Consider the following 110,365-nt stretch of genomic DNA (forward strand, 5'->3'; position numbering starts at 1 on the left):
CACCAAATTTTCAACATTTTGAAACAGTGGACAGTTGAATTAACCGTTCTTAATGAATGAAATCATCTAAAACGAAATCCAGCTTTATTGAATCAGTCGCTTTATTGAATCAAAGCTGTTTAGAACAAAATGTGACTCATATATAAGCCGCAACAACTGTATAATTAAATTTTTATACTACATAGTGATAAAACATGCAGCTCCAAGTTCTTGGCACAAGTTGGATTCGAAGGAGTTTAATTTGATGTTTTTTAATTGAAAAATTTAAGTATATAATTCACCGTTATGACATTCACGAATCTACGAAAAACACCAACTACAAAAATAAAATAAGACACAAATAATTAAGCTCTCATGATATCATATTTTAATAATGCAACCTTTTAAAGTATTTTCTAATTTTTTTCAGGTATTTTGAAACAAATGCTGTAAAACCTTGCTTTTTTGTTGAATTCTCCATACACTCAATGCATATGAAACCAAAAAACAGCAAAAACCATGCCCATGTAAATACATTAATTTCTGATTTCCCAAAGTCAGTAGGGAAAGTGCCTCTACTAGCCTAGACACAGAACAAACAGCATTTGGTGTATAATTGAATTCTGATCAGCGGACGATGGAAAAGAGATAGAGAAACGAACTGCTTTTTTCTAACACGTGACAATAAGTTTTAAAATGGTTATTTCAATAAAATTTGTTCAGTAAAGCAGGATTATTAATGGATAATTTCCTGTTAAGATTTAATAACTAAAAGGAGTATTATTTATTTTATTAAAATTTATAAAAGATGAAACATTTTTAAAAAAAGAGAGAGAAAGTTAAACGCATTAGCTCCAATAGGACTCATAATGTCAAAATATTGACTGTAAAGCATCTGATTAGCAGGCATTCAGGGGCTACTCGATAGGAGGTCACTGTGAACCTTCATAAACTTTCCTTTCCCAGAAAATTTTGTCTGACGAGTCTTCAAATTTCGAGTAGTTTTTTGTGAAATATTGCATTAAAAAGATATTCTTATTAGATGTAGTGATGTGGGTAATTAGGAATTTCATTCGGAAAATCGAGAAGTAACCCCATCTGAATAGTATAAAATCGGGGAGTCCCTGCATGTATTACACTAAACAGAATGGCACTTACCTATCACGATCTTTTGACTTTTTGAAGACGGTTCCGTGGATGCTGATGATGATTCAGTAGTTAAAAATTGCTCAGGTTCATTTGATGTAGAAGGTTTGCTACATTTTCCCGTTTCAAGCCACCTCTCCATAGCCGTAATCGAATATGCAAAAAAGGGTATTTTTACCAAAATAGGAGCGCTCTTCAGGTCACCTACTCTCAAGGAGACCAAAAGACCACATGAAATTATCTTTATTTTTGTCGGAACGTTTCCCAGTAGGGAAGCTCCTTTTATTTCTGTCTGTTTTTTTTTTTTTAATCTGGTCATCTTTCGCTTCTTTTTTTGTTGGTCTATCGGAAGTGACATCACAGTATCCATCGTTATGCTGGCTTACGATTTTGCTTTTGAAATTGCACGTTTCACGTTAATTTTTAGACTCCTCCTCTTTTTTTCCTGTAATGTAATGCTTTTTTGGTCAAATTTGAGATGCCGCAAACACCTTTGAGAAACCGCGCTTCGGTAAGGTACTTTGAAGCCACGTGTTGAATAATGTCAAACACATGACACGTCCTTTCCCTTTCTACCCCAAACTTAACCTTTGACCAGCTAAGTGGTCTTCTAAATTTTTGTGCATCCTTCAGCCAGGGTGTTGTTGCCAGCTGCAAAAAACCGCCAAAGAGGTCTGGTGTCTCATTTGTTTGGATAACTTCGGGGTCGCTATAAATTGAATCGAATCGGAGAAACAAACACTGCAAAACCCGAAACAGAAACCTGGAAGCGCCGAGAAACGAGATAAGAAAGAAAGGGGCAGAAATTTAGATCCCCGTCTGACTTCTGTTGACTTATTAGCACGCGAGTCGTAAAAAAAAGTGGGGGGGGGGGGGGGAGTTGTCCATCTAGTTTTAGTATCTCAAAGTTGTCTCGCTGTTTCCCCTTAAATAGCAACAAATAAGCTGGAATGACTTTCAAGCTGGGAAGGACGGCGACATGACTATGGATGGTTGACATTGCACTAGGGAGAAGGTGTCCCCTTTCTAGCATCCTCCACTGAAGCTAGTGTGCGCAGAGAGCAGAGCAATGATTTGTCATTGGAGTTCACTTTTCGACTTTCCGTTCACTATACACATCACCTTTTTTTTTTTGTTCATTTTTTTCGATGTTCATTTCGTTTTTTTTTTTTTTTTTGATATGAATTAAACATGCTAATTATGTATTATGCAGTTGTTTAAAGTCTTCAAAGCAAAAATAATTTCCCCAAAATAATGAATTTCATCTTGACAATTATCGAGGGGGTCCGATTTTCAAATATTGAGGGGGTCCGGTCCTCAAATATTGGGGGGGTCCGGACCCCTTGGACCCCCCCGGCCGCGACGCCCATGGGGAGGGGGGATCGCTTTTTGGCCACGAGTCTAAATTCATGGGCTCATATCTATTTTGCAAGGAAAAAGCGGTTCCTTGTAACCCCGAAACACGTGCCCGAGAGTTTTAGTAGATTTGTGCTTTTTCTCTTACTTTGCTTAATTATTTTTACTTTGCAGAAAATTTTGAAACTTTGCTTCGTTATAATATTTACATGTCTAAAAGTAATACTTATTAGCAAAACTTATTTGTTTAATTATGTTTCAGGCATTTTTTTCATTTCGGTGTGTTATAATTTCTATTATTTATTTTTGATACTGAGGCATTATTTGTGCTCACTGATGGTTTAGTGGAAAATAAGAACTTACTAAAATGTATCAACAAAAGATTTTTTTTTTTTCAAGTATAAATTGGTAAAAACTCGCTGACACATGTTTGGAAGTCATGGGGGAACTTTTTTATTATTATTTTACAGCAGAAAAGACGTGAGCAGAGACAATGGACTAAGGTAGAGTTTTTTAATCTGCAAGCTGACATTTTTCTTGAAAGGAAAAAGGAGTTACTTTTAACCCCGAAACACTTCCATACGAGTTTAGCAAATTTGCTAGTTTATATTTAATTCATCCATTTTCTGTTTTGATTTCAGGAAAAATATCAAACTTTTTATTTTCTATGATATTTTCATTACTAAAAGTTATGCTTTTTAGTAAAACTTATTTGTTCATTTAAATTTTTGCCGTATTTTCCTTATAGGGTTATTAATATTAATTTTTGGATCACTGTAGTGAGAAAATTTTGAATTATCATGAAATAAATTTTTGTTGTGCTATTGATTTTTTTTTTTTTTTTGATCATTTTACAACGTTTGATAATTTTTATACCTGTGTCATTGTTTTATCTTTAGTCCTCGAACAATCTAAAATATAATTGTTTTCATTTTAATGATTTGTTTCAAAAATTTCTAATTGTAAAAGAGAAGTGAAAAGGCAAAAAAAAAAAAAATCCTTTATTTTCATTTTACATTTCTTTTCAATCTCGTTAATCCCCCCTCCCGTCTCCGCTGAAAACAAAATAACTTGGATCGCAAGCTTTATTTTATCAATTACATCTTTTTAGGGCTCTTCAAATGATCTATACAACTGCATTAAATGACATATTTTTTACATTACTTTTGTAATGACTTATAAAAATCTCTAATGAACTTGTGCAGTTAGGAAATTTCATTGATTTAAACAGAATTAATCCCCTCTTCGCTGCAGAAAGGATAAAAAGTTTTCATCCTTAATTAACCACTTTCGTACTCGAAAAATAGTTTTAACAAAATTCCAGTCAATATTTTTTCCGCTAATTTTGCAATCAACTATAATAAGCTAGAACTTAACTTGTTCTATTACTAGATGGCAGCACAAGTATTTGTCGCGGAAAAAGACTTTATTTATGGTATCGTCATACAACCTTGGAAATAAAATTTGTAAAATTTCAAAAATTAAGGACTTTTGAAGTGTGACTACTCAAAAGACCATTTCTTAAATATCTAGAATATCTAGCTAATTGAACACCTTATAAGGTTGAACAAAGGGATGTACACCAAATTCTGAGTTTTTTTCTTAGATAATGTTTTATGATTTTTTTTTCTTTTTTTTTTGAAAGTGATCTTATTGCCCTGCCCTTGATGTGTATGCAAAATGAAATTTTTTTCTAATAATTTCATTGATTGAAATTCTGTTATGTTCACATCTAATAGTTACAATGGAGTACTTTAATCAGTAACAGTTAAAATCTTATTGACTTTTAATAATGCATTGTGTAACGAACCGCTTTTGATGATCCAGTTGATTTGTCTTTTTGTAGACTCTGCCGAATTATAGAAGAGCTTTAGGTGACCATCTGATTTTGTTATTTATTGTTGAGAAAATCTCATTCTAAATTGAATCGAGATTGATGATTACCATCTACACCATGTATAAGTGAATTTGCAACTGTTATTAGTCAGAAATATTTTTTTTTTTTCTCTTTTAAAAAGTTATTTTTCAAATTAAATATGATAGAAATAGAAAAACATCTCGTTCTGGAAACAGACTGATACATCAGACAAAACAAGATAATTTTCTGTTTCTACCATATTTCATTTGCAAAATAGGGTTTTGAAAGATAAAATAAAAACTATTTCGGTCTATTAACAGTTGCAAAATCACAAAAGCCGATTTCCATGGCAATCACCATTCTTTATTCATTGTGGAACGTTTTCTCATAAACGACAAATAGAATTTCAAGTTCATTTTTTCATGCTTATCTGAAAGAACACCATCTGAAAAAAAATTTATTTTATAGGACTAATGGTATAAACGAGGGTGATAAACTTGAGCTACAGCACATAGAAAATTGGCTTTTTTTCATGTAAAGGATTTGATAGCCATTTTGGATGGCAATATCTTTTAGAAAATCAATATTTATGCTCTGCAACTTTTACCCATCAAAACCATGTATATTGATAGTAGAATTACCAAGTATGTGAGTTTTTGAATTACTTTTGTTCAAAATTAATGACATTCTAAAATCCAGGAAAAAGTTTCTCCACTGCCTTTTGTCAAGACTTTGCATGCGTGTGAAACAAAAGTTAATGAACTCAAACTCACAAAAATACTAGAACGTATTGACAACCAAAAGTAATTTAAATTCCTAAAATTGCAGACTTTCAGTGTGATAAAATTTTCCACAATCTGACCTTAAACCACGCAAATCGTTATGATAGACAGAATTTCATGCTCATTTTTTTCCCCTTATTAAAAAGAACACCAAGGAAGAAAAAACTTATTTTGATAGGAAAAAAATGTGTTCTTTCAAATGGTATAAACGAAAAGAAGATGCGAGGTGACAAACTTGAGCTACAGCGCTTTGAAAATATTGCTTTTTTTCACTTGAATGGTTTTGATACCCACTTTGGGTGACAATATCTTTTCGAAAATAGATATTTAAACTCTGAAACTGTAACATATTAAAAACATTTGATTATACAATATAATCACAAAGTACGAACCTTTGAATTATTTTTGTTCAGATTTTATGACAACCAAAAATCCAGGAAAAAATTTCCCCACCGCACTTTTTCACGAGTTTACACGCGTGCTATAAAAAATATAATGAGCTCAATTTTACAAAAATAAATGAGTGTATTAACGGCCGATTGTACTTTGAGCTCCAAAAATTTCAGGGTTCCAGGGTGATAAATTTTTCTGCAAACTTTGTCTAAAGATGGCAATTTGTCACAAAAAGCTGATCCGCCATTTTGGGTCATTTTTTGGGGAGATTCTAGATCCTCGGGATTTGGATCTCGGAAGCTGCAAATTTGCATAGGTTAGTTTCAAGTGCAGCTCTACACCTCTATAAAATTTCATCCAAATCGGAGATGGTCAAGTGGGGACCACTTGGTCACTTGACATGAAATGAATCTCCTTCTAAAAGCTTCAATGGCGCAATCTGAGCCATATCTCTCCCCTTCATGATGGGGTACCCATGAATCTAGCTACGTAGAACAGAAACTTACAAAAATTTAATGGAAAAAAATGACATCTTTGTTTCTACACATACACTAGTATTAAATTGGAACAAGTAAAATAATCATTGAATCTCTTGAAAAAAGTTATTGGATGAGTCCAAATCAAAATTAAATTTTGATGAAAAAAAATTTCGCTCATTTTCCATTTAAAATCTACAAATTATTTATTCATGCTGTTAATTTGATCAATATGAGTAACTAATTCAGTTTTAATTGTTTGAGTTTTTAACAATTCCATTTTTCAAAAAGTTTTTGGGATATTAATGAATAAATAATTCGAAACAGATTCATTGCTTGAGTTATAATTTGTATGGGCCAATGCCCTCTGATGGTTTTGTTCATTATTATTTGAAAAATGCAAGTATGACGTGTTCATGCGTATGATGCATTGATGTTATAACTAACTTGATTTTTTGGTGTGCATAGGTGAAGGGGGGGGGGGGGAAGAGGAGGGATGTGCCAGGAAACATTCGCCCTGGGCGCCCTCAGGTCTTTGGATGGCCTCGGTCTTGTTTATGAAACAAATTGCTGAAAAATGTTCAATTAAATGTTAATGTTGAAAATAGTTAAATAAATACATTAAACTTCTTATCTAAACAAATTTTAAAACTCATATATACAATATACAATAATATATTACATGATATGAACGTTCTATTTAAATAAACACAAAGTTAAATATTAGGCAAAGATTGAATTACTTCAGCAGGAGACAGTCGTTTGACACAGCAAACGTACTTCACCAAAATTAATTTATCTTGAATAGACTTTGGCGATGGTTTCTGCAAAACTTTTTCAACCTCTTTCTCTAATTTCTGTATGTACAATTGCCTTTCTGTAAGTCGACCTAAAATTTTTAAACAGTTGCATTAACAAACAAGCATTTACTTGAAAACAACAATGTGGTAAAATCTCATTACAGCAAATACCAGTACTACGAAATATCTGTTTCAACAAGACAAACCAGTCCCATTTTAATTGCCATTACACTACTAGAATTTCATTACAATAAAAAAAATTTTTTGCAATTCATTGTAACGGAATTTTACCATAGATACTTTCTAGTTAATAAGAACTAATTTGGAATAAGAAAAATACTAATTAAGGTTACATAATTTATTTAGAACAGTTTCCAGACGTTTAACAAAAGATTGTACTGCCCTGCCTGCCTCCCTTCTACAACTTTTCTAGGCCTGCATAATGTAAAAATTGCTTCATTACAGTATTACCCCCACATCAGACAGCATGCCGGGTAATTCGGGGTTTGTTTTGCAACAATTTTTAAAAAAAATATCTTTGGTACATTTTCTTTTCTCAACCAAGGTCATAAGTTTTCTATGTAGTGGACAAATACACACACAGCCCTGTTCTCTTTTTTTTTTTTCAACTGACCATCTCTTGTTAAGTGTAACCAAACAAATAATAAATAACTATTAAATAATATAGTCACGCCCGTTTATAGTGAAGACGTACATAGAGAATTTAAGGCTGTAACACTGTAACTGCAATTCTCCTTGACGTCACGCCCAGGCCAAGCCTGATCAGTGTCATTGTCCGAATTTCTTTGGAGCATTTTTAAGCACTTGCATTTGCCAAAAATATAGTTAACTCCTAGAATGAGATTTTGTAGACAATTATGAGGTAGAAAAAAATATGTTTGGTATTTAATTTATGAAAAAAAAAACAATGTGTAAAAATGTGTATTTAATTTTGAATTACAATGCGCGTTTTACTTCATATCGCGAAGTTATTTCGAGTTCAGTAGCTGATATGCTAATGTGATTTAGAAAAAGAGAATATTTTAAACATCTAAGTTAATGCCGCTCAAAATCTCTCTCTAATTGATGAATAATTAATCAAACTTTCATGCCTGTTAAAACATCAAGGTGTTCAATTGAACTATAGAGGATATCCCACCTTAAAGTCTGGAAATGAAATTCCTTTCAGTAAAACCAATAATTTTAAAATATGGAAGGCATTGAATGAGGTATTTAAAACAAATACATTATCCAAATGGAGGTGTGAGGATGGGGAATCGAAAAATTATGGTCAAGTTGTTACTTTTTGGAATTAAAAATTAAACCAAAATACAAATGTTAACACACCACTAAAATAAATACAAATCGGCTCTGCTTTTTTTTTTAATGTATTATAGTATGAAATAGTCAAATTACCACAACAATAATTAAAAATCATAAAAAGATATTGCACAAATTATAATACACAAAATACAACACATTCGTTATTCACCTCAAGATCCAAAATAGGGAATAGAAAATTTCTTGCGCCTGATGTGCTCAGCCTAGTGTACTATAAGACATACCAAAACACAGAGCCCGATTTAAAAATTTTAGGACAGCAAGCCTGACGCACCTACAGGAGCCCCTCTGAGCAGTACATTCGACAAAAGTGCTGTAGAGTTGCAAACGTACACCTTTTTTGGGATTGCATATGCTGCAGGCTAGGGTATACATAGCAAGAAAAGGCTGTTTTAAGGTTAAAAGCCACACTGCAGTACACTTCAAAAATCGCCATTGATGTAAAACACCGTAACAAACAAACGAAAGCTATATTTTAGTACACATTTCTGCATAGGCACATTTTTGGAGATCCCTGGAGCTAAGAAGCCCCTAAACCGGGCTTCATGAGTCTATAGGTAAATCAAGCCCTGCTGAAACAGCATTCACGGCTCCACATTGGGAAGAAAAATGATAGTGTATTCATTAATTTGGATTACGTATTTTCAGTGCAAAAGATAGTGCTTTTAAATAGCATGTTTAGACACAACAAGGCAATAGTTTTTCCTTTTAGATAGGCAGCAAGAGGATTGCTTGTTTCAATGAACAGTGTAATTTCCGTGCCACCATTCGATGTAATCAGGGCTTGCTGAACGCACAGTCTTGCAAGTCTATGGACCTGAGTACCACAATTTTTGGGCCGACAAAGTGGGGTAAATTTTTTTACCTATTTATTATTTCTTTTTGAAAACTTCCACAAGAAAAATGTGCAGTTTTTTTTTTGTGAGAGGGGCAGCAAATTTTGCTAGGGCCTGGACATCACTTTGGTTTGATCAGATATGACCGAATAATAAAAAATTCAGTTTTACATTTTTGGTTGGAGTTTCAGTCCCTTCAACTTCACTACAAACAGCATATTATAAATAATATATATTCTATTTATTCAAAATGATTAATTTTGCTTTGTTTTGAATAGCAAAATTAAAATCTTTGTGTTGTAAAATATTTTGATTTTGTGATATTTTTGTGAAACAATGGTTTAGATCAGTGGTTCCCAACCGATGGTTGGGCTACCAAATACTCCAGAGTTATATTATAAGGAACAGTGTTAATAAGGCGAACCTTGGTACAGTTACAAATTCTGTAAATAGTAATTATTTTTTATGATTAATTTGTCGTAATCTAGCTAAATTAGGCGTTTACTAAATTATCTTTCATCTAAAATTATTGTAGTAACGTAACCTGTCAACAGTTTCCTGTAATGAATATACAGTCCCTATACATTCGGCTGAAGTATACGGTTCCCTATTTTTCATTGATAAGGTTTGTGAATGAAAAGAAGATACTAGAAGCATTTGGAAAATATTGTGGAAACTTTTCAATGGTACAAAAAGACATTACGCATGACAAAAAGTCAGTTTCGATTGAGAATTTGTACTGAGAGTGTATTAGTTCTGTTTGTTGCGAGGCATTTCGTTGTGTTGTTTTTCATGTTTGGAAGTAAATATGTGTGCAACCGCTGAGTTTACGGTTTTGAGTAATATTTGCTTAATTGCTGATGATTAATTTAGTAGTTGTTAACCATCTTTCCTGTACATAGTGTAAATAAATTTCCTGTGTTTTTCTCAAGAACTGTGTCGTCCTTTCAAGAAAGTTGGAAGTTGCACCGGATCCGTTACAGTATTACAGTAGTACAATCTACATTTCTAGGTTATCAAATCTCGGGGGGAAAAAGTGGCGGCACACAACAATATTTTTCTTTTTGAATTCGTCAACTACATAATTTAGGTTTCAAGAACAATATGCAACTTTTTAAATTCTAGTTAAACTTATTGTTAAACTTAAGGGAACCTTGTAAAAACAAAATTTACCTTAAAATGAGATCAGTTGGTTTTGACATCACTCTTCAACAACAACTTTTGGTACACTGTTACATTGTTGCCTGGTAGTTAAAAATGGCTTGTTGACAATGCTTTATCTTCATTTCAACGTTTTAATGACAATGAAAGAGGACCTAGTGAATTTTTGTTATATTGCATCTAAAAATAGAAGATTCCCTTACTGGTCAATTGAGCATTATTTCGCGCACTAACCTTACATATACAGTAGAACCTCTCAATAACGGACACTAAGGGGACCGGAAAACTTTTCCTTTAAATAGAGGTGTCCCTTCTTCGGGGGTAGATGAATTGATGCATGCTGTGTACTTAACTCACTATAATTTCATAATGAACACAAAGTAATAGCATTTAAGATTAAATACTGAAAATGTTTCATATACTGTCGGCCCCGCTTAATTGAATATCGCCGGTTCCAAGAAATTTTATTCGATTAAGGGGGGTGTTTGTTTAAGCGGGGAAATTTTCTTTACCTTTCTAAATTGACAACATTCGTCATAAAATGTAATAACAAACCAATAGCTGTATAAAGGAAACAATAAATATTTCTGGCGAAAAGGTTTTGAAATAAGATAAATAAACAACGAAATAGTTTTTAATAATTAGTACGTACGTTAAACGTACGAAAATTATTAAAATACGTTAAATTTATTTTATAACTCAAGTTATAAGTTATCTTGTTAACTTATAACTTGAGTTATAAAAGTTCTTTTGGTATCTTTTTCAGTATTCTTTTTGAAAAGTTTCATAATAGTAGTTGCTTGCTCAATGTCTTTTGGGAACATATTTCTAATTCCTTTTCCCCCTCGTCTACTGTGGCTTACAATCATATGAAATGTGTTTTTTTCTATCTTTGTGCTATTTAATTTAATTATCGACTGCGTTGTCTTTTTTTTTTCTTCTTTTTGTGATGGCAAAGACATAAGAAATTTGGTATAATATATGAAATGTTTTGATGGAATATGAATGTTGATTTTCTCGCCAGTTGTTGGTGAAAAATATTACTTTATATTTTTACGTCAATAATTCCTTTAACTTAACTTGTTTCTAATTTATTCAATTTTTTTCCCAGCAAAAACATTTGCGAGAGCTGATCAATATTATTCGATTATCCGGTGAAATTATTCGATTAAGCAGGAATTTAACATTACATCAATGGGGGAAATATTCCGTTCCGGGAGATTTTATTCGGATAAGCGGGGTATTCGTTTATCAGTTACCCGATTAAGGGGGGGTCGACAGTATGTTGCATAAAATTCAGAATTATTCAAACTGGAGGAAAAAATAATTAAAATTTTATCGAACATTTTGTTGAAGTTTTGTAACTGATTTTTATTAATTGCAATTTTTAATTAATGTGTTACATGGATTTGTTTGTTGTCATGTATTTTGCAATGCAAAACACAATGTGATCACATTTCAAGTTTTCCATAGCAAGCCCATCATGGGCTGCACACTATCTGTCGAGGCTGAGCCCTTAAAAAGAAACTGAAGGAAGAGAAAAGCATGAATGTTGGATCCAGCAAAAATTTTAGAATACATATTTTTGCATGTTAATGTAAAGATAAACTTTTACCATTTAATTTTTGGATAAAAAGTAAACATTCAATTCCAATAATTTCGATATCTCTAATGCATTTATGCAAAAATTTTTTGTAATTTTTCTCAGTGACTGTCCCTTAATGAGAAGTAAATACATATAGGTCCCTATTCAAAGGGACTGGGGCCAGAAAAAGTGTCCCTTATTCAGAGTGTCCCTTAAAAGAGGTACTACTGTACATTGATACTATACCACGGACACTTTGCGGCACCCCTCACCTCTCCCTACAGCACCCCAGGGTGTCGAGCACCCAGTTTCAGAACCCGTTATAAACTATGGAGCAGCATCAAGCAAAAAAAAAAACCTTTTTCTCTTTTTTTTTTGTCCATGCGTGTGCGTGCGTTTTTTTTTTTTGCTTTTTAATTATTACTTAGTACCCAAGGGTTTCGCCAATTTCTTTTGGAGTTTAGAAAAGGTTCGCAAAGGGGAAAAGGTTGGTAACTTGGGGTACTACAAACTTGGGTACTCCAAAAGAAATTGGAGTACCCAAGGGGTTCGCCAATTTCTTTTGGAGTTTAGAAAGGGTTTGCAAGGTAAAAAAAAGTTGGGAACCGCTGGTTTACATGTTTTAAAACTTTATACATTATGTACTGAACTGGTAATAGCTATGTCAAACAGAGAAAATTATTACAAAATAGCTTTGAATTGAATAGTAAACTGAGCCATATTTTGGATGCAGTCTAAACAACTTACTTTCTTGTTTATCACAGTCTGATTCAGCTGGAAAATTATTTTCAAATATTTCTCCTGAAACATCGCCTTTGCTTGAAACCTGTGCATCAGCGGAACTGCTAACTGTGTAACTCTGAGACAGACATTCATCCTCCTATAAAGGAAATTGAAAAGTTACATCATGGTAGAATTAATTAAAGAAAAAATAATTTGAAACACACAAATAAAAAGACAGTGAAATATGTTTAACATGAAAAATCGATTAACACGAAATGATATACAGTGGTCCATACTGTGTACATTGCAATTTAATATGAATCTCTTTTAACATGAAAAAATATTTGAGTCACACAGACTGTGCCATGGAAATTTTTAGGGTGGGAGGTTTCAAGGATGTTTTCCTATTTTCTGGGGGGTTTTCATGGTATTTGAGGGAAAGGCATTACTCTTGAAGGGTGGGCACCCCTGAAAAAAAAAAGCAACATGATATGATTTTCATCTATCACCATCCTAACACCCTGAACTAAATTTTTCAACAAATTTTATTTTCTAAAATCTTTAGTTTTCGAGATAAAGATTGGTGAAAATTAATTATGATTTAAACAAGTAATATTGACTTAACACGGATGTAAGTGGATTATAATTTTCCAATGGGCGGGACAAAATGACAAGTATGCAAGTGTTCAATTACACAATATAAAATACTAGATGGTTAAAAATCATGGTAAGTTCAAAATTGTTTACATCCACTGGATAGAATCACACAGTAAACAAAAAAAAGCAAGTTTTATAGAAGTGGATGCAATCAAATTTCGAAATGTGCAAAAAATCACAACTTAACAGTGAAAGTCTAGAACTCAAAATCCATGATTAATTGCCAGTTTCTATGATTGTGGAGCATTTTTTGCCAAAAATCATGACTTTCCTTGATCAAATTCAATCATGATTGAAATCAGGGGCGAAAGTGGACTAAAGTAAAATTTTGAGAAGACGGTGAAATTTTCAAAAGCTTGTAAACTCTTCAAATATGCTTTCGAAAATCATTGAAAAATAAACATTTTGCAAGTTATTTTTTCTTTTAAATATCATTTTTCAGTTTTAGAATGAGGCCAGAGCATTTTCGGAAACGGCAACCAAAATGTTTGGAAATGTCGGATCACAAACACCCCTGGTTGAAATCCGTGTCTCTCCTGAAAAACACGGGGAACAATCAGGTTTATCAACAATGTATGATGGAGGTGGCTTTTAAGGTGTAATGCGCATTACTGATTCTAAAGTTAGCAGAGAAAAATCCAAGGAATATCCATGATGAAACAGTTGTGGAGAAGACTGGATCATACCTTCACTACACTATCCAAAGCATGGGAGTTCTTTATAAAACTATTTGGCGCATTAACAAAGATGGCAAAAAAAAAAAAAAAAAAAAGACTCTAAGGCAGAGCAAAAGATGCAAGGTTGCATCCTTGATTGGCCTAAATCGACCAGTTCTTTTGTTACCAGCTACTGTCGGCCTCGCTTAATCGAATATCGCTGGTTCTAAGAAATATTATTTGATTAAGCGGGGTATTTCATAAAGCGGGGAAATTTTCTTTACCTTAGAAAATAGACAACATTTGTCTTAAAACATAATAACCCGCTTAATCGAGTAACGGATAAACGAATACCCCGCTCATACAAATAAAACTTTCCGGAACTGAATATTTCCTCATAGCTGCAATGTTAAAGATCCCCGCTTAATTGAATAATTTCCCCGGATAATCGAATAACAGCGATCAGATTTTGCAAATATTTTTGTTGAGAAAACTTTTGAATAAATTAGAAATAAGTTAAGTGAGGGCATACATTGACAAAAAAAAAAAGTTATTATTGCCGACAACGAGGGAGAAGAAGAACATTCCTACTCCATCAAAACATTTCCACTGATTCTGTCTTTGCCGTTACAAAAGACAAAAAAATAAAGACAGCTCAGTCGATAACTGAACTGAATAGCACAAAGAAATATACACATTTTAGAAGATATAATAAATTGATAAATATTAAAAGTAAAAGATGGTAAACGAGAAAGGAGAAAAGGGAGTCAATAAAGTGTTCCCAAAATGTCCCCTTGAGCAAGCAACCCTCTATTAGAGAATTTTTTAAAAAATAATGTGCTGGAAAAAGGTGACAAAACGAAGATTTCACAACTCAAGTTATAAGATTTGTTTTTTATAATTTTCATAAATATACTTGTAATTAATTATTAAACTATTTTGTTTATTTAGCTTATTTCAAAAACATTTTACTAATACACTAACTATTTCCTTTACATTTTCAATTCTGAAGGAATAACAATAAATTTATCATTATTACGTTTTAAGACAAATGGTGTCAATTTAGAAAGATAAAAAAAATTCCCCTCGTAATCGAATAGTATTTCTTGGAACCGACAATATTCGATAAAGCGGGGCCGACAGTAATTATAAATCAATAGCTATATAAAGGAAATAACTAATTTTATTTGTAAAAAGTTTTTGAAATAAGCTAAGTTAACAACCAGGGGTCTGGCCAGAGGATATTTGGGTCCGTTAACGGACCCTTCACAAAAATCCGATCAACCAAAACGGACCTTTCACAAAATCCCGATCAAACAAAACGGACCCTTCACAAAATTCTGATAAACAAGATCGGATCTGTCACAAATTGTTTATTGAAAGAGCAAATCTGAAAGCAAAATAACGCATATTTCTGTGTATAAACCGATAATTTTTGGAACCTTTTTTTAAGTCAAATTAGAGGGATCAGCTTATACAAAATCGGCTAATTTATAAAAAAAAAAAAAAATCGGCACTCTTGGGATGCTCCTGCAAGCGATAAATAATTGCTACTGCCAAATAAATATAATGGTTGTTTGTTTTATCACAGCTAATTAGCAGCGGTGTTGTTGTAAACTTTTCTGAAAAGGCATTGGTAAGCACTTTTCTCCCCTCCTGATTTAATAAACAATAATAATATATATCTGCGAAATGAACTTAGAACTGCAAAGGGATAGTAAGGGTGAGGAAAAAATATGATCGCTTCAGATAGGGTTACCAACCTCAAAATTATTACCACTTAGCGTCTGGCGTTGAACCTTTATAATGACTTGATTAGAAAATATTCTCATCATTTTGCCAGCTTGTCAATATTTGCGTTTTCACGGTGCGGTGCGATGTTTAATTGTTATTTTGGGAGAAAATTATATGGGTTTTGATTTTTCGATGCTAACAAGGATGATTAACTTTAAATAAACTCTTTTAATTACCGTTTTTTTTTCTTTAGATGTCTACATTTTGAAAAATGCAATCTTTTAACATCCGATATGAGAATCATATTTTGTTCTTTTTTCAAGCTAACTTCGCTTTATTAGGATTCAAATAAATGAAAAGTCTCTTTATTTCTGTTAGAACTCTCATTTCAAGCTTTTAAAGCAAAATTCCATTTTCTGTTATGAGTCAAAAATTAAAATGCTGAATAGATGGTTTATTTTATTTTATTTTTTGGGTCAACTGTGCCCACAGATATTAATGATATGTTCATCATAGGACTCTAAAATGCAATTTTAAAATAATTTTATCGAAAATATTTCTTTTACAAGCCGTTTTTATACTTTTGATGCCTTCACTTTGAGAATTGCAATCTCTTTGCATCTGCTATGGGAATCCAATTTTTCGAATTTTTGATGATTATTACGCTTTGTTAAGAGGTAAACAATTGAAATATCTTTTTATTTTTGTTAAAATCACGGAATTTATAAGTTTTAAACGAAATTCTGTGCTTTTTAAGAGTGTCTTGGGTCAAAAAGTTGAATGCTGAACCCTATTCTGAATTTTATTTTATTTATTTATATTTTTGTTACAATTATTTTAAGTACTGTACAGAAATATATCTAGTATAACTTAACATAATGTAGAATGGTAGATAAATATTGATGATTGAAAGAGCGATGCCCCCCCCCTCCCCCCCCCCGCCAAATATCAGAAAAAAAATCCAGAATGATTTCTTCGACGTAGAAGAGGAAAACACTCAACTTTAGGTTTAATTGATGCAGTTTGTGCCATCTCTAAATTCTAAAATTTCGTTTTAACAAAAAAAAAAATTTTTTTTTTGCGAAATTTTTTGATTTTTCACAAAATTAATTCATTTTTCACAAAATTATTTGATTTTTCACAAAAAACGGACCCTGTGAAAAATCCTGGACAGACCCCTGACAACAAAATAGTTTACTAATTTATTCATATATTATAGTATGTATGAAAATTATAAAAAAGTAACTCTCAACTTCAGTTATAAAATGGTTGTCTTAGCATCTTATTTCAGTACAATATTTTTGAAAAAATTGTTTTTTGTAATGGCAACGACAAAAGAAATTAGATTGAATGGAAGAAATCTTTTGATGAAAAAGAAGTTAAAGAAGTTTTTTCAAGCTCGTTGAAGGCAAAAAATAGTGTTTTATATTTTTATGTCAACAATTGTTCTTACTTAGCTTATTGGTAATTTATTAAAAAACATTAACAAAAATATTTGCAAAAGCTGATAAATATTATTCGATTGGGGATCTTTAACATTGCGTCTATGGGGACATATTTGTTTCCGGGAGGTTTTATTCATATATAAAAGCGGGGTAATCATTTATCTGTTACCCGATTAAGCGGGGCTGACAGTATGTAGCACAATGGCTGTGGATCCACTAGAAGTTCATCTCCCAACCATCAATGATGCAACTTAAGCGATGCTACAATTGCAAAATGATCGATAAATATGCATAGCAATCAAGATTCAATACTTTTTCATTACAACTAATTGACAATTATTCTGCATTTCAGTCGTTGTCACTATCTTTGGTTAATGCTACATAGAAATTACTTGCTTAGAAATACCGTAGGTTAGTTTGTCTTAATAAACTTCTATAAACAAAACAAGCCAATAAATATTTTAACAAAAATTTCATTAAAATGACAGATAATCCATCAGCTAATTAAAACATTAAAAGCAGCATTAAAATGTTGAATAATCCATCAAATATTCAATAATTACAATGCAGGAGCTAACATGGTGGCAACGTCCAAGGGCAGTTCTCAAAAGGTGGGAACAAAAAAGTTAATTCTGAGCAATTTTTAAAATTTTGAAATTTGACATCAATTTTCTTTTTATTGCATAGAACATCATATACAAACATTAAAAGACAGCAGGTATTTATAAAAATTAATAAATAGCAAATTTAATGATCAGTCTGTAGGTAACAGATTTTGGACATCGTTGTCCAGTAGGTAATAGATTTTGGACATCATCATAATGTAAGTTTCAGTTTTTGAACTTTTCCAATGAAAATTTTATCTATTTACATTCTGCAATGAAAAATAAAGGATTTAAAGCACTTGAATAACTTTAAATACTGGCCTTTAAATAGTAAAATTTTCTTATGGTTTCGTAGAATCCGAAAAAAAAACCCCCCAACCATTTTGCCAGCGCAGGTGATGAAGTCGCCAAAACTGACACTGTTGGCGAAAACCGGTAAACTCACTGGTAACCCTTTGCTTATCGTACGCTGTGAACTCACAGCATACGATAAGGAATAAAAAGGATAAATAATAATAAATAAGGATAAGGCATCGCTAATCGGAATTTGCTTGGCGACTTTTGTGCCGTTGTGTTTACTTAAATATGTTCCGTTGTGATCATAACTTGTGTTTCTTCTGTTATTAATGTAATGTTCAATGCATAACGTATTAATTGTGCAAAATATCAATGGATTGAAGGAATTAACAATATTATTTCTTTATTAAGGTTACAAGACAGAAGATCATTTATAATAATGAATAAATAGACAGAATTATCGGCGTCTAGATCGGAACGCAATTTGGACATCTCACATGTATGTTTAAGAATAAGTGATTTTCCTTCAAAGATACTGCACAAAAATATATGAAAACACTTAAAAAAAAATTAACAATTGATTTTGAGGATTAAAAAATACCTTTAAAACACATAAATCGTATATTTAGTTCTCAAATAATAGCATTTTCAAGATCGTAACTTTTGGACATAAATCGAACTTCCAACTTCCAGTTTTTATAAAATTGTTTACAACATAAATAATCTGTCTTTAATTTTTTAATTTATGGAAAATATCATCAAAAAAATATTCAGTTTGAGATTTATGGCCTTAATTTTTTTTTTTTTTGAAACGAATGGAAATAATTAAAAAAAAATTTTTTAGTGGTACATTTGCTCAGTTAACGTTTTGGTATGTCCAAAATTGTGCCTTTTAGCAAAGAAAATATTTTTTCAAGGGTATTTGAAGAGCATTTTTTCCATAATTTATGTCAATTCTTGTCTCTATGCAATATTATAATTTAACTCAAAAATTTTTGAGTTTATTAAAATGAAAGTTATTTGGTGTGTTGAAGCTTCAAAGTTGAGGTCTGTGTTTGCTCCCACCTTTTGAGAGCTGCCCCCAAGTTAATTTTCAATTTTCACAAGTGGTAGAAAGTAAGTAAGTCACCAAGCCAAGTGAGATAGACACAATGCAAAAGGACCTAAGACTCTATATAAACTTGGTTAAAATAATTGGCTCTCCTCTGATATGCCCCCCTCTTGGCGAGATTTTAATTTTTCGCTCGATACGAAAATCGCCAATAAGGCGATAACTTGGCAACCCTGGTTTTGCAACTTGAACGCTGGAAAGTAGTTTCTCTAAGTCTGTTTTTGCACGTGTATGTGTTTTAGGAGGTAGGTGCTCATATGTTTCGCTCTTAGGGAGATTTTAAGTTGAATACTCTAAAATAAAGTTTCAATTCAAACTTTATTTTAGAGTATTCTTTTTCTTGTTGTTTTTTAATGTTAATTTAGTTGAATTTTCTATTTTAATTATGAGTTCGGTTTGTGATGTTGTCCAAATGTATCAATTGAAATTTTTGAATGAATCTTCTTTTTCTTTTTCGTCAGGTCGTCCAACGTTTGGACGTACCGGAGTCCTAAATAGATTTTTTATATTTAAACTAATTGAAAATAAAGAGGTTAGGTAAGTGAACATATTTTGAATTATTGTGTTTTTAGTGTGTTTCTGGTAGTTTGTATTTTGGTCTGGTTGGCATTTTTGTAGCACAAAAATGGTGTTAATTTCACATAAAATCTGTGACTTTATTGTATACTGAACGGAGGAGATCTGTGACTTATATCCGACTGTGATGTATATTAAAAGTCGGAGGGATAACGGACCGAGGTCCTGGCGAGCCCGAGGTCTCATAGTACTTTCGTAATGAGACCGAGGCAGAGGTCTCATTACGAAAGTACTATGAGACTGAGGGCTCGTATCCCGGAGAAACAACGGAAAAAAATTAATGCATTAATTTCATTAAATAATTAATGACATAATTTGAATTTTTCCTGTTGGCGCTAAAAAAGCATCGCTAAGAACGATGTATGACATATGACGTCATACATAGTTTTCTTGGCGACGCTTTTTTGGCGCCAACAGGAAAAAGTCGCCAAGAGGGGGGTATATCAGATTTGTTCCAAATAATTTCTATATGTATCAAATTATTAGCCATGGTAATAGGAAAATGTCATTTTTATAATGCATTTAAAAATATTAACTATTACTAGAGTAAATTCAGCACCTCATTTACTTGCGCTTTTTGGGATTTTTTAAATATCATACAATCAAAATCATCAATTTCATCCTGTGGCTGGGAACTAGAAACAGCTATCACAGAAATTTCAGGTTCAGGGCATTTTTTTTCAGGAGTATTCACCTGAAATACATCTTTTTCTACCATCTCCAATTCATCAGGAAGAATTTTAGTGTTTTGTTGATCTGAGCGTGGTTCTTTTAAAAAATGTTCACAATTTCCTCCTTCTACTTGTTTATCAGGGGACCCAGGTATTTTGCCTTCACCTAAACTTTCATTTTTTCTGCTACAATTTTTTTTGGATATATGTGACTCAGACTCATCAATTTGCATCCCTTCTACTTGTAAATCCGAAGGAGTTCTGTCGGATATTTCATTTTCACCTAAATGGTCATCTTTTTCACCAACATTCTCTTTAGCTATATGAGACTCAGATTCATCAACCTGCACTTGTACTTGCAAATCAGAAGGAGTTCTATCAGATATTTCGCCTTCACCTAAATTACAATTATTTATGTGAGCTTCTTTAGTTAGTGCCTGAATTTTATCAACACAGCCCAACTTGGAAATACTATTATATTCTTCTATAAGATTATTAGGAGAGGAAGCAATATCGATGTCTATATCCATATCTGTAACTTCCCTCTTGGTGTCATTGGCTATTTCAGAAGCACTAGTGTATTGTTCAATGACTTGTTCTAACGATGGTTCTTCTGTGATGAGATCCATTTCTACAACTTTCTTAGGCGAGTTTTCTTGAATAGGAGCTGAAGGCGTACTGGAAAACATCCCTAACTTAGAAGGCACAAAGTCATCAGAACATACATTGGAACAAACAATTTTACTTTTAGAATTTTGAGGAGATTCATCCTCAGTATCGATTTCTATGGTATTAACATTTTTTCCCGCCACTGGTACACATTTAATATTATTGGAAGGTTTTATAATGTTCCCGCTGTCATCACTAATGTCACTGGTTTCGAGCGCTGTGATTTTAATTTCATAATCCGACATATTCATTAAGTAATTTTTCTCCGCACAATCTAAGACGAACTTCGAAGATAAAAATTTCTTACTAAAATCAACATTAAACACTCTTGTTCCAGGGCTAACTAAATGAACAGCATCGTCGCTCAGCGTACACAACCCTCCACCATGCTCAATCAAAGCTTTCAGTAGTTCTTTTTCAGTTGTGTTTATAATGTTGAATTCTAAAGGCAAACCATCATCTCCAGAGAAAAGAACAATACTGTGCTTGAAGTTCGACATGAAGCACGTTACTAGCTGAAAATTAATATTTCCTAATCAAAGAGCATACGTTATCAGTTCTTTTTTATCACTGTAAGATAATTAGAAAACCACCATTCCAAGTAAATTTTTAAAAAGTTTTCCCTGCTCGCGCGCAACAAAAATTAAAATCTGACAACAATATAGAGATGTGATGTTGCCATTTCTAAGCCAGAAATGTCTTACTTGGTTACAGTTTAAACTTTGAAATAAAAGTCTTTTATTTTTAGTAAAAAGTACTTATTTATAGAAGAAAAAAAAGTAGCTCAAAACGATAGAGAAATGAAACATATGCCTACATCGCAAAAAAAGCAATCAGTACGAAGCAATAAAAAAAAGCAGTAAAAATAAAAAGAGAAAAAAAGCATATTAACACTTATGTTATTCTAAATTCTCATTTTCCCAACACTTTCAAATTGTCACAGAGTTTTTATGAATCAATTTTGCGATGAACCATAAAAAACAAGAGCAGAAAAAAAATTGGTCATGTAAAAAAATGTGTCGCCAAATTTGGCGTAATTTTTTTCTCCATTCTCGTTTTAATTTTTTTTCTCTTGTCACCTAAAAAAGAATTTTGGGTTTATGAAATTTGTAAATTTTTGGAATGAAGAGTTGTTTTTTTCCAACAGAATCAGTATCGTGTTGTTTTTTATTCACCAATTCTGATCTGTCAGAATTTTGATAAATACTTGGTACCTTCAACATTTTTAAAAACTGTACTTATGATACTAAGGGATTGCAGTAAACAATAAACGAGCATTCTTTAAAAAAGTAAGAAATATTTGAAATGCGGTTTGGCTTTGTATTTGAAAAAATCATTGTCTACAGCTGTTCATATCTGTATTCGTTTTCTTGTATTATATAGCCTTGTATGTTTTACTTATTTCACTTGGAAGTGCAAGTAATTGTTATTTAAATTGAATGTTTATGTTGTGTTTGTATACTCAGTGTGTATGTACTTTTATCAGACCCAGTGCTTTTTAAGTCCAGCTACATTAGCCAAAATGGGGGGAAAGTGTTCTTAGGAACAATTATAATAAACTATTTTTCATGGAAGAGAAAGTTTCATCCCCTGTTTGCTTTGTTCCCCAATGCTGATGGGTGACAATTTATGATTTTAATGCTTTTACGCCTGGATGTCCAGCCCCATAAGGTTTCGAAGAGTGAGATGGGGTGGAATGACTTCACCTGGATGTCCTGTGTCCAACGTGGTATATCGATATCTGAAAAGTATGCAACATCATACTGTAAGCTTTCTTTTTTTGGGGGAAAGGGAGTGAAAAGGAGACCCTGATTCTATTCTCCGTCAATTATTTTCCTTTTCTTAAAGAACCATTAAAGCCTCCTGGAGGTTTTTTTTTTTTTTTTTTTTTTGGCAGGGGAGAGGTATTTCTCTGGCTTCTGGCAGGATTGATTGCTCTAGTTTAAGGGGCAGCATCTATGTATACAGATTATGGACTAGTACCAAAAATTGTATTCAAATAAGCTTGAATGTGGAGCAATAAACATTATCTTGAAAAGTACTATTTATCCTATAAATCTATCCTAAGTTTTGATGAAAGATATCATTTCACTTTTCACATTTAGGTCACCTGCACCTACCACTATTTTGTGGTTTATCCAGTTGGATGGGAACCAGAAGACAGATCTGATATTTTGATCCAGAACCAAAGACAAGCTATCCCTGGTCCAACATCCCCAGAGGTATCATTTTACTTGGAGGACTTTGTGACCACAAGCATATTTTTAACGTCCCCCAGTCACCATTAATGAAGACGGCCGATCTTCAACCGGCTAAGATCAAACCCACGACCAGGGTTGCCAGACGTCCCGGATTTCAAGGGACAGTCCCATATTTTAAAAAATTGCCCCGCATCCCTGAGAACTTCCATACGGGATGACTTAGGTCCCGTATTCTAGCAAATAACGATATTTTACAATACAATACAGTATTTTAAGGTAAAAAAATTCAGTAAAACGAAAATTGTGACTCAACTAATTAGCACCTGTTCCTATCCGCGTCGATCTGCATGCGGAACTTTGTTCTGTTGCTTGTTTTATTCTTTGAGTTTGGAGTTCCTTCAAAGCTCTACTTTCTCATAAACATACTGAGAGGAATTTTTCGAAAGCTTTGAAAACTGATTGCTTATCACCCCTTACAAATACACCATGACCAGTAATTGCCCTCAACCAGGGCTCGATTAAGATATCGAGAGGCAATAACCTAAAGGAATTTTTTGGGCACCCTGTTTTCAAATTTTATAACTTTAGACGTTGTCTAAAACAGTTTTAGCCATAGACTTAAGTAATTTCAGCCATTTATGGGCCCCCTAAATATCGGAGGCCCTAGGCTAGGGCCTAGTTGGCCTATTCAGTAAACAGGCTCTGCCCTTAAGCACAAAATCTCCCCCCCTCCCCTTTTCACTTTTAGAAGTCTGTCCCGTATTTACTGTTCTAAAATCTGGCAACCCTGCCCACGACCCTCCGGTCACAAGTTCGATGCCTTACCAATCAGGTCACCACAGCCCATTGAAAAATATCTGGGTGCTCTAGTAATACTTCAGTAATGCCTTTTTTTTTTTTTTTTTTTTGTCATGAAAAATTCACTGCTGCAGAGTCAGAAGGAAAATGACAAATATTTTAGAGCCTTCGACTTTAGACTTTTTCACGCCAAAATTAGTTTTGATTTTGACTCTGCAGCACTAGCAGAGTTAGAAACTTGGAGGGGAAGATAATTGACTCTGACTCTTGAAATTTTAATGCCTTCGACTCCCGAAGACGCCTTTTTTACCACAAAATCAGCACAACTCTAGCGCCCTGGAAAAATTGAGTAAAACATGGTAATTGGATGATTTTCAAACTGCACAGATAACCTGAGTGACACTTTTGTATAAAGGTACATGCTTGTCAAATGTTATAGTTTTGGTAATATTAACTTATGTATTGCTATTGCAAACTCAAAAATTTCGTAAGTGACGACATTAAACGACTTTAGTTTCTAAACTATAGATTTGCCATATACTTGTGAATATTTCCAATTGCTTTAAGCAATATTTTTTTATTGTTGTCAAGATCAAGACCTTTAATGGAAATGAACTGGTTAATAGGGAATTCAGTGAATTGTGTATTTTATTAAAAATTTACAGTGGATTTTGTGATGTTCTTAATAATTAATTTCACAATTTCTTTCAGTTAGAAAATCAAGACTTGAATCGTCCAGCCTCTAACCCAAAGAATGAATACCCATGAAATTGAAGGCCTTAGAGAAATTCTAAGCTGCTTGAGCCTGGACCATTTAAAAGAGATTGCGATGATAACTACAAGCCACATGATTGATGACCAGTATGAGGGAGTTCAAGCCCCAGAGATGGTAAATGAAATCATAAAAAATGCTTCGAAGGCCTCTGAAATTCTCCATCGGCAGAAAGTCTCAAAAGAGCTTCTTTTGAAATACTTGAGAAGAAAGGGATTTGATCCCGATCCCAAAAGTAAAAAGATTATTTATATTAAAACTTGCTTATCACTCTGGAATGCCTGCAATGAGAGCCAGCTCAAAGCTCAATCGTTTTAACTTTTATTCTTATTGTTATTTAGTTTTTATTCATACATTTGTTTAATGATGCCATCAGTTGTTTTTGTTTACGCCTTACTAAACATTACCACATATTTTACGGTTCTTATACTGTATTTTACTCAACAATCTGCAACTTTTTATACTCTTATTTAAGTGGAGAAATTTAGTACAAAAAATGAGGTTAAAATTTGGGGGTTGACTTATTTATATGCAGGGCTGAAATTACAAAACTTTTTCTAAAACAATTATTGGAAAACAAAGCGCTCAAAAAGTCAACATATTCCTGATTTTATCGAACCCTATTAAACAAAAGCTAAATAAATATAAATACTTAAACATTCTGATATAGTTTTATATAATCCGGACTGTGAAATAAAGACTATAAATAATTTCAGGAAAAGAGCATTATTTGAAAAATGCTTTGAAAACCAGATTCTGAAATTTTTTGGAAAGAAAGATAAACACACTTGCCCAATTTTTGCGATCCTTATCCCAGAACTGTGTCTTTGTAAATTTAACATGGCAACTCAGTGGCATGTAGTGTTATTACCATAGAGCTAGTTTATAACTAGAGTGCCTGCTTCTTTATCTTGATGGCAAAAAATGGCTGTCAACATGAGGAGAAAGTAGTGGTTGAATTGTCAAATAAGGGGGTCCATCTTTTGGGCCGAATATTGGTGAAGTTAAAGTACATGTTCAAATAAGTTTGCGCTCTTTAGGTCACTGCACTCAACAAGCAGTGGCGTAGCGTAGGAGGGGTGGGGGGCAAAGGGGGCTCTCACCCCGGGCGGCAAATTCTGTAACACTACAAAAAAAATCAAAAATTTTTTTTCCTTTTTAAGATGACACTCTGCTAGGGATGGCGAATTTTGTCTTACTAAAACAACATCAAAGATGTTTTTTTTTACTCTTCGGTTCTAAATTGTCTCAGGAAATTTTTCTCATTGAGCCATAAGCACAAAATACTGTATACTAACATGCATGCGGGCCATTTATCACTATAGTTGACATAGTAAGACGAGTAAAAGGGTGGTGACAGATCAGTGAAAAGTCAGGAAACTTTATCACTCAGGGAAAAATCAGTGAATTTTGAAAAAAATAACAAACATTCAGGGAAAATTGAACAAATGAAGAAAAAAAAAATTTTTTTTTCCAATGCAAAATGAAGTGCTTTGATTCCTTATGAATTTTACGTCTGTTGTTTGTTTTTAAAAAGTAAAATTAATGATTTGCGATTATGCAGTGCCACATATTTTTGCATCTTTTTTCCTCAAGGTCAAAGTATTCAATCTTTCATGAGCTTCCTAAGATTGCTTCTGTGTCTGTAAAGTTGTTTATTTTACCTAGCTTGAATTTTTCTTCCACGCATTCAATGCTACATAAAATAAACAACCCTACAGGCAAAGAGGAAGCCGTTATTAATGACTTTGCTCCCTTGCCTTTACTCATTGTCTTGAAGTAATTAGCATACTATTATCACGATTTCAAGAAAAAATCTTTGTTTTTTAAATTCATGTTGAAAAAATCTTAAAAGTTATCACTTGACGTTTTTAATTTAATTGCTAAAATTGAATTTTGACTGAAAATCAAATTTGTTTTTTGCCATAGTATTGCTCACTGTCACTTCAGATTTTGCAAAGGGTTTTTTTTTCTTCAGACTTTAAAACCAGGGTTGGCAAGGTTTTGGACACTAGAGTAAAACCCTGGTTTTTACCGTCCTGTCCAAAACCCTTGTGTCCAAAACTGTCCGAAAGTGTCCAAAACTATATTTTTAGAGAAATTGTATTTTGTGAGAAAACATCAAAAACACAATAAAATGTATCAAAGTAATGTTTTATATTGAATATTTATTCAGTGTGAACATTCACCTTATTTATGCAGCTGATTCTAATCTAGTCACATAGAAGTTGAATTCTTGATTTTTCAATTTGTATGCATGACTTTATTTATATTTTTTTATATTGATAACAGTAACCAAATTTTTCTATGTTTATTCATGTGCAAATCAAAGCAGGGTTGGCAAGCTTTTTACCATCCTGTTCAAAACCCAAGGGTCCAAAACTGTTTTTTGAGAAACTAAATGTTGTGAGAAAATATCAACAGAAAGTACAAAACGTGTCAAAATTATATTTAGTTAATATTTTTATTCAATGTGAACATTCATGTATAAATACATGTGTAACTTATTTATGCAGCTGACTTTAATCTAGTTCTGGAGAAACTAAATTCTTCATTAAAAATTTCAAATTGTACCCATGACTTTTTTCCCCCATAAACCAAATTTTTCAATATTTATGCAAAAGAAAATGTTCAAAATATAGTTCAGTAATTGACTTGAATGCAATAAATTACACTTTTTTGTTGTTACAGAATGTATTATATTCAAAATATGAACTAAAAAAAAAACTAGTATAAGTTTTGGAATACAAGGGTTCAGTCATCAATTTCTTGTTCCATAATCTGATTTAAAAAATAATTTTCAACAAAACATCATGTAAAACTTATTATTAAACATTAAAAAAAATTAAGCTTTTTTTTTTTTTTTTTGCACCTAAATATTGCACATTTAATGACATTCCTTCAAGTTATAAATGGAACTGAAATTAGCTGTCTTGGTAGTGTTATAAATTTCCTTTTATAACTCTACCAAATGTTACATAAAGAAGTTTTTATGAAATAGAGTTATTGGCAATTTGTTTAAAGATATTTTTAAATGAACATTTTGGAGAGAAATATTACCAAATATTCATAAATTAAACCTGATTAATACCTACCTTTATGCATTACGAATTAATTAGATTACACCCCTATAGCTTTAGGACAGTTTAAGACAGTTTTGGACAGTAAAAACCACCTGTCCTGTCCTAAACCAGTTTTGTACAGTCCAAAACCCAACCCTGTTTAAAACTCTTATTTTAAAACCATTTTCCTATACATTTTGAAATTAATAATTGTTTTTGCATATCAGTGTTACTTGTTACTAAAGTAATCTAAGATTTTTTTCGACAACTAATGAAATCATTTGAAATTGAGTTGTGTACATAAGTAAATATTTTTATTATTTTTCAATAGTTAAAATGCTGTATTCATTCATTAAAAACCTAAGTTCTTGATTAGAGAATAGCTCATATGACTGGTTGGCAAGCTTTTGTTGAAAGATTTCAATTTGTTTTCCATAAATATGTCTATTTTGCTGTGTACAGGTGAAGGGCAGTAACTACACATTTTTGATTTTTTGCATTTTTGTCATCTATCGTACATTATCTTTATTGTACATACTCGCTTATTTGGTTTCTGCTGAAAAAGAGGCGTGAAGAAAAGTCTAATTCCAACATTTTCCTGTTGTTAATGCTGAATTCACAACACATTTCTTCAAATGTCTCAAAAACTGATTTCTGCAGATACTGCCATTTACCTGCACACAGTAGTATTATTTACGTAAATAAAACTACATTACTTCTATACTTTAACTATCACTTATTATACTTGCAGCAGCAATTATACTGCTTGAAAATTCAGTTCAAGATTATCTCCATTTGAATTCTTTAGTTTTATCACAATTAGATATGTCTTTAAGAGTGGTTTTAATAATTTCTTAGAATTCTTATGTTAATTGGTTCCTGGACGCAGAGTATTTGTTTTAGATTTCCTACAATATTTCTTTGTCGATAATTTAATACACTATTTTTACCCCCCCCCCCCCAAAAAAAAGAAGGAGCATCTTTTCAAAATATATTTTTAATTAACAGCTTAAACCGTTCTAAACACTGCATTTTATTTAATATGCAATGCTTTTCAGGTAGGGCAAAGAAAGGAAACTATTATCATTGGTAACGTAAATCAGGGAAATTTGGTGAACTTAATCAGGGAAAAGTCAGGGAACTTTTTTTTCTAGTTTCTGTCGCCACCCTGAGTAAAACCTTATTGGAGAGGACTTTAAATCACAAAGATTGACAAGCAGTTGGGTGGACTGGGTCCCCCAAGAGGGCGCCAACCTTGACTAACAAAGGGCGCAAAAAAAAAAGAAAAAAACAATAACCCTCGAATATGCAAAGGTGGTTACAGGGCGTAAAAAAAAGAAATAAAAAACCAAAGGCTCACACATTCGAGGGCACAAATAAAATAAAATAAATTTTTTTTAAATTTTGAATTTTTTACGTCTTGAATTCGAATTATATTTTTCGCAATCAAGATTCATGATTGTGTGTGTCTGTGTGTGCAGGTACATTTGTGTGTGTATAGGTAGGTGTGCGTCTTGTATACATGTGTAGGGGATGGACGCCACCACACCACTGGCCACCACCCAGGTTTGGTCTTGCTTGCGGAGTCCAGTGGAAGGTGAAGTTCGCAGAGTTAAATTTTATGCTTAAGTTAAGCCTTGACTGAATGCAAACGATTTCTAACCATGGCTACAAAAAGTTTTCCTCTTAATAAGGAGCAAAATAAATAAGGAGGCTCATAGGTTTGAGGGAGCAAAAAAAAGAAAAAAGTAAACGAGGGTGCACAGCACAGGTTTGAGAGCACAACAAGAAATGAAGGCTCACTGGCTCGAGGGAGCAAGAAAGGGAAAAAACAAAGGCACACGCATTCAAGGAAGCAAAAGAATATATTACATAAGGCGCATATAAATTCGAGGGCCCCAAAAAAACGAAAGAGGTGAGGTTCAAAGATGCCAAGATTTTCAGGGTGAAAAAAAAGGGCACAGGTTTGAGGGCATAACACCCGTCACAAAAAAAACAAAGGCTTACAGAGGACGTTCGAGGGCTGCCGATGAGCCCTTGAATTCTGTTTCCATAAACCTTATGTGCCTATGGTTTTTTTCGCTCTGTTGATTCTGGGCATCTTCTGTTTTTTTTTTTTTTTTTTTTTTTTTTTTTTTTTGCCCTATCAAAGCTGATTGCCCCTGTCTCCCCCTTTTTTTTTCTTTGCCCTCAAACCTGTGCACCTGTTTCTTTCTGCACCCTCAAATCTGTGCACCTTTTTTTTTTTTGTGTCCTTCGGGTCTGGGAGTCAAGGTTGGCTCCTTTTTAGGGGACCCAGTCCGCCCCTTGTAGACAGATCTGTTTTGCGTCCAAAACGTGAATTTTGAATAAAAAAAGAATTATTCATCGACTTTTTTTCGAAAATGTCTATGAACCTTCCCAGCACTAACCTAGGCAAACTAAAAATTTTAGCGAAATCAGTCCAGTATTTTCCAAGTTTACCCCGGACATATAAATTTGGAGTTTGTTTTTTATTCATCTATGTGTGATTGTAACTTTAATAAATATAAATAATTCGGGAAGGTTTGCGACTAAAGGTCTGTGATGCGACTCATATGCAACATACGGTGCTTCAAGTTTTATTATTTTTTAAAATATGTATTTATTTTATTTTATTTATTTTTTTCAACGTGTGCATTTTTTCGGAAATGGCGCTCATAGAGGTGAAGCCGATACTTTGATTTTGCATCGAGATGTACAATCGAAAACAGATTGCGGAAAAAAAGGGTTTTTGAATGATTTTAAAAATATTTTAGGATGGGGTACCACCTTGAGGGTCCCTCCTTGTGATAAATGTTCATGTTTTTAAATTTTTCTTTTCTCTATGCCCTTCCCCACTCCAAATAAAAATGACGGTTTTAAAACAGTCAGAAAGAGGGGGGAAATGGGAGAGAGAGGAAGTGGAACTATTTCCAAAACTCTTAAAATGGGATGGGTAAGGGGAACGGTGGTTATATTTGGATTCAGGGGGTCATTTTATATAACATTTTACAGAACAGACTGATACAATCGACAATGATAGTTTTTTTTTCAAGTATAAATATATGTGTGTATCAGGTAATTTATAATTATATTTTTGTTTCTTTCTCTTCCCAATTAAAGGTTTAAGAATTACTACCAGTATATACAGTTTTTGATCATGTTTAAAATATTTTTATTTAAGGGAAATATCGCTCATAATGCAATAATTTTTTTAAACATTTCTATCAACAATATTTTCTGTTTGAAGTAAGATTATATTAAAATGTAAAACATGTTTTGGATAGGTAGTAAAATCCTGTTTTCGTTCTGAAAAATATTAAAAATGTCGTTTTTTAAGGGGGCAAGTGGGGGGGGGGTGCATTTAGTAGGAGAATGTAAGAGGGGCGGCCAATTTGGTGCCTTCTCCGGGCGGCAGAAACCTACCCTATGCCGATGTCATCAAGAAGTAGTCGACACCGTTTTTAAGTACAGCGAAAAATAGCCCTCTCAAATGCTCTAGTTGACTTCCTGCTCTGTAGTTGTAACCAGGCCAGTTTTGCAGTAACAAGAGAAGTAATTGTAGAGCTTCCATAAAGATTTAACTAACCCTGTCATCATATAGAACCAAGGACGGATACAAGGGAGGGGCGATGGGGGCGATCGTCCCTCCCTTGAGGGACCCTGCACCGGTAATTTTTCAGAATTGAAGTCTTAAAATGCAAATGTATGCCCTTTTTAATGGCGTTAAGAAAGGAAATAGGGTTTGAATCAACCTTAAGCAAAGTTTTGGGAATTTAAGTTTCAAAAAGACAATTTTAAAAGATATTTGGCGATGTTTGAAAAAGAAGTTTGGAAGCCTTCCAATGCTATTTTGCTAAATTTAACTCTTAAAGCACATTTTAGACGATTTTGACGATGTTAGGGGAAGGGAGGTTCAAAACTTTCCCCAGAAATTATTACGAAATTGAAGCTCTAAAACACAGTTTTGGAGTACCTCTTTCAATAGTAAAGGAAAGGAATAATTTTGAAACTTCTTTGGTTAAATCTTGATATTTTAGTTGTTTTAGATAATTGTGCCCCCTCTCCTAAAAAATGTATAAATCAGATATGTAGTATGAGGTTAGTTAAAGACTCAACCGCCCCCTCCTTGAAAACTTTCTGGATTCGCCCTTGTATAGAACTATCAGTTAGTACGCAATTGTTGGCTATATCTTCTACTTCTGCCTCTTTTGCACCGATGCAAACTATTTTGAAAACTTACTTTTCAAAGTAAGTTTTTTCTGAAACTTTATGGAATTTTTTGATATAGTAAAATTTCCTATGTGACAAATGTGTTTGCACTTTTTTTGTTGCTAATATGGGAGTAAATATGTAAAATTTTGCTATTTTTGTGAGAACGTTTCACAACTAAAGAATCTAAATTCTAAGTAATAGAAAAAGTTTGAACAAAATATGTTTTTTTTTTACTCCTTTAAATTGAATTATTTATGCAGAAGTGTACATGTTTTTTTTTTTTTTTTTTTGGTTTTAGCCAGTATTAAAACTTTTTCTTTTATTTTTTTTCCCTTTATTTATTTATTTCATTTTTTTTTCGTGATCAGCGGTATTGTTTTCTGAAATAAGTAATAAATAAACATCGAAAGATTTCTTTATTCACTATTATGATTAATTATCCTAAACTGCTGTAAAATTCTCCACAATTCAAAGTACAGATAGGGAGCTGAAATGCATATCTATTGTCTGCTTTGAACTATCCAAAATTATTAACACTCATCAATTAATACAGAATCTACTCCCCTCCCCCTCATCTGTTAAGTTGAGTCATCTCCTTATTTGTGACCTCACTGTATTATCAAAGTGCCATATTTCATTTTCGTGTTACATGTTCTTTCATGCTTAAAATAATGTTAACTTTTGGTTGAGTTAAATTTACTCTAAATAAGACTTGTTGAAAAGGGCCAGTTGCAATTCTTTTTTATTTTTTAATTGATTCTTGTTACGTAAGAAGAAATATTTGCTCCTTGTAGTCATGAAGCAACTAGTCATCACTTACCTCAAATGTGCCTTTTTTATATTCAGCCATTTTGCCTTCTGTCTTTCCAAAAGCTTAATCATTCCTAATAATAGAGGGGTGAGGGAAGTCATTATAGTAGTATTTATCAACCTTTCAAAAGAAGTTTTTTTTTCTTTCCAAAAAATATTTAAACCTTGTGCCAAACTAAGCAATTTTTCTCTCCCTTTGAAACAAAAATTTTCCTGACCTTAAAAAGGTGCAATTTTACTAAATGTCAATTTGATATTTCTGCTGTTCCATGTCTATGATGCTAAATTGTAGCTTTGTTTCACCACTCTACCCCTACAATCTCGTTTTGTTCTTAAAATAATTGTTGTACTTTTTTGTATAAGGTTTTTCGATATATATATATATATATATATATATATATATATATATATATACATACATATCGTCGCCTCAGAGAAACAGTAAAATGTCTTAGTATTATGTATGGGATTTGATATATTTCTGGTTGCTCTGAGGCGACAATATGCATTTTGATAGTTTTCTAGAAATGATGAGTTTGAAATAAAATTAAACATATCAATACAGTTCACGAGATTATCTCTGTTGCCTTGTTTCATAGTTTTTAAACTTCAAAGCTTCATAACATTAATTTAGAAAAAATGCATTTTGTGATGTCTATCAAATATATTTCTCAAAAGGAACCAAGATATTTTTCTGTATGACATTTTCAAAATTATCTCTCAGAAGAAAAACCATTGCATAATTTTTATATTGCTTAAATTAAACCGAGTTTACTTTTAGAGATGATTATCTATTTATTTTAATGAGTTTATTATTCATATGTGACTGACCTTTTTGATGTTGAATTATGTATCACTATTAGAATTTCTTCTTACTTATATCACTTGTGCAAATTTAAATCTTTCTTTTTTCTGAATTTCATTGAAATCATTGAATTGCAGTATTAGTCAAAAGGTAATGTATTCTATGTCATTTATCATTTAAAGTGTCATTTGAAGTTTATTCTATGTTATTTTGTTTATGATACATCCATATAGTCATTTTTATATGTTATGACATAATATTTATGTCACATATCCACTAAATAATACAGTGGATTGTATTATCTACCTCAAAGCATTTCTGTGTTGTGTGACATTTTAAATGGTTACATTGAAAAAAGTTTGTCAATGCAGTGTTGTTTGCAATGAAATTGCATTAAATGCGTGTCTAGTTGTACTTTATGTTGTAGGCAACTATATGTATGTGTAGTAGCGAAATATATTTTTTGTTCAATTTATTGATAAATAAATATTCACTTAGTGAAATTAAGTAGTTTGATTTTGTCACTTTAATTGTAATATTGTCGTATAACATTTCAATGTAATATTTCAAATCTAGAGAAGTTATTCATGAAATGTTAGTCATGATGTTGGACAAGAAGTTCTGTCCAGAACTAAATGAGCCCACTTTCCCATATACCAATAGACTTTCTAGTATCTGATCAAAATTAGATAAAATTGCAAATTATTTATGACATTTAAAAAAAAAAATCTTTTAAGCTGATTTCTGGAAATAAAATATGCCTTTCTCATATAAAGAATTAGATACATAAAAAATAAATAAACAACCAAAGCACCTTTTAAACAAAGCAGCAGATAGATTTTATTCCATTAAAAAAAAATCTTTAGCCGATTTCAAAAAAAAAAAAAAAAAAAAAACAGTAAAAACCCTCTAATGCGGACACTAACGGGATAAATTTTTTTGTTCATAATAGAGGGATGTCCGCAGGACAGGAGTTTAATAATGTTATTTGCCTTGTAATCCGGGAGTTAAAAATTGTCGGCATAAGAGTGGTGTCCGTTAGGAGGGGTTTTACTGTAATTAAAAGTAGAAAAATAAGCTCATTAAAATAAATACATCATATCAAAAAAGAAATGTTTGTTTTTCCCCTGTTGCCAAAAAATCATTTTTAAAATGAATTAATGTAATTTCAAAAATAAATAAATACAATAAAATGTCAACTTAAAAAAATAATTTTCATTGTCGAAAAAAAAATTGTTTGAGCATGTTTTTAAGTAGAAACATGAAGGACTCCGAAATTTCTCCGCCCAGAACTGAATACATAAATTAAAACTTTTGAGTGAAAATAAAAACAAATCAAAATAACAATAATTATTTCATAGTAAAAACCATTGCTGCGGAGTCTGAGTCGGAGGCTATCTCATTTTGGGACAAAAGAGTTAGATTCAGGTGCTGAAGGTATTTAATTCAAAGACTCGAAGTTGGAATTGGGCATTTCTCTCAAAGTCCGCAATTCTGCCAATGTTTGTAGATTCGGAGTCAGACTTTGGGATAAAAGAGTCGGATTTAGATTCTAATTTCCAAGAGCCGGAGTGAGTCTGTTTACAACTTTTTGCCAAAGCTACAAAGTTGAAGTCGGGGAGTCGGAGTCTGACTAATTTTTAAACATAGAAGTCAGAATCGGAGTCAGGTGCCCCAAAATTGTCGGAGTCGAGAGTTTGTCTTCAAGAGCTATTTCGAACAAAATTTGTTTGAAGTAAGTCCGACTTCAAGTTTGGAATTTACATTGACTTTCAGTTTCCCCGTAGACGCTAATGTTAAGGGATTTGAACTGTTCAAAATTGAACCACAAATTGTTCAAATCGAAAAGATATTTTATATGCATGTTTTTTATCAAAAGCTTTTTCCTACAAAGTTTGTTTGAAGCAAATTCGAGAGCCTTGTCAAAGTTCGGGATTGCCTTGAATTTCCCCATAGGCGCTAATTTTAAGTTTTTTTGAACTGTTCAAAAATATTTGAAAAATTGTTAAAATAAAAAAATGCTTTTCCAGTAGAGGTAGCAGGTTTAGGCTCTCGCTGCTACATTTACTGGACAAGCTGGAAAAGCTTTTTCACGTTTTATTTCGGAATAAGTACAACACTGACCCCTTCCTCCCGACTCTCCCATTTTTTTACTCCAACTGAACTTTTTAAACTGGGTGTCATAATCTTAAGTTCTAATAAAACAAAGCGCAAAAAGAAAATGACTTTTTTAAATGTAAGTTTAAAGGGCTTATTCAACTCAAACAGAATTTGAAAGAATCGAATACGGCCAGTTGTATCTATAGCATAGCTAGAAATTTCCTTTTCCCTAGAAGTAAATTTCTTGCGATGATGCTCGTAAATGGGATTCAATGAAATCAAGCACAATAAAGTAGAATATGCCACTTTGATTAAATACTGGAACCGACTGAATTACACGATGGTACTTTTAAACAACTGTTATTTTCAATTTACCTAATATGTCTAAAAATTAGGATCTCACAAACTTTAAATACATAAGAAACTCACAGTGTAATTAAAAAGAACTTGTAATTATGACTTTGTTGTTTTATTGAGCTAGAAGCTGGCCACTTTTGGTCCACAGGTCATAGTTTGAGACCCCTGCCTTGAGGTCATCAAAAATAGCCTACACTTGCGTTTTAGAATTTCATTTTGGAAAAATTGCTGGTTCAGGGTGCCTCAACAGAGGGGCGATCTTTTGTATTCGTCCTTGTCGTGAGTCATGCACTATCCGACAGGGCTGACCTCACATGAAAACTTAAGCGAAACATCCATGTAGGTCTCAACAAGAATGTTGGATTATGCTTGCTTCTTTGTGCATGAAATGGTAAAAGTTTGACTTTAAACCTTCACCAGTTAATTTTTAGACAAAAAGTAATCCTTAAAATTCAGTTTTTCTCAATCTTTTACGCATCATTTTCTGTAATTTTTCTCTGTGACTGAACAGAGTCATTTAAATACATGGAGGTTCCTAATCAAAGGGACTGGGAGTAGGAAAAATGTTCCTTAGAGGTGCCTCTTTGTAAATATATTTAAAAAAAAAGGAATATATGCAGTTATAACAATGCTTTTGATGTGATAGTGCTTCCTCCTTCGAGGAAAACCAATTCTCTCCAACCAATTCTCTAACCAATTATTCTAATAAAACCTAAGGAAAAAAAAATCGAACAATTTTCAAAAAAAAAAATAAAAAAAATATCGTGGAGTGAGGGTATGTACAAACTGGAAAAAAATGTCTTGTTGAAAAAAAAATGTCTAAATTGAAAACAAAATTGCGGCTTGTTGGGGGAGGGAGGGGGGAATGTTAGAGAATCAAACACAAAAATAATATGATACAAAATGCAAAAACATATAAATACTTTTCTGAGCTATACATTTAGAAAAAAAAATACTACAGTACGAAAATAAACAAGCATAATGCTAAATAAAAAAATAAAGCAAAGGAAACATCTCAAAAAAATTATGCAACTCATTTTAAAAATATAGCAGTATTTTCCCTAAGAGCAACTTCCCAAATCACGTAGCGCCTAGAAAAGAGATACATACTTCCCAATAAAATCAATGACGCAGTCAGTGCCATGACCCCCTCCCTTTTGGCGGACACCTCTGAATAAGTGCAAAAAAAAAAAAAAAAAAAAAAACCAAGTTACGGATTCAACTTCGGAAAGTTCTTTCACACTAACCTAATGCAGACATTCACAAAACTTCGAAAAGAATATTTAATAAGATGGCAGATATTCCATGGCATTTGGGTGATTCTCGCAGCGATCAGACTTCTTTCTCTTCCGATTTCGACCAGTCACGTGAACGAAATCGATAGTGTTGGAATATGTACAGTTGACTCTGCGATGTCCTCTAAAATCGTGTTGATGCTGAGTGATTGACTTATTAGTATTTTTTTTAATATTTCCAACGTTGAGAAATGTTTTTGCGTATTCGAGCTCAGGAGTTGCGAATGAGTGTATTTTTAGGGCATTATTAGTGGAGAAATTGACCAGGCGATTTTGAATCCATGAAATGTATGGAATCAGGGACTGAGAAAAGGAGCTTTTGGAATCGAGTTTCGATGTCACAATAACCTGACCTTTTTATATATACACTTGCAGAATTCATTTGTATTAATCTGCTTTTTTTTAAAAGGAACTTTTGATAGAAGTAGCCTGAATAATCAGGAAAAGAAAGAACGAAACCGTAGAAAATCCGTTGCCGCAGTCGTCTGCTACTCAATCAACCATTAGTTTTTATGGGATAAAAACTTGTTATTAGTAATGAACTTTGCTGTATGTAACACCAAAACAAGAAAAACGTGGACATATACAGTTTATGACATTAAACTTTCAAAATTCTTTCACTTTTACTTTCTTTATTCCGTTCTCTTTTGTAGCATCTTCCGAGAAATGCCCTCCCTCATTTTAGGGCTTTTAATGTAGGTGGCGGTTGAGTCATGATTTCTAAACACGCGATACGACGGTGTTGACTAATCGCTGTCTTTCATTGAAGCACGTTAATTCTGAATAGAACTGTCATGGCTGCGGTTGGTACGGAATGGGAGCGTATCCCTTCATATTCAGATCTAGCCCAGGGCGTCGTAGAATTCTTGCAAAAAACTTACCATGAAACTTTCACAGAAAAAAGAGAGCCCCTGCCTGTTGAACTCACGTGGCGTTACTATAATTTTACTAATCAAGATATATTATTAGTGGTACTATTATCAATTGCATGGACAATTTTACGTCAGTTCTGTACAGAATGGATTTTCAAGGTAAATGACTTATTTAAATCATAATGTAACTTTTCTTTTCCGTTTTAGTGATGATTGATGAACCGGCGTCCACTGTGTCTATGGTCGCCAAGACGCCCTATTTAGTAGAAGAAACGGCTTGCGGTTTATTTTGATTGTTCGCCCTGTCACTCCCGATTAACTATTGATAAGTTTATAAACATACTATCTTGTTGATCTGCTTTCTGTTAGAACTAAGTAATGCATCTATTTGTTAGAGTGTTATCGGTTATGTGTGTAATATCATCGCACCGAATGAGTAATAATAAGAGACTCGCGATGTGTATATTTGATTTAATTAATTTTTGTCAGTTGCAACAAGATCGTAGTTTGCAAATTAAAGTGTTTATGAATGTTTGGTAACTTATGCGGATTTCTGACTTATTCATAAAATTGAAGACCTTTGCGCAAGCTGGTTGCCTGCTAATAATAAATTTATACATTGCTATCAAGTGGAAAATTGCTGTGGATCTGGAAATCATTAATAGTTTATTATTCATACACAATGATGCATCAGGGTTTAATGATTCCATATAATCTTTTGTTTTTAAATATGCATGAAAAATTTTAAGCATCTTTTGTGCAGTTTTATTGTTTGAAAAATTCTTGGGATGCATTTGATATCATTGTATTATGCTCTAATATTTGACGCAGCTATGGGGAGGTTGTGTGGTCACAACTCCTCCTGGAACCCTTGGTTTTTAATGTAGCCAATTTTCCAAAGTAGTTTATTTACGTAAATTTTTTAATAAAAATCAGGGGCGATTGTGTTCCGGTATTTTACCGAATTTCCGGTATTTTCGGACGTATTTCCGGTATTTTTATGTCCGAAAATACCGGAATTATGTTTTTTTTTTATTATGCTTTTATCTCCCTACCTCCACATTTTTTAAAAAAATTATATAATATTCATCAAATATACTTGCAAGTGCCTTAAGATGGACACCTATCCCTTAAGATGGACAAATGTCAAGATAATTTGTATAACACCAACTCGTAACTTTGTAATCCATTAAAAATTTAATCAAATGTACACACAATATTTTGACTCAGAACTATTTAATACTATGGTAAAGGTGCACTTAAGTAATAGGGGACCAAAGATCCCCCCCCCCCCCCTGTTCTCGCATTGAAATTTTCAGGTATTTTTTGATGAACTCACAATCACCCTTGTAAAAACCTTGATTCAATTTTTCAAACTTATGAGATAACAGCAGTAAAAGGATATAAGTGAAATAATGCTATAAATAAGTTTCTAAAATTATCTTGTGACAACTTCTCAATTCAAACCTATCTCAAGTTGGCAGGGCTTATTATAATGAACTTTAGACCAGTGTCTGAATCTGGGTTCATGTCCTTGTCTAAAGTCCGCTCCCTAAACCAACATCTCAACTTCTGATTAGTTTGCTTAATTTTTAATCAATTAATTTTCTGGTGATCAAAATTTAATAGCATGTATAACACTGCTTTGCACGTTTGTTTAAACAACAGTGAAAAGGTTTTAGTAAATTTAATACGTATAGGTTTGTTGATTTCATTGTAATTTGTTTTAAATTCTCAAACTATTGTTCAAATTAATCTTGATATAAAAGGACTAGCATTCCCGTACCCGGCATTGCTCGGGTAATGGAATTAGCAGGGGTTAACAGTGCTTGGTGCACCTAGTTTCGAAAATCCCCTATAATAATTACTTATTACCTATTATTTTTTCTAATTTGGGGAGGATCCCGGGGCCCCTGGACTCCTTACATATATGCCTTTGTCCTTAACCGATCTTTAACTGTTATTAACGATCCTTTTAAAGTATTGATTATCTTTGCAAACGCAGGCCATCCACATTTTATTGATATACCTATGTTTAAGCAAAAAGTTCTTTGTATACAACATTTTTAGTTTTTTTTTCTGGTGCTAAAATTATTAAGCTGCTTGATGAACTGACTTTGGAGCAAGCTACATAACATTGGCCGTGTGAAAAAAAAGTCTTCTCTTAAATCGGTCCCTGCTACTTTTAATGTCTGTCCTTGTGACTTATTAATGGTTATTGCAAAGCAAACTTTAACAGGAAACTGCACTCTTCTAAATTCAAAAGGATAGTCCGCCTGTGATGATGTTCTTAAAAACTTCGTTTCTAGTTTTGAAAAAATGAAAGCAATAGACAGAAACATTATGATTTGTCTTGAGAAAAGCCTCGAAGAACCACGTGAGAAACAAAAACAATATCAAATTTATAGTTCGCTATCGAAGCAAAAGTTGAGATGAAGTACTGAATAATGATTTGAATGGAGGAAAGCCTTTGAAAATAAGGGATTTGAATTCAATGACAGGTTTTAAATTCGCAGAAATTAAGAGGTTTTAATTAATTGCTCCCGAACTAATTGAGATTTTGAAAAATCCTTTCTTAATGGTTACTTTCGTAATCATGTGGACATGCCTGCCAAATTTCAAGTCTGAAGCTTCAGCGGTTTCGGCTGTGAGTTGATATATATATATGTATATATGTTATCTCAGGACATTGATTTTTATATATTAAGATTTGTAAAATAATTATCCCAAAAGTATCTCAATTATGGTTGGCCAATTTTATATATGCATGCATAAGGTGTCATCTATACATCAGGCACGTAGCTAGAACTTTGTTAAGGGGGGGGGGGGGTCCAAGGTTGCATGAACTTTGCAAAAGAGGAGGCATGCTAAAGCAGAATTAGTAGCTGATAATTACACAAGATAAGATAAATCCAATTGAAACTGATTATAAAATATGATAATTAACTAAAATCAATTAAACAATTGAAATTAATAGAGCCATTAGTTAACAAAAATTTTATATTAAGTGGTAAATTAATTATTGTCAGTTTGCAAAATTAACATTAAACTGAAAGTTATCCCATATAAAGTTTCCAAATATGGGTAAAAAAAATTCCATCACAAAAGCGTCCTCTGTTTTAATGCTTTGAAAATGAATGATGTAATTCCTATTAATAAAAAGTGCACAATAAAAGAAAATCGGAAAACGAAAACTGTTTTAGGGATTACTTGGAAAATGCATGCGAAATTTTAATAAAATATTAAAGCCTTGTAATATATTTCAACAAAATAATTACATTTATACTTATGCCATTTTATTTGAAAATAAATAAATCTATATCTATGGAGTCGCATGTACAACTATATGAATGCTATATAACGTAACCCTTTCCGCTTTGAACATCATTTCAGGCAAAATCCCTCTACTCTCTTGACGAAAATATTACCAAGGTTTCATTTAAAATGCTTGAATTAATTTTTATTTATTTACGTTTATAATATTCTTTTGATAATACGAAATAGAATGAATTTTCTAATCTTATCCATTTTCTAATTATCATTCTTATTCATAAATCAAAAGCTTGAACAAACTATTAACTCTTTGAGGGACGGAGGCTTCCTTTGATGCCACCATTTTTTAATATATTTTTTTTCTTCAGCCAACTGACACAGTGATTTCAGTTAGCTGAAAAAAAAAAGAGAGGAAGGAAATGGGTTCTTACAAGTGAAGTCAAAATTCCTCAAAGTGTAAAAGTTGTTCGAAAAAAATTTAAATATTAGTTACGTTATTTCCGTTTTATATCCTTATTTTTTTCTTTCTAATGGGGCAGCGTTAGAGGCCATCCAGTGCGAACCAACGCTATGGCATCCAGTCTTTCATATGCTACCATTAAGCTGCAGATGTGAATGTCACAGGAAAATTTGTTGCCCAGTTTCCACCAGATGGTGACACCTGAGCTCTCTTCCACGCAAAACTGCACTAGGGATTTAATTTTGTCAAAAGCATTCACAGCCAAACAACCTAAGGGATATTTTACATGCCGAGTAATGGAATGTTATACCTAATGAATTAAATTAAGCATCAGTGTTTCTATTTTAACAACTTTTTGTTTATTTTAACTGTCATATTTTCCAACGCAGGTAATGATTTTTTTTTCATGCAATGTTAGTAAAACATACTCTATTGCAAGAAATAACAAATAATTTTAACTTGAAGAAAATAAGAGTTTAAAATTAAAAAAAAAACAAAGAAGGGAAAAACACAAAGAAGTTTACCTCGCATTCACCTTTTTTGATTCTTTGCCTGAAATGCAGAAAATAGCGGAAATTTTCACAAAGTAATTTATAGTTAAATGCACATGCCTGTTTTTTGTTACGTTTAATAGTATCTTCACAATTTACTGATGATGGATGCATAAATGCTACTTAAATAACTCTTCAGGACAAAACCAGTGAATAACAATCAGAAAATGTGTTCCAATGATGCAAATACAAGTATGTTTTACGGGACGACATCGAATAAGAGATTTTTTTTTCGTCAATTAAAACTGATTAACTGTTTTTCTATTGGCATAATAGAATCACAATTCAGTAAGATTTAAAAGTAATACTTTCTAATAAATTACTTATTACATGTGCGTTAATATATGGCCGAACTTGCCATTTCATAAACTAATCACAGTAAAATACTCAAGTAATTTTCAATTTCATTTTTCTGTAAAGTTTTTTGATACAGCAAAAAGTTTGTTACATCAGCATCACACAAAAGTTTTATTTATTCACTTATTTTATTTATTTTACCTTCAAACACGAATTCTTTTTGGGCATTTAATATGTTCCCATGATCATGCTTAAATATCGGGGGAAAAACATCCGTTAAAAATCTACGTAGTTTGTTGCTCAGAAAGAAGAGAGAAGTATCTCAATGTTAGCTAAAAATAAAACCTTTAGTATCCAACAATGTGAAGCACAAATTTTCAAAAAAAAAAAAAAAGCACCTATCAGGATTATAGAAAGCCGTTTTATCAGTTCAAAAAATGTAAGCTTCCGGGGGGACATTAGTAATCCATTATTGTTAAAAATAAACTAAAAGTTCGATTAAAATGTTAATCAAAATATAAAATGAATCTGAAATGAATCATGCCAAAAATATAAAGAGTAAAAATAAAAAAAATAATTAATAATTATTTTTTCTCATCCTCAAGCACACGAAATGTGTAGAATTTCTTTTTTCACTGCTGTCTTAGAATGTAAAATTAGTTTTTAAATGGGAAAACACATTTACACATAAAATTGCTCGTATTGTTAAGAAAACTGTAAAGGGAGCACTGCAACTTACCTGGTTAGGGTAAACTAAATTTTCTTCTGATTACAAATTTTGTTCAAGATATGTTTCCTATAAGTGTGACGTAGAAACAAACTGTGTTAAAACAGAAAAGAATAGAAATTTCAATTACTAATTCACCAGGAACGTACCTCACTCTGGCTATCTTTCGTACAACATGTAGTGATGTTCCCATCAATTTTTCTGAGGGTATACTCCCAATAATCCATTACCCACGATATGTGTATGTGATCATATACATAATGTGTCATAATATGAAAACTTTTGAAGCTTGAGAGTATACGCTATGTGTCTAAAAAAATTTGGTATATGGAGTTTACCCTATGGGAACACCACTGGCAACATGCGTCTATGAAATCCACGAAAATCCAAAAAGAAAGAAAGAAAGAAAACCACTCCAATAAGACTGGGGGCACGGTGAAAATGGCAATAAATGCTTGTTTGTTTACATTTGCTTTGCCGATGGCAATCTGATAAACCAAAGGAGAGTGGCTGAATTTCAAGAACACACGACCCAGCTGGTTTGAAAGAGGAAACGGAAATTAAGAACCTGCAGTTGTTGCACGAGGTTCTCATGTTCTGAATTGACTCGGACGTTGGGAAAATTGCCGATTAATGGGAGTATTTAAGGGGAAAATACCGGGTTTTCGAAAAAATTTCTCTCTTTTGGAAAAATTTTGATTCGAGGTGCAACAGCCAAGAAAAAAAGACAGGGGTCTTTCGGGAAGGGGGGGGGATCTGGACCCCATGGACCTCCCCCTTGGCTACGTCCTTGTATACATATATGTAAAGATTTTAAGATAGTGTTTTCAGTAGATTTCTTAATTTGATGTATTGAACGTAATTTTTTTCCATTCAACTTGTACTCATTAAAGAAATGAGTATACTGTCGAACCTCATTATCACGACACCTTTGGGACTGTCAACAAAGTGTCGTCATAACCCAAATAGTTGGTAATTAAACATTAGTTAACAACAAAATTAGATTTAGTGAAGAAATTAATAGCGTATATATATATATATATATATATATGTTTTTAATTAGATTACCCATGCAAATTTGAATTATTGGTAAGTATAACAAAAATTATTTTAAAAAAAACTTCACTCTTTTTCCCCCCTAATTCTAAAATATTTTCCTATACGTGTTTGCTAAACTTTTGAATAACATTTTTAACACTCCTCCTTTCCACGAAATTATTAGCAAGAAAGAAACCAATTCGAGACTCTTCACTTTTGTTTGCAATTTGATTACATTTTGATGGCTAAGCCTCACCTTTCGAAGGTGAAAAAACCCTTTGTAATTCTTTTATCCACTTTAGAGTTGTGTGTCCCTTTTCAATCTAATGAGGAGCTCTTTTCTCTTTTTCTCTCATGAGAGAAGTTTGTAGTGACCACTTACAGCTTCAGGTAGCTATAGTCTTTCTCTTCTGCTGTTTCCCTCATCCAGTATTACAATCCATCTGCTTTGAATTCCTTTCTATTGTCCCTCTTGTCAAAGTCTGAAACCTGTACCTTTCAGAACTTATCTACTCACCCCCCACCATTCTTGAGGTGTCATGCTTGGTCAAATCTCTTGTCAGAGTCCGAAGTTCCTACAACGAACATTTCCAGGTGTTTTAATTATTTTACTGAAAATTTTTTAGTTGCAAAGAAATAGTTGATCTAGTCTGCGCAGCTCAAAGTGTCGTCGTAACCGGAATTGCACCAAAAAAAAAAAAAAAACTGTCGTAAAATCTGGAGCCACTCAATATTAAAATAATACGGCAAAAGTTCATGACTTTGAAAAAGTGACTTGACGTCCGGAGTGTTGTGAAACCCGGGTGTTGCGATAATGAGGTTTGACTGTAATTGCGAATTGTTAGCTTGTGTAAAGCAGTTTAAAAATTTTTCTCAATGCTTGGGTTGATCTAAAGCCACATTTGTGTTTTTAAAATTGAATTAAAACTTTATTTTATTAATTCCTGCTTCTCTTTTCACCTACAATAGCCTTTATCACATTATTATGCTCTTACTCCGACAAACCAAAGGAAGATGCCAGAAAGTGCCTGGAAGTTTGTTTATTACCTTTGTGCCTGGAGTTACTCATTCTACATTGTAATTCTCTCTGGTAATTACGAGTTCTTCCAAAAGCCTAGTACAGTATGGAGTGGTGAGTTTGTGCTGGATTTTAATATTTACTATTTTCACCTGTAGAAAATACCATTGAAATGTGAGGAACGCTTACTCGGTGTTTTAAGTTACTTGTGTGCAACTAGAGACAGGGTTCGTACTCAATTTCAGAAATAAAATAGAGGAGTTTTGAAGGAGTACTAATGGGCTGTCCTTAAGTGATGTTGCACTTTTTTTTTTCAACATGCTTAACCCCCTTCCCCTTTGCCACAAAATGTCACATTTTATCTTACTCCTCCTCTTGTCAAATGTCATATTTTTTATGAACATACTGTTATAATAACTGCATGATGTTACTTTTTCTCACCCTCTCTTCCCCTTGTCACAATTTCATGAACCCGTCTCCCCCTCTAGGCATGACATCACTTGTGGATGACTCATTTTAAAATATCATAACTGTAATTTGCTAAACAATTGGTTTTTTAACACAATCACTTAATAGGTATAGTACATCTGCTTATGTATTTTTAAATATTTAAACAATAATAAAATATTTAAGTAATCAGGGGTCTGGCCAGAGGATATTTGGGTCCGCTAACAGACCCTTCAAAAAAATCCGATCAACCAAAACGGACCTTTCACAAAATCCAGATCAACCAAAACGGACCTTTCACAAAATCCAGATCAACCAAAACGGACCCTTCACAAAATTCTGATAAACAAGAACAAATTTTTCACAAATTGTTTATTGAAGGAGCAAATCTGAAAGCAAAATAACACATATTTCTGTGTATAAAACTGATATTTTTTGAAGCCTTTTTTAAAGTTAAAATAGACCTTTATGGAACCGTATCCAAAATCTGCTAATTTTGCAAAGAAAGAGAAATCGGCACTCTTGTGATGCTCCCGCAAGCGATACATAATTGCTACTGCCAAATAAATATAATGCTTGTTTTGTAGTAAGTTACTTCCCTAAAGCCAGGGTTAAGGCAGAAATACTTAAAATACACCGCCAGCTCAGTTTTTCCATCCGAGGACTGCAGTTTCGTGCTTTTTAGCACTCATCAGCCCGGAATAGGAATCACATGAGCTGGAGGCGAAAAATCTCTTAAGGGGGCCAAGAGAGCCAAACAAACTGGTAGCTAATGCAGAATTAGCAAACCAGGTGAGCGACCGCAGCAATAGTGCGGTTCAACTCAAAGATTGAAGGCAAAGCTAAGGTATTTTGTTGTAAGTTACCCCCCTAAAGCCAGGGTTAAGGCAGAAATACTTAAAATACATCGCCAGCTCAGTTTTTCCATCCGAGGTTGGTAAGCATTCCCCCCCCCCTTCCCCACCGTTCATGATTTAATAAACAGTAAAAATAGTAATATATACGTATATCAGTGAAATGAACTTAAAACTGCGGAGGGAAAGAAAGGGTGGAGAAAAATATGAGCGCTTCAGACAGGGTTACCAACTTCAAAATTGCCACTTAACGTCTGGCGTTAAACCTTTATAATGATTTGATTAGAAAATATTCTCATCATTTTGCCACCTTGTCAATATTTGCGTTTTTACGGGTGCGGTGGGATGTTTGACTTATTTTGGGAGAAAATTATATGAGTTTGATTTTTCAATGCTAACAAGGATGATTAACTTTAAATAAACTCTTTTATTCCCCCCCCCCCCGCTAAATACTAGAAAAACACCCCTTAATGATATTCTGAACATAGAAGAAGAAAGCACTCAACTTTTCGTTTAAATGATGCAGTTTGTGCCATCTCTAAATTCTAAAATTTCGTTTTAACATTTTTTTTTGCGAAATTATTTGATTTTGAACAAAATTAATTCATTTTTCACAAAATTATTTGATTTTTCACAAAAAACGGACCTTGTAAAAATTCCTGGACAGACCCCTGATAATAGAGTGGTGGGAAAAGCAATAATCATAAAACTTGAAAAAATAGCCAAGCACCATTTAAACACGGTTTACTTCATTTATGAAATGTCTTAATCATCTAATAATATTTTCACCATCAACTTTTATAACTTCTATGATCAATTTGTAAATCACATCTTTATGTAAAAATAAATATACGAAATTACTACATTAAAATCGCCCTTGTGACGAAGTTAAGTTGTCGATCGAAGTATTTCAAGTTACTGTCATAGAGGAAGTCTATATAGTCTTGAACTAAGAAAGAAGGAGTTTTGAAAGAGTTCAAACCAAAATGAAAGAGTTTGAAGGGCTCTTCAAAAAAAAAAATGTCCTAAATGAAGGAGTATTTTGAGGAGTTTTGAAGGAGCATACAAACCCTGAGAGAAATTTAGTAGAAGCAAAAGGTACAAAGTTGGGGATTGGCACAGAGCTGTTGTTAGGCATTGGGAAAAACACAGATTTTTTTTTTCTTTTTATGAGGGTAAGTAATTTTGTGAAGGTTTATGACAAGGGCGAGACGGGTGATGAAAAAGTACATCACACATTTTTTATAACAATATGTTTATGTAAAACTGACAGAGGAGAAGGAAAAGTGGAGTATGACACATTTCGACTGCGGGGAGTCAAATTTGTTGAAAAAATAGTGACATCATTTGTGTGTATGTGAGGCAGTGAGAAGCAAAGGGATGTAAGTTTCAAGAATTAAAATTTTGGAGAGAATCAGTAGAAGTGGTAAGAGAACCTCTCTTACCTTCTGTTTTAGAGCAAAAGATGGGTGACTGCTATACAGCATGATTCAGAAAAAAATCTTAATATATAAAAAATCTTCTGTGCGGACGTTTGTCACTATAAGGCTTTTAAACGGCTGGACCGATTTTGATCAAATTTTTTGTGTGTAATTAAGTTGTGGCAAGCATGGTTTCGAAGCGCGATGGATCGAATCGGCAACGTTTTTGTTAATTAATTATTTAATTTTAACATTGGATGGTTATGTCTCCCAAATGATTAATATTTATTTTAACCTATTGTTGAGCGAGAACTGAAATAAATATTTAACCTGTTGCCAAAGGACAATAAAAAAGCCAGCGCTGCTTTTTGTAATGAAATTTCCTACTTTGATATGTCAATTGAGAATAGATAAAACGTAGGGAGAGAGTGAAGCCTTCATTTCTTAAAAGCAACTATTTTAGGTCCGTGCTATATTTTAAAGTGAAGTATTGGAAGGTTCACGCAAAACGTGTGTTCTGTCGTCGTAGTTGAACCATGTGGCTGGATCGGTGCTTTAGGTTTTTCTAACTAAATGATCAGAAAGTACCGTACCTAGCAACATTTGTTTCTCGGCTGAAATCCATCGGAGTTTTGGCACCAATGTCAAGAATACTTTAAGGATTATCTAACTAATCAGTACATTATTAAAGTTAAAGATGATGGAATTTTAAAGACGAAACAAATTTTATTTTCGTCCAGATAAATTACAACAGTGTAGTTCTGTACACAAAAGATCAGTGCAGTTTAAGATTTTTATCTTTGGAGGAAAAAACAAATTAGGCAATATATGAAGTTCATTCAAGTACGCAAGGAAAAATAGTAAGTGAGACAACTGCTCAGCGAAAGTGCGAGATTTAAAAGTTTTCGCTAATCGGTCGGAGTTGGCTTCGCTCACTGATCGGCTGGGTTACAGTAAGTGGTGGCTTGGCGACTTTGGCTATAAACAATAGAGTTACGTGATCATTTGTTTACATTTTAAAGCTACTGTTAATGTAATTTATTGTATTTTTTGTTTATTTGGCGCAATATTTCAAATTGTAAAGAATTGGTTTTTGTTTTTAAAGAGTTTTTAGTCATTTTAGTTGAAGAATGTGTTTATTTTACATCGGAAGGGGGGAGGAGATAGGAATGAGCAATTTTCGCTTATTCAGAGAACTGTTTTTACCTTTATATCATTTTTCTAAACGCTATCCTTTCGATTGCTTTATTCTTTTTCATATGGGGGATGTTGCAGCGGGATTTCCCGTTTGTTCTAGATGGTTAGTTAGATTTTTACACATATCTAAGGACGCTTTTTATCCTTTGAGTATGACTGAAGGAACAAAGCATCAAGTACGTGAGAAAAAATAGTTAACAAAACAACTGCTCAGCCGGCATTAGATAAATCAAGTTGTAATAAATATGCGCATTCTGACACCACAGCAGCTTAAACTATTTTTTTTTTACTTAGTTTTTTGCAACAGAACGGTTCAAACACTTGATAGTTTATTGAAATTTTTTAACTTTTCAATTTACAAAGTTTGAACAGAACAAGGTCTGTCGGGTCCTCTAGTATTCAATGAAAGCCTACCTAGGATCTGAACTTTTAAGTGCATTGAGAAGCTTTAAGAAGTCCACTTACATCTTTGCGCCCCACTGTCTCATTTATGGATGGCCCCAAATGATAAACAAACCCTTTACAAAAATTCCACTTGGCAAAACCAAAACGTTTTAATACAAGTGAGCTGGAATAATAGTAATTTATTTAAAAGAAAAGAAAAAAATTAACTAAGCTGTGTTTTCTCTCTTGAAAATCAGCTAAAAAAGGAAAAAATTACAGAAATATTTTTATCTGAAGTTCATTTCTTTTGGAAAGAAAAAAAAAAAAACTGTACAAATAGCACTATATTTTAGTGTTTCATTTTAAATGCAGCATTACTCCAGTACACACGTTAAAATAAAGAGGTTTTAAGTTTTGCAGTTGGCTCTCTGTTTATCGACGCTGCATTTAGCGACTTTCTCTATTTAAAGACTACTTTTCACGGTCCCTGATGCTCCACTGTAGTTGATTGACTTTCTTTTTATCGCCCCAACTTCAATCCTACTGTTTTAATGAAACAATGAAGAAATAGATACGGGCACATTCCGGTGCAATTATATATTTACCAGTCAATTAGAAGCTTCAATTGAAGTAAACGGCCGACTGTTCAAAAAGTGAGGGAAAAGCCGAATTTCCTCTTCGCCAATTTTTTTTATAGTTGATTACTAGTGAAATGGAGCTCTATTTAAACAGAAAGGCAGTGAACCTTAAAAGGAACGTAAAGAAGCAAAGAAGGAAAAACCTGTACACTGTACATATTTTATTGATGTTAGTACAAAATAAAAGTAACAAATAACAGAAATTTGCAAAAACAGACCACTTCAAAAATAGCCGCGGAAACTAACTTTTTCGTACATAAATATGATTATTATTCATTCTAAGTCGTAAATATGATTATAAAATTTCATTTCCTTTCAAAGAGTATTGCAAAAAAAATTTGGCAAAACCTAGATGGGCAAAACGAGGGGGACATATATGCAGACATTTGATGCCTGGTGCTCCGCTCTCTCAATTTTATGAACAATTTCCAAATGAATGTTTTTGTTGTATGGTGAAGATTGAGAGAAACTTCATGATGCCTTACCATATTTATGCACAGAGAAACATTAGTAACTGATCTTCGTCTTTGATAAAAATGTTATGTTTACCATGCATGGATTTTTCCTTTTTTTTTCCGGGACAAAAATTTTGGAACAAGAAGGAGGTAAAAAGTCATCAAACCAATAAAACAATGTTTGTTTTTATTGCTTGATTAAAATTAAAACTGGCCCGTCATTTTGATTTTTCCTCCAGAGGTGGCTAGCCAAGGATGTATACTAAATGTAAATTTTTTCTGAAAACAGCAAAAACCGCCCAAATTTGTATAGTTAAGCATTAATTTTCCAAAGCCAGGGAGGGGAGGAATTGACCCCACTGACCCCCATAAATGATGTGCCTGAAACAAAAATTTATGTTGAATGTTAAAAGTGCATAACACAATACAAACCCTTTAGTTTACTTATTTCGTTATTTATTTACTTTAATTATTTTATTATAAATTTTATGTCCCATTTTTAAGAACAAATTTATTTTAGTTCTGCATTTTCAATCTTTTTCCCCCTTTTTTTTTTCAAATTCAAATATCTGCCTCTGTTTATGCAAGAATGCATGTCAGCTGTTGATTATTTTTAACTAAAACTAATTTAATATTTGCTTTGCTTTTTGTATCATAGTTTGTGACAGACAGGAGCTGAAAGTGTCAGTATTTTCAAATGATAAACGAATGCTCTCGAAAGAATGTTTTTTTTTTTTTTTGACAAAACAAATCTTTAACAAAAATGGTTCTATTGCACCAAAATATGAGTTTTATAACTATTATTATTATTTTCAATTATTTTTTTACTTATTTATTATTATTATTATTTGCGATTACTGTATTGCATTTTATTCTTTTACACTTAAAAATTTGATTACTGTATTGTTGAAAGGTGTTTCTTTTATTTTCATATTTTTGTAATTAATATCTTTGTTTCTACCCGTTTATTTTTCATACTGATGATTGTCGGCTTGTTTATTTCGCTTTGTTTTTGCAATTTGGCCTTTCATTAAATCCCTTTAATACTTCAAAAGTACTGTTAGTTTATTTTTGGGACAGTTTTAATCAAAAATACTGTTGGTCAATTTTACATTAGAAATAAAATGTACGCTAAATTTGTTTCCTCTTGACGTGTGTGTAGTCCTATCTCTTCCTACTTTTTAAATGAATTTTTCCTACTTTATTAACTTTTGATTCCTTATACTCCCCCCCCCCCCCGAAAAACCACTTCGGAGTCTGCATTTGTGACATGGTAAATCCGCCACCACTAGTTGCTTAAACTTACAATGTACTTGTTTTCCCCTCCTTCTACTGTCTGCAATTTTCAATTCATCTGGTAATATAATTGATTGCTTGCATATTATATACAGTTAATGCAGTTTTGAATTTTTAAATATACATGATGCAGCAGCATATATTACAGCAGGCCCAAATGCTAATTAAATTTATCTATTTATCTGCAATGATGAAATCAGCCATAACAAACAGAACTTCTAAATGAAATCCACATCCTGGAAAACATCCTCAAATTTGAATTAAGTTATAAATACCGGTAAGTGAAATGGAATATTTATGAATGTAAAATGCTCAATGTGAAATTATGATTTTTTTTTTTACCGTATTTAAGTACAACTAGAACAAACTAATAGTTAACACCTTGTCTGACAATTTAAACGTTTTTGGAATCTGATTACCAGACTTAGATAAAATGAAAAGCTTTCTGTGAACACAAATCCTAACTGGAAAATTTTCTGCTAATAATTATTTTGTTAACTCACCCTTGAATGAAGAATGAAATTTATATTAAAATATGAAAAAGGCCCCAAAAAAAGTGCTAAAAACAATCATTTAATTTTTTTTACAATAACATATAGTTTTTGCTTAATTTTCACCAACTGAAGAAAACTGCCAAAACCCTTTTTTTTTCACATGTGTGCTTTAAAAGTGTTTTTAGATAGGCTTTCAACAGAAATAAACTGGGATTTTTTAAAAAATTTCCCTTAAAATTTTTTTATTTTTATTTTTTTTTAAATTAACGTTGTCAGTTTGACAAAAAATTTCTGCAGAGCCAAAAATTTTCTGCAAACGCCGTTCACATGTTATGCAAGACTGCCGATTACTGGAGTGAAGTCTATTTTGGAATGGATATTCCCGTTTGAAATATTGAAAAAACGCATTTTTGTGTGATTGACCTTAGCCTTAAAAATAAGTTATGGTTTGGTTAGTTAAGTTATTTTAATAGTCAAACAAAACAAGATGAACTTTATTACCCCTCCCCCCTCAAGTCCACCAAGGCTACCACCTCCTATCAAAAAAAAAAAAAGTTTTGAATAAATTACCTAAACGATGAGCAACACCTGTCAAGTGCAAGTAAAAATTGTTAAGAAATTGAATTAAAATATTTAAGGATCTGAAATAAGTTATTGGGAATTGAAAAAGTTTTTATTATAGCATTTAATTGCAACTATAGCAAAAAAATAATTAAACCTTTTTTCAGAGAATATGAGCTTTAAAAGTAATGTTTTTGTTTTCACATTAAGGTTCTAATCTATAGTAGCAGAAATCTAAAATATGATGTTTAATGAATGCAGAATCTAGTTCTGTTTTACAAATATACATCATGATTGGTCGCTGGATAATGCATTAACTTAGTTACATGTTATAAAATTACTCTTTCCTAGGTACTATTTTTTCACTAAATTTTCGCAATCATAAATTTTTGCTGATTTCAGATTGGAATTTAAATAAATCTCCTTCAATGGATATCTATTTTATGTACATGGCTCAGTGTGGTTTTTATTTGCACTCTCTTTATGCCACCTTGTTCTTGGATACATGGAGAAAGGACTCTTTTGTAATGATGATTCATCATGTGTTAACGCTTTCATTGATATCAATCTCATATTCTCTGAGGTAAGTTCCCTTTGCTCATTTTTTGAATGACTGTATTTACAATCAAAGGCTTAGATAAAAATATTTGGAAAATAAAGTAAGCCCTTCAAAAAATTTACCTGTAAAATGTTTGCAAACTGTCATAGAATGAAGTTTTCATTAGTTTAAATGTTGAATTTTTTCTTTTAGTCAGTGTTCAATTTTCTTTCTACAGTTAAAATGTTTTGGTTGCCCATGCCTTAGTAGGTACATAAATATGTATGGTTAGTAAGACAAGTCAAACTTAATTCATTGTTGATTGAAATGTAAATTCATGTCAAAATTTTTTGTTGGAGCATTTTTGCAAACCAATGGATTTACCCCCCTTCCCCTTTTGGAGATCCCTTGCAGTAAGTAAAAATAGGAAAACTTTTCAGATAGTTCACAAACATATGTGCATAATCATCGTATGTGCATAACCATACAGGGTGTATCAGTACAGGGTTTACAGACTTTCAGGGCAGATAGAGTACACCTAGACGATAGGAAATCACATGTAGGCTGTGGGACGAAGGCATAAAAGATGCTTAAAAACATGGTTTCATTTGCCAACTTCAGGGACTACAAAAAGTGATATTTTTCTGAATCCTTAGTGCCTACAGATGAAAAAAACTTAATGTTCACAAAAAAATAGTGTCTCATAATTTTTTTACAAACCATTAGAGATACATGAAAAGGAGTGAAACTGACAAGCAAGGGGCAGACAAATTTTAAATACATAAAAAATATTATACATGTACATTTAAAATATCATGCATGTATGTTAAAAACATTATGCATGTACATCAAAAAATAGTTTTTTTCAAGCAGCAAATTCCATTCTAAAGTATCATCGTCAGAATCACTGAATTCATCTATCCTCTTTTTGCCTAGAGTTATTTTCCTTCTGAGAGTTGACTCAGCTACAGCCAATAGAAGAAAATTATGTGCATGAACAATTTTACGTCTTGCGTGTACTACATCTCTTCGAAGAACACCGAGTTTTCGGGCATGCACAGAAGACTAGTTTTTGAACATTATCTGATGCAATGGGAATAGTGCTCCATTGTATTTCAATACTGCCCGCATTTATAGTCCACCCACTGTTCTGATGAACTGGGATCATTGATTAAATCAGTCGTGCTCAACCTACAGCCCGCATATCAAATCTGGCCCTTGAAGCTGACCCGTGTGTCATCGTTGTATTCAGCGCACGAAAAGCATATTCTAAAACCTTCCAAAACTACTAGTAATCTTCTTTTGGTGTTATGAATTTTGAAGTCAAGTAGTCATAAATTGATTTCTGAAATACAGATACAATAAAATAAGCATGTAGTAATAATGACAGCAATTTTGGTTTGTAATTGTCTTTCGTTTCCCTTGTTTTCCCATGCTATCTAGAAAAACTTAAATCATATAAATAAATTTGATATTTGTTCTGGCCCACGAGATTCCTATTAATGTAAGTTGGGGCCCGCAGGTAAAAAAAGGTTATTCACCACTGGATTAAGTTATTCAAGCATCAGCAAGGAACATTTGCGTGATGAAGTATGAAGTGAAAAGGGGGGCGCTTGAAACCAGCGTGAGCACCAAGACCACAGGTCTATTGTACTATCCCCGCTTAGGCTACTTAAGAAGCCCAGTAACAGAAATAAATCTCAGCAGTTGCCTAACCGAAATTCTAGGCAGTTCCCAGGGATCTACATAGTGGTATCCCAAGTGCTCAAATCTTTGTGCAGAGTAGAAGTCACATTCACATAGCACATGAATTGAGCTTTCATCAGCCATATGACATCCACTACACGAAGGGTTGTCGGTAACACCCATCAGATTAAGGTGCCTTTTAAGAGAGCAGTGTCCATTTAGTAACCCAACAGACTTCTTGATCTCATTTCTACTCAAGTTAAGCAGTTCCCTGGACCTTAGTCAGGGAGGCTGCTGGTTCAGAGTCTTGGCCTGTCTTTGAGACTCGGACTGAAGCCACAGGCCATATGATTCATCCATAAGAAGGTTCTTTGCAGTAGTCCTTACTGCATTGTAGGACAGACAGAGGACAGGCTCGGGTTCCATAAATGGTACATTGGAGCCCTGCTTAGCTAACTGATCTGCCAATTTGTTACCTACAATGTCACGGTGACAAGGAACCCAGTAAAGGGAAACCCTATTACTGCCAGCTAGTCTTACCAGTGCATTATGGCACTCCCAAACGGTTTTGGTAGTAAAACAGTTAAGATTGAGAGCTTTCAACACAGCTTGGCTATCAGAGAATATTCTGATAACCTTCCCGCTTATGTCTCGTTCTAGGCAGTTGTTTACACAAGCCAATATGGCTAAAGTTTCTGAATGGTAGACAGTAGCAAGCTTCCCTAAAGAGAAGCACAGATTAGTGTTATTGCTGCTGCAGTAAGCACCAGAACCAGTTCCAGACGCAGGCTTGGAACCATTTGTAAACCAGATTTTGTGTGCATTGCCAATGATATCCTGTACATCCTTCCATTGCTCCCTGGACGGAAACACAATGTTATAATTGGCATTAAAGCTGAATTGTTTTAACATCCAGTCAGAAGGCATCATAAAGTAAGGATGCTTACTAGTCTTTGCACACAGTTTATCGTACAGAGACAGGTAACGAGGGGACTTCCAGAGACCCATGAGCTTGAGGCGGTACACACATAGAATCGCCTCCATTTTCACTTGCTTATGCAACGGAAGAAGGCTAAGAAGGAGCTCAAGGCTATGGGAAGGAGTAGTTCTCATGGCACTAGTGATAGTAATAGTAGCCATCCTTTGTACTTTGGCGAGGCAACCCTCAGCCGTTATGATACAGGTTTTACCCCACCAGGCAATTGCCCCATACGTAACCGTAGGTACAATTACTCTAGTATAAACCCAATGAGCGATTTTTGGAGAAAAATCCCAATTATTACCAATTGCACGTCTACAAGTCCAAAAGATTCTCTTGACCTTATCGGTAATTTGCTTAAGGTGAGAATTCCATGTCAAAGTTTTGTCAAAGATCACACCCAGGTACTTGACCTCACTAGAGTAGGCAAGAGGCGAACCAAAGAACTTAATTATCTTCAAGTCTTTGAGACATTTACGAGTGAAGGGAACCAAATAAGTCTTATTCGGATTGACCGTAAGACCTGCCTCCAAACACCACTTTTCAATTTCCTTAAGGGTAGACCCTATGAGATTTGTAACAGTATCATGGAAACTACCCCTAATAACAAGGGTTATGTCTTCCGCATAGCCAATGCAGTGCAGACCTTTGCGACGAATTCTTTCCAGAAGTTCATCAACCACCAGGCACCAAAGCAAAGGGGAGAGAACACCCCCTTGTGGGCAGCCACGGCAGTTACCCACCGTCATAGTTCTGCCCAAAATGCAAGCTTTTGCCATACGGGTTGTTAGCAGACTATTAACCCAGGTACATATCATGGGATCAATTCCCTTGTGTGCGAGAGAGTTATTAATAGTCTCAGTAGGGACCTTATCAAAAGCTCCCTCAATGTCAAGGAAAGCAGCTAGAGCTACTTCTTGTCCATTTACTGCATTATCCAGAGCTGTTGTCAGCTCATAAAGTGCAGTCTCAGTGGACCTTCCAGGCTGATAAACATGCTGGCACTTAGAAAGAGGGTTGGTTTTCAAAACACAATCCCTAATGTGCCTATCAATCAGTTTCTCCAGAGTTTTTAGGAGAAAAGAGGTAAGACTGATGGGTCTGAAGGCTTTCACCACATTGTAGTTTGGCTTACCTGGCTTGGGTATAAAAATTACTTTGCAAGTTCTCCAAGCATAAGGCACATAGCCCAAAACAAGACAGGACCTGTAGATCCTACAAAGATGTGGTGTGATAATATCCACACCCTTCTGCAGAAGAGCAGGTATAATGTCATCTGGTCCAGCAGATTTAAAAGGCTTGAATGAATTAATGGCCCACTTAATTTTACCAGGGGTCGCAATTTCACCCGCTAGTTTTCACCTTTCCTTACTACTACGTAAGGAGTGTAGCGGAATATCAGGATGACTTTCGTCATCTTTAATTATAGAGCCAGAAAAGTGTACCCTAAACATCTCTTTTAGAGTACTTTCCCTACCTTCAGTAAAGGAACCATCTTCTTTTACAATGGAACCCAGTTGACAAAATTTGTCTCTAGAGAGTATTTTCGTGAGTTTATATATAGCAACGCGAGAGACGCTGTCCAAATGGCTACAGAACTGTCTCCAGTTATCCTGTTTACTGGTTCTTATAGCCTTATTGTAATTATTGCGAGCTTCATGGTTCAAAGACCAATTGCCCGTTTTCTTGGCTTTATTAAAAAGTCTTCTGCAATTCTTTCTTAATCCACTAAGATTTTTACACTACCAAGAAACTCATCTTGGTAAACTAGTGGAGATTGCATTGCAATTATGTTGATAAGATTGGAGTATAGAATGTTGAATTGAATCAACTGCTGGTTCCAAGTCTATCAACGAAGTAAGTTTGAAATTCTTACCTGCTAGGGAGACCCTTAGATCTTCCTGATAGGAATCCCAAGATGTTCGTTTGGGATTCCGTTCCTCCTGCAGTACGCTTAGTGCAGGACCTGAAAAAGTCATAAGGATTAGTCTATGGTCAGATAGGGTAATCCGTTCTGACAACATTTGTGTGATAGTTAGTGCACAAACGAGTGGATATGGTAGGAGTCAGAGTCCGGAATTAGTTCTTTTTCCCTCAAGCTTCGCAGCCCTGGTAAAAACATTTGCGCTTTAAATTCATTTCATTTTGATTCAGTCATATTTATCTCTGACTTTCGTGAATGTTAAGTCTATGAGATATGGTATTTCTATATTTATTAATAACTTTTTCCATTTCTTGTCACCAAAAACTGAGAATGTATTCAGAATCTACTCCATTTTTTTCAATTTTTGGTGACGTAAAATAATTTTTTGCGTTGTGGTTAATGTTAAAAAAAAATTTTAACTGACAATAAAAAGCCCTTAAAATGGCTAATTAAAAAAAAAAATCTTTTGTAAAAATGTTCATCAAGAGCTTTTCCGACAAAGTTTTTCTTAAAAAAATCCTAATTTAAGTTCGCATTTTATATTTGCCTTAAATTTTCCCCGCAAGTGCTAATGTAAAGTGTTTTAAACTGTTCAAAGTAAAGCAAGAAATTATTCAATTCAAAAAATGAAATACCGGAATGAGGTGTCATCGGGGAGATCTTTCAAAAAAAAAGTTTGTTTGAATCGAATGATTTGTTCAATTTTTTTTTTTTTTGGGGGGGGGGGGGGGAGCACATAGGTCGACCGACAGACACACATTTTCCTCATCTCAAACCCTTACTTTCGAGTTTGATATTTATTTAATTATTTTATCTTTTTTTTAAACTTATTTTTGCACTAAGCAATATTTTAACGATACCTTATCCTTAGCCCATTAAACCACCTTTTATGTCCTTATTTATTTTACTTTGACGAGAAAGTAGGCTAAAAATGAACTCAAAATATCGTCTGTAATCAAGAAACAATATTATTAAAAAAGGAAAAGATAAAACATTGTGATATGAAAGTGAAATATACTTTTTAATTTTTAATTTATCGTCTGCTAATGTTTAATTTTATAATATTTTTTAAACATGTATTGGCATCTGTTAGAGTTCTTTATGTTCTTAAGATTTTATAGATCAAGTATTGCTATTCGGTGATTCATTAATATCTTTTTTGTGAAGTAAAGTGCGTTCTAATTTTTTGTACTTAACAATGTCTATGTGTGCTGGCTCTAGTGTAATAAACGAAATCTTGAGATTAAGATCATTCAGAGCTGCAGATTGATACAATTTTTGATTTCCTTTTAGTTACAAAATTACTAAACAAAAGTAAGTAATGTAAAACGTATTAATATATTTTGCAACGAAAAATTATGTAAAACAGTAAAATTTCGGTTGAAAAACTGTTTATTAAATTTTTAGATTATAAATATTGTGTCTAATAGTGCCATCTAGGGACAAACTTTTTTGTGTAAGTGCTAACAGTCCACGGAACATAGTTCCTATTTCAATTACTAATTAAAACTTAATGAGACAGTTCCAGCGTGTGAACATTGCATTTTTTTATTGAGTTCATCATTTATAATAGATTTCAAGCAAGTTCACGTAGTCCCTAAGATTGGTAAAGGAACTTGAATGATATCTGCGCTTGGTCCATAGACTAATAGCAATGCATGGTCGGAAACGCTTTTCTGACGAGATAGTGACGACACAAAGCACGAGAAAGACAGGACATGAATAAGAGGAGAAAACATGCTTATTATTTTTAATACAGAAAAAATGCTGGTACGTTTTTGTCTGGTGTACACAGTAGATGTTAACAAACCCAAGCATCGGATGATGGTGCATGCGCACACACGCTTTTCGTTGCCGCGCTCGCTTTGACGTTCGATCTTCAATGGGCCGGAGATGTGAGGCATGCATAACCGCCCCGGGTCGTAATTTCAAAAACCTACTTTGATGACGATTGTTGGCTCCTTCATGTTCTTTTTTCTGTTTTTTGCTGTACTAAGGATAATAAACATGTTTTCTTCTCTTATTCGTGTCGACTTTTTAATGATTTGTGTCGTCACTACCGAGCCAGGAAAGAGTTTCCGACCATGCTTTGCTATGATTTCCCATAGTCTAAGTGAACTATATCTGCTCTGAAAGTCTGTAAATGCTGTACTGATACACCCTGTATAAATATCCTAAATACTTTGAAAATGGTTCGTTGTAGAAAGTTGAAATTTTGCGAGTCTAACTGCACCTCCCTTTTTGATACCATTTCTGGATATTCTGAAACGGCAGTGCTCTTTTTTTTTTGTGTCAAATCAGTATCGTTTGCGAATTATTTTTGCATCAAGACATCTTCACGGCATCACTTGATTGATTTCTAGCAGGAGATTAAGTATTTTATGACACGTAGCCTGTGTAGGAAACACGGGCTTTGTAATGTCTCTTTATTACTTTCTTATACACAATTTTTTTTTATAATCTCCAACTCTCTTGGTTTTAAAATTTCAATAAGAATTATTTTTTAGTTAAAATTATCACAAGTGTGTGTGTTTGTGTAGATATGTGTCATATTCATAATTTCATAGACATTCAAGGAAATCTTGTGTGCATATATAACACGATATGTTTTCTTGTTTTTGAAAATTGTTTCCTTTATTTTAGCTCTGAATCCTTGAAGGAACTTTATTTTTTTCACTCAACGGAAGATATTTTGTAAATTACAAATTTCAAATTTAGTAAAAAATTTAAATTGCTCATCCTTATAACCAGACTCTAATTATAAGAAAAAGTCTTTGAGGAATTTTGAATTGTGCAATTTTAGAAAACCTCTTGACATGATGAAAGAAACTTTAACATTCAGGTCATTTTCAGAATTGGCTCTAAAAATTAAAAAGCAGTTAAACAATTTAGTAAATTAGTTGACAAATATTTTTAATTTTTCTTTTAAGTCATTGATAAAAGATTGTTGGACTTTTAAAACAATGTATTGAGAAGTTTTGAGAACTTTGCTTTTATTGCTGAGCAAGCCATCATATTGAATAGCTCCACGGGCATCACACTGTTATGCCACAGCAAAGCATTATTATCAGGAGTGCCCAACTAGGGAGAGGGGGGGGGGGTGTCTTGGACAAGACTGCCCCATTGTGATTTTTAGGAGGAGTTGTTTTGAGGGGGTAATTTTCACTTTTTGAGGGGGGTTCCTTTCAATATTAAGAGTGGGTGCGCCCTTGCTCTTAGGTGGTAGAGGGATACCCCTGTTATTATTGACGCATTGAAACATGACAAATATCTCGAAATTGAAAAGGACATAAAAGTTTGAAGTTTACATGTCCCACAAGATTTCAAAAATTTACCTCGGAAATACGTTTTTCAAACCCAGTGTGGTGTGAAAAATACGATAATTAAGTGAAACTGTTTGTTCAATGGCTGAAATATGACAGTGAAGAAATGTTTAATGATATTTATTGAGAAGCAAAGATGGGAAACTTTTACAACTGAATAAATTTGTCTTAATATGTGTTACAATTGTTTCTAATAAATTCTTAGTAATAAGTATTGTAAAATCTAAGCAGTAAATGAATAATTTAAGAACTTCATGTTTATTTAATTAATTCGTAGAAGCATTTTATGTACCAGTATGATAAACAATTTACAACATTTGTCATTTTTTATTTATTTCATTAACTTTCATCCCCTACCAAATTTTATTAACCCATCAAACTTTTAGGACTTCTTTATTAAAAAAAAAAAAAAAAAAAAAACCCAGTTGATAAAAATGGCAGTCCTTAAAAATGAGGTTTAAATAAGAATCATTGCGCTGCATACAAAGCAATTTGCATTGAAAATGGCAGCTAAGAAAATCTTTAAATTACTTATTGATTCCTCATCCCTCCCTTCATTTTTATTTTTCCTCAAATTTTAAGATTATTTTTTTATGCTGAAAATTTGTTTTGAAAAGCTGGATACGTTGCTTGGGGTTCACTCTTGTATTCCTAATCCCTATTTCTAATTGTGTTATTTGAATTGAATTTTTTGTCTTCCTGCGTAGAGATTTGATAAATTTTTCTTATTGTAGATATCACAATATAGGTGCGCTTGTATTACTTCTTCATGATATTTGTGATATTTTGTTGGAGTTTACAAAATTAAATGTGTATTTCAAAACACAAGGGAATGTTCTGAAGAAAAAGCATGAAATGATGGCCAATGTTTCTTTCTTTTGTTTTACCATTACATGGTGAGTAAATTTTTGTGATAATATTGCTTTTTATATAGCTTTGAATTAAAATTGTTCTTTTCAAATGAGTTTTAATTTTTAAAATTATTTTTCAAATGCTCTTAGTATTCATTGTGACAAATTACATGTCCCTCTCTTCTGTAAAATTTAAAATTGCCTAATTTAACTATGCATGTATCCGTAATCATATTTTATGTGTCAGCATTTTGATTGTTTGATAGGCATGTAATTTCATAGCTATATATATATTTATGTATCAGTGTTTTGTAGCAGTATAGATTTAAAAAAAAAATTATGATTTCCAAGAAGTTATAATACAATTGAATGGTAGCCAGTTATTGTATAGTTTTTTTCATAATGTTTGTTTAAAATGTCGAGCTAGTGCATTAAACAACATTCTAAATTATGACAAGAAAAAAAAAAAAAAAAAAACTGAAGTATGTTGTGGAGCTTTATAATAAAGAACCACCATATAAAATTTTCTGTTTTTTAAAACTAAACTCAACACCCTGAATGTCCAATTTTAATTTAAAGGTTTTTTTTTTTTTTTTTTTGTAAAATTTTAAAATTTACCATTTTATGCACACATTGCACTTTTTTAATGAGTATTTAAACGGCAACATAGTAGTTTTCAGTGTCTTTAGTTTTGCATGATGCACATACCACAGAATTTCTCAGCAAGCTCAAATAGGCAAAGTATTAAGTCGCTGTTTTTAAGACTTATGAATTCTACTGACAGATTTTAGGTTCTCAAACAGAATGCTACCCTCATAGTGCTGCAGTATTGATTACATTCTTGAAAATCTGGTTTTTGTAGTCTGGAGTTGTAAGTATCTTGAAAAACGTTCTGACACATGAGATTCTTGAATGTGCATGGTATAATAGCATAAAGTAGTTACACTTAGCAATAGCTCTTGCAGTTTCATTTGAGTGCACAAATTAAATTCTTGTCGAATGGCTCTCCCTTTTGGTGAAGGTTTTTTCTTCTAAATAACTAGTGGAACTAGGTTGCTTATAAGCTTAGTACATTGTTGTTAAATTTTTTTTTAAATTAATTTTTATTTTTAAGAACTGAGGATATTTTGCTTCATTTTTCAAATTTTTTTGTGGGAAAATTTAATTGAACAATGACATCAACAATAATAATGTATTAAATTCTTCTTTTTTTTTTTTTCAACAATACTTTACTGTTCAGCACAAAGGTATTTATTTATCTTAATACGCTTTGCTGCAAAATTTAAAAATGACATAAGGAATAAATTGAAACTTCTAAAATTGTTGTAAATTTTGATTATATGTATTGATGACTGTAGTATTGTCTGGCATATTAACATTTTCTTGTTGCAATCATCAAACCTTTTTGTTATGTTTTTTTATTTGCTTTAGATTTTAAATTTGTTGGCATTGTTTTAAATATCTTCACTCTATGCAATATTTCAAAATAGGTTTCCATTGGCATAATTTTTAATAGTTGTAAATCAAGTGTAGCTTTTCTCATGTGTTGCCTACCCCCTTTTGCCCCCAAAAAAGTGTGTTTGGGAGCAACACTTTGAAAAAAAAAAGTGTCATATTCCCTCTATCTCTAGAGAGCAAAACTGCGTATTTTGATAAATTTTTTATGGAACTAAAATTTGAAAAGCTGTTTATAAACATATTTTGAGTGCACATTTTGAGATATTTGACCCAAAAAGAGCAGTGCTTAAATAGCTCTGCATTCATTTTGCATTAAGTTGCTGAAAGACTTACAAGATTTTGATTTTTCTTACTGCATTTATTTAATAAATGCTTTCGTTGTTTTTACGCATAAAAACTGTATACTTTATCATCTTATCATTTACACATTTTATTGCATTGCAAATAAATATTTTTAATTAGTCCATACAGCATCTTATGCTGCATATACAGTGTTTTCTTCAATGTGATAATTCAGGGTCTTGAAGAAAAATTATATCCATGGTTGCAAGATCAGCCGTCTTAAGGAAAGGTCTTGATAAAAATTAAAAATACACTAGAACCCCGATTATCCAAGACAACTAGGACCGCTAGTGCCTCTGATGTCAGAAATCTTTAGAGTCGGAATTTAGCGTCAGAAATACCGAGAGTACTCGCTACTCGGCCAAAGTGCTACTCAGTACACCTCTACACATGACCTATTAAAGATGATGTTTGGAACTTTTTGAAATATATTAATGAAAGTGAAAGTACTACTAATGTCTTCAACTGGATTTTCCTACGAAAATTGAGCCACAAATGTTTTTGCCAGATCGAAAAAAACTTTTGTAGAGAGCAAAAAAAAAAAAAAAAAAAATCGTTTGCATTTGTTGAAGTTATTATTGTTGCTTAAGATATAAATTTTATCCACTAATTGTTTTATAAATTTCACACTGCCAGTAAATTTTTTCAAAAAATTGAAATGAATGTTAGATATACTAGCTTTTGCATCATATAGTTATTTATCTAGTTCTTTGAATTTTCATAATTTCACATAAAGCACAAAGAAAATGCTAATGTTCTAAATTTTTTTAAAGCTTGAAAATCAAAAACAAATTTTGAATTTCTTCAAGTAAATAGTAGAAATACTGTTCTATATTCCTGCAAAATTTGAAAGTTGTCGAAAGTTTCCCTCATTTAAATTTTTGGGCCTATGTGAAGGGGAAAATCGCCATTTTACAAAACATCACCAAGTTCAAAACTGATTTTAAAGACAAAATGAGCTAAAATACAACTTCAAAAGTGAGGTACAGTAAAACCTGTAAAGTTGACCACCTGTCTATGTGGACCGCTTTTGTCAGGAACAGAATTAGTCCTATCTTGTATAATGAAGGAAAACCTCTGTAACTTGACCACCTCTCTATCTTGACCACTAATGTACCCCAAATTTGGTTTGGAGTATTGTAAAAAACCCTTCGTAAGTTGACCACTTGGTTTATTTTTAAAATTTTACTTAGCAAATTATTTTTTTTTATTTTTTTTTATAGCTTTCAAGAATATTTTTGATACCAGACCAGCATTTTACTAACTAAATGAAACAGCAGCATAACTAAACCTCCTTTTGAGTTTAACAACATGGGAAAACTACTAAGAACCCTTTTATTCCCCAAACTTGTTTTTCTTTATGAAAACATGTGTCAATAGAAAAGTACAAAGTATTTTTTTCCAGTTGCAATATTTTGTGGTAACAGTGGAATTGTGCTAAAGAGTAAAGTTACTTGCATTGCAGTATTTCTGGTGCAAGGGATTAAGAGATACGACATTTTCATTTTCAACTGCTTTTTTGAACTATGAGAGTCCAACTTGTTGCTCTTTGTGTTATAGTTTTACATAAAATGGCTTCTAAAAGAAAGTTAGTTGAACTTGAGATTGATAAAAAGTATGAAATATTAAAATTAATTGAAAAGGGAGAAAGCCAGAGAAAATTAGCTGACACATATGGAATTTCTAAAACTAGTGTGCCAACTTTAATAAGGAGTTATTTTGTTGAAAAATAGATCATCATGGCGTTATAAATGTATATGAGAAAAATTTGTAATTTTTGAGAAGCTATGAATTTTTAGGAACTATTAATATCAAATGAGTAACTTTTCATGAACAATAAGATTTTTTTTTGATCAATTTACTGAAATTTTAAATTTGCATGACACATTATACGTCATTCTGGGAAAATAATCTCTAAAAATATTTGAATAACATTTTAAATTATTGTTTCAAAGTAATGCTAAAGAATGAAAGTGAGTTGAACAGAAAGAGTAAGTGTCATCAATCAAAAAATGAATACATGGTGCAAGAAATGACAAAAAAAAAAAAAAAAAAAGAAAAAAAAAATCATTACCCCCTTCATAAGTTGACCACCTGTCTAAGTTGACCACCTGTCTAAGTTGACCACCAAAGTACTGCACCGCAAGTGGTCAACTTACACAGGTTTCACTGTATTTCTTTTATGACTCTTAGCATGTTATTGGATTTCAATCTCAGCAAAGCTAATACATTCCATAAAGCTTGAGATTAAAAAATATAATGCTTAATTATGAAAAAACTGAAATATTTTCAGTTTTTAACACACGGTTAAAAGTTAAGTATAATAATCTTGAAAATCTTTCCTGTATCAGATTAACTCCATAGATTACAACTATATATAACTTTTATGTTTGGGTATATTTTTATATAGGCATAAAAGGGAACTGTATACCAAATTTCATAAAAATCTGTATACCAAATTTCATGACCCATATATCAACAGTTCTTCCCCCCGACTCCATCGGCTGCTGGGATCATATAAACTCTCATAGTATGGTGTTCTAGCCGCAGAGAAGTCCCTTAACCAGTTCTGTTACCCATCATTTATCAAAATAGGCATATTTTTTGACAACAAGATTAACAAATTATCTCATGAAGGGGAATATTAGTTTTGGTTCTGGTGATTGGCAATTACAACCTTGTACCTTGTGTTTCCTGATACGGAAGGAAGTAGTATGAATTTTACAAACAGATGCACTTAATTTCATTTCCAAAATTGCTGATTCAATCGTGAATTTAAGTTTAAAGGGAGGCAAAGGTGACTTTTTTAGGTGTCATTAATATTTGGCAATTGGCTGCAATATTCTGACAATGTTATTTAATAAACAAAGAGTATTCAGGGTCATTCCATGTCAAGTGTGTGATCCAAAATTTAAGAAATTTTTTCCTCACCATTTAGTATTTCTTTGAAATTTGGCTCATCTGTTGTACCCCTCGAGGTAATCAAAAGTTCAAATTTTTAGATTTTTATCTCTTTTATTTTTTTATTTATGAGACTCTGATTTTTGGAAAAACCCTCTTTTTTTTCATGGATACTTGAACATATGGACGATAACTCAGCACCAAATATAGATAGAAAGATTTGGTAAAATGCATTTTAAAGTACATTAGTTGCTGTTTAATATGATATGCAACGTAACTAATTTCATAAAAATTTTCATTTTGAAGAAATGAAATTTAAATTTAAAATTTAAATTTCTCAAAAAATGTATAATGAATTTTTTTAATAAAATTCTCAAAAATTTGTGTTTTATCTTCGTTTGTACGAAATTTCAAGTTGGGATCTCAATAGGATCATATTTTTTTTTAGTTTTTGAATAAAATTTGACATAAGAAATAATGATATTTTTCAGATTCTGGTTAGTTAAATATGGGCTTCTCTTACTGGTGATGGTCTAGTGAGTTGAAAGTAAACATGGCTATGTTTCAAATGAGCTGGCATGAACGTGTAGATTGGTATGCCCCCCCCCCCCTCCCTCCAAAAAAAAAAAAAACACTTTAATCTTTTTTTTTTCAAAACTATTTTCAAAATGTAAAAAAATAAAATAAAACAATGAATAGTAAACTTATTAAAATCTGGTAAATGTTCTTCATTAAAGCAAGACGAAATACACATCCCCCCACCCCACTCAAACATACGATTAACACTGTACTAGTATCACCCTTCACCTGGGTATTGAATTGAGGATTATTTTTACCCCACATGTTTTTTTTTTTTTTTACACCAAATGTTTCTTTTTGGATCTCAACTTCTCAAATTTTACTTGATTAATTCATTATCTGATAAGCAAAGTTATGATTCATTTCATCCCCTGCACCTAACTTCAAGTTTGGAGGGAGGAAAGAAATAATTTGCACCAAAATCATAGCAAAATAGTAATGTTTCCCCCATGTTGTTTCAGTGTTTTTCCATTATTTTCACACAAAACTAAAAATAAATCAAAGTATCAGATCATATGTCGGTCCACATAACTCTTTCTACAACATCTAGAGTGCAGCTGTTTTTTTTCTTTTCTTTATTGCTAGTTTTCTTCTTAATTTCTGTTGTAAAGGAGAGTATTAATGCAACGAGATCTATTTATACATATATTAAAAGCAGTTATAGATTAAACAAATTTTGCTCTTTTGAGCATAACCTTTCATGTTAAGTTTCATTCCAGATTGCTCTAGATTATGTTTATTCATCAAAGTATATGCAGCATGATTTAATATTAATACTAATAAAAAAAGACTATTTTAGGTACTATTTTCCACGTTTGGCGACTATTTTTTATTTAAGAGGCTACTAAAACGACTATTGTTGGATCATAGCTCAGTGGCATCCCTGAATGTATTGTATTAAAAACATGAACTAAAAAAAGAAATAGTAGCACAAGTTTTAAAATATAAATGCATATATTTAAACATCAATTTATTGTTTTTAATCTATGATTTAAGAAATTGTTTTTGTTAAAACATCATGTAAACTTATTGCAAAAACCAGTAAAAAAAATAAGCTTTTTTTCTTGCACCTGAATATTGCACATTTAATAACATTCCTTTGAGTTATAAATGGAACTGAAATTAGTTGTCCTGGTAGTGTTCTGAATTTCCTTTCATAACTCTACTAACTGTTACATAAGGAAGTTTTCATGTAATGAAGTTATTGGCAATTCTTTTAAGTAAAATATTTTTTTAATGAACATTTTGGAGAAAAATATTATTAAATACTCATATTAATATTTATATTCATGCATTACAAATATTGTAGTAAATACAAATTGATTAGATTACACCCCTTTAGCTTTAGCATACTTTTGGACAGTTTTGGATGGTAAAAACCACCTGTCCTGTCTTAAACCAGTTTCTGACAGTCCAAAACCCAACCCTGCAAATAACATTTTCTCATCCATGCTTATATTTATCTGATCACAGCCAAAGCTAATGCATCTACAAAATATTTATGCAACCAAAATAGCACAGGTTTGGCTCCATGACAATCATCTGAAGTTTACCAAACTGGCCATCTTTGTCACCGGATCTAAATCCTTATGACTATTACATTTTCTTGTGATATTTTGTTGTCTAAAGTGAATGTTAATCAGCACAAAAGTTTGAGCTTTCTCAAAACTTCTATAAAGATGACAGCAATTCAAATAAAGTTATTTTAATGTAAACTTTCATTTATAATGTTCCTTATATTGGTGTATTTTTCATTTTCTATTTTTAATTTGTAGAATAAAATAAATTGACATTTTGTATTTCAAAACGACTCTGAGTGAAATAACTCATGAATTTTTTAGTTGTTTCAGTACCACTGGAATATTTCTCTCAGAAAAAAAAGGAAAACTGATAAAGGAGTTGAATGTAAAATCTTGGATTTCCAATTTGGTTTCTTAATTTTGTTAAATATATACTTTTTACAGGTTTGTGACTCGTCTTTATTGGTACCCATTGCGTGTGCTGTTTGCTGCAACGTCTGATGTACAAAGAATGAATCTTGTCCTCCCATGTGCTTTGCTTATGAATACTTTATTATGGATTCTACAGATTTTGAACATTTATTGGTTTTTGGTATGATTTCTGTTGTTTGGTTATTAAAAATTCTTAGAAACTCTATTTCTTATTTATCCACTTTTAAGAAATCAAATAAATGTCGAAAAAAGTATTAATACATTTGAAATTCATTTTATATGAATTTAATATGCGATTTGTGAGAAGTTGCCTCCCATACTATTTTGATTGCTTCAAAATTTGGATTTATTTTGAAGATTGGAGTAATTTTCAAAAACTTTTCTAAAAGATATGTTGTAGGGATGCGTTGATTATTCCGCCGCTTGGCCGATTATTTATAATTGGCCACATTTTGCAGATTAATCGGCGGAAAAGATATTTTTCAAAATAAATTTTTTAAAGTATATCTTGAACAAGAAACTATGATGTATACATTAATTAACATTAAATAACTATGAAATATTTTAGAATGACCCTCACAGCTGATATTTACATGAGACTGACACTACTATGAATAATTAAATTCTAGGATTTTAAAATTAGAATGGTGAAAACATAAGAACCCCCCTCTAACCACATATTTGCACTAAGAAAAGTATTTAAAATATATTTAAGAACATTTTCAATCTCACTTATACAAATGTTGTGTGTGTTTCTATTTGTTCTTAATGTAATAGTTTTTGCATTGCATAGAATTCAGTTTTTTTGCTTTCAAACTAGCACTTTCATGCCTGAGTAAAATGTACTGAATATTATCATAGATCTTAAGATGTAAAGATTTTTGGCATTTATTTTTTTCTTTCTTGAAAATGCTTAGTTTGTAACTAGTGATTGCAATACCGGTATACCGAATGCCGATATTTCGAGCAATTTTGCAATTTTGTAATACTGGTATTTGCTGAGGTAAAATACCAGTATTTTCGGTATTAGCTAAAAATAATATATAGTTTCAATTAAAGGATTTTCAATGTAACTTTGTACATTTTTTTTCCACGATACAGAACCAAAATAATTCTATTAATGTAAAAATTTGGCTTCAAAAGCACAAACTAATAGAATATCATTAAACAAAAGTAGCTGAAAGATTGCAAAATCATATTGTCATTACTAGATGGTGAGATGAATCGCATTTTCATGCTTTTTTGTGCACCATGTTTCTATTTTTTCCATTTCTCTTATCACTCACTTTCCTATTTGTGAAAGTTAATTTCGAGTGCAATTTTGAATGCATTTGTTCTATAAACAATTTATGCCAACCATCAATTATAGTAATACTTTATGATTTCATTTTTAATTATTTGTCTCAACAAATGGTAATTTGTTTTTAGCAGTATTGGTTTGTTGTCCTATCTCACTATTTGGCTTTATGCTTGGCAAGATAATATTTGGAAATTATATAGTACGCTCCGGGAAAACCTGGAATTGTCAGGCAAAATGACATAGTTAAAAATGTCAGGGAAAAGTTGGGGAATTTTCTGAATCTGCCCCCCCCCCAAAAAAAAAAAAAAAAAATTCTGACTTTTTCCCAGAGAATTTTGTTTAATGAGATCCAATCTTCATTTTTATCGATGTTTCCTGAAAACAAAAATGTAAAAATTTTAATGCAAAATGACGCTGGCAATAAAACAAAAGTGGCGACCCAAAAAAACTTCCGCAGTCCCCATTTTTGCCCCTCAATAGTTCCCAAGAAAAAACTTCCTGGAATGAACAGGAATAATGCACGAACTCAACAGGGGAGAAGACAATTGACTGCTTCGGAAGCACAAAATTGAAGATGGGAGGGTCGATCGGGGAAAATCTTTTTTTCATCTATGAATATTTTTAGCTACGTGTGAAACGGAGTCGCCATTTTTGGTCTTTTTCTAATTGAATTAGACGCTTATGTACTAAAAACTGATTATTTTGTCTCAATTGTAGTTCTTTTTTTTTGAGATTATTAATTATTTATGACTAATTTTATGCTACGAATTCAAAAATCTACTTATTATCTTAAATTTTTCACTTCTCGCCATATTTAGTCATTTGCATGATGGAAGTAGACGTAAATTTCCAAAAACAGAATTGGATGTTTATCTCAATGTAAACCATTGCAAGTAACATGGAATTTTTGTAAGCACCCTTTAATGTGCAAAAAAAAAAAAAAAAAAAAAAACTGGTTAGTATTGGCATTGGCCTATGATCGGCAGATGTTGATTTTTATTATTATGCATTATATGGTATGCCGATCGATGCAACAAGTTAATCATATTTATACTGAAAAATCGCTTTGTATTTTGCTCAATATGTTTTGTTTTATGTACTCATAAAAAAAAAATAAAAAGAAGTATTGTTAAACAAAAGCGGATGTTAAAAGATTGCTGCTCCATTACAGCAAAAGGCTAATATTATGAATGAAACATGACATCGAAGAAATGCTAAAATAAGTTGGAAGTACTTTGTTTTCAACAAGTAGTAAACAAATTAAAATTATTTTGAACAAAATGCTTAAACAACTTAAAATTTTAACAAAGAAATAGAAGAAAAAAAAATCCAAGATTTTTTTTTTAAATATAAGGGAAAAGTTTCAGTCCTTCCTCGTTGCTATTTTAAACAATTTTAACTATTTTGAACATTTTGCTATTTAAACTTAATGAAGCGGACCTGGAATTTTCTAAAAAAACAACCTGGAAAACCTGAACAAGTCGGGGAATTCGTTTTAGCCACAAGGTGTATGAACCCTGTAATAAAGCATAATCGAAACATACACTGGTGTGCAAAAATTAAGGACGAGACGGTTTTTTCAATGTAACTTTGTACAAAAGCTTTCCAAATCAACACATTTAATACCGTAAGATCCCCAATATGTAAGGACATGTGTAATGTAAGCAACACTTACTAAAAGAGAAATCAGAGGGATAAAAAGAAGCTTTATTCAAAAAGTAGCATAGCGCGCAATGCGACTGAAGGCCGAAACATCCCTGTGATGGGTGTCCAGCAAGAAACATCCGGTCTTTAGTAGGGGATATGATCTCCCCCGACGGCTAGGCAGGTTTCACAGCGTCTGCCCATGCTGAGAATGAGGGTGTCAATGAGTTGTTGAGGCATTGCTGCCCATTCGTCTTGCAGCGCCAATCGAAGCTCCCGAATCGTTACTGGTGGTAAGGTACGAGCTGCCAAGCGTCTGCCTAGAAAATCCCATACGTACTCGATGGGATTGAGATCCGGAGATCGTGCCGGCCAATCCATACGTTCAATATCCTCACTCTCCAAGAGCTGTTCGGCAGCTACTGTGTGATGACATGGTGCATTGTTGTCCATGAAAAGGAACTGCGGACCCATAGCGCCTCTAAAAAGACGCACATATGGAAGAAGAATCTCGTTACAATAACGGGTCCCGTTGACTGAACCTGCGTCAAAGATGTGAAGGTCTGTACGACTACCAAGCATGATGCCTCCCCAAACGAGAACACCGCGACCTCCATACCTGTCCTTTTCAATAATGTTCGAGGGATGATTGCGGCTTCCCCGCTCTCTCCAGATGAGTATACGATGAGAATCGCTACTCAGACTGAATCTGCTCTCATCTGTAAAGAGTACTCGTCCCCATTCATTGTCTCTCCAATTCCGGTGTTCTCGGCATCACAGAGAACGCCTTCTCCGATGGGCAGGCGTTAGAGGTACACACTGTATAGGGCGTCGTGCAAACAGACCACCAACGTGCAGTCTTCTGGTCACGGTAAAACGCGATATTGGTCCTCCAGTCGCCTGTGTCGTGTGCCTAGCGATTTCTCCCGCCTGTTTCTTCTGGCCTGTAAGACAATGTACCGGTCATCTGCGGGTGTGGTTCCTCGTGGACGACCACTACTGAACCCCCGGATAGCTGTTTCTGTAGTTTGAAATTGTCTCCAAAGTCGTGAAACGAAGCTGTGAGCAATTCCGAACTCTGCAGCCACACTTGTCACACTGCGGCCTTCCTCCAACTTCCCAATGATTCGACCCCGGGTAAAAGCATCCAGATGTCGTCTAACAGATTGATTATTCGCCATTTCTCGCTGAGGCAGCAACTCGGTGTGATTTTAACTGCTATACGGCATGCAATCTCTTTGCCAGAAATACTGATCTTGCACCGACAACATGCTTTATACCACTCAGACACTCCCCCATTACGTCTGCCTGCATGTCTGCGCATGTGCTACTGTACATCACCTTACTTAATCTCCTGATTGGTCTTTCTGTCCGCTCTGCCTCTTCGTTCAGCTGATATGCTAATTTTTCGACTTCGTCCTTAATTTTTGCACACCAGTGTATATTCAGATAGTTACAAAAATATAATTGTAAAGAATTTTGAAAAGAAAACGAATAAGTGAAACCATCAACATCAAATTTCGTCAAATTAATCGTAAATTTCAAACCAAAGGGCTAATAAAAAGCAAACACTAATCACTCCTGTTCAAGAGAAAATGATGGTTAATATTGGACAAGTATCGTCTCTCGAAGAGAAATTACAACTAGCTATAAATTAAAAAAATATATAATAAAATAATAATAATACCGTATTTTCGGGAATAAGCGCCGCGGCGCATACAAGAAAAAAAGTAAAAAAATTGCCGGTGCGGCGCATATAACGGGTGCGGCGGATACAGTGTTTTTTTTTTTCAAGTTTAAAAAAGTTGAAAATGCTGCTAACAGATGACACCACATCGTTTGCTTTCATTTTGCGAAATCCTTCTCCCTTAGGCGACAAGTAAAGCAAAGAGGAGGGAGGGAGGGTGAGTCAGCGATTGCACGTGTTTCACTGATTAGAGAAATGCTAATTCATGTGTGCGAGCAAGCCTTATCGCGTCGGAGCGAAGGGACAGGAAATCCTTCGACCTTGGGCGACAAGTAAAGCAAAGAGGGAGGAGGGAAGATGAGTCAGCGATTGCAAGTGTATCACTGAGGAGAGAAACGCCGATACACGTGGAAAAACAAGCCTTATCGCGTCGGAGGGATGGGGTTAGGGAGAGGAGGCAGAAAAGTACTAGTAAGAGAGAGGGATGGATGTCCAGTGTGTAAAGGGAACTTACCACCTCTCTCACAAAAATGGGTTGCTTGGTCAAGCAACCTAATGGGAAACTTGTCTCCTAGCTCTAATTTTATTATTCACTCACATCGTCTTGTTGTATCTTTTGCTGTCGTTCGTGCGCGTCGCGCACGCGCGCACGTTCTTGGCTTATCTTTTTTTACAAAATTTTTTTAGAGTTGCTTTTGAAATGGCTTCTAAGCAATTGAAAAGTTATACTGCAGCCTTTAAGTTTAAGGTAATAAAGGCAGAAGCAATTGGAAATCGCTTTGCTGTCAGAGAGTTTGGCATTGACGAGAGATGCGTTTGCCGTTGGAAATCGAATAAATTAACCATCGAAAGTGATGGCCAATCGAGGGATGCCGAAGGCAAAAAGTGCAAAATGGGAATTTTTAAAAATATTTCATTATCGTTAATTAAAAATACTAATGAGAAATAAAAAAATATTTTTTATTTACATTTAATCCAGCTTTCTTTACTACTGATTGTGCTTTTAAGTTGTTTAATGCTGGGTGCGGCACACCGGGTGCGGCGCGTACAGTAAAAAATTTTTTTCTTTGAGAATATATTACGATGCGGCGCTTACACCGGGTGCGGCGCTTATTCCCGAAAATACGGTACATACAATACAAAAGAACATACACACACAAAAGGAAGAATTTGAAGATGAAGGACTTCCAGACAATTAGAGGAGGTTTATCGCGAATTGTTAACAGTACCATCGACCTGCCTGAATTCAGAAAGAGTATTTTTAACAGTAGGAAAGTTGAGCACTGAAATGGGTTCCGGGCTCTCAGCGATAATTCAATAGATGCATTATGTTTTTTACTATTATTGATATTTTATTATGACATTTGTTCCTTCATTTTATACTTTTTCACAATATGTTTTCATAAATAATGCAATTTTTATGCAAAATTATGAAATGTGGCAACAAAACAATGTTTTCAAGCATTTTTTTTGAGAAATTTCAAATATTGGTATCAATATCGGTATTTCGATATCACGTTTTAAAAATACCGAATACCGGTATTGAAATTTTGGTCCGGTATTGCAATCCCTATTTGTAACCTTTTTACATTTTAATGTACTTAAACATCACTGCAACAATATTCAATACAACAGTAAATCACTCTATATTTTAAATTTCCGAAGAATTTGTATACAATGTAATGTAAAGCATCCATCAATTTGATGCTATTGTACATGGTTTTCAAACTTTCAAATGATATTTTTCTGAAAAAGTATTGCTGTTTTCAATCTTGTTCTCAAAGATAATTAAGTTTCATACGTCAGTTAAGAGAAGGAATTTTTCTTCCCCACCTTTTGCCATCAAGCTCTGTATAACAAGTCCATTAAGAATGTTGAATTTCACATTCCTTTCTGTAATTAGTGGAGAACATTTTATTAGCTATTTTTTAGTATCCCCCTGTTATGGTTTCATTGTTTCATCTTTAAAAAAATTATATTTTATCCCATACATTTCAAGTTAGCCATCAATTATTATCTTTTAAACCAGTGGTGCCCAACATATTTTTGATCATATTAAGATAATTTTAACATGTAAAATTAAAAGAAAAAAAAAATTAAAATTTTTCTATATGACTTGAGAAAACACAAAAAATGGAAGAACATTTTGAACCAAGAATTGTTATCATTACTTGATGCATAGTGCGTTAATGCAAAGTTAGCATCTTTTTTTCGGGAAACTATTCTTAGAATATTTATTTGGAAATTTAACATTTTAACAAATCACAGTTGTCTATTTGTAGCATTGAACAAAACAGGATACATGAGTCATCTTTGCGAGCCGCCTCAAGCCCATAACCATAGACATTACTAAGTTGAAGTAAAAGTACTCTTGATATAAGGCTCTGGAGTCTGGATAGCTATAATTGAAAAGAGGTCCTTAAATGCAATCAAGATTTATTGTATATCAATGCTTATTTCAGGGTTCGTACGGGTCATGGAAGAAAAATAAACAATTTTTAGACCAAGCAAAGTAATGGAAAATTAATATTTTCATTAAAAATCATGGAAATTTATTTATTTTATGGTCTTGGGCAGTAAAAAAGTAAACGTAGCTAAAAGGGTGCTAGAAATATTGAGGGATTTAGTAATATTGCATATAAATTGAACAATCTCAAAAAGAAATCCAAGTTTTGGAATCCAATTTCATCTGCTTTTGTAACAGTAGCTCGCCGTTTTTCGTGATGTAATGTTACTATTGGGCGTCACTTTATTTTGAATTTACCATTATATTCAGCACTTCTTATCTTTTGTATTCTGTAGTAGTGGACTTGCACATTCTTGATTTTTGCCACGACCCCTCAAAAAGTTTAATTTAATTGCATCCGAGTTAGTTTCAACTACCTGTAAAAAATTCATTATTAAATTTACCAGAGTTTATCTTAATATGTTGAACGCTTTTGAAAATGAAGACTTTAGTCAGGCAATAGAACATAGAAATAGGGAATTCTATACTCTAAAATAGTGGTGTCCAACACAAGCTCGAAAAACTGATCCTTGTGGCCAGCTGAAATATCTGGTTTAGAAAAATGAATTTACTGAATAATGTGGCTTTACTTGAATGAACTCATATACTGTCAAGTTACATGGGTGATTAGATGCACTATTGACACCAAAGGACAATGTTTTTCTGAAGTAAATTTATTGTTGGAAACTCAGTAATGGCTCATTCAATTTTTGTCCCATCCATTACTATTCGGCCCTATTTATTAGAGACGTACCGAGTACTCGGTAACTACTCGGTACTCGGCCAAATTTTGATCCAATACTCGGCCAATACTGAGTAGTTGCAAAAAATTGAATATTGTCCAAGACAGATATTAAAATTTATAAAAAGTGCATGCATATATAATATTCTGCAATCATTTATAGAAGTCAAATTTAAATTTTGAGAATAATGAAGTTTGTAATGCTTCAATGGAATAAATCTCTATTTTAATGTCCCCAAAGTAAATAAAACTTATTTATTAAAAATTGTGCAAAAAAAGTAAGTATAGAAAATATGGAATTTTTATATTAAAAATGGATTTTTGCTACAAACAAAAATTAGTTATAAGAATTATAAAAATACCTTTGCTTAAAAAATAAAAGGAAATAAAACAACGTTAAAAGCACATTACAGACATGTGTTATAGCATTACAAGGAATTCCTTTTTCAATGCACAAAGTGTGAGCTCGTGGCTTTAAAGGCATCCGACAAAAGTCGGATTCTTTTGTCAAATGTCTTTAGCTCACATTTTATGCACTGAAAAAGACGTTCCTTATATCGCAGAAACACGTGTCTGCAGTGTTCCTGCACATTTGTTTTATTTGCTTTTAAAAATTATTTATGTTTGGCAGACTATAACTATAATTGGTATAATTTGTTTTAATTCCAACTTGATTCATACCTTTTATTTATGTATTTTTAATTTTAAATACAATTTTTTTGTAAAATTTTTGACATAAACAAAATTTTTTAAATAATGCGTAATTAAATTTCAGCAGGAATTTAGTTTTAAAAACTATTATATATACAAGGAGGTCTATACAACTATTCCAATAAGTTCAAAATTCATCACGTGTGTCGGTGGTCCTTCTTAAAACGTAATTAGTACTTGGTAACTCGGCCGAGTAGTGAAAGGCCGAGTACTCGGTACTCGGCTCCTCGGCCAAAGTGCTACTCGGTACGTCTCTACTATTTATTAAACATTTATTAGACATTTAAACATCAGTGTATTGCATTTACTATATTTTTATTTTGCTTGAATTTATATGATAAAGACAAATAAGAATAATTTACTAGTTTCTGCAGTGTGCACTTATATTTTTTCAGTCACAAGTAATTGCTTCATTGAGATAGTGGCACTCACGTAACAATTTTTCTAATGCCCGTTTCCGGAAAAAATTGTCAAGTTTTACATTAAATAGTACTATTCTCTTCGTGTAACAAGGTCATGAAAAATTTTATGAAGTCCTGAAAAAGTCATGGAAATTTTTTATCCAAATTGAGTATGAACCCTGTTGTTTCTACAAATATATTTTTTCTGACTGGCATGATAAAAATGTTAGGCATTACAATCGTTTCTTATTTGCAGTATAGTAAAAACCTGAAATTAATATACGAGGCGTGTTTTTAAAGTAAGTTCCGTTTTTATATAAAAAAAGAACGAGTACAGATAGAGCTAAGTAATTTAGTGCACAAAAATCTACCACCCTTACGCTATTTTTCGACATTGCTCCCGTGATTTTCCAAGCATTTGTCATAGCGTGGTACATGTTTTTGTATACCTATTCCTACAAAGTTACCGCCCGTTTAGTCAACTATGAGGACTCTTACAGGGCTTTGGCTGGGGCGTTTTTGAACATCCTCTGGTCTGCCCTCACCTCGCTCGCAGCATCTTTCATTTGTTTCGGCATCTAAAGTCTTTCCAAGGTGGTCTGTGGCACCAGTGGCGTAGCTAGACCCGACTTTCGGGGGGGGGGGGGGGTTACTTCTTTTATATATATATATATATATATATATATATATATATTATATATATATATATATATATATAATCGCTTGGAATTTTTTCCTTTTCTTCTTTTTTTTCTTTCTCTTCTCTCTTCTTTTTCTCTTTTTTTTTTTGAGACTAACTTTTTGGGGGGGGTTTTGTCCCCAAAACCCCCCCCTTAGCTACGCCCCTGTGTGGCACAACAGCAATAATGAGCTCAGAGAACATGTTATCCCTTGGCTGACTACACAGGCGGCAATTTTCTATGAATAGGTATACAAAAACCTGTACCACGCTATGACAAATGTTTGGAAAATCACGGGAGCAATGTCAAAAAATAGCGTAAGGATGGTAGATTTTTGTGCAATAAATTTCTTTGCTCTATCTGTACTCGTTCTTTTTTTATATCAAAACGGAACTTACTTTAAAAATACGCCTCGTAATAATGTTTGATTTTCTATATAAATACATACCTGATATGTTTTTATAACTTTGTTGAAATAGTTCATTGTGCAGTTCCTGTATCGAGTAGCTACTGGTCAAGTACATGAAGTTGATGATACTAGGGAATATGATGTGGAAGAAAAATTATTTAAACAAACATGTAAAAATAGTGTGCAAAATGGGTAAGAGCTACTTGCATTCACATTTTTAGTACTTGTGTCAATTCAATTTTTATTACTTAAACTTTTAAACTGCAATGATAAACAGAAGACCTTTGTTTTACGAGGGTTTATTTTACGCGTTTCCGATTATACGCGGTTTAAGATTTGACACCTTTATTTTATTTTATGCGGATGAGTTTCGGTTTTACGCGGATGCAGCAATATGCAAAAAGATAATTTCCCCCTCTTTCAAAATACAAACTCCTAAAGATTTCAGATTACACATTATAAACTGCATTTTGTCATGCTAATAATCGAGCTTGGGCCACAGGAGACATTTTATGCGATTGGTTCTAGAGCTCTTTCCAAAAGTAAAGTTATTAAACTCACACAGTTCAGAACTCACTGGAAGAAGAGCTTTTAGGAGTGACAAAAGAGGAAAAAAAGCAAGGAGGATACCGACATCTATGACACAGAACCAAAAACAATAACATTGAAATTTTGAGCCATTCCTTGACAATAGAAATGATCTTTCTGATTTGTTAGTGAAGGAAGATTTTATCATGGAAATGATCATGGATGCATTAATTCTCTGCAATACATAGAAAAATTCTTGACTGCCAAAAGACTATCATAGCCAGTTCCTTTTCATAAACACTAAATTAATTTGTGTTTTATTTATGCATGTTGTGCATATAAATTGATATAAGTACACATACAATTAGTCATCACTAGAATGAAGTGTTTTTTTTTATCCACGGAACCTAACCCCTATTTTAATACTAATATTAAATCTCAATTTACGCGGTTTGATTTACACGGCATTTCCGAGGAACGTAACCCCCGCGTAAAACGAGGATTTACTGTATTGGGAAAGAATAAAGAATAGGATATGGGAGAATAAACATTATCACTAAAAAAAATTTTTCTGAGATCTTGAAAGCGGTTGTAATTATGAGGTTTGTTTCAAATCATTTTATAATATCTTGCTTTTCAGTTCATTTAAAAAATATTTGAGTAACAAGTAATAAATTTAATATTTAGTAATAAGTAATTAGAAAGGAGCATTAAGAGAGGAGGGGAAAACTTGAGTTTTATTGAGATGACGTAAGCTGACCATTAGGGTGAATTGAAAAAAATGAAATTTCGAATCTTAATTTGGAATACCTACCAAAAGCTGTGCATATATAAGAACAATACACATGTGAAATATTATCAAGTTTGAACAACTCCTTGAGGATCCTACCAAGGCTTGAATTTCTCCAAAAATAGGAAAAAAGGTCAATTTTCAAAAATTTTTATGCAAATAATAAGGTTCAAAATTTTTGTTCTAATACCATTAAAATGTTTCCTTTTAACATGCATTTCGTGTATCTTCAAAATTATTTATTCTTTGCAGTATTAGGTTTGCACACAAGTTCGTAAAATTTCGTGAAATTTCCAAAAACCAACTTTTTTCAAGCTTTTTTGCACATTGCAATATTTTTTCTTTTAAAGTCCATTTTTTTTTTTTTTTTTTGCAATGACTGTGCAGAATGCAGTTTTAAATGGAAATAAAGTTATAGTTCATTACATTAACAGCCCAGCACCTACGACAAGGAGCGTAATTGCTTCAAGCTGGACCAATGGTAAATTGTCGCACCTGTCTAGCAATTTACCTATTGGTCCTGTGAAAATTCACATGGAGCAGCAGTTTCACCATCAAGTTATGTGAACAGGTGACGCAAAGGCTGCTCGTATGCAGTTCGCAGATTAACCATCGGACAGGATGTCCAGTTTTATTGTCTATGGCCGTAATTGCACCGTTCCTTTTTCTGGTATTCGTGGCCGTGCCATCACAGCCAAAAACTAAAAGATCCTTAAAGCTTAAATAAATTTTCAGTTCACATTGCTGTTGCGACATGTTTTCCCGTTCCAGAAGTTGGCGTCACATGACCCAAATAAAGAGAATTGGTTTTTTCAACTATGGATTCCTCGCTTATGGTTCTTCTATGGTATCTGTCTCCAACCATTTCCTTTTGTCATAGTTTTGTCTTTTCGGCTATCGAAAAATGTACTTTTCAAACCCTTTCACTCCTAGTTTGCAGGTTTTGAAGAGAAGCACGTACTTCGTCTGTGATACCTGTGACACTTCTGTCGCCGTCTTCGAATTTTATTCCTATCAACGACTTTAGAGCGATAATTATTTGACACAGTACCAAAAACCTGTAATGTTTCTGAAGAAATTGATGCAGCACATCGCACATCTGTCAGAAATGCCGTACTGATAGCACACTCTTGATAGCATTGGCAGAGAAAGCCTCATTTGTTCCACTTTTGAAGTGACATCAACACCAAAAGATGTTGATGGCTTTGTTGACGAGAGTATAGCCGTTGCAAACTTTTCTTCTTCTGGAATTGAAACAAAACTTTGCTGTTCTTTATCAGTATTGTTACAGCATCTCGTTACGTAAGTGAAAATCTGAAAAAAATATTGATCCTGTCATTCAATGAAATGCCTATTTTTGCCACCCGGAAAAAAATCTCTTAATAGTGATCACTGATGAACAAAAGTACATCAGAGAACTGGTTTTGTGACGATTTTGAAGTCCAGACAAGTGGCTTCTGTTCATGAAGAAATAAGAGAACTCTATAATTCAAAGATGAACTTTAATGCATCAAACTGCTATGATGTTATCAACCGGCAAGAATGTGCAATAACTGCCACCCCTCTCCTATTTTAGCTGGCATATCTAATTAAAATATTCAACAAGAGATTGAAAACACCAACGCCGATTTTGCGTTCATTTAGTTCTCCTGTCACACGCAGGTGGTCGAACACTGTGCTAATATGGTGACAGAAGCTTCTTTGTTTGTGATTAGTCAATAGGCAAGAGATGGCTTCATATGAGCAAAAATCAAACCTCGAAGTAGTCGTCTTGAATCAAAAAATGATTTCAAAGAGGTTTCATGAATGGATGTGACGAACTGGCTATTTTATGTGGCTTTAACTAACTGATACTTTTCAAGTCCCTCATTTTGTGAAATATTGATGTTTATATGTCAGAGCGACTGCGTGTGAGTAAATATACATTCTTTGTAACCAATGCACTTCTCTCTGTTTTTTTAGTTAATACAACTAAATCATCTTGATAGTTTACTTCTAATGTAAAATAATACATTTATGCTTAATACATGTGGCTCGGCAGATAGAAAAGGTAGAATGAAACTCGAAATGCAGCCATTTCTTTTTAGTGGATGCTGGGCTGTTAATGAAATACAGTTTAACTTCACTTTCGTTTAAAACTGCATTCAGTACAGGCGTTGTAAAAAAGAAAACTGGACTTTAAAAGAAGAAATATTGCAATGTGCAAAAAAGCCTAAAAAAAGTCAGTTTTTGGTTAATTTTGCGAAACTTAACGGCTTATGTGCGAACTTAATGGTGCAAAGATTGTAAATAATTGGGAAGATACATGAAAAGAGTGTTCAAAGGAAGCATTTTAACCGTATTATAACAAAAATTTTAAACACTAGTATTTTCATAAAATTTTTTGAAAATTGACCTTTTTTCCTATTTTTGAGGAAATTCAAGCCTTGGTAGGACCCTCAAAGAGTTGTTCAAACTTGATAATGTTTTACATGTGTGTTGTACTTACATGTGCACAGCTTTTGGCAGGTATTCCAAATTAAGATTCAAAATTTCGTTTTTTTCGATCCACCCTACTGACTATGTAAATACAAAAACAAACCAAATACTTGTATAAGACTAGTTACTTAATAGTGTTTTTTTCTTTTCCCATTTACAATATAAAAATAAATTGCAGCATTGAATTAATTGTAATGAAAGTAATTGATTTTTTTTTTCTTTTTTTAGTATTGAAATTGCTTTAAAGGATAGATTTAAAAAAAATTGCACTCTATAGTGTCTCATTCTCATGAGCAAAATGTGACAGGCTATTTTTTCTGATGTATACCTTCTTGGTTTAAATTAATTTTTAAATACAGATCAGTGCTAAGGAAATTTCCCTAAACTCTGATATGCTGGAAGTATGAAATATATTCAAAATATTGTATGCAATTAAAAGTGAGAGGACTACTTTTTTCTTTCTTTTTTGATTGCGAATTAAAAGCTCTGAATTGATTTTGCCTTTCGTTTTCCTTGCAAATTAGAATTGATTTAAATTTCAAGTATTTTTTGCATTACTAGGGAGCTCTGCCCCTACTCGCTAACGCTCACCATCCCTCAAAGATTGCTTCGCAATTTTATTTGATTCACAAAGATTGAAATAGTCAATTAGAAAGAAACATTAAAAACACATTATGAGCTTCCTTTGGGAAAAAAGCGCCCCTTCCCCAGGTTTCAAAATAACTTGTACCAACTTCCAGAGCCCTAAAGGCTAAGGGGCTCCTGAGCATTGCAAAACTGCAGTTTTATACGTTTGAAAAATCAAAAGGAGGAGCTTTCATATTCATCGTCTCTAGTAATATATTTTGCTCTTTAGCTCGGGGCTTGAATTGAGTTGAGCCTAAGATTTTTCGTTAAAATCGAAACCCCTAAAGTTTGAATAAGGGAGGAAAGAAGAAACAAGTGAATTGAAGAGACGTAACTATGGCAATGTCAAATAAAACACCAATCATTTTAATGGAGATGAGATTATTCGAACTTGATTTTTAACCGCTTGTAACTTTTTTCCTTTGGAGATAGAAGCTTAGTTTTTCCACCATAGGTTGTGTTAGATCTGGAGTGAAAAAAAAAGCTGCTCTTTCCAGTGGTGTCAAAAAGAAAACTAGGAAATTCCTTCACTTTTTACTGATAGATTTAATTAAGAAAGTAGTGCTTAAATTTTAGCTAAGCCTAAAAAAGTTCAAGCTAAAAATGCAAATAACTCCTGCTGTATTTAAGTTAAGAGCATTGAAACAAATTGCATAGAATGAGAAAAAGTCTACCCTTTCCAACGATATATAATATTAATATGTGCAAGTAATTTTTCACCCCTTTTATAGGCAATTACGCAAAATTTAAGCTTAAAAAATTAATTACAAAAAACTAATTGGGTCATTCCATGTCAAATCAACCAAAAAAAAAAAAAAAAAAAAATGTTTTTCGAATTTACCATCTCAGATTTTCATAAATTTCAGGGATTATACTGTTAGACATTCTAAATTCATATCTAATTTTAAAAAAAATGTACCTTTTGTGGTTAATGAGTTATTAATTTTTTAAATGTGTAAAAACTCACGTTTTTTTACTCATCTGTTGTGCTTAAAAATGCTACAATTTTAGTTCTATGGGGTCAATACAGTTGGTTAACAGCTCATTTTAAAGAGAATTGCATGAGCTTTAATTTAACATGCAACTTGCATATTTCTCTTGAAATTTTAATATTTTTTAAAATTTAAAATTTAAATTTTTTTAAAGTTAGTGTCTTTTAAAAATTTTGGAAAAAATATATGTTTTTTAATATGTTTTAATACATGCATCCTAAAAATTTCAGAGTGGGGACATAATGGGATCAGTTTTTATAGCAAATAATGCAATGGTGCTACTTAGCATTTTTGTTTAAAAAAAAAAACAATAAATAAATAAAAAATACTTTTTTAAATGCACAAAACTATTTTTACCAATTTAAATTTATTTCAAAATACACATGTTTTAGTTTTTTTAAAATAATATTATAAACATTTTGTAGTAAAACTATAAATAGTTCAATTAATTAAAAAACCTATAAATTTCCAAAAAATCTTAAATTTTGGTTATCTTTTATTCCTTTGAAGTTCAGTAAACAGAACTAGCACAGAAACTTCGAGGATGTAATTTTGAAATGTATAAACACTAAGTAGAATTCGATACATAAAAATACCTAAAGAAGCCTAGAGTGCCAAACCAGTTTGTTTGGCATTCTAGGCTTCTTTAAGAGGTTTTCCACCTCCAGCTCAGTCACTCCTATGCCGGGCTGATGAGTGCTAATAAGCACGAAACTGCAGTCCTCGGCTGGAATTGACTGAGCTGGCGGTGTGTTTTATGCAAATAGTTGAGTTCCTAAAACTTCAGTGATCTTAGTTAATTTTGTCTGGGGGTACTTCTTTTCACTAAGACGAATTTTTTTTATCTGAGTTTCATCAATTACTCCAAGACTTTCATTTAAAATTTCAATAGTTTTAGACTTTTCTGGAGTTGAAATTTCAGTCTCATGATCTGTTTCACTCAGAGCTTCATCTGAACTTTCTTTATAATCTGAGGTAACTAAAGGTAATTTTTGTGCAGCTTTGCGGCAAGTATCACATATTTTATAGCCTTCAATTACTTCCTTATGATGCTTTGATACATTATTACTCACAGTTCTTAAATTTTTCTTGTAATAGTCATGTCCAGGCTTCTTAAATGGATTGGAGCAGTGCAAAGAAATAATTTTTGAAGTCCCTGCTTCAGTCATGTTTTTTTTTTCTTTAAAGCTTGGTTAAAAGGTCATTATTAAATTCCAATAAGCACTCTTGAAAATTTGCACAAAAATATTTTAAAATAATCAACTTTTATAACTATTAAAATATGAGAACATCTATTGAAAAACAAAAAATTAAGCAAAATTTAAAAAAGCCCAATTATTAATACATCAAACACAACCTACTTTACTATTTGAAAGCCAGAATAAGAATGAACAGCTTCCTTCAGCTATTGGACTTAATGCATCACACACCAGTTTGAACATGTCAGGGAGTGTTTCAACACGTGTGTAAACAAGCTGCTGCATGATCTGCCTGTTCTTTAAATGGTTTTAATGCATTTTATTTTCAGTTTTTAATTATATTTTAATTTATATCCTAATTTTGAAATAAAATGTTGCCAAATTAGAAATTGCTTAGTTAAAAATAAAATTAAAAAATAATTTTAAAGAAAATTTAAAATAAAAGTAATTTTAAAAAGTAAGAGATTAATTTAAAAAATATGATTTAAAAAGAGTAAAAGAAAATAATCTAAAAAAATGTCTAATAAAATATATATATTTTTTTACAAAAAAAGTGTCATTGCATTATTTGCTATAACTGCTGATCCCATAATGTCCCCACTCTGAAATTTTTAGGATGTATTTATTAAGACATATTAAAAAACATATTTTTTTCAAAATTTTTAAAGGACACTAACTTTAAAAAAATTTAAATTTTAAAATTTAAAAAAGTATTAAAAATTTAAGAGAAATATGCAAGTTGTATGTCAAATTAAAGCTCATGCAATTCTCTTTAAAATGAGCTGTTAACCAACTGTATTGACCCCATAGAACTAAAATTGTAGCATTTTTAAGCACAACAGATGAGTAAAAAAACGTGAGTTTTTACACATTTAAAAAATTAATAACTCATTAACCAAAAAAGATAGATTTTTTTTAAAAAGTAGATCTGAATTTAGAATGTCAAACATTATAATCCCTGAAAGTTTAATGAAAATCTGAGATGGTCATTTTGAGTGATTGGTTGATTTGACATGGAATGACCCAATTTAAGTTTTAAAAAACAAAACCCCGGGTGCAAACCACCAGGGCTTGAAGTAATTTTGTACAAAATTTCAAGGCTGTAGGTGCTGCGGGGTCTTCTGTACGCAGGCCAGCCACAGACTTCCTTCCAGAATTTCTTTGAAACCTTACTTTTCTCTTTATAATAAAGAAAAGTAACTCCTTGTTGGTTTAATCATATAATAGGGACTATGGAAAATTGCATTCAATTCGGTTCCACATTTAAAAAATGTTTTCAGCTTTAGGATTAATTATTGTTTGTACAATTGCGAGTGTTTTCATTTAACCTAAAAAAAATTCTACGTAATAAATTTAACTCCACCAAAAAATTGTGAAAGAGTATTTAATCATCTTGATAGATCCTAGTCTCTTCGACTTGGTCAACTCTCCCAAAATGATATCCTTTTATGTTAATTTTAAAGTAGAGGAACAAGAAGTTGTCACTTCAGGACTGTAGAGCGACTGGAGAACTATTGGCATCTTTAAATTAGCACTTAAGAGGCTGATCACCAGTTTAACACACTTTTTACACATGCAGATTGTTCATCATAATCTCTTAAAGTTCTTTTTGAACAGTTTTAATATCTGTGCCGTTCTTGAACACTCAAATGACGGTTTGTGTTCTAGAGTTGAGTCACACATTTTCATCTGTTGCGGTTTTTGATGGCTTTCCGTAGCGACTTCATCGCTGACCTCTTTATGGCTTTGAAAAATCCCTTGTGCTGATGGCAGGCTTGCCTTTATGTTGAACAATTATCACCAAAGACTCTTTCCACTAAGGAGAAAAGTCTCCTCTACTAACTCTCATAGTTTCATACATAACGTGATCACAGTCTCTTACTCAGTTGAGTGCAACTTGGGCAGTAGACAGAACAAGCTCATATGTATGGAATCTTTCGATGGTCAGAGGCAATAGAACAATTTTATATTCCTCTAAACTGACTCCTTGCTCTACAGATCCTTACCGCTCCGAGCGCACTCTGATGTGCATGTAACTTCACAGTAAAAACTCTCTCTGTCTTTTTAAGTTGAAACTGCCTGTCTTAAGGAATTGAACAGGCTGAACTATTGAGCATAGGCCAAATGAATTATGCATTTTTCAATATGTGTTAATCGAAAGATTGTGAGCCCAGTTTCATCAGGATCCCTGCAGTTTTGGTGCACATGCACAGAAAATTAGAACTTAGTGAGATTCTAAAAATATTTATTGCTCAAGGAAGAAAGGAATGAAAAACTACATCTAGCTGATGAAAGGGAGTTACTCCAAGGAACACAAATACTCTTTTATTCACATGACCACATATAGGGGTCTCAAAGATGGCTTCCTCTAGATGTCCGACTGGCCTTTTTTCCTGTATCCTCCATCATTACCTTAGACACAACATTTTGCACTGATCTGCCTTTTCCCCCTTTTTTATAATTTTTGATTCTTGGTTACCACAAGCACTGGTGAGGTGTCAACAACACTGGTTCATTAAAGCTTCAAAGATGCCCAATGCTTGCTCTGTATCCAATAACATGAGAACTCTATTGCCTTGCAAGACCTCTGCATAAAAACAGTTCTGTGTTAAAATAAGGAGCAATTGTCATTCACAGACACTTTGGATTTTCACTGCTGGATATCAATCTTTGCGTAGTTAAACTATATGAACTAATTTCCATCTTCTTAGAAACAGCATTATTTGGAACAGGAAAGTTATCACTATTCACAGAAATCAAAGGACAAGCAACATGTCAGATGGTTGTAACTGCACTGACGTATCCTCGATTTCCTCGCATAAGAGGGAAACAATGTGCCAAAGGGAAGCAATTCCAAACTATTAAACTTTCCTTCAGTGCTTCTTCTTTGCACACAGTAGTATAGATGGTAGGATTATTTTGTTGGGGAATGGGTGAAATGGAAGAAAATGGGCAGAGCCATAGTGAAATATGTCAAACTTTACAACACTACCACATGAGTGGAAGTCATCATTAGCATTACTACTTTTTCATTTTTACATTTTACAGAAGTAATATTTACCTGTAGATTGTTAGGATATGAAATAGTAAAAACATGAAAAGCTAAAGTAGCGTTACTTGAATGAGTCGAGTTACCTGAATGAAATAGTTACCTCAATTGGAAAATGTACTTGTTACTTAATCCTATTTGTCTCCTAAAAAATTTTCTGCTGCTTATTACTATTAGCTGTTTGAGCCTTTCGCATTTTTTCACCCTTTGAAGAACAAGTTATCAGATAGCAACATAAGTGTTTATATATTCAATATGCATTTGTTTTAATCTTATAAAATTAACCTTATTTGTTAAAAATGTTAGCATATTTTTTGTAGGAAAAACTTCATGATTTGCTTTTTTTGTTTTTCAGAAATGCTAAAAGTAATGGAACTTGTGAAAATGACATGCACTTAAATGGAGACGTAAGCACTGTAAAAAAGAGAGTGAAAAAAGATAGTTAAAGGGTGAAAATTCAGCAAAAAAGATATAACCTTACATTATTATTTAAATTGTATTAACAAAACACAACACCCACTTCTCATTTACAACTGAATCTTAGTTACATCAATGTAACAAGGAAGGCTTTAAAAATGTATTTCATAACTTCAGGTTATTTTCACTTTACTAATTGTAATATTGTGTTGAACAATATCTTATACTTACTGTATTAATATTCAATCCACTAACTCATAAGCATATAATTTGTAATAGTGTAGATTTTGTATTTATGGTGGATCTAGTAAAAGAGAATATCGGTTATTTCACCTCTTTATAATTACACAAAAGCTACTAGTAAGGCCTTTAAATTCCCAATTGGTCATCTTCATTTTTTTTAGAGTTGTTGAGGTGAAGGATATGTATATATATGTATATGTAATTATATATAGTGCTTTAGTTTTTGGGAAAGCCAACCCCATAATTTGATGATATAGTGAAATTTTTCAATGTTTCTTTTTGATTGAATTTGAATTATAGGATCATAGTAATATATTTCAAAAATAAACTTCAGATTTTAATTTTTTGTCAGTCATAATAATTTTAATCAGAACCAAACAATTATATATTCATAAGTATTCCATCTACAACCAGCAGTTAAATCTCAAGGCCATGGCAGTAACCTCTGATCAACTGGAAAACCATTACAGTGACAAGTCCCATTTTCTGCTTCAATGTGTTTGATCTATTCAATATATTATTTTGCTATAAAGTATGAATGAAGTATTGGTGGAAAATGTTTTATGAAGTGGTGTTTCTGCAAACCTTTTCCCCAACTAAAGCAATGTATGTATGTAAATATATGTATATAAAAAATAAATATATATAGCTGGTAAAATATTTTCAACTGAAGTTTTTCTTCAAGTTCCCGGATTTGTACTCATCTTTGAAAACTGGGGGCATTAACTGAGACCCGAATACTGATGTTTAGTATTTTAATTTTGTTTTCCTTGTCTTGCTTCTGCTTTTTCAAAAAGATGCAATGTTCACCTTCTGACCACTACATATTCATTTTTCTTACATGCATGATCCATTCTTTGGCAAAACTGATTGCTTTAACTTTTCAAAAATTTGCAAACTTTAGCCATAAAAATTCTTTTTATTAACCCATATTATGATTCTAAAATTAAGTTCTTGGTAATTTAGTTTTCAGCTATATGACAAAAATTTTATGAATGCTTGATTACGCTTTGAAAAAAGTTATTTTGTTGCAGTTCTGGGTTTTGTGAACTTTTTGAAAATTTTAAAACTGAACGATCAAGGTGTACTAATATACATTACATTTGTATTCCTTCTGAAGTGTGTATCTAGATCCACCATTGTTTGGTGCAAAATTGACTTTTTTTTTTTTTGTACTTTGACCGAAACTTAAATGTTTAATGTAATGTAAGCGATAAGCATATGGAATATTTGAAACGAATTTTTGTTTTGTATTTGTTCTGTTATTTCTTTTTCATTGTGTTTTTGAAAGTATTTTTATTTTAAATAAGCAAAGGAACAACGGTAGTGCTTGTTATCATCCAGATTGTGTCTGGTTGTACAATGAGTTTAATCTTTTTTTTTTTTTTCCAGTTTATTGAGACAGGCAGCAACAAGATAAATGTGCCTATTTATATTAAGTGTTCATGTATTTCATGTGTTTTTGGTGGTTTTAATGTACAAACTTCTTTTATGAATTCATTTGCCTAGCTCAAAAGGTATTGTTTCTAAGTGACATTCATAAATAATACTTCTTTTATGAACAAGTCAGCATTTTCTCTTGTAAATTAGTTTTTAAAATTAAGATTGTGTAATGTATTTTTTACAATGCCTTTTTGGAAGTTATGTAATGTTCAAAATTAGTTTTCAAATATTTTCAAGTTTCTGCTAGAAGCTAATATAGTTATTTTAAGGTTGATATCTGTTATGTTTGTTTACTTCAAAGAACTTAATTTGACATATTTGGTTTTGATGGTGATTCAGACTAAGGCAGTACCGTCGCTGTTATTATTATAATGCACGTTATGAGTAAATCATGTTGGAAACAAATACACATAACAATGTATAAAATGTAAGTAAAAGCTCTTTGCTTCCATTTTATGCAAGACATGTTTATGTATGTTTTCTGAACCCTTTGAACTACAGTTTAGGTTCGAAGATATGTGGAAAACTTTCAAACTTGCAATATACATTTTTTGAAAGATTTCTAAGCTGTCTTTATCATTAATGGGTTTTAGCTCTAAAAATATTGGATTTCGTGATTGCATATCATTGTCCTTTCTCATACGAAATTTTAACATTGACATTAATTTCATTGTAAAAAAAACCAATACTAAAAGGAAATTTTGTAGTTTTTAAAAATATGAACCGTTATTTAGTAGGATTTGAAAACACTTTTTGTATAAATGTTGTACAGAATGTGGTTGTGAAAGTTCTCTAACTATTTTTGAACTATAGTTGAAATTCAAAAGTATTTAGGAAACTTTCAGAAACGTACTGTACATTTGTTAAATGAATCATTTCAAGTTTTGTGCTTTGAAAAATAATTTTCTGTAACTGGTTTTAGCGCTAAAAGTAGTGGATTTCATAATTGCATTACTTTTTTTTTCTCTTGTAATTTTTATTTTTGAAATAAATTGTACTGTACGAAGAGCTTCTACTGCGAGTAATTGTGTAGTTTTGAATATTATTAAGGGTGCTCTTCACTGAGAGTCTGAAAGATTCGGATCTAATGTTAACCTACGAGGAAAGTTGGAGCTTGTTTTACAAATTCCTGTGAAGTTTTCGGATCAATTTTTTTTTCTGAGTATTTTTCAAGACTATGTCTGTGTATTTTAGTTTTTACTTTTTTGATGCGTCCATTCTCCGGTTTTTTAAAATTCGAGAAAAAATGAATTTCTTCGAAAACGAGGTTACTGTTGGACATTTCGCTCTGTAAAACATCTGGAACTCGTGCTATCGAAATTTTAAGAACGCCATAACATGCAAAATATTTCCAGCTCTCTTTTGAGATCTTGTTTGAAATAATGCAACCATTTTGTAAACAAATATCGGGTTCTAACTATTGAAGAAAATTTCAAAATACGTTCACTTTTTGCATTCGCTCCGCCCCTCATAGTAAAGAGGGTTGAGAGCTAATGGGGTGTAAGATTTATTACCCTCTCATTAGTTCCCCTCAATGACCTTCGCTGGACGTTCTCCTTTTTTTTCCTGAGGCTTTCTTGAAGAATCAAGTGCTTTTGAAAGTGATTTCATGTAGATGCGTGCTATTAGCTGTTAAATTAGCAACATCTGCTTTTTTTTTTTTTCAAATTTGTGGTTTGAAAAGAAATAGATTGGAAAGGGATATTTCTGAGTCAAATTGTTTATTAACAATATAATGAACATTGTTACAATGCTGTCGAATGCGAAAAGTTGACATTTTCCCCTTCCAGTAGAAAAATATTTTTATATATGGATTAAATCGTATTCCAGATTCCAGATACTAGATATTTTGCATCGTTTTACATGTGTTTTATGTTGCTACAAATGTACACACATAAAGTGCTTTCCACAGCTCAACAAACGTTTTTGAAAATTATTTGTGTCTTTAAGAGCCAGACTCGTCAAATTTCTTTAGAAGGTAGATACACATTGAACATGTAATTCATAATATACAGTAAAATTCATCGAATTTCAGAATCGGGACTAGAAATTTATTTGGTTGAAACAAGTATTTCGTTGCCTTAGTATACGTTGTAATAGGTTTTTACTGTATTTCTCTTTAGAAAACTTCCTAAGGAAGAAAACGATGCATAATTTGACCCCAAAGAGAATCATGAAACGTTTCTTATGGGGTCGCAATATTACTCCTTATTTTAAGACATGTACGATATTACACAGTTTTTAAAACATTACGTGAGAAACAAAATAGCAAAATTTTTTTATTTTCCAGTGCAGCAATGCGAATTGTAGCTAATTTTATTTTTATTAAAGAATATTTCCTAGCTTACATTTTGTGTCATAATTCCTGCGTTTTACCTCAAGTTTTTATTTATTGCCGGAAACAATGAAAAAAAAAATAAGTTAAAATACTTATTTTTAATTAACTGTTTTGGAAATAGCTTAAATATATCGATATTGTGATTAACTGCAAGTTTTGAGTGTTTAAATCAAAAAATCATGTACTTGTGTTATTCCATACTTTTTCAGAGCGAATCAAGCTTGTACAGATAGTCTTTACAATTAAAAAAAACATGTTTTATATTTTTTTAAGTACGTTTGCTTAAATATTATTTCACCAACAGCGCTATCATTTTCGGAAAACAACTAAAATTCAGGACAATATTTATTCTTCCAGAAAAAAATAAGTTTTTTTTTTTGAGCAATTGCGAATGCTTATTATCTTTACTTGACCAAAGCTGATGTTGCTCTGATTTTTCAGATTGTCATGATGACAAGAATAACTCTAGCTCATTGTTTAAATATTTACTAAGAAGTCAAATTTTCGTCGCCATGGTTACTAATTGTTTGTGTTCATTCAAGGTTTAACTTAAGTAAATTTTACTTTTAAAAGGGCAGGGGGGTGTAAAGTTACATTTCAGGAAAAAAAAAAATCAATGTGGATGAAATTAAAAACAAAATTTCATCCAAATACAAAATTTCCAGATTACTAATACCGACATTTAAGATTGATAAGAAAACAAAAATACGGAAGGCTTTCTGATGTCTGCAGAAACTTTTCACAATAGAAATAGTTTTTTTTTTATTATTTATCTTTTTAAGAATTTGGAAGCTGTATTTTTGGAGAATAAAAATACTTTTCAAAAACATTTATTCATTTACACCAACATACTCATTAAATACATAGGAAATCATGAAAAATATATTAGTAATTTAATATGATTCGGTTAATGTAAAAAACACACCATGCTAGAATTACTAAGCATTGTATGTATTAGTTTTTATGACGTTTTCAGCCTTAAGGTGTGAACAATATAGAATGGGGGTTACAAGTTTTCACTGCTTTCTATTTTCATTCTCAGAAGCTAGATCAGTATTTTAATACAATGTAGAAAAAATTAATTACGGGCATTAATGGTTTTCAGGTCAAATAAGCACCCCCCTCCTCTCTTTAAAAAAAACATCATTAAAGATAGTCTTAAATTTCGTTTTTATGACTTTAATTTCAAAAAATTTCGGGAAGGGGTTTGCGAAAAGTCCTTCTTTGACCAAAAAAAAAAAGTTTTCTAAAATTGCATTTTTGGAACTTTGATTTCAAAAACCTGCATGTCCCAGAACGTTACTAAAGATGGCCTACAATCATGTTTGTAACACTTTGAAATTTTTGCCTCCCCCCCCTAACATCACACTAAGACTGAGGTCATGCAGGCTATCTTTTTTTTTCCTTCCTTTTTTGAAATCATCAATTTTCAATAACGAACATTTTTCTAAAAATAAAACGAATTTATGAATTTATTTATTGCAAATATTCATTCATTCGTTAATTTTTCCTAGATGAGATCTGAAATCGTATTAATGGGGGAAAAAATCTTCGTTTCAAAATTAATTTTAGCGCGAATACAAATAAATTAATATCACAAGTAGGATTGCAAAATGCGCAGCAATGTAAAATTCCGCGCCTTTTACATTGAGTTATTTTTCTTTTACCTATGTAGTCAAGACTCAAGAGGGAAAGAACTAGAATTTCCTTGGAAGGGTCTGTAAAAAGCTGCAGTTTCATTTCGCCGACAGCTATACCTCCCTTGACTTGCACAGCAGGGGGAGCGTCCGGTCTGTTCCCCTGCAAAATGTGACAGGTCACATGATCCACACTTTCATCGGTCACCGTTCGTTCTATTGGTTGTTGAAGTATCAATCATTTCACTGATGTACACTGCTTTCGTTTAAAGAAAAGGCCCATTTTCAAGCGAGATCGTTTTTCTTCCCCACTGAAGAGCAGCCTTAAGTGTGAAGTTTATTTTTAAATATGTCTCATTCATATTCAGTAACTTTTATTCAAATTGTATTCAAACCTTTCTTGTTGATGAACTTACAATATTTTGTAACATTTATTAGTTTTGAAAGAAAGGTGGTAATGAGTGGATTCAAATTTTTTTGTTAGATTTATAGAATTATTTTAAGTTTTGCTACATTTTTATCACTATTAAAACATGCCACTTTTTGGTGAGTAAAAGCATGCTCATTTAAAGAAAAATGGTAGGTTTTATCTCTGAACTTTTAGTTCAAAATTTAATCTTTTTCATACCTTAATTGCCTGTGTCTTGTCAATTGTATCCTGTTTACTTCAGTTCTATTTATTGAGTCTTACACACTCTCATTTTCTTAATGAATATTTTATTTTAGCAAGTTGGAATGCTTTTCATTAAATAATCGGTCCCCCCCCCACCCCCAATTATAGCCTCAGTTGTGTTTCAAGTGCTTTTTCTCTATTCTTCTTTAATGTGCAACTTTTTTTGACTCAATTCAGAAACATTAGTACTCAAGCATGTTTTCAACGTGTTTGATCATATCTTATTTCATTATTATTATTTTTTTTTACACAGCAGCTTATTCCCATGAAAAAAACAAAAAAAAACTTTGTATATTGTCAATTTTATAGTGTAATTTTGATTGTGATTTTTACTTAAATTATAAAAAAATCCGCTTTAGCATGAAAATGTTTGAAATTATTTTTTGAAACTCATGAATCTTGTTAGTGACTGAATTTATTTATGCTACTATACGCAAAGATTAGATTGCATTACACTTGTTCCACCTATTTTATTAATTGTTTTATAATCGCTTGTGCTGCTGTTTCTGAATCAAATTTGTATAGCTCGTATATTTTCTTTGACACATTGAAAATCAGTAGAATTATTGCTTGCTTTACACAGTGACCAGATATATTTTTCATGAATGAGAACATTACATTTTTCCCAAATTGGGGGAGGGGGGGGGGGTAATAGATGTTATAGTGATGTATACTGAGTATTATCAGAAATCATGTAAATACTGTCTATGTATTATAATAATTGAGATTTTCAATCACACATAAAGAATGAGGGTTCGAGGAATATGCTAATGGAACATTAATGGTTTAGCAAATACTTCTTAAACTTGCAAAATATTTTTTCCCAAGTAGTAAATTTCAATTTTTTTTTTTTTTTTGCAAAAAGATATCTTTCATCAAAAAAGTTGTTCATTGTAATCAACAGAGAAAAACAAAATTACAAGATACTAAAATAATACTTAGGGTGTTCTGAATGGATAGATCAATTGTTATATATACCACTCATTTGTTTTTGAAAATAGTTTGTCCTTGTATTTTCATAATGAAAAATCTTTTGAGTGTGTGTTTATCATTGGTTTTATCAGGAAACAAAATCTTTTTGTTACATTTTTTTTTGTGGAAGGTAAAACTTGCTTTTGGGGTTCTAAATTTTAGCTCTCACAGAAAAGCAAATTAGTTTCAAGTACATAGATTATTTTAGGTACTTTTGTTTGTTATTAGTAAACTTAACAGGATTTTATTTAATTTTTTTTTTATAGTTTCGTGAAACACATCTGTATTTGAGAGACTGAATGTCAGACTGTGATAATTTTTACTTGAATCGTATATTTTGTCTTTACTCTTTTTTTTTCCTTTGAACGTAGAATGCAGTAACCAACATTAATCTTCAAAAATGCTGCAGTTGAAGTGTTTTTTGTGTGTTTGCAAACCTGTGCTGATAAAGAATTTTTTGGCATATTTTATTTTTTTTAATTTTATTGTTTTATCAGCATTAGTTTTTCTAACATAGAATTAAGTCTTTCATTAAAGAGGCTAGTTGATGTATTTGTTAGACTATTTTATAATTTTTATTGATGCCCAACCCCTTGCTTTGCCCCCACTCCAGTCTATTGAAATTCTTAAGTTAATAATCAAATAATTAAAAAGATTTCTGTAAACACAAAGAAATTATCACCTGCAGCAACAAAAGATTTGATGATTAAGAGAGACTCCAATGTGTGAATGCGCACTTTTTTCCCCCTCTTTCACCTTATCTTTGTTTCTTCTCTACCTGAAGGCAGCTTTTAATAAGGATTTTTTAGGATTGTTCGTAGCTTTTCATGTGATTAATTATGCATCATATTTTTAGTACACTTGTTACTTTGCATTCTTTTATTAAAGTATTGTTTGTAGATTTAGTGTACATATATATTTAATACCTTAATCAAGATCTGCTGAATATGTCTGTTGAAGTTTAATGATGTACATTTCTTCTGAGAAATAACCCCTGTGTGTTTTGTGCTTCCTCCCAATTAAATCCGGCCCTATAAATTGCGAAAAATACATGAAATGTATTCTAATTTTAATAGGTATCCGACTGCGTTCGAAGACATTTTTTTAAAAAATAACCTGAACATTTTTTTAAATGTTATTTTTTAACTACATATGTTTCAAAACTACGAAAAAATGTAAAAACAAGCTTTTAAAATATAATTTTTTAAGAAAATGGAGAAATTTGAAGAAAAATAGCGAAAAAAAGTCTCTTACGCTAACAGCTATGGACAAAATTTAGTTCTAATCACACACAAACCCCTGTAGTAATACATTTGTATGACATTAATGTGGGTTTTGCTCTAAAAGTTTTATTATTTTTAAAAAAAGTACTGAAATATAGCCGAACAAAGTTCCTATACCGGTATTCTTTCGTAAACAAACGCCTTTGTTTAAACTTATCCGCATGAAAATATTACTTAATAATGAAATTCAGCTTAGCTTTTAGAGGAAAACATCAAGCATATTACAGAGAACTATCTCAGAAAATTTCACATCAATACTCGAATAACTTTTTGAGATATCATTGTTACAGTAGACAGCTTTTTTCAAAAATATCGTTCTTCAGAAAACGCGTTTAAATGCAACTTCCGGTCTGGAGTTCAGTGTACGAATCTGTAATAATACAGCTATAACTCCAGTTGTAAGTCCCGTAGAGTAAAAACAAAGACAGTTTTGGAAAGCTAATGAATCAGACTATAAAATGAAATCATAAAAACAATTACGAATATTTCGTCGAAAATGTCGATTTTAACGCAGTCGGATACCTTAAAAAATTGATTTTTGTTGAAGTTACTTGATAAGTTTTGTAGTGAGCAGTCTTTCTTATATGGACCTAATCCCATGGCTTGAAGTGTCGAGTCTCTTTTAGTAAAAAATTATTAGTGAAAAGGATGCCTTGAATCTTTTAGTTTACCAATGATACATTGGCAGGAAGAATGAATTCTTAATTATACTGAATACTCATTGTCAAATGATAAGTGGGATAATTTCTAAACTGCATGTGTCCTAGACTAAATGAGCCTCTTTTGGAAAGAGTTCATTTTAACTTCTATTGTTTTTATAAAAGTCATTTTAGCTATATTTTTCATTAACATTCAAAACTCATTACTATAATTAAACTTAGCTCTACCAACTCTATTCATTTGTAATCAAACAGGGTATTCTGTGCTTAGTTGATATATATTCTGGTGTGTAAATAATTTGCCACGCATGCAAGTTATGTAATATTCTTTAAAAAAACATTGCAATCAAATAAGCATTGCTTACTTGTTATAAACAAAATGAAACATAGCACTTTATTCATACCATAGGCTTGTAAGTTGTTTTTAATATATATATATATATATATATATATATATATTTTACAAACAAAACTCGGTCAATAAATTCATTCCTGAACATTTTTTATTGATTTCATTCATATTTTTAATTGTTCACAACAAATATAGGCAGTGAAATCCCAAACTTCAAGAGACTACAAATTTATTTGTTTTAATGGGAGTTTCGTTCAAATGGAATTCCAACAATGTAACAGCACTTAAATTTGTCTAAAAATTCATTTTGTTGAAACGGAAAATTCCTTGTATTGGTATTCATTGTAACGAGATTTCACTGTGTGTGTGTATGTATATATATATATATATATACACACACACATACTGTTTTGCTCATTGTATATTGGAATTTCAGGAAGAAATATCAATGCTGAGGGTGAGTAAAATTCCCTTCCCTCTTATAATTTGCAGCTTTAAAATTTGAAATTCTTTTCTTGCAATATTTTAAGCAAGAAACAGGCAGAAGGAAAAATGAAAGCTTTTATGCTTCAATTAGTGCTATACTCTTACTTTTTTTAGTGACAGAATATCTTAAATTTTTATGTAAAAGGTTATGCCTCCGTGGGCAGGTAAACGGCAGTATCTGCAGAAATGAGTTTTTGAGATATTTGAAGAAATGTGTGTTGGAGTCAATACTAGCAACAGGGAAATATTAGAATTAGACGTTTCTTTTGCGCCTTTTTTTCAGCAGAAACCAAAATAAGGATGCGATTACAGTAAAGCTAACGTACAACAGATGACAAAAATGCAAAAAAAAAAAAAAAAAAAAAAATGCATTTACTGCCCTTTACCTGCCCACGACAGTATAGTTGCTTGTATTAAAACCTTATTAAAGCAGTCAATTTTTTGAACAATGGAAGTAGACTACAATAAAAAGCTTGTTCTAGGTATTTATCATTGATTTAAACTTCTACATTGTGTTTTCTTAGACCAGTACATCTGTAATTTCATCTTTATTATCTAATTTTTTTTTTATTAACAAGTTTTGCGAACTTGAAAATCATTTTTGTTTTGTGGAACTTCTAAACTACTTATTTTTGAGGTCCTTTAAAATGATTGTAAATGAATCACACTTAGTTCCTTAATTGGTGTTTGAAATGTAAGGGAAACTCATATTTTCAATATTGTAACCTAAATGTTGATGTTTCTGTAAATTTTCTAAAAATGAGACTTCTATGAGTAAAATTTAAAAAATTTCCTTACTAGCTTGAACGTCTGCGATGAGTATCCACCAAGTAATGCAATCAACGCTCAATCTTTACTTATTTGTAATTTTTTTTGAGCAGAACTTTGTTCCCTCAAATATTGTAATTTATTTCTCCTAATAAAAATGAGGTGAAGAAAGGATTGCACTTTAGAAATGTTTCTTCAGAAAAAGGAACAAATTCTGTACAATGTAATTCTACAATACATTAACATTTCTTTTAACACTAATAAATTTTTAAAAATACCTTATTTATTGAATCCTGTGAAGAAAACAGTATCAATATAAAAAAATGTCAACTTCAAAACAAATTTTATAAGCAGCTAAATGTGGCATCTTCTTTTTTTTTTTTTTTTTTTTTGATACATTACTTTCAATATTTTAAAATAAATGGATTTACTATCTGGTCTGACAAGATTTTTGAAATGTACATTTTGTAGGATTCAAATTTAAACAGAGTTAAATTAGTCTGATTTGGATAGGAATTAAGATTTTCAAATAGAATAAAAGTAAATGATACTAGAGATATTATTTTGAAATGATCTCTGACAAATTGGAAAAGTGCCCGTATACTGGCACATTCTGGTCCCACTAAACCTCTGGGGATATGAACCTCTCACAGGGTGGCGACAAATCAGGGAAAAGTCAGGGAACTTTATTAATCAGGGAAAAGTCAGGGAAATATCAGGGAATTTTGAAAAAATAACAAAAAATCAGGGAAAATTGATTTTATGAAGAATTTTTTTTTTTTTGCTTTGCAAAATTAAGTACTCTAATTCCCTATGCATTTTCCACCAATTATCTGTTCAAAAAGAAAGTAAAATTAATGAGGTGTGATTATACACTGCCGCATATTTGTGCATCTTTTTTCCTCAACGTCAAAGTATTGAATCTTACTTATTAACCACAGGATGAACTTCCTAAGATTGCTTCTGTGTCTGTTAGGTTGTTATTTTACCTAGCTTGAAACTTCTTTTTATGCTTTCAATGCTACATAAAATAAACAACCATACAGGCAAAGAGGAAGCCTTCATTAATGCCTTAGCTCCTTTGCCTTTATTCCATTGTCTTGAAGTAATTAGCGTACTGTAATCACGATTTCTAGAAGAAATCTTTGGTTTTTGAATTAATACTATAAAAGCTTAAAAGTTATTACTTCTTCGCGTTTTTAATTTAATTGCTAAAATTGAACTTTCATTAAAAAAACTTTTGTTTTTTTGCCAATATACTACTTGTTGTAACCGCATATTATAAAGGTTTTCTTTTCTTCAGACTAAAGTGATTCTTTTATTTTATAACCAGGTTGTATTCTTCTTTAATATATTTTGAAATTAACTAATTGCTTTTTTTTTCTTTTTTTTTTCTTGCATTTCAAAGTTGTTTGTTACAGAAGCAATCTAAGATTTTTTTTCTGTTACATACTGAAATCATTTGAAATAGAGTTAACTTGTGTACTTAAATAAATATCTTTATTTTTTTTTATTGTTAAAATTCTGTATTCATTCATTAAAACCTATGTTATTGATTAGAGAAAAGCTCCCTATGAATGGATGTCAAATGGTTTCATTTTTGTTGCATAAATATGTCAATTAGTTATCTAAGAATAACGACATTACTTCTATTCTTTCACTATTGCTTGTTATTCTTGCAACAATTATGATACAGTTTGAAAATTTGGTTCAAAATAATTTCGATTACTTTTTAGTTCTATCATAAATACACATATGTTTTTAAGAGTGATTTTAATAGTTTCTTAAAATTCTTATGCTAAGTAGTTTCTGGAAGTAAAGTTTTTTTTTTAATTTTCTATAATCTTTCCATGTAAAAAAAATTTAGTATACTGTTTTGTAGGGGTTTTTTTCCCCCCAAAAAAATTGATGATATGTTTTTTTAAAACCATTTTATTAAAAAAGCAGCATTTTTTTAAAATACATCTTTAGTTCAACAACTTTACACAACTTAAAACGTTTAAAATACTGCATTTTATACAAACATACAATGGATTTCAAGTAGAGCAAAGAAAGAAAACCATTATCATTGGTAACGTAAATCAGGGAAATTTGGTGAACTTAATCAGGGAAAAGTCAGGGAACTTTTTTTCACAGTTTCTGTCGCCACCCTGTCTCAGAACCCTTGTTATTGAGCTGTATTGCTAACCCTTATTTAGTAATATGTATACATTTAAGGACTTTTATGATATACCATCCACCTCAGGAGAAGATTCTGGCTGATCTTAGTGGTACACAGTGATGTTCCCATCAGTTTTTCTGAGGGTAAACTCGGCCGTTGTCCATTGCGCATTTCAGTTATGCACAATATGCGTATGCGATCATATACATATGTCATAATATGAAAATTTTTGATGCTTAAGGGTATATCTCTAAAAAAAGTTTGAGAGTATACCCTATGGGAACACCACTGGTGGTACAGTCGACTCTTGCTAACTCGAAATTGGAGGGAAGAGATAAAAAATTCGAGTTATCGAAAATCTTACAAAAAATCATTCTATTTAATATAAGTACTGTGTACCTCGTTAAAAAAATCAATTACAAAATTAGAATAACTGTCGAGAAGAGTTTGACGGGTATTCTTCTTTCCACGGGGGTCAATTACATTTTCCAGATGGGAAATAGCATTGAATGTCTTTGTGTCCATATCAAGTCTTGATTCAATGAACGCCCACATGACATGCATGACACTTTCTGCTTCTTTAAAGGTGATCCTTTTTGGATTGATAAGTTCTTCAATGACCTCATCTTCCATCTTCTGTTCTCTCAATATGTTTCTACCAAGTGGAATGTTCTGGGTCCGACACTGCGTTATCCATTTTATCAAGCATTTTTCAACTTTTGAATAATCTCCAATCTCCATTATTTTCCGATCCCCTTGATTATTACCAAAGTTTTCAAGAATAGTCTCTTTGTTTTTGAGAATGGTTGACAGTGTGCTGTTCGGAATTCCAAACTCCTTCGCAATATCAATCTTTTTCTTTTCCACTTTTTCAACCGCATCAATCACCTTTTTCTTCTCTGCAATAGAAAGTGTAGTGCATTTTCGTTTTGTAGCCATTATTCAATGAAAAATAAACCTGAGCTTCTTCGCAGCACTAATAAGCATGGGCGGATTTATGGGGGGCCAGAGAGGGGCAAGGCCCCTCCCCAAGTTTTGGAAGGACTTTATGTAGTAAAAACACATCTTCCAAAAATTAAAAAAAAATCATTTTTTCGTTTTTGAATAGTTCAGAAGAGTATGAATGGATTTATAGGGTAGGGGGGGGTGCAAAGGGGACAATGCTCCCCAGTTTTGGGAGGAGTTTATATAGTAACAACTTATCTTCCAAAATCTTATAGCAAAAAAAATCATGATTTTTTCTTTTTTGAATAGGAAATTAAAGTTTATTTTTTCTTTTAAACTTAAAGTAGCCGTTTCTTACAAAGTTTGAACAATACTGTGCAAGTGTATAATCTACTACTCAATTTCAGAGGCTGGAAAGTGCAAATTATTGATAGGTTCTAAAATCCCTGAAAAGAATTGGTGCAGTATAGCCCACAAGGACTCTTGAACCAAAAACCCAATCTAACCAATCAAACCTTGAAAATAACTAGACGAGTCTTTGAAACTCCTAAGCAAAGTGTGGTTCAATTTTATTTCTTATCAAGTGTATAAATTAAGAATTGTTCAAATGGGTAGTATGTTACTCTCTTGATACCTATTCTCTAAATCTGTGCACTGTTTCTTTTAAAGTATTAACTTGCATCACAAAGCACTTTTAAAGCATACAACTTAAAAAAAAAATTATTTGCCTATTATTTCCAATTAACCCTTATAAGACTTCAAAATGCAGAATTTTATATCCATTTTAGATAATTTCCTTCTAACCCCCGGGCCCCCTAAAACTGGAGATATTCTATATCCCACTTAAAAGGGAGCACTGCGTTACTCTCTTAATACCAGCCCCCTCTTTTTTAAGGTCAATTTAAAAAGGACAGCATGATTACACACAGTAATGAAAACGACGCATAAAAAAGTAAAGAATGGTCTTATGCATCACAGAAAACAGACAAAAACGTGGGAGGGGGGAAGGGCAATTAAAAATGTTGCTCCAAAAAAAAATCCTGCCCCCCCCCAGGAACTCAGTCCTAAATCCGCCTATGCTAATAAGCAAAGTAGGAAGACGAAGATTAGAACGAGAAAGGTTTTTTTTCCGAGAACTGGTCATTCAGGTTGAGAGAACGTTTATTCTAGAAACTCGGCCATTGTTTCAATAGCAGCTGAAACAAGTCTCCCCTCCCGCATACCTGTGGTGAACACAACTGTGATACTCACAAACAAAAGAAAGAGCCCAAGGACGCGTTTTTCTTGAGCGCGTAAATGTGGGAGATAAAGAAGTAAAAGACACAGAGGAATAAGAAAAACGAATTTTGAGGGATTGAATTTTTTTTGAGCGAATGGGAAAAAATTTCGAGTTATCGAGAAGAAGGAAAAAAATACTTTGAGTTCAAGAGATAAAATTTCATTAAAAAAGCATTAAAAGTGTAGGGAAATACTTTTTTTCTAGTTATCCAAAATTTCGAGTTATCCCGAGTTGACTGTATAATCATATGCTTAAATATAAGTGTTTGCTTTTTCAGAAATGCAAGTTAAATATTTTCTACTTGAATCTTCAACTCAGAAAATTTTGATAGTTCTTTCTTAAGTTCTGTAAAGCTTGCAGAAAACGTTTTTAAATAGGTAATCCCTGATTAAATAGATAGAGGTTACATTTATTTTATTCAAGTGAAGTTTACATTTAATATGGCTGAGAGTTTATTGCATTATTATCCATTTTGAATTGAATCTTTTTTTTTGTCATTTAAAATATTTTTGTCCTTTTACTTGCCTCTCTGTTTTTAAATTAAGAAAAAAAAAATTATTTGTCTTTGTTATGTGATATATCCAATTTATATTATTCTTGAAATAAAAACGTAGCTCATGTGTGCACACTTATTGTTTTGTTGTGCTGGATATGAATTGTTCTTCCTTTTGAGATGTATAAATTCATCTATTTTTATATCAGTGTGTTGTATATGTAATGGTTGCATGGTTTTTATACCTAAACCCTCGATGTCATGTAACCTCCCTTCGTACTGATTCCGTCAGCAAAAAAGTTGTGCATACTTTACTTTTTGAGGCTGGTGTTCAATTTCATGGTCGAGTTCAGATATTAATGTATGCAAGTAGTAAGCCAGAGATGAAACAGAACTACATGCAATGTACTGACAGCCCGGTAATGGCAGCCAGAGACTGCAGTTTCTTCCTTGTTGTAGACTCATCAGCCTAGAATAATCATGCTGATGGCAGATATACTCTTGTTGGTATGCTAAATTAATTTTAGCTACCATTTTGAAGGTAATCTGAGCCTTGATGAGAGAACATCTGCCAGCAGCTTGGTTATTGACAATTCTAGTCCGTAGCAAGAACAAAACTGCAGTCTGTAAATGTTATTGTTTTTAGTGCATCTTTGTTTCTATAAATTATTCAAAGTAAAATCTTACCATTCTTCCTCTTTTGGGCATCTGCATTTTAATTTGTATAAAAACTCTTTTTAAGAAAAAAACACTGTACTTTATAGAAACATTATTTTACTATCAACTGTTTGCAATTCAAACCGCTTACTAAGTTGACAGTCTCTCTTCTATTAACTTTTTATTTTCTTTCTTTTCCGTCCATTCTTTTAATTAAAAAAAAAAAAAAAAAAAATCAAGCTTTACAGAGGGAAACAAAGGTCAATTGCCCTAAGGCCAAACTCAATTTGTGGACCAGAGCCGAGTTGAAACAGTTAAAACCGTGCTGTTGGTACCTAGCATGTATTTATGTATGCATCTATTCAACGGAAGGGGGAAGAAAATCGACTTTTGCCATGTAATGTTTCATAATGTATTTGTCATTGGTCTCCTTGAATGTTGTTCACATTTGCATTGCCTGTTCATCATTCAAAATTTTAGGACTATCTCAATATGTTTTGACAAATAAATGCCTAGTTTTTCTGTTCTTGCAGCTAAAACCCAACATGTATTTTAATCGAAGCCAGATTTGGATGGCAGATAATTGTCAATAAAGCATGTAAATGCATGTAATGAGTTGTTGTATAGATTCTGAATAATTTTTTCCTTGCTGAGAGGGGAGGATCTCTTTATTTGAATACTACAGTACAACCTCGATTTAACGATTGTCAAGGAAAAAGTTATTGTTAAATCAAGGAGCATATATATTCAATGCAGTTAAATCCAGACCAGTGAAATGCATCATTGAATTGAGGAAATCGTTAAATCGAAGTTATACTGTATTTACATTTGGTGTACGGGTGTGGATGCAGGATGAACTTGGTGTATGTGGTGGGATTTGATCCATGGACCTTCATGTGATTTAACCGCTGAGCCAAAAGAACCTCTAGGCTTTTGTTGCAAAGATGGGTTATGTGCTCTCTGATGTGTGCCATATATAAAAAATTCACAAAATTTGAATTTATTAGAAATTATTCTCTGGATTGATTCTAAAAGGGCCATTGTCAAAATCGCCACTTGCAAGAAAAAAGCCCTTTTAGAACTGAATTGAAATGCATATGCTTTGTCAATACTAGCTGTTTGTCAAGTTAAAAAAAGGTATTCTGCACGGTATTTGACACAAGCTATTTTAGAACTAAAGGAACTGATCAAATTCAAAACATTAATAGACTGACACTAGTTCCTTTCAGTATCCAGCCACTGGCTTAATGCACACCTTAAAATTCAACAAGTGAAATTTTGTAAAGGGGCGGTCTTCATATTCAGGGGCTTGCAGGAGGGGGGGGGGGGGTAGAAGAGACACCTGTTGACCCGGGCCCAAGCCTGAAGGGGGGGCCCGAAATTTTTTAAATGATGGGTGAAATATATGTAGGGACATAAAGGTAAACAATATGGAGGGGGCCCTTATAAGTCATTTTTGACGGGCCCCAAAATTTATGTGCACGCCACTGTTCATATTGCAGCATCAACTTTAATGTTTCAAAAAATCTCAATTATCAATAATCAGCATCTAAATTTGACCTAATAATAATTCATCATGAAATTTGATTCAACTGTTATGTTACACTTAAATAATCACACCTACTTTCATTTGGGCATGGATTATCTTCTCTGCTAGCAGTTCCTGCACTGTGTTGTCTGTGCTACAGTTTAACGTTTTGTTTTAAAGAGGTCATCTGTGCCGTCCTTTCAACAGAATTTAAAATAAAGTATCAAAAAAAGTATACAATAATTTAACTCAAACATATAGCGGCGTGCAGTCTAAAGTCACAACACAACTTTTTATTTTATTAGATTGAATTAGTGTGACCACAAGAAAAATCATGCACCAGGATCCAGAATTGCCATATCACAGGGAAACCTAAAAAACGTAAAATACAGGGGATTTCAAAAAAAAAATGAAAACTGTGGGTATTTAAAAATTTACTTATATAAACCTAGAAAGTGCAGGGAATCTTATTTATTTATTTTTCAAATTGAAGTTTCAAAAATCAATGCTCAAATATATTTTAACTACAAAAATAAATAAAAATTTGGTAATTTTTACATTTTTTTTTTTTGTGTTTTGTTTAAGAAAATGTTAAAATGTCTATCATGGAAGCAAAAATTATTTACTGTTTTATCTGACACATGTCTTGAATTTTATGCTAATTTAATTTAGAGAGCATGAAATTAGTCATCAATATTCATTGTTCTGCTTAACATGCATGTTTTTATCTTTTCAGGTCCAAGTCTTACAATTATTTTTTTTATTCACATAAAAAGCTATATGTATTCAACCACCACGATATTTCCTTATTTTTAGTTTTTTTTTTTTCTTTTCACTGTGATGAAACTATCAGAATATGAATGTTCTTTTTCAAAAACCGATGTTCGCTCCTTTGTGATGCTGCATATTGATACAGGGTTTTTTTTTTTCGGGGAGAGTGGGTCCCCCAATGCCTATGTCCCTGGAGGGACAGTTAAAAATAGCAAATTTATCAAATTTACCCCCGAATGACAATCTCAACTCTGGTGTCAAGTCACATAATATTATTTTATTGAATCAGGCCCGGATCTATTAATTTTGGGCCCCTCCCCAGAGGCCAGCAGTGTATATCCTCAACGCTATTGCCTTATTGCTAGTTTTGTTTTCAATTTCTTGGGCCGTTGGGAACTTTAAGGGGCTATTCATTAATTACGTAAGGATTTTGAATTTTTGACCCCCCCCCACCCCCATATAAGGGCACAGAGGATTTTTTAAACTCCTATCTCCTATTCTTACGAAAGATTCCATTTCGTTTTTCAAAGTAATAAAATGTTGTTTGAAAAGGATCATTTACACTGAAACTCCCAGTTTGACGTAAATCAAACATTTTTATTTTTCAAATATATTATATGATGCAATACCAATTAAAAATAAAACATACCATACACAGTGCAATTCTATTACTATATTTTACACTATTCAATCTTTGTAAAACAATAAGGGTATGTAGAGATTTTTTAATCTCCCCCTTGGGACCCTTACGTAATTAATGAATGGCTCCTTAGTACTTGCCCCTCCCCCCGCACCGCGGGATCAGCGGGTACGCAGATCCGTGCCTATATAAACACATCTGCTTCCAATTAATTCTATGAGCGTGCCCACCTTCAGTGTTTTTAATAAGATTTCAAGCGGCTGTATTAATGAGTTGGAATTTTAACTTCATAAAATTTATTGGTGTACCCTGATTTTCACCGACACGAAATTTCCTTCCCCTATGTTTTTCAGTTTTAACTTAACCTTTTAATTCATTTCAAGCGGGGGGGGGGGGGGGTAAATCTATTTGAAAATTGTCAATTGTTTCTTGTCATTAAAGCAAATCTAATATCAACGGTTTCAAAAACGTATGCGTATGCAAATACTAATAATTGCATTTTTATTTCAAGTATTTTCTTTTCTGACCCCCACACCCCCGAGTGTACAAAAGAGCAATTCTATTGAACTAAATTTATCAACTGTTGCACAAAACATCCTACGAGTATAAGGACTTCGAATATGTTACATCCTTATTTTAATGAGTGAAAGTGATGAGGAAATGGACCCTACTTTCTATACAATGCAATAAAATTTGAAAGATTTCCAGAAACAGTTTTTAAATGACTAGCTGACCCATGCAAAGCATTTGTACACGGCGGAAGGAATTTAAGAATCTTTTTTGTAATTGTTTATTTTAAAAAATTTTAATTAATTTTATTCATTTAAAAAATTTATTTATTTATTTTTAATTATTATTATTTTTTATATTAGAAAAGTTCTGTGCTACGCCAATGACATACATACACACACACACACCAAACTAAATAAATGAAATAAAATATAAACAGAATAAACTAAGTTAAAATAAATAATTTAAATTAAAAATAAATCAATAAATGAATTTAAATAAAAAAATATATAAATTACACCCCCCTTGCCCCCTAAATTTTGATGGCGCAACCTGCGCCATAATCGCCCCCCTGTGAGC

At 32.4% G+C, this 110,365-nt stretch overlaps 2 protein-coding genes across 2 annotated transcripts; one reads left to right on the forward strand and one right to left on the reverse strand.

The window, feature by feature from the left end:
• Positions 1–6,706: 6,706 nt before the first annotated feature.
• On the reverse strand, positions 6,707–21,495 carry LOC129235150 (uncharacterized). The gene is made up of 3 exons (XM_054868840.1): positions 20,077–21,495; positions 12,461–12,593; positions 6,707–6,879 (listed from the first exon to the last, which is right to left on the reverse strand). The coding sequence occupies exons 1-3, from the start codon at positions 21,355–21,357 to the stop codon at positions 6,707–6,709; spliced, it is 1,587 nt and encodes a 528-aa protein (XP_054724815.1). The 5' UTR covers positions 21,358–21,495.
• A 16,571-nt stretch (positions 21,496–38,066) lies between these two features.
• LOC129216941 (ceramide synthase 1-like) lies at positions 38,067–94,585 on the forward strand. The gene is made up of 7 exons (XM_054851161.1): positions 38,067–38,303; positions 45,460–45,622; positions 53,658–53,838; positions 62,440–62,601; positions 69,801–69,948; positions 79,939–80,060; positions 89,887–94,585. Exons 1-7 carry the CDS (start codon positions 38,067–38,069, stop codon positions 89,975–89,977), a joined length of 1,104 nt encoding a protein of 367 aa, XP_054707136.1. The 3' UTR covers positions 89,978–94,585.
• Positions 94,586–110,365: the final 15,780 nt, after the last annotated feature.

The sequence above is a fragment of the Uloborus diversus genome, chromosome 2 (assembly GCF_026930045.1).
Source record: "Uloborus diversus isolate 005 chromosome 2, Udiv.v.3.1, whole genome shotgun sequence".
Lineage (NCBI taxonomy): Eukaryota > Metazoa > Arthropoda > Arachnida > Araneae > Uloboridae > Uloborus > Uloborus diversus.

What these genes read in the sequence shown, in the direction of transcription:
- LOC129235150 (XM_054868840.1), bottom strand. Translation starts at nt 21,357, where the DNA reads ATGTCGAACTTCAAGCACAGTATTGTTCTTTTCTCTGGAGATGATGGT. An exon ending in AAAAAGCGCAAGTAAATGAG is followed by an intron (nt 12,594 to 20,076) that starts GTGCTGAATTTA and finishes TTTCCTTTATAG; the next exon opens with GAGGATGAATGTCTGTCTCA. An exon ending in AGACTGTGATAAACAAGAAA is followed by an intron (nt 6,880 to 12,460) that starts GTAAGTTGTTTA and finishes TAAAAATTTTAG; the next exon opens with GTCGACTTACAGAAAGGCAA.
- LOC129216941 (XM_054851161.1), top strand. Translation starts at nt 38,067, where the DNA reads ATGGCTGCGGTTGGTACGGAATGGGAGCGTATCCCTTCATATTCAGAT. An exon ending in GTACAGAATGGATTTTCAAG is followed by an intron (nt 38,304 to 45,459) that starts GTAAATGACTTA and finishes CACCTACAATAG; the next exon opens with CCTTTATCACATTATTATGC. An exon ending in TCAATCTCATATTCTCTGAG is followed by an intron (nt 53,839 to 62,439) that starts GTAAGTTCCCTT and finishes TTCTTATTGTAG; the next exon opens with ATATCACAATATAGGTGCGC.